At 41.6% G+C, this 144179-nt stretch overlaps 6 protein-coding genes and 1 long non-coding RNA gene across 8 annotated transcripts; 4 read left to right on the top strand and 3 right to left on the bottom strand.

Annotated features, from left to right (window-relative positions):
• The first annotated feature begins 9227 nt into the window (after positions 1-9227).
• LOC146976484 (extracellular calcium-sensing receptor-like) lies at positions 9228-12983 on the top strand. The gene is made up of 10 exons (XM_085796712.1): positions 9228-9499; positions 9625-9928; positions 10165-10251; positions 10361-10468; positions 10564-10730; positions 10848-11325; positions 11413-11637; positions 11752-11875; positions 11984-12456; positions 12543-12983. Exons 1-10 carry the CDS (start codon positions 9228-9230, stop codon positions 12981-12983), a joined length of 2679 nt encoding a protein of 892 aa, XP_085652838.1.
• Positions 12984-15930: 2947 nt separating this feature from the next.
• On the bottom strand, positions 15931-20622 carry LOC146976485 (extracellular calcium-sensing receptor-like). Its single transcript, XM_085794523.1, has 11 exons — positions 20474-20622; positions 20047-20338; positions 19337-19579; positions 19140-19235; positions 18720-19020; positions 18387-18559; positions 18079-18303; positions 17846-17969; positions 16984-17177; positions 16504-16782; positions 15931-16359 (listed from the first exon to the last, which is right to left on the bottom strand). The coding sequence occupies exons 1-11, from the start codon at positions 20605-20607 to the stop codon at positions 15931-15933; spliced, it is 2490 nt and encodes an 829-aa protein (XP_085650649.1). The 5' UTR covers positions 20608-20622.
• Positions 20623-22781: 2159 nt separating this feature from the next.
• On the top strand, positions 22782-23943 carry LOC146976486 (uncharacterized). The gene is made up of 3 exons (XR_015037382.1): positions 22782-22957; positions 23049-23155; positions 23835-23943. It is a non-coding gene; the product is annotated as an uncharacterized LOC146976486 (long non-coding RNA).
• Positions 23944-35978: 12035 nt separating this feature from the next.
• Positions 35979-64485, bottom strand: LOC146976487 (neprilysin-like). 2 transcript variants are annotated; one of them, XM_085796307.1, is made up of 23 exons: positions 64019-64485; positions 60584-60760; positions 59194-59229; positions 57067-57228; positions 47399-47479; positions 46887-46982; positions 46677-46795; positions 46432-46500; positions 45667-45801; positions 44970-45071; positions 44713-44849; positions 44423-44516; positions 43421-43549; positions 40693-40791; positions 40512-40589; positions 40188-40291; positions 39777-39835; positions 39547-39666; positions 39112-39245; positions 38635-38700; positions 37610-37705; positions 37329-37405; positions 35979-37163 (listed from the first exon to the last, which is right to left on the bottom strand). In XM_085796307.1, the coding sequence occupies exons 1-23, from the start codon at positions 64059-64061 to the stop codon at positions 37064-37066; spliced, it is 2313 nt and encodes a 770-aa protein (XP_085652433.1). In that variant the 5' UTR covers positions 64062-64485; the 3' UTR covers positions 35979-37063. The 2 variants fall into 2 exon arrangements, with proteins under 2 accessions (XP_085652433.1, XP_085652434.1); XM_085796308.1 differs by lacking the exon at positions 64019-64485 and adding an exon at positions 61513-62132.
• Positions 64486-79753: 15268 nt separating this feature from the next.
• On the top strand, positions 79754-89876 carry LOC146976488 (putative G protein-coupled receptor 149). Its single transcript, XM_085796306.1, has 5 exons — positions 79754-81009; positions 82440-82620; positions 82767-83269; positions 87098-87241; positions 87611-89876. Exons 1-5 carry the CDS (start codon positions 80038-80040, stop codon positions 88115-88117), a joined length of 2307 nt encoding a protein of 768 aa, XP_085652432.1. The 5' UTR covers positions 79754-80037; the 3' UTR covers positions 88118-89876.
• A 5380-nt stretch (positions 89877-95256) lies between these two features.
• dhx36 (DEAH (Asp-Glu-Ala-His) box polypeptide 36) lies at positions 95257-115979 on the top strand. The gene is made up of 26 exons (XM_085796309.1): positions 95257-95818; positions 96879-97036; positions 97215-97328; positions 97468-97672; positions 98300-98338; positions 98529-98699; positions 98794-98873; positions 100641-100715; positions 101710-101876; positions 101993-102074; positions 102167-102304; positions 103783-103888; positions 106226-106313; positions 107998-108053; positions 108177-108241; positions 108815-108958; positions 109377-109494; positions 110564-110662; positions 111493-111666; positions 111819-111905; positions 111996-112079; positions 112242-112341; positions 112459-112549; positions 113567-113687; positions 115143-115295; positions 115377-115979. The coding sequence occupies exons 1-26, from the start codon at positions 95546-95548 to the stop codon at positions 115608-115610; spliced, it is 3222 nt and encodes a 1073-aa protein (XP_085652435.1). The 5' UTR covers positions 95257-95545; the 3' UTR covers positions 115611-115979.
• Positions 115980-116418: 439 nt separating this feature from the next.
• On the bottom strand, positions 116419-142915 carry LOC146976490 (rho guanine nucleotide exchange factor 26-like). Its single transcript, XM_085796310.1, has 15 exons — positions 142716-142915; positions 140571-142228; positions 139860-139911; positions 139547-139689; positions 137350-137406; positions 136736-136896; positions 134215-134367; positions 133906-134035; positions 133244-133318; positions 132808-132897; positions 132147-132301; positions 125930-126139; positions 118860-118930; positions 118545-118649; positions 116419-118142 (listed from the first exon to the last, which is right to left on the bottom strand). Exons 2-15 carry the CDS (start codon positions 142134-142136, stop codon positions 118000-118002), a joined length of 3111 nt encoding a protein of 1036 aa, XP_085652436.1. The 5' UTR covers positions 142137-142228; positions 142716-142915; the 3' UTR covers positions 116419-117999.
• Between the last annotated feature and the right edge of the window lie 1264 nt (positions 142916-144179).

Genomic DNA, 144179 nt, shown 5'->3' on the forward strand with positions numbered 1-144179 from the left:
CTCTTCACGCTCTGTGCCGGTGGGGTGTGTTTACACTCAGCACCAGGTTTGAACGGAGCGGAGTCTATGAGCCCCAATGAGCCCCGCCCCCGCAGGTACACAAGCAAGCCGCGCATCAACGGCATCTTGCGGTCTGGCCCGGAGCTGAAATCAAACACACCCCTCCTGCTGCGGTCGAGTTGAACCAGTTGAAAACAGCGCCGCTGAGCTTCCATACCGTAGCCTACATTGAGTTTCAATCAAGATTCCAGCGCAGCGGCAGACAATTTCAGCGAGGCCGTGCCGACCACAGGGTCTGGTATGTTGTCGGACACTCATTGTAACTATCTGAGCCTGTCAATTTGAAAAAAATGCCTGTTTATACCGCGAACTTTGACGGGAGCCACTTGCCCCATGTAAGAGCGTTAGCTGGGCTGCAGGCTGCCTGCCGGGCTCAATACTGCAGCCACCTCAATAAAAGTGTTATCCATCACTCACATATACAGAAAAACATAGGAAAACAGGGCCCAGGTTGAAAAAAACCGAAGTTGCCCTTTAACTGATGCTGTCCTTATATGAACTTCTCCTAAGAAGCAGGCTTCACCAGAACACAGTGTACATTTTCCTTGTATAAGTCAGTGACATGTATTATAAGCAAATCACACACACATATATTTCTCAGATACATAGTGAGTACATAGTGAAATGGCCATTTCCCACAATATATATATATATATATATATATATATATATATATATATATTTTTTTTTTTTTTTTTTTACCACAGTAAAGTTAAACATCAGGTCCCTGTTCAGCATAAGTGCAGTGCAGTTTACAGGATATTTGATGGAGTCCCATTCCCTCACATCACATCTAGCAGCCAATTTCCTATCCAAATCCCAGGGTGTAAGTGTACAGTACAAATATACAGTATATACTATATTTTCTACATGAAAAAATCAGTTAAATTAGGGGATTTGTAATTAATTATTCACATTTTAATCTGATATTGATATTTGCAACAAGATTCATACATTTTTTGATTGAAACAACTGATTTTGGTAGATGGCTGAATCAATCAATAGACATACCTACATACAGCATGTAGGCCTGTGTCCCTATATAAAGTCATCATACCCTTCCAAAATCTTAAAGGGATATTCCGGCGTAAATTTAACCCATGGTCCAACGCACCGTAATCCCCCCCCCCCCCCCTCGAGAGATTAAGTCTGCTAACCGCTAGCTTCTCTAGTTGTAGCAACTTTAGCAATGACCGCACCATACCAAACAGCGCAGTATATCAAAAATATATCAAAAAGCCACTTAGCCACAAATAATGCTCAGAACAGCACCAAACGTCATGTCATCAAACATCTGTTAGCTTTGCCTGGTTTCTATTGAAAAGAGACGAAAGCAACTCACCCACTCTCCTCCAGTTATACGCTATGCAGCAACTTTCCGCGTCCAGGCACTGACAACACACGTCCGAGGCCGACTGGCAGCACAGACATCTGGTTTCAGCAGCCACTGGCAGGCAGTGACCACACTGACCACTTGATTCCCCCAGGTCCAGCACATAGACTCCACCGGCTCTTTCACTTTTCTCCTCCATTTCCTTCAGCTTGTCTTCAGTAAACTCAGTCTCAAACTGATAGTGGTGCCCATCGAAATGAAACCAGTCGTTGTTCTCAAACTTTATAAACTCAGCCGTGTTGTCCCTTCTGTGATGTCTGCTCCACTATGTTACAGTCTCTTCCGGCAAGGAACGTCCTCCTGATCGCGCGTGTGACGTCGCGTCTAATCTCGCGCTTGTTTACGTGATTTTCTCCCACAAATATATAAAAAACAAATATATAAAGAACATGTGTTGTCAGTGCTTGGACCCTATGCTGGACGCGGAAAGTTGTTGCATAACCAGAGGTGGGTAGAGTAGCCAAAAATTGTACTCATGTAAGAGTATAGTTACTTTAGAATAATGTTACTCAAGTAAAAGTAAAAAGTAGCCATTCAAACATTTACTTGAGTAAGAGTAGAAAGTACTTGGTGAAAAAGCTACTCAAGTATGAGTCTGAGTAACTGCTGAGTAACTTCTGATTTGTTCGTTTAATGATCAGCGCGTAAATGTAGGCCTAATCAAATACACAAAAATATAATAGCAATGAAAAAATTCAGATATTGCCAGAGAACAACATTTAACAGTTAGACAATAGCCTAAATTACTTTTTTTTTTTTTTAAAGTAACATAAATTAACTCATTGGGCCCTAGTTTCCTAGACCGAGCGAAGTCTAAGTGCAGCGCAGCTTCGCCACGCCAACGAGGCGTGTCCAGGTCCATTTCGCAAGTTTGGTGGGCAGCGCAGTCCGATTTACACCAGCGCAAGCCCTCCCCTCGTCCCTCCTACCGGCGCAAACGGCAAAGGGGGAGGAGAGAGGGCGGGAGGGAGACAGGAGGAGGAGAAGTGGGATTAACACAGCCAATTCGGATCTTCACCAATCAAATGAGCTCCTCTCCTCACCTGCGCCGCGGGCGATGCGCACTGCAAGTTTGTCATTTTATACTTTGACATGGACAGAGGAGACAGTGACGCCAGTGGCCGAACCTCTCCCAGGAGGAAACAGCTGTTTTGGTCCGGAGGTCCGAGCTCAGAGTGGCCGAATAATGAGTTTACTAATATCCATAATCAGGTTTGATCTGATACACTGAGAACCACTGCCCAGAGTAAAAAAACAACAACTAATAAACTAATAAAGAAACTCACATTTATTCAGTTCAATTTATTATTCCCTGTGTAAGACAGATGAGAGGTGTACACTAATCACAACATAGACAAACACCATGCGGGATGAAATCAGCGTAAAGGACGCTCTCTCTCTCTCTCTTTGTCCTCCTCTCTTTTTTTCGGTGATGAGAGATGCTGAGTATAGGCTATATACTGACTATCTGATACCGAGGATGTTGTGGTGGGCTAAGAGAGATGATGATTTGTGTTTTGTTTTTCATTACGGCTGCGTGACGACGCTCGCCCTAATAAATTAATAAGTAAATAAATAAATAAAGCAGATCATCACAATGGCACAGTGCGTATCTCAACACAGCAGTGACATGCAGTCATCCTCCCTCAGTCCTGCTGTTGGGACATCCGCAGCTGCTTATCAGTCCCAGTTCCTCCCTGCTGTGTTAATTCAGGTGGAGTTTACATTACGCGTGCCGACAGCCTTTGATCTCTGCTTTGATCTGACGTCAGATGTGACGGGACAATCTATATAGATATAAATTCACGTGTTGATTCCATTAGTTGCATTAAATAGTGGTTATTGTGGATATTTATTGCATTGAAATGTGCCTGGAACTGTGGAAACCTGCCTGTGAGGTCTTGGCGACGTGTGTGCACTGCAGGTCAGTCAGCCAAACTTCCACTGCACCTGCTGCGCTTCGCCCTGCGCTGAGAGTAGACCTGGTTTGAGGTGGCGAGCTTTCAGCGCAACCTCTGTGGGACATTTTCGCACGAAACTTCCACTGCACCAAGCTGAATCTGTGACGCCTCCCCCTGCTGCGCGGCCACGCCTATCTCAGCGCCACCAAACTAGGGCCCATTGAGTGCCAACCACGTAATTTTAAGTTTTTTGCTTTTTTTTAAATTATGAAAATAGACACTTTAACACACCTTTATGTGTAAATTTGGGGACTCTACGACGAACAGAACTGAAATAGATGACGATCAAAAACTCATGACAGCTCACGATCTGGAAGTTTTCATCATAACTCGACTTTTGCAAACGGAGTTATGCATGTGGATGCAGCGCAGCCGCTCTGCTCTCACCCATCTCGAGCAACACCATGTCCTCCCGAGGTAAAATGTGATGGTCTCTCGGCCAAAGCAGGCCGGCACCACCGACCCGTACCACAGAAGGACCGCGACCACCGGTGGGGCTGTTGTTCCCGACCTGCTGTGGCCGAGAGACCATCATATTCCGCGGCGAGAGGCTGTGACACGCACGGTGCGTCTGTGTTATTGTTGTTTAGTGGCCCCGCCCCTGATGGTCGTTTTGTGAATAGAACAACAATTGTTGTATATATTTATCTTACACGAGCCCTTTGATCCAGAAATGCAAGTGTCAGAAGAGTGACAGGCACAAACAGAGCACCTTTCATAAAAGTACCTCCTTTTCTAGAAAAAAAAGCAGGGATTTTGGTGTGTTTAGCTTCAGTTTTCTCAGGAACAGAGGCACGTAGTGGCCATTTGAAGCATAAAGTTTCACCTTTCAAATGAGCCACAGTATGTGTTGGTGGCAATAATATAGAATATGCTGTGGCTCTACAAAAATCGTCAAAAATGGTCTAAATTGCCGGTACACTTGACTAAAACTTTGGAAAGGAGCGCGGCACTCAATGAGTTAAGACAAATTCAGCCACAATAACTTACATAGGCCTATCTATGAAAGATCTATGAACTGTCCATAAGGTCTTTGTGTGTGTGTGTGTGTGTGTGTGTGTGTTTGTCTGTGTGCCTATCTGTGACCCCGTGTGTGTGTGTGTGTTACGTTTCGCGTCGGACAGTTCACGTCTCCACGTCGCCCATTAATCCCTGATCAGTGTTCACCTCGTCGGGCATTATCCACGACATACCAGGGCTGACGTCATTCTACTCATTTACTAGCTGCAGTTTCTCAAATTTGAGGCGGAGAGGCCGTCTTACCGCGGAGATTTTGTGTGTCATGTGACTGCCGGGCTCTGTCTGATTGGTTAAACTGAGGCAAACGTCGCAAGTGGCTACATCTGATTGGTGAACCGCAGTCATGTGACAGGGGCTCGGAAGTATCTCCATTACGTAAAACATAAACAAACAATTTGCACATTGGATCGATAAGAAAAAGTAGTGAGTAGCGACCGTAATGTAGCTCAATGTAACGGAGTAAAAGAACCGCTTCTTCTGAAGAAATATACTCAAGTAAAAGCAACAAGTATGCTGCTCTGAAACTACTCTTAGAAGTACAATTTATCCAAAAAGTTACGGAGTAAATGTAGCGCGTTACTACCCACCTCTGTGCATAACTTATAACTGGAGGAGAGTGGGTGAGTTGTTTTCATCTCTTTTCAATAGAAACCAGGGAAAAATTAACAGATGTTTGATGCCTCGTATTATGTGCTGGGACCCTGTTTGTACTGTTGATGACGTTTGGTGCTGTTCTGTATAAGTGGCTTTTTGATCGGTGGATAGTGGATCCATACTGCACTGTTTGTTATGGTGCGGTCATTGACTTCATCTCTCGAGGGGGGATCTAACTCTGTGTTACGGTGCGTTGGACTATGGGTTAAATTTACGCCGGAATATCCCTTTAACTGTTTGTCACATTACACCCTGGAAATTAAAATGAATTCATTCTAACATTTTTGAGCTGTATGTGTGCAAATAACCCTCCTTAACAAAGTGAATGTTTATTTTATTTATTTTTTTTATTTATTTCAGGTTGTGTTTTGGTATTTTTTAAGAAAAATGACATAGAAGGTTGAAAACAACAAGACCAGTGAAAAGAGTGTTATGCCACCTTTAAAGATGAAGTATGAACTGTGTTATTATTTCAATAATGTTTGTATGTTATTTTGTGTTGGTTTGACTAGTTAAAGTAAAGTAACTTTGTGTTCTTGGGCTCTATTTTCCTGGCGCAACTCAGGGGGGCGCAGCGAGGCGAACCCTGGCGCAGCCGGCGCAGTGGTATTTTCGTCCAGTGCAACAACGTGCGCAGCGGATTTGTTAAATTGGCAGACTGCTATGTGCCGAACTTCTGTCGACCCCTGAGGAATTCAATGTAATTACAAACCACTACCGGTGCTTCTAGGTCATGTCTGACAGTAGAGGCCGCAGTCACACATACATAAATGTAGGCACTGGCAAGCGAAGGAGAATCACCTCCCAGTGCTGAATGACAGTCTACTGGCTGTTCTGGCTAGCATCCTCATCCTCAGGCACAAAGCGAGTCTGCTACCACACACTCAAATCTCTTCCCAATACCTGGCCCTGTAGCCTGCCCCAGCATGTCCGCTGCAAATTGCAGGCTCTCCCTCAAGTGTTTGTTTAATCCCCTTGTCTGCAGTGATTCCCCTAATGGAGGCTGCAGGTGAGCGGCCTTCAGGTATACTGTAGTTGGTCATGTGGCGTTTAGGGCCATCAACCACAACATGCAACCAAGACTGAAACCAACCATGTCACATCAGCACTTCACAGTCATTAGCTCTATGTAGTGAGCAGTGAATGGAAAACATTTGCTACTCTAGCATGAGTGTAGGCGCTGCTGGCTTGTGTGGATTAGCATGAAGCCTGGTGTAGACACTGCCTGCGGTAACGTCTCAACTGTGGTGGTCCAGGTTGGGCCACAGTCCTTTACGTCATAGAAAAACCAGCTCGCCCAGCAGACTTTGCAGATTCCGGAAACAGATGTCGAACAGAACCTGTCAGTCATACTTCTGCACATACACACACTTTTCAGTCATACCAGTTGTTCCACTTACACACAAGAGCACTGTATTTTCACAGGGGCCAGCGCAAACATTGGTCATGCTGCCATGTTCAATGTTACATTACACTCAAAGCATCATTTCTAAGACAATACATACCCATCCAATATGGTGGCCACGCTGATACATGCAGCAGCAGTCAATGAAGCATCTATGTCTGTGTTCCAATGTGCCTAACTAAGTAAATTGCCCAAAAGGCAGAATGTATATGGAATAGAAAAAAGGACTGATCCCTTAGGGTCATCACTAGTGACAGAAATTAATCTGCAGAGACTGATGCAGAGTGTGGAGGAGGTATACGAATGAGATATTTTCCTCTATTTCTATTAAATCATTACAGGAAATATCATTCAGTGTGGCAATGTCAGAGGAGCAGGAGAATATCCATCACCACATCACACATAAATAGCTTTATGTCTTCAGATAATGTACGCATTAGTGTGCATCATCTAAGAAGACAGTTAGCAAGGCTTCAGCTTTATTGGAGGCACAATCTAAGTGAGCCTGATGTTGTCACGGCGGTCTCACAGACAGTTGTGTTTTTCTTTTGTAAATAACTTTGTTTATAATAAAACTGCAGGTCTTAGTCTGTGGCTTTTCCTAAATGTATGTGTTTGATGGTTTCTGGAGCACACAACTAATTAAAATAAAATAAACTTGATTTCTGAGCATTTGTACCTCAGACGACCAAAAGCGGTCATATAGACCGCTGCATATTTTGGCAGTAGCTAAACCACTGTGTCCAGCTGTGGCCAGGAATTATTACAGTGTTTTTATTTCATGTTTTTCGCTCATCTATATTTTTTTTCCATACTGTCACATTTATTTTTACCGGTAGAATCGGGAGCCAGTGAGCCAGCGAGAGAAAGAGAGGAGACACCAGGCGTGTACTGGCAAAACTGAAAACTGAAAAAATTAAATGAGAAAATCATAGAATACAGGGATATGCAGAATTGGATGGTGGCTCAGGTAGCGATGAGGAAACTGTCACTGTCAGCTGCACATCTGCCAGCTGAACACCTGTAAGCAGGTGTGCTCCATGCAGATATTATGTTTCATTCATTATCTCTCAAATTAATTATCTTGTTTTGGGAAAATGGAGGAAAAAATATATCGTTATCACGAGAAAACAGAGGAATTATCTCGTTATCACGGGAAAATGGAGGAAATAAAATGTATGTACAGTATGTATGACCCTTTAGGGTTTCCGTACTAATAGGACTGTCTGCCTGGTTTCTTTTTTCTGTCCATCATCCTGTCTGTTTGTCTTTTTGTCTGTCTGTACATCTCATGGCTTACAATACAGTGCAACACAATACTCAGGGGCTTCAATTATCTTGCATCACATACCCCTGTGAGGACAACTGTGATACAATTGCAATCTCATTTTGTTCACTTCTAATCAGCTTGCTTCCAGAAACGAGGTTGACCCCATTCCCCTGACAGCATGGGAGTCTAAGATCCTGTTAAAGGCTTACTTCCAAGAGAAGGAAACTATCACAATTCTGAGCTTTTTCTAAGTGCACTTCTGTCCTTCCTCTCCTGGGTGTCACTGCTGTATTAAGTGAATAAGGAAACCAATATGACCTAGGGCAGCACAACATGCAGCATGTAATATTCTCCTCACTCCACACTCTGTAGTGCTCTGTTTTGTAGCCTGCAGGGCTTATCCTGTTAATGACATGCACAACGCCCTAATGACTCATTAGTCTCTCCATATTAGACTTATTCAATTCTCCAGAAGGATGTTTATGAGATGAAGAGAAAACACATCAGAGCATACAAGAAAAAAAATTGAATGATAAATTCCTGGATTTTAGTTAACTTTGACATACAGAGAAATGCAAACAAGTTAATACCACGCTTGAAACAATACAATATATTTTACTCTTTCTGTTTATTATAGCGAAGATTATTAACATTGTTTACAAGACTTTTAAATTTTCTATTGATACAACTGTGAAGATTTCCTCTCAATCACTAGTTCACTGTGTGTTTCAGTGTGTGTGAGAGTGTGAGCATACATAGTTGTTTGAAAGATATTTTGTTAAGCAGCCCCCAGTGACATGAGTCTACTGTCTGCCTCTTCACATCACTGAAGGATGAATTGTGCCTGGTCAGGCATGACACTGTGACATGACACTGTGCTCATCCCACCAGCTTGTTGTCGTTGTTGTTGTTGTTGTTACTTACTGTGAAACTAAGAGTTATTTTTCCATTGATCAGGGGCTTGGGTCAAATAAAGCCAATTTGACAGGAGGTTGCCTATATATAGGCTACAGGGCAACATCTCTTATTTGACATTTGAGACTGGATAGCTTGTCTTTGCTGCATTCTCATACTCTCAATGAAGACGCTGTACCCTTAAGGTTTTGAATGAGCTCAGATTATAACAGGGCTGTTAAGGAGTTTAGGTTGATTAGATGCGTTTTACAAATTAATTCGAGTTAATTATTATTCACTTGTGTTGACTTTGCTAGTGATTTTGTAATCCTAGATACTGTGCTACTGTCACATTATGTGTTTTTTGTCACAATGTCTTATTTTCTTTGGACTAGCTCTTGCTTTTTACTGACAGCTGACAATTGTTTTGGTACTTTGTTGGCTATCAGGCTGTTTATGTGGTTCTCTGTTTGCTGTTTCCATTATTCATTATCCTAACATCTGTTATTTGAACAGGCATATACATTTATTTGCTGTGAAAAGTATATGGTGACATAGCTCAAAGAAAGTATGAATCATTTTTGCACGAGATCAGCACAGCACAGTCTTTCATTGAGAGTGAAAGAGCTTTTGTTTTTGGGTTTACTTTTATGTGGGATTTTCCCCTACAACTCCCACCAGGACCAAGGGCAGCAATGCAAAATAATCCCAGGATCCATACCGCTACCTGTGCTGAAGAAAAATGGGGACATTATCCTTGGGGGACTTTTCTCTCTTCATGACATGGTGGTGGAGCCCAGTCTGTCCTTTACCTCTAAGCCTCCTCCCATACAATGCACCAGGTAAGACAAGTCTGGAGTGGCAAAGTTGTGATTAAACAGATGTAATGTCAGGTGGTAAACCTCAGTTTCATAGTTCAGTATATCCATGTTTGTTACTTTAAACGCCATCTTCTTTCTTCCTCCAGATTTAATTTTCGAACATTCCGTTGGATGCAAACTATGATCTTTGCCATCGAGGCGATCAACAGAGATGGCAGACTCCTTCCCAACATCACACTTGGTTATAAGATCTATGACTCATGCAGTACAGCCCATCAGGCTCTGAAGGCTGCCATGGAGTTAATGGGGACTGAGAAGGCTTCAGGAGTCAAAGGAGTGACAGAGGTTAAAGGCACCTGTCCTGGGACTGTACCAGCTGTGATAGGGGATGGTGGCTCTACTCAGTCTCTTGTAGTGGCCCGTTTCCTGGGAGTTTTCCATGTGCCACAGGTAAGTTAGTCATAACTATGCAACTGTACACCAGTCATTTACTGTGGGTTAAAGCTACTGGGCAGGATAGACATAGAAATGCTGTATTACTTTCTATTGTCACTATTTCTGAGGGTTGTCCAATGCATGGCATATTTAACTTATGGGTGATGTAACCTGTGACCAGCCAACTGAGCTGAGAAATGTTGGATATTGGACATGGTTTCATTAAATTATTCATGTCTCCTTGCATTCAGGTTAGTTATTTCTCCAGCTGTGCCTGTCTCAGTGACAAAAATGAGTTTCCTGCCTTTTTAAGAACCATGCCCAGTGACTTCTTCCAGGTTAGAGGGAGTTTACACATTCAGATTACTCACCTCTTTACATACAGTATGCAAAGGCAGTTGGAAACAACATAAATCTTTCAGTTTCTTGTTCTCTGTCTCCATTTAGGTAGATGCACTTGTGCAACTGGTCAAGCATTTTGGCTGGACATGGGTGGGTGTGATTGCAGGGGATGATGCCTATGGCCATGGTGGGGCAAATATATTTGCCGATGAGGTGAGTCACACAAGTAATTTAATCATCATAAACTGCTATTTTTTTATTTTTTATTATATAACCTATAACAGTGTTTCTCCCCTTTTGTTTCTTAGGTTAGAAAGTTAGGTGCGTGTGTGGCCGTCCATGAGATCATCCCTAAGAACAGAGCACAGACTGCAGTTTCATCCATTGTCTCCAAGATCCGCTCATCTGGGGCCCGGGTGGTTTTAGTGTTTGCTGTGGAACAAGATGCAGCAGCATTGTTTGATGAAGCACTCAGGTATGATCCTTTCTGCTGTTTAGAATTATCCATACAATATTTATAACTTCATAAAAGCTCACTTTGGGGCGTCTAATGTGATGATCTATGAAAAAATGGCATAATTCTTGAAATTAGAGATGGGCTCACCGGGATACAGTGGCTGGCCAGTGAGGCGTGGAGTACAGCTGCCGTCCTCTCCACCCCTAAAAAGTACCACCACATCCTCCAGGGTTCCATGGGATTTGCTATTCGGCAAGCACACATTCCAGGGTTGCGAGACTTTCTTCTACGCTTGCATCCCACAGCTCCAGATACCCTTGACGACCCCTTCTTGATACCATTCTGGGAAGAGATGTTTCAATGCAGCCTGGGTTTGCAGACAGAAGGTCAGAAAAATAACGCTCAGGGTAAACCTCAATGCACCGGAGCAGAGGAATTGGGGAATGTGACAAATATCTATTCAGATGTGTCACAACTAAGGATTTCCTACAATGTCTATAAGGCTGTGTATGCAATTGGCCATGCATTGAAGGCTATGAGAAACTGTGTAAAAGGAAAAGGGCCATTTCCTCTACAGGCCTGTCCAGATATAGACAATATACAGCCATGGCAGGTATTGTCATATGTTTTCTAATTAGTCTAGATTATCAAAGGTTACAGTGCTCAAACAGCATAACAAATAAGCACCTTCTTCTTGTAGCTGCTTCATTACATAAAACAGGTGGAATACTTGGACGCATTTGGCGATGAAACCAAATTTGACATGAATGGTGACCCTGTAGCCATGTATGACCTGGTTAACTGGCAGCTGGGTCCAACTGAAAAAATGGAGTTTGTCACCATTGGAAAGTTTGATGAGATTACTGGAAAACAAAAGCTTCAGATCCAGGAACATAATATTGTATGGAAAGGCAACCGAACCAAAGTATGGATCTCAATAGAATAAAACAGTGTTTTGTGGATTGCATGTTGTGCAACACCATTTGTATTATTTGATTTTGCTGTGACCAGTGTAGTATGTGCCTCCTCCTCTGCCTAGGTCCCCTTGTCAGTATGCAGCAGCATTTGTCCCCCAGGTACCCGGAAGGCAATCAGACCTAACTTCCCTGTCTGCTGCCATGATTGTGTGGTTTGTACAGCTGGGGAGATTAGCAATCAGACTGGTGAGGGCAGACTACATTTCCACATTGCCTTTTAAATATCTGACCTATTGTACAGTTGCAGTGGAAAAGTCACATCAGCAACTAATGCTTTCTTGTCTTTTTCTTTAGATGCCATAGAGTGTATGCGCTGCCTTCCAGAGTTCTGGTCCAGTGCTGACAGGACAGCCTGTATCCCCAAAGAGGTGGAGTTCCTCTCCTATAGCGACACTATGGGTATCACCCTGGTGGCTATTTCCCTTATTGGCTCTTTCTGCACTTGCATTGTCGTCTTCATATTCTCCTGTCATAGAACCACCCCCATTGTCCGCGCTAACAACTCAGAGCTGAGCTTCTTGCTGCTCTTCTCCCTGACTCTGTGTTTCCTATGCTCCCTAACCTTCATCGGGCAGCCTACCCAGTGGTCCTGCATGCTGCGTCACACTGCATTTGGAATCACCTTTGTCCTGTGTATCTCCTGTATTCTGGGGAAAACAATAGTGGTACTAATGGCCTTCAAGGCTACTCTTCCAGGCAGTGATGTTATTAAATGGTTTGGACCTATGCAGCAGAAAGCAATCATTTTCTGCTGTGCACTCGTCCAGGTAATGACTTCAAACTGTTTATGCATTGTGAAAAGTTACAGGAGTATTTATGCAAATGTTTGAAAAATCTATTTCTATTTATTCAGGTCATCATTTGTACAGTGTGGCTGCTTGTTGCACCCCCCTCTCCTCGCAAACTGATGCCACGTGAGAGTGCAATTGTCATTCTCTTGTGTGATGAAGGTTCACCTGTAGCATTTGCTCTGGTTCTGTGCTACATTGGCCTACTGGCCTGTATCTGCCTTATGTTGGCCTTCCTGGCAAGAAAACTCCCGGACAACTTCAACGAGGCCCGACTCATCACCTTCAGTATGCTCATTTTTTGTGCTGTGTGGGTAGCCTTTGTTCCCGCCTACATAAGCTCTCCAGGGAAGTACTCGACTGTCACGGAGGTGTTCGCTATCTTGGCCTCCAGTTATGGACTGCTGGGCTGCATTTTTGCACCAAAGTGCTACATAATCATACTAAGGCCAGAAAAGAACACCAGGAAACACTTGATGTCCAGAGTTACCATGGACAAAATTTAGGAGATTATGTTGATTTCACATTGTATGCACTTCTTGTTCTTTTCCTTCTGAATAAAAAGCTGACTTTAATTCATAGTGTGTACCAAAAAAAGAACATAATGCTGGAGGTAGCAGAAATGAGGTAAATGAAACCAGTTTATCTTTACCAGCAGATGGTAGTAGTGTGCTGTCAGTGTCATACTGAATAACAGAAGGGATTCTGTTATTCAGTATGCTCTGTCAGGAGATGCACAATGCTGTCACACTCTTTTATTCTTACCAGTAACTTTCCCCAGTGTCATTAGTTTATTTTATTCATGCATCTTCCCTCCCACAAAACTTTAAATTCTTCTGGTGTAATTAAAGACCTACTTTGACATTAACTCCTCCACCCCAGCCAGAATTGAAGACTTGAATCGTAGTCATAGCCCATATTTACAAAAAACATGGAAAACCATACTTTTCTTGGCTCAAGTGGCTTTATTTTTCCAGCTACATGACACTCCTTTGATAACCTCAGTGGGAATGTGAATGACAGCTCAGTGCAAGATCTGAATGGGATTTGGCAGCATTGTCCATGCTGATTTGACCTGAGATAGAGTGATGAGGCCCAGGGTCTCTGAGGTATGCTTTGTTGAAATCCCTGCTGTCATTGGTTAATTAAATCCTCGTACTCCAGAGGCCCTTTACATATAAGCATCACGCCTAGCTGTTCCCAACAATAACAAACTAAAACGTCAGACATTTTTCAGGCTCTCCACAGCTGCTCTCAGGCTAGCATTGATTATCCACCACTGATTGATCTGTTGTTCCTCCTCAGGCGCAGGAGTAAATTGGATGATGGAGAGATGTCAGATTTCTGACATCTGACAGGGACTGGTAGGGGAAAAGGTGTTGGGGAGATGAGTATTTTATTGACGCTGCATTACTCCATTTACATTCATTATAAGACAGTATGAGGCAGTGGATTGATTTCCTCTCATGGTACAAAGCCTGTCTGTGTTTCATCTCCAAGAATGATCCTCCACATCATCACACTATATACTTGATTGAATTAAGCAAACCAGAACAGATCATCTTCATTCGAGGGTTTAATAATTAATTTGGTTTGAATGAGAAAACACTGTGGAGCAATTTCTTCGATAAAATGAATGGGCTATCAAATTACAGGCACACAGACGTAAAAAAGAAGCATGACATGGCTGTTAAAATTATATTAAAAAAGTGAGTGAGTGTAGGGAATGTGTCCAGAATTCGTAGAAATCCATTCCTATAAATACTGACATAGGATATGTTGAGAGATGAGGGCATTGAGGTAAACACAGGAGGGAAGCTAAATGATGTAATCAGGCCATGACTTATACTCACACAGCTATTTACTCAATCTTGTCACAAGTTTTGTTTGAGGCAAACACTGACCAGATGTTTTTCTTCATCGTCAAAAGACCTGCCGCCAACAGAGGTTAAGGGAGAAAAAAAGCGTCATGAATAGTTGTGATATGATATCTCAGGCTGCTCAAAAGTGTTAGCAATGATTAGGACAGGGGTGGATAAAATCAGACAAACACAGCGCATTATAATTCTACAGCCCTGCAGTAAATAACACTTTGGTGTAGCCTGTAATTTAAGGTTTGTTTTGACAAAGTCACATGTGTTGCTTTATCATAATAGTCTGTTTTGAGAAAGTAGTCTGTAGAGCTGCTAAGCAAATATTCAGTTAAGTGTCTCTCAGTTGGCACTGTTAACAATCCATTTGTGACTTCTACTTGACAGCTATACTACTTGTAACTTTATCTCCCACTGAATTTGAGGTGTTTGCCAGTCACACCAGCATATCACAATCACAAAAGCCGCAATTAGAATTGTCAGTTTCGCCCCGACAAGCAATTATTTTTGAGTTTTTAAGGCAACATTAAACTGTCAGCAGTAAAAAGAGGTCAGAAATGTCTAATCAAACATTGCTTAACTTACAGTAATATTTGTACTGGTTATTGCAATTCACAGCGAAAAGTCAAAAGGAAAAATACAAAATACAAGCAAAAATAAAAAAAAAAAATAGAATATTCACAAACTACAGTTGCCATAAAGTTGAACCAATTTTTGGAGCTTGAAAACATTGTGAATTATTTTGTGCCATTTTTATTCAAAAGCTTTTTATTGCATGGTTCAGTGTCACTGTTATCTTCTTCCACCAGTAAAAAATGATAACAATATCAGAGGACATGATGTAGCATGATAGAAAGGTATTAGAGGAGCAGAAGCTTTACATAATCACTGAATACTGAATGGCTTGAGCGAATGATATTGCTTACATTTATGTTTTGGCTAATATAATACTCTTTTCATGATGGAGATTTCTCTTTCACCATCATCTTGACACTCTGTGAAGTCTTTTCAGGTTTTACATCTTTACTTTCACTTATTATGCTCTCAGAACCAATGTCACAGAGGAGATGGGCACCATAGAAACTGCACCAGAAACGAATGGACTCTGTCACAATAGTGCCATTCACTGTGGTCGCTTGCCTTGTATAGGCTAGTAAATGATTAGAGTCTCAAAAATCTGTGCAGCTGTACTGATGTCTGTAGCTGCTTTTTTTTTGAGTCACTGTGCTAATTAGGTGTGAGATCCATGTTTGGGTCATGGGAGAATAGATCAGAAATGTGTTGACACTATTTAACAAGAGACACCAATAAAACATTTCTTACCCTGAATAATATGTGCAAGGTCATCTGATGAATGAAAGTCTGTGATGAGTTGTCAGGGTGGCATCACACTTATTCATAAGCTGACAGTATGATCATTTTTATTTCTATTTATGTAGACATACACACGCAGATCATTTTTCAACAGCAGCATTTATGTTTATTAAAGATCATATTGTGTTTGGACAACATGAGCACAAGAAAATGACAGAATTTTGATTTCTATTTCCATTTCTGTTTCTTTATCTCTCGTTCTATTTATCTATCTGGCCATCATATGTTTTTTGGTGTTTTTCTCAGGCCTCAGAAGAATAATAAAACATTTTGGTGCAAAGATGCAGAACAGAAGGCCATAACTTGAGGCCAGGATGGCAAAAATCTCCACTGCAACGGTGTACTTCCTAGGAGAGCTAATGTAGGCAGGTACAAAGGCCACCCAGACAGCACAGAAGATCAGCATACTGAAAGTGATCAGTTTGGCTTCATTGAAGTTGTCAGGGAGTTTCCTTGCTAGGAAGGCGAGGAGGAGGCAGACACAGGCCAGCAGGCCAATGTAACTCAGAGCAAGTGAGAATGCGACCACAGATCCCGTGGCACATTCAAGGATGATCTTGGGTCCCAAGCTGTCCACAATGTCTCTTTCTGCGGGCTGAGGAGGAGCCAAGGTCAGCCACAGAACACAAATCAGAACCTGCATGGGAAGGTAATATTGGGTCAGGAAATAGAGAGGCATATGTAAACAACCACAGCTGTCATACTGTGAAATGGATATTATGCAATATTCTATAAAGCAATCAATAACACTCAAAGTAGCTTGTGTTAAAAACACAATCACCTGTACAAGGGTGCAGATGGAGATGCCCAACCTCTGCTGAGCAGGACCAACGTAACGCATCAGGTTTTTACCAGGCAGTGTCGAGTGGAAGGCCACCAGGACTACCACTGTGCGGCTCAGCAGGCAGGAGATACATGATGCAAAGCTGATTCCAAGCATTGTGTGTCTCAGCATACACGACCAAGTCATGGGCCGTCCAATGAAAGCCAGTGCACATACGAAGCACAACTTGAGCCACAGCAGGAGCATGAAGCTCACCTCAGAGTTGTTGGCTCGCACCTTAAAGCAGGGGAGGGATTTAGAGGTAAAGAGACAGGAGAGATTATGGCATGGTTCTGAATAATATTTTGTATACTGTATATGTTTTGTTTTATTTCTAGGAAACCCCAATATAAACCGTATTATAAACCATTACTCTCTTAGCATGATTAAACCCCCGAAATGTGAATTGGCTTCATGCAGGATGCTGCAAAACTTTACCAGTGGTGTGTGTCGGTAGTAAAGGAAGGTCGCCAATGTGGCAGCTGTCAGTGCAGCTCCAACACCAGATACTATAGAAAGGACGACTCCCATGGTGTCATTGTAAGAAAGGAAATCCACCTGCTGAGGAATGCAGACTGTGTGGTTTAAGTTGGACCAGAAACGATGAGGACAGCGAATGCACTTCAGTGACCCTGAGACAAGAGACAATGAGAGAGAGGGAGTTAACAGATGTGATTACACTTTTATTTATGTTAATATATGATATATTAATAATATACAGCAGAGTTAAAACCTTATGCCCATAACCCTCTCTCATAAAACATAGAGAAATGCTTCCTGCCACAAGCAAAGATTTGGGCATATTTGTTTTGGTTGTTCAGGACTTCGAAATATATTAATAAGAAGGCAAGAAGAGTTTTTAAAAATCTATGCACACTTTCCTCAAAAGTCTGTTTCATTCCCCATACAACACAGAATCTTTAAATAAGCCCTGGATTTCTTTTTCAAAGCCCTTAATTATTACTGAGGAGCATAAACAGTATTTAGAAGCTTCAATTTGGTCTTAGTTTGTTCTGGTTTTAATACATTAAAATACGTATTGCATGTAAAAGCCACCCTCATCAAGGGGTGTTGAATAATAAAATTGAATTAATCTCTGTTGCCTGTCAACCTGAAATGGACAAAAACACATTCTCCATCGTGAAAAAAAATACAGAGGCTAGAATTGTTGGTCACATATTATTTGTGTATATCATTATTCTGGAAGTAATTGCTTACATGCACTGGAATAACAGCTTCAGATACTATATTAGAGTAATATGCATTCATTCAAACAGATAAAGTTAACCTTTAAAACTACCTGTTTTATTGCTGATTTCACCCCCAGTACAGGGCAGACAGTCAAAGCAGCATACAGATCTCCCTTTCTGCACAGCTTTCCTTGTACCAGGAGGACAAGGACTGCTACACACAGACACAGGCACCTAGATGCAGGTACATAATAAGATATCAAAGGCAGAGACACTCACAAAATAGGTTTCTTGGTAACTAAAAGAGAGAGCCATGATGACATAAAGCACTAAAAATAGACACCTGAAGTCCGCTACCTCCTCCCCACACCACTCTGTCCATGTCAATGTGAAGATTTGGCCCGTGGGAGGACACAAAATGACCCACGGTGACAAACTCTATTGTCCCTTCAGCCGTTACTTGCCAGTTGATGATATCAAATGAAGCAGGCGGGTCTCCATTCTCGTCGAAGTTCATCCATTCCTTCAAAGCTGTTGTAAAGTTCACTTGTCGCAGGTAGTGGGCTATCTGAGAGAGAAAAAGGGTTGTTTCATATCACTTCTGAAAATGATAACATTTGTGACTTGCGTAGATTGTAGAATTGCATTTACTTGTGCAGGCTGCAGCCTCCAGACATCAGGACACTGGCCCTCCAGGAAGGGACCTTTTCCAGGTTCACAGGCCAACATGTCATTTATTGCATGGGCAATCGCGTACACAGCCTTGTAGACATTATAAGTGATTCTTAGCTGAGACACATCTGTGTAGAGAGTGTTCCCACTGCCTAGAAGAGACTCAGCACATATGGAGATTAATAAATACCTTCGTGTTTGAATATAAAAGATAAATATTGCCACTGAAATTAAAAACAAAACAAAAAAAGAGAAACTGAATGATTTTTCAAATTATTGAAAGAGGTTGTACTTGTTTCCATCACTTCTCACCTATGACCTCTGAGCCAGAGCACAACTTCCCTCCCAGGCTAGTGCTAAAAGAGCATCCAAACACTGTTTCCCAGAGTTCTTTTGAGAAAGGGTCAGAGTTGGGTGAGTCCAGGCTTGGATTGATACGTTTCAGAAATTCTCCTAGTCCAGGGATATCCATCTTTTTTACAGCAAACCCTATTGTCCCAGCCATTGAGGGAATATTATGGGGAGCTGAGATAGACCCATAAGTAATCCAAGCATCATTAGCAATCCACTGCTTATCTGTTAAATTTTTGTAGACTACCTCGTCAATCAAAGCCTGACGAAGAGATGAGAAGCAAATATCATGAAGCAGGTATCATGCAACAGAGTGGCCACATTTGTAGATTTATAATACCTAAATAACATGACAATTACAGCTTCAAGTAAGTAAATTACCTTTGCATCCTGATCTATAATAAATGTTGCCACGACTCTAGCTGTTGATTTCTGGATGGTTTCAACAATCCTTTGAATTGTCATCTTTGTGTAGTTCTTGCAATGAAAAAGACACATCAAGAATCACGGAGGGAAGTGCACATGGCAAAAAGAGAGTGGATATGGAATAATGCATTCAAAATGAGACATTACAGTACCTTTGGAATCACTTCATGGTAGGCAACACACACATCTGTTCCCTTGAGGGCATCCATTAACATCTGAATCCCAGACCTGCCAAAATCATCATCCGCAGACACGAGCCCCACCCAGGTCCACCCCATCACGCGCAGCAGCTCAGCCATGGCCCAGGCTTGTGAGGCATCGCTGGGAATTGTGCGGAAGAACAGCGGATACCTCCTCTTGTCACTCAAGCACACACAGGAGGCTACGTAGCTCACCTGTGAGGGGTGATTACAGTTAGTGGCAGACAAGGACACAGAAAGATAGTTTATTAAGTAAGTGATAATGAGTGTGAAAACAGAAGTAGACATATAAGCTGACTTATAAAGTAGCCCCCGAAGAGAAACTTCATCCTCTGCATTTTACCCATCTGGTCAGTGTAGGAGCAGTGAGCAGTGACTGTGCTGTGCCCAAAAATCAGAACCAGTTGTTTAAGCTGGTGCTTTTGCCAAAGGCAATTGCAAAAATATTTATACCCACGTCTTTAATTTGGAAGGATACAGAAGCAGCAAGAGGAAATCCTCGTTGACTCAAACAGGCCAGAATTAAACCTTGCTTCACAGTGATAATCCCAACAACAATGTGAAAGACAATATTGTACCAACACAGTATTACAAGCAATCGAATAAAAAACTAACAAGCACATGAATCATCGTCATGTTTGTGGAACATCGTGTCTACTCACCATGGGTAGATTAAATACCCCAAGGGTGTTTGCCACAACAATGGAGGATGACGTGCCTCCATCACCAACAATAACTGGCACTGCAGGTACAGATCCACATTCTGAGTTCCCCAGATGAACCTCCTGTCCAGTTTCCATAGCCAGAGCTGATAACAGACTGGTGCTGTCTGCCAGGCAGGTATCAGCAGCCAGATAGCCAAGGGTGAAGTTGGGCAGGAGATTTGAGTTATTGTTAATTTCCTCTACTGCAAAGATCATGACTTGAAGCCAGCGATAACCACGCTGGTTAAAGCTGCACAAAGGAATAAAATAAGCAGAAAGATGAACATCAGAAATCAGGACATACTGTATTTTCTGACAGTGTATCAAAAATCAAATCAGTCAGGCTAACCATGGGAAGGAAACATTCAGCTCCTCAAAACCTTACATTTCACAGGAAGCATTAACCTTCTCACGCCGGAAATCCAGCTCAGGCTGCGGTGCTTTCAGATGAACAGGGAAAAGGCCCCCAATCACTAAGTCTCCGGCCTTGTAAACACTTCCTGGGATAGACTTTACCATCAGCCGGCAGGTCTCCCCTCCATAAACACCCTGGATCATCCCAGCAAGGCAGCAGAGGAACAGAATACAGAGATGCATCACCTGGAAGACAGGAGCTCAGTGAGGAAGATAAATTGAAGGACAAAGTGTAAACAACAGTGATTAGTTCAAAGTGTGTAAATACAGCCTGATAAAAGTGAGCATGAGCCTGCGGGAGAATTTGTGACCTCTTAGTTTTCTGAAAGAGCAAAGCAACAGTTGTTTAACATAAATTGCAAACAAGTTTCACAATTATGCTCAGACCACAAACACATACCTCAACAGTCCGGTAGAAAGTCTGAGAGACTCTTTGCAACAGTGGCTATGGGTCAATTCTTGCCAAACCAAAGGACGGAAGAGGGAGACTACGCATCTGATATACAGAAATCTCTGCCACCAGGGAGGGGAATCAGATTCTGTCTTCACAGGAGGAGAAAATTACTTTGTTATTGAAGGTGAAGAACACAAGGTGCAGCAATTTGGAGTTAACGCAGGTGTTTCACTCTGATCGCCAGGGATAGCTGCTTCAAAATAGATGATGCAATGTAATTTCTCTTACAGTATCTTAACGTGAGACAGCTTGAGGTGTAAGCAACTGCTCTTTTTCATTACTACATTGATTTTGAAAAACTATAAAAAGAAAATAAAACAGGTATATTTTGGATTTTCGATGGTCACGACAGTCTTCGCTGATTGCAGGGGTGTAATCCTGCGATCCATTTGACCCCTCCTATCTCTCTCATCTCTCCACACTGATGATGGGCTGTATGTGGGCATGTGAGGGTTCTTGTGTAGATGTACAATTAGCAGGAGGAATAGATAGAGGCCTATTAAAGATGACAGGGTTTAGACGGAGAGAGCTGTCATTTTCAGGATCAGGCCCTCTCAGTGACAAGTGTTCATCCAATTACAACATGAGTGTGCTTTCTTTTTCACTCACTCTCGCCCTTCCTGTCACTCTTTCTGTGCTCTTCACTTTCTGGACCAACTGATCTCTCTCTTCCTGTGCCCTTCTCCTTCAGCCTTTGTTGGTGCTTCAAGAGTCTCCAGTAATTACTGCCCCCCCTCCTCTTTGACTGCCCTCTTCAGTGGCTGTACAGAATTATGGCAATATACTGTCCATACATTTTAGGAAAACAATATAATTGGCATATTGTTGAGGGCCTAATGAGAACACTGATGACACATATTTGCATGTTCTTGAAGGTGGAATCAAGAGCTGGTGAGCTAATCTTAGCACAAAGACTGAGAAAAGCTAGACCTGCAATGACAAGTCGTTATATGTTTTATGGGAAACTGAAACTTGTTTTTGGAGTCTGTTTTTTGTGGGGATTAAACAAGTGTGCTTTTAGTGGGCTTGAGGGGATTTCATTACTGTTGAACAGACTTGGTTTGATGATTCCCTCTGTTTTCAGTCTGTGCTAAGTGGACTGGCTCCTGGCAGTGACCGCCGATGAGTGTGGTATCAAGCTTCTCATCTCACTCTCAGCAAGACAGTGAATAATCATATTACTCACTACCTCTAACAATTCCTGTACAGCTTGTGCATGGCTTCCTTTAGCTCCTAAACAATGCATGGGTCAACTGTTTACAGTTTCCAAAGCCTTCCCAAAAATGAAAGGAGACCAAACATATGCTGTTTCTGCCTCGGAACATTGGAATAATTTACACCTTTATAATCAATTACACCCCCTTGTGGTTTTTCTCATTTTTGTATTATTTATCTGTTTATGTCTGCATGTGTATGCATTTATTTATTTGCCTTGAGTATTTTGTATCTTTAAGCCTTTGAAATTACTACAAAACCCAAATGGCAGTGCATTAGTCCACATACGACAGGTCAGCCATGCCCTCATATACTGTAAATGTGGATAGTGTTCACTAAAATGATCATACCTCTGATACTGACCCAAATGACCTATTGAGCCAAACGAAAAAGATGTAGAATACACTCTAGAGACAAAATTGTTGGCCTCAGCTGCAGCTTCTCCCCAGGGGAATACAGGAAGAAGTACTCTGGGTGCAGCACAGCTGGGCCCAGGTCCATAGAGAAAAGTACTATATGATGGGAATGGCCTCACCTCCGAAAGATGTGGGGACAATTTAAGTTTCTGTCAGTAATATAATGCCTTTTTGTGAGTGCTGAGGCGAGAACAGGCTAAAGATAGGTGGGACCGTTGACGGGCTAAGATGGATTTAATTCTGAGTCCACCAGATTTGTTCCACCCTGCCCTGCCGGATGCCAGCGTCAACTCTTCACAGCACGGAGCCTGGCATTGCACCCATCACAACAAAAAGATTAAAGTGCCGATAGGTGCCATGAACAACAGAGGTAAGAAATTCACATTCTGAAGGGTTGAATGTAATAAATCTTTCTGCACCCTCTCAACACTTTGTTATGGTTTCTGTATTTGTCTTTCTAGTTGTGCATCCAACACCTTCATCCAACAAACTCTTCCCTGCTCTGCTGATGGTTGGATGGATTGTCGGCTGTACAGCAGTTGTCTACTTTGTCTTCATTTTTGCTTGGGTACATGATTCCATCTTTAAAGTATGTGAAGTGCATGTATATAAATGTATACTGTACAGGAGGCATCCTTCACATTTAAACATCTGTATATGCCCAGATGGATGAGTGACTTTAAAGAAAAAGTGGCCCTAGAGAAATTTGAATGTGTTTTTAGCCCTGTTAGTGCAGTTCCTCTGTGGATGGCAGTGCATGTTGGTCTGTCAGTCAGACAGTCCACCATTTTGATCCAAATTGAAATATCTCAGCAGCTACTGAATGGATTGTCATGTAACGTTGTACAGACATTTCTGTTTGCCAGAGAAGGAATTCAGGATCCCCTGACTTTTCCTCGAGCACCACAACAAGGTTGATATTTGTGGTTTTGAGCAAACTGACTGGTGGATTGTCATAAAACTTGATATTCATGTCTCTGTCAGAATTAATTTTAACACCTTTCGTGGCCCATTTTTTAATTTAAACGAGGAAGGGCGGAGCAGGGTACTTCCAATTTCACGCCACTTTTACAGTAATTCACTGAGGTGCATGTAGGTGCATTCCACTCCCTTCATTCAATCAGTGCTCACTAAGCATGTAAAAAAAGGGCCAGTAAATGCTGTTCATCTTGCAAAATTTACCAGGCAAGCTGCAGCCCATCCCTGTGTTTGTTCTACAAATGGATTTGATTTTCTTTCTTTGACAGAAAAGAGGTGTGCAAGGAGGAAACTGAATTCATCACAGAAATGAAAGGAATGAAGGAAAGAGAAGATCATCTCTAGATTCTGATATTCATTTTCTTTTGGATGCACACACTTTTTTTGGGGGGCAGATGTGTGGAAATGCTGGAATCGAGGTGAGCAATGGATTGCAACCGATGGTCCAGAGGTAGTTTGGTTTGACATGAGTAGACTAATAGTCTGTTCTCTTATAAATGAATCCAATAAACATATTTCTGTGGTGGAGTTTCTCTTCACATCTCTAATTGTATAGCAGGGAAGAGTAAATGGATTTCAATCAAATACACCCAGCTTTTTTTGTGTGTCTGCTTGCACATCTGTGTCCCCTGTGAATTCATGTCACACAGCTGGGCATCAAAAATATTGGGTGCTAGCAATGGCAATGCCGTTGCCATGGCTACAACAAGTCTGTCTCTTTTTTTTTTTTTTTTTTGAGTAGTTCCACACACTCATAGGATGTGAAGAGCAAAACAATGGATACAAATTGGTTGGGGAGCTGCACTTTTTTGAGGACTTTTAATTGTTATTTGCAGAGACGGCCTTGGGGAAGGTTTTGTTAATTTGTTTAATCAAATGTAAGCATTTGATGAACTGTTTAACTTTTGGCACATTACTGAACTTAAGATGAAAGCTGAATTCAGCACAACTGCAAATATTTCATTCAGTATTTGGATTTCAGCTAGAAGCTATCAAACAACTCCTGTTTGCCTGACATGTCAGCTCATAAGATGCCATTACAACTGAGCCTCCAAATCTGTAATAGTAGTGCTGTCAGCTAAAGAGCATTTTGAAGTCTGCATTTAATAACAGGGAATTAGATTGTCTGGTTGTTACAGATCGCGCCACATCCACTTTCCAGTACACAGGAGGCATAAGCCTCATAGGCCTGCACAAGCTAAATAAGCCTATAGACTTGGTGTCAGGTTGAACATGTGCACCAGATGTAAACATCAGTCCAAGGACAGAGTAATGAGCTATGGAAACTTTCTGTACCACAGCAATGCATTAGGGTTAGCAGAAACACACGCCAGATGCATAAACACTTGAACACACATGTCCATTGCTGGAAAACGAGAAAACACAAAATTACTCATACACATGCATGTACAACACTACTTGTATTAAACATTCACATACCAATGCAGTACCATCTAGCGTACTTGTTTGCAACTAGTACTGTGATTATTATGTTTAAGCTGTTAAAATGTCCAGTCTGTTTACTTCGATAACAGCAGAACATTTCCACTCACCAAGACAGACAGACACACACACACACACACACACACACCCCTCCCAACTCTCCTATTTGGCCTCAGTTTGGCATTTCTGTCCTCAAATGGATCATTACGCAGGTACACCACATGGTGCTGTCTGCCAGGTGTGATACATTAACGCTGTGTGTTTACAATTTAGATGACATGTTTATTTGGTGAAAATAAGGAAAATGCACGATTAAGACCCAAAGGAGACAGATGGCCCATCCCAAAAATGAGTGTGTCATGAAATGGTCAAACCATACTGAACAACAACAAAGTTAAAGCAGAAGTAAGTAATCCGGTCGTTTTGGCTAACATCCGTCACCAAAACCTCGCAGGCAGGTTTTCAGAATGTCAGACACATTTAATAAATAATCACAACAACCACTATTCAAATTCAACTATCTGAATCAGCATGTATCTATATTAATTGTCCTGTCACATCTGATGTCAGATCAAAGGCTGTTGGCATGCATAATAAGAAAAAGAAAGATGCTTAGCAATGTGTTCTTTATGCAGACATTCTGGTGTGTTTATATTGTGATCTGTGGACACACTTACCTTTGTTACATGGGGTTGTAATATAGTTTTGTGTCTTTATAAGTGGAAAAAGTTTTTTTTTTTTTTTTTTGGATCTCAGTGTATCTGGGGAAACCTGATTAATGATATTAACCTCCTCCCAGACCACTTTCACTTCATCAGTCCGTGGAGGTCTGTTTGCGTTACCATAGGCCACTGTGAGCTTGGACCTCCCGGACCAAAAAAGTGAAGTTTTTTTAAGTTGGATATTCAAAAGACATTCGCAAGCCACTCCAACATTTCATGTGCACGTGTATTGCAGGCTTTACAGTAAACACACAGACATAGATATATATAAGAACTAGATGACTCACCCGCAGCTGTTTCCCAATGACAAAGCGTAGCCAGTACGGCGGCCATCTTGGGATGGGCAACTCTCTCCCTCAGAGCATTAAAGCAGAAGTAAGTGGTCCGGTCGTTTTCGCTAATGCTGCGTTCCAGGCAGGCTTTTGAAATCGTAAATTACAGCTTCAAGTCACAACTTACGACTTTGTAGCGTTCAAGGCAACCCACTCGTGTTTTTCCGACCTGTTTTACCGGTGAAAGTCACTATAACGGCCACTCGTAACTTCCGACCGGTGAACTCGTACCAGATCGAACTGGTACGACTTCACGGTCGGAAAAATACGAGTTTCCTTGAACGCACCATAACAGTCCTCGTCCCTACGTCGCCACATTCACGGCGTCCCTTGGCTGCACCAAGGGGGCAGTTGTCGGTCTGAGAAGTGAAGCTCACTTCCGCGTTCAAAAAACTGCAATCCCCTCGGATTCCTCTGGGGGCTGGTGTCAGAAGGGAGCATTCCCCATAGACCCCCATGTTAAAATCGCCGACTTTACATCCTCAGTAAACATGTTAAAAGCCTGGTGTCAGAACGTTTTTTCGTCTCAATCGATAGTTTCTACCCCCGCACACACTCTGAGGGGGGTGAATTTTTTTTTAACTCTACCGTTTTACTGTTATAAGGTTAAGACTCTGGCCAATTAGGGCGCGGAAACGTTGAGTGACAGGTCCGAGCAGCTCCGTGGACAGCTGCTTCGAGGCCAGTGGGCGGGCTCTCGGCCGGCCAATCCAACATGGCGCTGTTCAGGCCGCCATATTTGAGTCACAAAAACGACTCCCCAAAACCAATGGGTGACGTCACGGACGCTACGTCCATTCTTTTTACAGTCTATGGGCTGCACACACAGCCCTGCATGCCGTTCTCTCTCCTCATTGGATAAAAACTGTAGGATACGATAAATGTTTTCTCCTCGGCTCAGAGCAGAGCAGAGGGACTGACAGACCCGTGTTTCAGACCAAACACTCTATGTAAGTGATTGCTGTTGGAAGATATAACTATTTAAGACTTATATTAACACAAATATATCACTTACTTCTGCTTTAAGCCTATGGTGCATGTTCTGCTATAATGACCATAACTTGCTCAGTTTTTGTCCGATTTCAAAACGGTTTGATTTTTATGAACGTCTATGCAGTTATGATGCAGCATATTTAGAATCACGGGTAATTTTAATAATGTATTTTTTTTTGTAAAAGTAACATTATAGTGACATTATGCAAATAGTTAAAGTAATAGCTACATACTGATTTATTTTTCACAGAGTTATGAATAGTTGTTTTAGTGCAGATGACTGGATCACCTATCTACTGCACTGTAACTGCAGCCAGAGTCAGAGCAAGTTGCCCGTCCTCATATGGCCGACTGTGAGCTACGCCTGCGTGTAGTCCGATCTACCCCCTTGCACACAGACAGCTACAGCGTGTACCGACTTCCTGTTTTCAAAATAAAAATTTGGGATATTTAAAGCTGATACTGAGCTGATACTTAATTTTTATATGTAATATTAGCATTTTAGCTCAATAGCTTCCGGGTCATGTGATCAACTGACTCAAAATCCATGTGGCAGTGTGTACATTTTACATCTGTTCATAATTTTTTATTAATTTTTATATGTAAATATAAGCATTTTAGCCCAACAGCTTCTCAATAGCTTTAAATACAGTACCTCTCCTTTAAATATCCCACATTTTTATTTTGAAAACACAAAGTCGGTACACGCATCTTGGTGCACATTAAATGTTGGAGTAGTGACATGTTGGATAAGCACCATTCTCACCCTCATTTATAATGATTATTGAATTATAAGATAATTAATCTCTCAGCTGCTGTCCAGTCCAGTACAATCACCAGTCCCTGTGGGTGTGTGGGTTACATCATCTCGAAGTAGAACAACTGCAAAACACCTGGAGTTGGTAATAAACTAAAGGCTAGACACGAATAACAATCCAGTAAACAGCGACACTGACTCTTGACATGCAAGCAGCACATGTGTCCAGATCAGAAATATGAATATGAATTTGAACAGCCAGCGTAAATCTTCTAAAAAAAAATAAAACATGAATACAATGAATGGAAATAAAAATAACTTTTCATTAAAGGGATACTTCACCAAAAATCAATAAGTCACCAATTTTCTATTCACCTACATGCCAAGGAAGGGTTTGGAGAACTTCCGGAGTTATCAAAACGCTTTTGGAGTTCCAGGGGGGATCTGGCTGGCAACGGATTTTCATATAATGGCGGCGGATAGAGCTCACTTTTAAATCATCCAAAACACACACTATGAAACATCCAAATACCCCCATACTGCTCGTCTGTACTGACCCAAGTGTCGTGAAGCCGCCACATGAAAAAGTTGTTTGGAACTAATTTATTATATCTCTGTTTTTAGCCTTGATGTAGCAGCGGCTCTGTTGATGTTTGTGCGCATACACAAGATTTGCTGCGAGATGTTTGTTTACTATGACAAACGAACATCTGCAGCAAATCTTGCACATCTCGGACAGCCACTGTCTGTCTCTCTCTCTCTCGCTCCCAATCCACATAGTAACTTAATATTATATGAAAACAATACGTTTAAGTTTAATTTATTTATAAAGCACCTTTAAAGGTGTAGCCTACAGAAATGGCCGTTTGTCCTGTTTGTCGGGCCGAGTTGTCACGAGCTGCAACACGAGTTTACCCGAGTAAGGAAAACGAATTTAATTGGTCGTTATCGAGCAGGCTGGATATTCAAAGTTTGGGGCGAGCCCGAGCTCCGTGTGTGTGTGCGAGTCTCAGACGTTTGAATGACGGATTATGGATCCGATATCAGTGGCTGGTGAATCGTGTACAGGCTGACGTATAATCCGTGCGCCTGCATTATCCAATGCGGGAAAAAAAATACACACTTTCATCCTGGATTTACTCAAAAATAGAATTTTGCACAAAGTTTGGCCTACATTGTCTGAAATATGAGTTATTACATTAATTTTATGATCCAGAGTGGGCTCAAATTCAATTTTCTTTTCTGTACACCTTTAAAAGCAAAGAGCATTTGCACCAAAGTGCTTCACAGTCAACAGGTCACATAGGCATAAACCAACATCAATACAACACAATAACTAGTACACAGACAAGAAAAAAACATGTAATGGAAACATTGTGACCACAGCTAGCCACAGCGGCATGGGCCCTGGTAAAATCTTGTGTGTTTTAGCGCACGCAAAAAGGGTGATCTACTAAGAGTAACCCGCTAAATGACAGCACACGCAAACAGCAGTATTTAAATGAGGTTTTGTGTGTGGTAATTGTTTCCGCCATGGAGAGCTGGATGGCCGCAAAGTGAAATTGGATCAGATGGAGGTGACGTCTCTCAGTCCTGGTCCCAATCCCGGAGCAGAGCAGCCAGGAGGAAAGGAGAGGGGCGCACTGGAGGCGAAAAGTGTGGCGTGCGTAACGGCTCATAAAAGACTTTTAGCACACCTGAAAAACTGCTACAGTTCGCTGGAATTACCCTGATCTGCAGAGATATAAGAGTTGTGCCAGACAATACTTGCCTTTCAAACGTACTAAATAAAGACGCACAAACTTCCACCGCAATCTGTTTCAGGTTTGGTAAATCACGTTGTCTATGCTAAATAAATCTATTTGCATCTACTCCTCCCAATATTTTGCACGTTCTGGCCCATATTTGCATATTCATCAAAGCAAACATGCTAAATGCATTGCGTATGCTTTTTTGCCCGTTTGAGAGACTTAATCCTCAGTGCACCCAGTTAGTAGATCAGCTTGCACATTTTTTGCGGGTGACATCAAGTTCATACATGTTTTTATACAAGCAAACTTAAGTAGATCAGGCCCTACGACAGCAAATTTGCATAAAATGTACGTGATGTTAAAATTGCAAGGCGCAGAGTTCATGAGGACTGATTGAATTTGCGTTAATAGTTGCAATTGTGACATCGCAAAATCATGGAGGGTCTGTATAATGTACTACAAGGAAAAGGGGTAAAATATGACAGTATATTGAGTATTTAGTATAATATGTGCCAACCTCTGCCATGTTAAAGATAGCTTCTCTGTAATACTGGTTGGGGGGTGTTACAGTAAGCAGAAAAAGTGGACATAGCTGTTTTCTTTCCACCAAGAAGTGTTTTGCGTTAAAAACTAATGCTTGCAATCAACTCAGAATCATGAAAAACCCAAAGTTTGACCCCTCACAAGTTAATTTTGGCCGAATTAAACATTTCAGAATTTTTGAAAATCTGGTTACAGGTACCCAACTTTGAGCATTTTTTTAGGATGTTTCCTAGTTGAAGTTCAACATTTTAATACATGATATTACACACCTTCCTTAACACAATGGTGAATACATTTCTTGGTAAGGATTTACAGATTGGTCAAATATCTGAAAAAATGCCCTTACTATAACAGCTTTAAACCAAAGCAGCTGTGCTATAAAAGCAATCAATAAAACCTTATAGTAAATTCAGTCAATTGTGCAACTAGGTGCAACATTTTGAACAAGGGTCAAGCTGACTTGAGCAGTAAGAGCAGCAGAGTGCAAGTAACTTTCTTCAGATGGTTTAGATTGAGAAAAGAACATTGCATGACTTTAAGCAGAATTCTTCCAAACAGCTGATACCTTTATGGTACTTCAGTGCATCTGGGCATCAGCATGCAAGAAACTTCTGAACTACTGTGCTTGACTACTGCCCTAGGAGACTATCCAAACACAAGTCAAAATTAAAAGGAAGCCTGCGACAAAGGGAAGCCCCATAGCTACTGCGTGTCAAAAAAGAAGTGACATTTCCCGTTGTGACAGAAAATGTGTTACATCAGCTGAACCAATTAAGTGCTTTGACCTTCATGCCAGTCCCGAACTTGAAGTAGTTAATTAGAATTGCATGGTCTACAGTGTCACGGTCTGGGCTGAGATGTAAAAGTAATGAAACTGATCTTTCAAACGTTTGCTGCTCAAAGAGGATCAATTGTTACTTTAATGACAGCAGTCTCCCGTCATCAAGACGAGGCTTCCAGATGAATGTTGTTTGGATTCATCAAAACTATTTTCTGGCATGAAACTAGTTTTGAAATTATTGGATTAAAGCTGTAATTGTTAGAACTTGAGAGATTAATGTCGCTCTTTGTGGGGGAGAGAGGCTGAAATGTGATGAAGTACTGCATGATTAAATAGGAAAAAACAAAGTGTAAGTGAACTGCAGTAGCCGGGTTAGAACGTGAGGAGACTTTCCGCTGATTGCTAAATTATGGTCTGAGTTAGCTGACAGTACCAGAGCCATGTGTCTTAAAGTATATATTTGAGTAAAAAATCTTGATCCAGATATCAACGATTATTGGCTTGAATAAATGATTTATAATCCTTAAAATAAATTGGATCTTATATTTTTAAACAAAGTAAACAGTTGTTTAGCCCTAGGTTTATCATCATAGGCTCAGCCAAACAGCCTGGATATGTTGAACAACCACATGATGTCACTGTTTTACATTAATGAGGTACTGAGCAAAAAAAAAAAGGGTTGAGAGGGCTCAAACAGGACACGCAGTGTATATTCCTTGATGGTTCAAGTTAAGTTTGCAATTTCTTGATCAAGTTGGACATCAGTTCATCATTAATCATGAATACCTTGTTTATTTCTTTAATAGATGATTGATTAATTGTCTGTTAAATCCTTGAGAGAAAACAAGCTGGTAGAGGTGCACTGCTTTCTTTTGCTGCCAACACAATAATCTAAATGATGTGTTTTTAAATGGAAGAAATAATTTCATTCATGTATTAAATCAAGAGCAGCGATAACAGTGAGACCTCCAGAAGGGCCAAGGACAGAATGACTTATTTTCTTTTTCAGCAATGTCTGAAAGAACATTGTTATTGAGGCTGTGGCAATTAAAACTTTTTTATATAAAATCCAGCCTCCTTTAAATCAGAACGGGTGGTTATCAATGACCTTTAACAAGGAGAACACAGTAAGAGTGCACATTACAATACGAGCTCGTTTTCAAACCATGTGTGCAACAGCATGGTGCCCACTCTAATGACCTGAAACCCTTCATCGCTCATAATCCTGATGCAAAATTTGCACGTATATGTGTACATGCGCAGGTTTATTTGTGTGTGCATGCTCTCTAATGTGTGCATGCCATGTGTTTGTGTGCGCACACCTCAGACACCACACACTGCCCTAAGCACTGCCATACACACACACACACACAGGCATTCCTTAGGCTGCATGCCCACCCCCCACACACACACATACCACTGGACCAACTGTAAGGGTCGCCCAAAGGGCATATGAAGGAAAACTGAGCCGTTTTATGACTGGAGGGCAACAGAGGGGAGGAAAAGTTTGTATTGAGAGCAAAGACAAAAGACAGCTAGTCTGGGTGATTTTCTTAAAATGGCCTTCAGGATGAAAGGTTTAAAGCGCAGAGGTGTTAATGTGTTGTTGTTGTTTGGTTTTTTTTACACTGGCAGATCTATTTTCAATGTTTAATAGTTTGAACGTAGCAATCATCTCCTATGCTCTGTGTTACTTCAGCATAAAACATCAGCAGGCTTTAGTGTTCACAGTGCTAAACACTTCAGCCTCCCAGGAACATGCTGAGGTGTTGTAATGTTAGCTGTGATGTTAGATAGCATAACTGCTAATGACAAGGAGGGAGAGAGCACAGGGCGAGTGGGTGGTGTGAACCTTGCAGGCTTAAAGCGCTTGCAGCCAGTGAGAGCAAGAGGGGACGCCAGGCAGTAAACAAGCAATTGCGAATTATATTCAGCAGAAAACAGTATCTGAATGAGACGTGGAAATGTGTTGTACACAATCACACAGCCTGGTCTAAATAAAGAAAATTAAAAGAACCAAATGAACATTCGGGAAAAGAAATACAGTCTCTCATTGATTTTTTAGCCAAACTATTTGACTCACATTGGTGACATTTTGTGGAATGTGGGGCAAATACCGTTGGTCAGTTCCACCAATCAGAGCAGAGTATTCACAGAAGTATTGTTTATTGAAACAATGCAGTATAAACCACTAATAGGTAGAAGTTTGTGTATTGTGGTAACATCTTTTAAAAGTAAAGAAATAAATAGTATAAAGGTCATGAATGTCCCAACTTTACTTTTGTGTATTTGCACAAGTGTGTGTTGGCTCCGGCCCCTGCTATGCTCCCCCATTCCTCCAGATATTTTTGACACTTGGCTTCAAGGTTTTGGCCGCATTTTTGCTGCTGCTTCCTGGCACCTCTGTCCTATACATTGAGAAAATTATAGTTCTCTTTGGCTCTGTCTTTTTACCTCAAAACCTCTTGAAGTATGTTTTTTCTTCTTATCCCCTGTTCATCCCCAACTGTTTGCATCTCCAGTTTCAGCCTGGGAACAAGCCATCCCTGTGCCAGGAAATGTGTTTCCTGGTTCATTGCAGCATGGGGTATATTTACCAGTCAGTACCTTGGGAGCAACCATAAAGATATTGCACATTCATTTGTTTGCATCTGGCCTTTGACTAACTTAACACATTAGACCCTACTCCCCCAATGCTTACAGCTCCAATTAACAAATAAAGAGTTTGGGCTACTGCTGCATTTAAATTAACTTTTTTTCCCTCTCTATGGAAATTACCAAATTACCCCCACCTCCATTCCCCAACTAATATTCCTAATAACCCCCTTAAGTCAACAATACAGAGTGAAACAGAAAGTATAGTTTAACTGTCTTTAAAGATCATCACAGTTTGCATTTTAAATGGCAAAATGGAAATGCTACTAAACTTCTTCCTCGATGTAGAAAACACACACACGCAAAACAAAAAAAACAACATTAAGTCATGTCAGCACCAGCAACGTATTTTGTATGCTCACATTAATACAGTGAGCAGTTTAAGTTCAACATTAAAAATGGAGGCAAGGTTTGTCATTTTGAGGCTGTCTGCCAACACTTTACAACCTACACTTAATGTAACATCAAATTTAAAAGCACGTACTGTAAATGTTCAAGCCTCATACTGTACTACAGCGCATAAATACACACATGTCAACCATGTAGGACAAGTCGCCTGCAGACTCAGTGTGTTATTTAAAGATTTATTTTGAAAGAAAAAAAATCTCCTCAAGATGATTATCAGTCATTATTATAAAGTATCTAAATACAGGCAACTGAGGTATATCTGTCTTTCTACAGGTGGAGTGTGTGTGTGAGAGAGAGGCAGAAAGAAAGAAAGCCTGAGGGAGTGAGCCACAATGAAGGGGACACAAAGCTTGCACAAACAATGAGAACAAAACAATAATGTACAAAGGCTGAAGATGGAAAGTGTGGTATATAGTCTGAAGAAGTGGTCTACACGATCAGAGAGCATCATTCATTGCACTAATTTCTGCAGAAAAAGGCATTTTTTCCCACCATTAACAACTTTGTATCACAGCCTCAGATACAGTTTAATATAGAAAATAAAGTCAAACAAAATGGTGAATTCGACTCAACTAATACAGTATCAGCATTCTGCATTCAGAAAAATGCATGCACACTTCAACACCTTATTAGGCTGCAGCAAAGACTTTTGCTGGAGCCCACACTTTAAAATGGCTGAAGTAAACATCCCATTGAAATGTTAATTATCTTGTCATGTGTCAACTGACTTCTTTTTATGTGGGAAAAAAATACTGAACAAAAAGATAGTTAAGAGGGTGTATTTCATGTTGTTAAACCCAGATAAAAGGTAGAGTCTGATTTTCCTAAAAGAAAAACTTAATACAGACTTATACAAAATAAATCCATCCTAATTATCACCTATGGGCTTCTACTCATGTGTGGTGGTGACTGTGTCTGCAGAGCCCCCCCCCCCCTCGCGCATATATTTTGATGTTTTGGTGTAGTCGGAACGGGTAGAGTCAGTGTGTTTGACACCGTCGATCCAGGAGAAAATGTAAATACACACTTAGCCGGGAAAAGGATATACAGTCCGGGTGAGCCGATGGACCTGCAATGGGGGGTGCACCCTGGTCTGCACCCTGGCCGCAGAGCTAGGCCTAGACCCTGTGGCAGCTCCACCTGGGCCCACATCGGCCCTCCTACTTGTCTGGGCATTGCCCTTCCGTTGCCGGCCAAGTATGGACCCGATGATCCAGCACTTCAGTTTAGACTGTATTTCCTTTTTTTCGCTGGTAAGTGTGTGTCCACCATTTCTCCCAGCATTCAGTCGCTATGTTGATGATGATAGCAGATATTCAGACAAGAACTTTGAAGGCCAAAGTGGAGAAGTGTTTCACATGAACAGCAGTTGAATATGGGTCAGTACCGACAACTGCTGTCAGGGGCAGGGGGCGTGCCAGTTGAGCCCGAGAGAAGGGGCCCAATTTGAATGCTGTGATTACAAACTGCAAAGTACAAAGCTACAGACTCTACCTTTAAACTGAGTGATTTCTACACCTTTCTTTTAAAAAATAGTCTAACATTTTGTAAAACAGGCTTATTCACTTACTTGTGCAGAGTTTATTGAGACCACAAGCCTCATAAAGCTACAGCCAGGGGACTGTTGTCTTAGATTAGCACAAAGACTGAAAAACAGGGCAAACAGTTAGCCTGGCTCTGTTGGCACAGCACATTTAAACCTTAAAGCGTTATACTGCATTTGTTAAATCAATTCAAAGACTTAGGTGTAAGTAACCCAAGTCCTGGCTTCTTTGTCAGTATAAGGTTGCCATAGCACCAAGGAGAGAGTCCATGACTGTGTTTCTGCACTTTGGTTTTTGCGGTGATACAACAAACAGGATGTAAATTGTTAATTATTTAACTTTAATCGTGCTGACTGCAATTTTCTGCCTTCATAAACAGGCAGGTTAGCTGTTCCCAGTCTTTAAGCTAAGCTAAAGAATCTGGCTGCTATAGAGAGTAATAGCTCCTCTCATCTAACTCTCGGCAAGAAAGCAAATAAGCATATTTATGAAAAGGACAAACCATTCCTTTAATGATACATTACATGTTCTCCCATGAATATACAGACACGGTCTCAGACAGTAGCACAAGAGATCATGTAAGGCATACCAGTTTGCTTGACAAGCAATAGGTAGCAATCATAATGACTTACAAAGATTGGAAAACCCAGAGACATACATCCACACAGAAACACACAGGAGGCTCAGTGAACGTAGAAAAAAGGATCTGGTGTCCATCGATTGTCAGCTCAATGATTCATGACCAACTGTCATCTTAAAGGCAAGAACTTCATTTTGGTTTATTTGACATACTGCTAATGAACAGCAGACACCTGTCAAATGCAAGTGAAGTCATTAACATTAAATATAGAACATTATTGTATGATAAGTGATCACGATTAACTACTTACTGGTCTATTCGACAAAATAGATTCTGATTTTCTGTAATAATTTACCTAATCTAGTTCTATGTATTAACAAAGATTACAATACGAGTACATTGGAGAGTGTGTAGATGAGGGCTGAACCCAGCAGAGGTTTTATGAGAGGAATACAGCTCAGTCCCACATACAGTACAGTGGTTCAGCCCTGTTACATGTGTGTGACTATTAGTGGGTGAGTGGTGTAGTCATATGCCAGTGGGTTTAAGCTTATTTGTCTGTCTGCCCCTCTCTTCCCAACTACTTGTACAGTATTTTGACTGTAACACACTCACAGACACACTCACATACACATTGGTAGACTCACAAATGATGAAGATGAAAATGAAGAGAAGAATAAAAACACAGAAGTGATTGAATCCGATGAGTAGCAGAATAATCAGGCTGATTGAATGAACTACAGTATAGGAGTCGGAGAGAGAGACAGTTCTCCGGCTGTCCGTGAGGGTACAGTCCTCTGCTGTCCTTGGAGGAAGTGCATACTGCAGTGTCAGTCTACCAGCCCTGGTCCATCCAGTAAGGAGCCAAGGGGAGCTGTCACCTTCCTGTAGCCACCCACGAGTGCTCCAGCAGTTAGAGGGGAGAGGTACTGTAGGGGGGGACAGGGATGACCCACATGAGAACAGTCCCCATCCTGGAGGTCTGTGGATCACCACACACGGCAGATGTTGTCAGGGACCATGTAGCTGCTCTTGTTGCAGCTGAATGCTTTGGCAAATTCGGGGAAATTCTGAAGGGAGCCCAGTACCCTGTAACACACAGAGAGGAAATTATTAGATAACGTTAAACTTGTGTATGAGGAGGTTACTTGAATTTAAAATTTGCACAACATGCCATTTTCTACCAGTTTTAAAATGTTAGAGCTATAATTAGTTTCTTGTGCTTTGCCCCAAGCACATGGCTCAGTGATTTACCTGAATTTCCCTGGACTGTGAACATCTACTTTAATGGAATTAACGGCTTGCTCCGGTCTGTGTGTTCCACACCACACCTGGAAAAGACAGTAAAAATGATTGTTCCCATAGCTATCCATCCAATGGTCCACTCATCCTTTCATTGATTCATTCATCCATCTCTCTGCTCAACCAGACAATGATGTATCTATCAATCAAAGCAACCAGAATCATTCATCCATCCATCCATCCATCCATCCATCCATCCATCCATCCATCCATCCATCCATCCATCCACCTGCCTGAGCAAAGTTTAGAAAGAAAAGTTGATCATGAGAAAGGTCAATGCCAGGCAGTGGTGGCTCCTCTCCATGCTCCTTCACATAGTTCCTGTAGGCCTACAGTAATGACACAAGAACAGATGTTATCTTATTTTATTGGACAAATATCTGAAAAGGCTCAATATAACTGATTTTTACTGATAATAAAAAACAAACCAAAATGGCATTTCATATTGTAGTTCTGCTAATTTAATGTGGCTGTACCGATCAGTAAAACTACTTTATGCGCCTCCTAAAACCATTTCTGACCATTTTGTATTCAGTGGTACATTTTTGGAAAGTAGCAACAACCCGAGCAATAAAGTGATTTTTGTTCCAGTTGTTATCGCTTTCATCAAATTTTCTAGGGAGACTGCCTGTAAACCACTCGTACTGTACATTATTTGGTAGAGAGATTTTATGTCAGGTGTTTGTTGGGCCATGTGAATTATGCATATGTTAAAAATGCATCTGTGATGCTTTGAGAATAATCTGGTCAACTCTGAATTTATTGCGGCAAATTGAAAGTTGCTGCAGCAACATATCTGGGCTGCATTTTCAGCATCTAAATTACCATATGCTAATTTATGTCACTCCATATTTATGGATGGAAAAAATAATATCACATTTACTGGTTTGGTAGACTATGTTGGATGTTGGAGAAGGAAATCAAATCTCTGCTTGGCCTCAAAAGCACAACACTTTTTAAATAAAAATATATTTTAAAACAAATAATGGTTGATCTAAAATAATAGCCCTCGTTATCTTGTATTGCGATCTGTGAATGCCTTTCACTGTTCACATTGGATGAGATCAGTGACAATATCATGTCCTTCACTGTTGTGTTTACAATAGCTATAATGAGCCAACCAGCGACCCGGCAATATTACATGTCTATTAATGTTAGCAAGCAGACCACAATAACAAACCATCCAAATCCCATTCCCTTTCAGCTGTAAAGCTGTGCTCTTAAACTGAGCTCCCTCCTTTGAATTGAGATTCATTACCTGATATGCTTGCCGTATCCCTCCATTGTCAGCAATGTTTTCCCCAAGGGTGTTATTACCATTTAACTAGAGAGGGGATACAAGAAGAGAGAACGCAAAGATTGGTTTGGAAAACAGATGAGGGGGGGGGTAATTTGTCCTATGTATTTCAACACTCTTTGAATAGAAGAAATAATTTTCTCATGGTATAAAAGGAGCATTGTCCAAAGCATCAGGACAGAGGAGGAGAGACAAATATGAGGAGAGGAAGAGATGTGTCAACACAACATATTAAGAAACCTGAAGCAGAGAAGTAATGACACTGCAGAATGGGAGAAGAGAAAGAAAAATGAGAAGCAGGTTAGTCTGGCAATAAAAAATAAATAAAAAAAAGAGTTAAAGGGGAAGGTTTAGGATAAAATTAGAGAAAATGCTGGTTCAAATTTAATTAAAATTTTTGAAAAATCAGGAAGGGAAGAGAGAAATACCGGGACATACATTAAGTCCATTGGCCAGATCCCAAGAGAAGTTGCCATATTGGTTGACAATGCACTTTGACAGCTCCAGGAACCTCTGAGTGGAGTCTGGTGTCCACCAGTCCTTCAGGTCACCGTCCTTATCATAGTTACGACCTTAAAAAAGGGAAACATTCATGAAGCATCTCTTCCGCCAAACATCCATTATCATTGTTATCAATATACTGTAACATAAGGCTGGCATCTTTGAAATTGACCATATTAACTTCAAATAACTCAGTGGAATGGTGTGCAGTGATAAATGATCTGAGGCTGCATGCAGAAATGGCATTTTAAAAACATATTATTTTTTTCTGAAGTGGTACCAGTAACATAATGGGAAATATTTCTATGCAAAGACCAATCTGTCAAAACTGCCTGTGGGAGGACCAGAGGGCAACCGTGTGAAAAGTCATACCGCTGTCATCAAAGCCATGTGTGATCTCGTGACCGATTACCATGCCGATGCCACCATAGTTGAGAGACTTAGCCTGGCCTTTGCTGAAGAAAGGAGGCTGGAGGATACCTGCAGGAAACACTGAAAGAAGGGACCCCCCCCCAAAAAAAAATTAAAGTGGTTTGCCTTTATAGAATGCAGATTGTTTGTAAATGAATGTGTTTGCATGTGCTGATACTGTATGTAAATACCAATTTGGTTTTTGCTAGATGAGTAGAAGGCGTTGACGACAGCAGCTCCTGTTACCCACCTGGAGAAGGTTAGGCACAGTAGAGTGAGGAGACATATAGTACATTTATACTCAAATTCAATGAAAGATATTAAATTTAACCTATGGTTAATAATAACTAGGCTAATATTAACATTCCTGCTGTGCTTAGTGAAAGGCTGAACTCTATATGTGAGTAGGAGTTTGTGTGGGAGAAAGTGAATGCACTGTGCTAAATGCATGATTATGTGTCACACCATCATTACCATATGTGAATAAGCCATTTATTATCAGTGATTTAAATACTTCACAATGTAACTTTGAATTGCTTCACATCTGGAAAAAGCCTGCATGCTGAGCATTGATTTAATTCTGCCCCCATGGGGAATCTTACTCCTCTTTGTTGACTTTGACTCTGAGTTTCCGCAGGCGTTTCTTCTGCATATACTCCAGGTTCTGTAGGATGTTTTCAAAGTACTCCTCTGCATTGTAGCCCAGCTAACACCAACACACAGCCAGAGAGGCAAGAGGATTAGCTGTGATTAGAGCTATCAACACCCGGTCATATATTCTCCAGCAAAACTCATAAAAGCCATGAATGCACTGATGTTTTCACAGAACTGATATGCAGCTACAATGAAGCCATGCTGTATTCTGTTACATTAATTCAGTGAAAAAATGAAAAGAAATTCACAATCACATCTTTTCAGACACTCACATCTTTGTACTCATTGTTGAGGTATTCGTCATCCATGATGTTGTCAGAGTAGCCGATCCGTTCCCGAATAGCTCGGGCCTACAGGAAGAAGAAAGAGAATATTTGACAAACAACCACCTTAGTCATCCCATATTCTACAGCACAGAACACAATACTACAGACAGTTAATCATAACCAGTACCTTCTCCTCAGCTGCTTTCTTGGTCTCTGCATCCATCCAGGTTAGGTCATAGAGGTTACTGATGAACACTTCCCGAATATCTTTAATCATCTCCTCCATCTGATGCACACGCACATGAAAACACACACACACACACACACACACACACACACACATAGACAACAACAAACAAAACACACATGTGACTGATATACTGTATGACAATCAAATGTGTATCATGAAAAAACCTCCAACTGTCAGTCAGTACAAATCATCCATTGTGTGGGAGTTTGTTTTTTTCATGAGGTCTGCCGAGAGGATCCGGTGAGAAGCACACATAACAATCTTGCAACACATTGTGCAACAAAGTCATAAAAATACACTTCCCCGAATTAGGCCTCATCATTACATAGTCACATATCAATGCAGAAGCATTCAGGTTTGCAGTCCCTCTGCGTAGGAGTCTGATGTGCTTGCGTAATATTACCAGTAGACTAATAATATGTTTGATTCATATAACATAAACTCTTTTTATGCTTTAAAAATGAAGAGAAGGAGGCGAGGACCACCAAAAATATACAACATTTAGTGATTAACAATGACAACTAAAAGTGTGGTGTGAAAAGTTTTTCCTACTTATATACAAAAGTTTAATCTTGTTGTTTAATTTAAATTCACCACGGTGGTTGTCAGTTGGCTGGCTGTCTGCAAAACTGTAGATGCATTATTGATATTGTTACTGATTTACATATTTTAAAAATTTACATTTTCTTATAAATGTATCCAGCATTTTTTGGCTTATATTTTCGGTTAGAAAAATACTCCTGAGCCTTATCAATCTGAACATGTTTTTTACCATAATGTTTAACCATACATTAAACAAACAAGTAGTATAGCCTACAAGTATATAAATTGGTGCAACTGAATGAATTTTTCTGTGTCAGCATAACTTGTATTCAGATAACACACTGACGGAACTGTAGTCTCATGATGATGAGATTTTCTTTTTATATGCAAATCCACACAGCAAGGTGCTCCAAAATCTACATCAAAAGCCCCGTTTTCTGTGGGAACCTGTGGTGTAAGTTTAATGTTTCTATAATGTATTGCTCTCGAGTTACAGTACTTACAAGAATGTGCCTGCACACAGAGACAGACTGACTGACGCCACCAGAGATGGCATAATGTTGTACCATGGTCTATGGACAAAAAGGGCCAAGTTTTCTTTTTTTTTGCGTGTCTCCACAAACAAAACAAAAAGCATGATTAGAATAATCCACCAAAAAGTTCATGAACCAATAAAGGAATGAAAGGAAAATAGGAAGAGGAAAATTTAAAACTGAAATGACAGTGCAGGTCGACCTTCCAGATCCTTCTTACCAAAGTCATGCTCTGAGACCACAGTGAACTGACAGAGGCATTCCAGTGTCTCATCACATCAGCAGACCCCTCGCTAACACGCTGCATGACCACTTGGACAACACGCTGTGGTTCACCGCAAACCGGCAGGGACCACACTGATGAGGTTTGCCTGACAACCTTTTAGCATACAGAATGTGTGTGAGTACGTGCGTATGTGTAAGGTTTTGTTGTGTGCATGGATAAATGTTTGTGGTTGCACGCATGCTGTTCTGTTTACATATAAAATCTTATTACATGGGTTAAATGCTGGGTTTATATGCAATGGTAAGCCCACTTAATTGTAAGCCTTAGAAATGTAATGAATCCTCATTGTGGACACTAATCCACAGCTATTTAACTGATTTAATTTACTTGGTTCCTGAGATAATAAACAAAGTAATGTACAGTTTAAATCACTGCCTGGGTTTTTTTAAATGCTCTTCAGTGGTCTGTGTTTAAACGTTCATTTGCCTCATATCTGATGGTTAAAAAAGTACTGAGCTGATATGACCCATGATTATTGCCAGTGGTTTAATCTAACCACCATATTTTCTGAATGAATCATATATTACTTTGTTTATGTGTCATTTTTATCAGCATAAATGTAACAGAACACTTTTTTTTCAGGAACATTTACATATAGTACATGTACGTATGTATTTGCAGGCTAAAAGGAGTTGTGTGTCACTTTTCACATACAGTACACAAACACACACACAGACAGAGACATGTTTACACAGTGTGTGATGTGAGATCCACATGCTAGAGTGTACCAAGTTGCAGAAAATAACAGAGATTTAAAATGTGTGAGCCACTCAGCAGTATGACAGATGTATACTGTCTCACACACACAGTCTGACTCACACATACACACAGTCATGTGCCAAGGCGCGTGCTTGCATACACATGCACGCAGAGATTTACAGTGTAGGTGGTGTGGGCATGATAACAAGGACACCTTGTTCAGCTGCTTTCAATGGGTGCAAGCAAAAAATAAATACAGTACTGTGGTGGAGACACAAAGGTGACAAAAACATAGGTGAGTAAGAGACAAAAATACACCCTGTGGGATGTTTGTGAAACACATGTTATCAAACTGCATGTATGAATAACTGAATACATCAGCATATTCACACAGATTGTGAGAGCATGTGGTGCTTGCAGAAACATTCTGTGATTTAATACCAGCTCCAATTGTCAATAAAAGAAAGTAAACATACGATTATATCATCCAACACACAGAATATATTCTGGCTAATAAGGGAATTCCTCCTGATTAAATCTGCAATATTCTACATAGTGTCTAATCTATTCTAATAATACAAAGTATAATCCGACCTCTACTGACCAGTTCTTTGCTCTTTTCAGAGAAAGCCTCCTGCACATACAGCCGACCAACAGCATTGTCCATGTTGTTGTTGACATAAAGTGCACACTGTCGCCACACGGCAGCCTCTGATGTTGTACCAGACAGAGCCTGCAGGGAAAGTAACAAGGCACAGATCAATTAGAGATGCCGGATAAACAATTCTCCATATTGTTTAAAGAGTCTCATGGCAATACTCTATTTGCACTTTCATTATGCATTACCATTACACTTAGGAATATAAGAAATAGGGCGAAAGGGAAATGATTTGATTAGGAGGAGGGCTAGGATAAGAAAAAGGTGGAAATGGCAAGGAAGAATATGAATGGAACAGAGTATGAACATTGTTTATTAGATACTGATTGATTGCAAGAACTACTGGATGAATCATTATGTATTTTTGTGCAAGGATTCATTCATGGTCCCCAGGGGACTGACTTTGGTGCTACCTTGACTTTTCATGTCACAGTTAAATTGATATGTTTGGTTTTGAGTTGGGTTGGAAGACTGCTGAATAAATAGCCCCAAAAATTGGTTTGGTTCACCCCACATGTAAAACATCCATGTTCGCCCCAGAATTACTTGCAGCACCTTAAAATTAAAATAATATCTATTATTAGGAATACAGTATGTCATACATTTTGCCGGCAACACAGTTGTTGATAAGTTGATATGCTAACATTAGCATTTACTGATGTTCAACTGTAAGATATTTCACTCAGTGAATATTTTGGTCACAGTTCTCCACATTAAACTTGTTTCTTTGTGTACTTATGTAACAGATGGCCGCGGGTATAGTCACAGTCAAGTGGTCATTGACCTCTTGGCGAAACGGTTAGCATTGTCGCCCACAGTGTGGGAGACCCGGGTTCAAAACCCACTCAGGACAGGCCAGACAACATTGGTCACACTTATATATGTCAGTTTTTAAAACCAAAACTAGGTGGCTCTAACATGATCAGTGTTAGGGTTCTGGTGGTGTACCTTGCGAAAGGCTTTCCTGGTGTCCCTGTATGCTCTGCTCAGGCCCACCACCATGTTCATAGCAAACCGCCAAACCATGTAGTTCTGCAGATCCCTGTGAGGAGAGTTGAATGTTGAATGATGTTCACAGAAAGGTTCTTAGTCACTCAAAAAGATGAGATATCAGTAATGGGTAAGCACTCAGCAGCTGTTTTTATTGCATGCTGTACGCTTCTGCCCCCACAAATACACACTCAACACAAACAGGCTATCATACAGAAGCACAGGTAGAGACACATAAAAACACACACCTCTTGGTATATCTGGTCAAGATAAGGTTGAGTCTTCTGTAATAGTTGGGAGAGTAGTTTATGACCTTCTCTGTGTCAGGAACGCTGATATTGACCGTGTCCATTATCTTTGCAGTGAAGTAACTCCAGTCAAATACCTTCAGGATGAGACCGAAAAAAAACATAGATAAGAGAGGAAATAGATATTAGGAAGAAGAAGGAAGGTGAAAGACAGACAGCAAATTCTGACAAACAAAATGTATTTTTTTTTTTTTTACCTGTGATTCAACCTCAAGGGTGAAGTTGGCGTTGAGATCGGCCAGTTCCATCTTGTTGTAAAGCAACACTGGATTGTTACGGTCCTCTGGAGTATCGGTAGCCTTGGAGAGAAAAAAGACAGATAGGTTAAATATCAAAACTGCTGTCAGAAAACAACCCTCCTGTTTCCTGACACATGCGTACACATGCAGTGTAGGTCCAGCAGCAGAAAAACATATTTGGAGTCCCAGAAGGCTTCAGGTCTGTAAATGTCAAAGCTCGAACAGTGTGACTGCCTTGTAAAAGCCAGCAGCTGAGTGGAGGCGAAGTGAAGCATGGCAGTGAGCAGAGCAGGCACAAACGTAGACTGCGGAAACCTGTTGTTGCCTGAGAGAAGCTGTAGCGATCAGGCTAGTTAACAGCTTGTTTTACACCACAGCTGCTCCTGACTGGAGCCACAAAAACACACAGAGGAGAGAGGTTCAGGCTACAAATGCAGGAGTGGAAGGTCAGACTGTCAGAAGTGGTTTGTTCACAAAATCCTCCTGCTGTTTGAAGCTGAGAAAGGAGATAAGGTATGCAGTGCTGCTGGAAAACAAAGTCTCCTTCTATTAGTTTACCAAAGAACAAAAGATCTCTGTTTTTTAGAGGCATGGGGGGAATTCAAAGATAGTGCAAGCTATTTAGGAAAAACACAATGTGTGAATGTACACTTACATTGGCGATGTCCCTCTCCAGGTCCATAACTCGTGTCACTTCCTCTCTGATACGGGTTTCATTGATGGGCAATTTGCGGTCTGTACGGATCAGCTTAGCCAGGTCAATCATGAACTGCTCATAGGCCCGGCACGCCTGCCAAAGACAAACCCATTCATGGTAATCGCATCTTGACCTTAACAGGAAAGAAAGGCACTCACTGGTTTGAATTTAACCAGTGACCAATAACCAGAGGTGACAGCTTGTACTTTGACACAAAATCCGCACACATACACTCAGTCTGCCTCAAGCCAACTGCTTTTAAGTGCTGCCTCCTGCAAATCAATCAGGGATCTATGGTAAACTGTAAAGTAAAACCAGAGCAGAGGATGTCTGTTCCAATCACAGACATCTGGTATGGATTGAGACACAACCAAATCTGTTCAGTCTTGCCTCATTGATTTTAATCATTACTTACTGCCTCAGAGAACATTTTAATTTATCCTATACACACATGCTCGCAAACACATGTAAGCATACAAACAAACATCAGGTTCAGGTGCTGATGTTTAAGCTGATGTCCTTGTCATTTGTTGGGCATCGTGTTTCCCGGAACGAACTCCAGGGGACATGAAACAAATACTCAGTGGCACTGGTCCAAATGAACACATGGAGCTGTTTTCATCGTGCATCGGTTGAAAGCCTTAATTAAATTACAAGGGTGTGTGCATGTGTATGTGTATATGTGTGTGTGTGTGTGTGTGTGTGTGAAAACTTTAAGCCTACCTCTGCATAGGGCCCGGTGCAGGCATAGTAATCTCTGGACAAGAGGCCGAGGCTCGTCTGTTGGTCAAACTGGAGAAGGCAAGAAAACATTTATCTATAAAAAACCGAAAGAGGATTTCAAGAAATTGGCGGGTGGTTCTTTTCAAACTGGAGGGATGTGAGGTGTAAGCATTTGTATGAATGTAGATACTGTATATGAACCAGAGGGACAGAAGAGGGATTTCTTGCTGCAGATGCACACCTACATGAATGATGTGTGAATTGGAGTCCCTGTCATCGGTGCCGACAAAAAAGTTCACCAAGAGTTGAGTTCCATATTTCTCATTCAGCTTGGCGACGACATCTTCCAATCTCCAAGTTTTACCTGAAAAATGGAGAAGGAAGGAGACGTAAGGAAAAAAGATATGCCTGAGGATGACTTCTGTTGTGCCTGACAGTGGAGAGGAATACTCTACCATAGCTTGTTTCCCAGTTGTCCACAGCGATGGGCCACTCAAACACATCACGCAGCATTTCGAGCAAAGGCGTCCCTCCTCTGAGCTCAATTAAACCTTAAAGGAAAAAGCACAAATGTATTGGTAATGATGCATACATTTATCTTATACACATTAGAAAGAAAAACAAACTGTGTTATCATTCATATTTTGTACTACTCATCAAACATAATTAATTCATGCAAATTTGAGCTCATTGCAGGAGTTTATTGATGACACTTCAAGCTAAAATGCTTTTGAAGAATGCACTTATTTGCATAGCATAAAGCTCTCACTTGAACATTTATATTACATTTATTAATTTTGACTCATTTAATGTTTTTTTTTTTTTAAACTGATGGTTGGTAGTTCAAAAAATTTAAATAAACTGAATGACACACACAACTCCTGATGACAATAAGCAAAAATATTCACTTTTGGACAAGAGAAGTTATAAAAAAGGAGTAGTCCATCTTGAAAATCTGCTGACTCACTCTCATTGGTACAGGACTTGTAAAGGGTCTTTGCCTTGATAAGAGCGGCCGCTTCACCCTCAACTGTTTTTTCAAGGACACCTACAAACACAACAGAAAATCAGACAAAGACTGAAAGATAAAATGAGGTATGAGTGTACATGTGGTAATGTGGACAGAGGGGAGGGGGACAGGAAGGGGTGTAAATAACCTCAGGTACAAGATACTGTTTTTTTCAGTGTTTTGTGGACTGAAAATAGAATCCAGCTGTCGTCCAGATGCATTTAATCATCTTAATTAAGGCATGTTGTCCGTCCCTGTGTCAGAAAGCGCCAGCAAAAAATAAAGTGATGGCTTCACACTGAGACATTTCATCGCAAGCAGTGACAAAACAGACAATAGGAAAATATTCAAAGAGGGATAAAGAAAACATGTTATGAGTCAATTTAAGGGTAAAAACCTCAGTCGGCTTCAATGTTAAAGCTGTTAGTCCTAATACAAACAACAACTAATACAAACAAATTTGATGAAGGTGAAAACAAAAGACAAGACATGTTTCAAGCAAATGCAAATAGACTATTAAAAAATGCTGACTGATGTTGTCAACATAGTTTTCCCCAAAATACAACAGAAGACAGGGTCTGCAGTGCAAGCACATCTATGCTTACTCACTCACAGAGAGATTCTGGATGAATCCTACCACCACTGGTTGAGCTATTTTGACAGGTTAAAGAGCAGTGATAGTGGCTGACACAGTGTTACTGGTTGTGCTAATGCAAAATCTTACGTTCTGTGCTAACTGGTGAAAGAGCAGTGCATATCAAGATGGTACGCATTACAGGGACATCAGAAAGACTCAGATCCACATCTGAGCCTGAGTCAGACTCAGACTAAAACGACATGTTGGAACAGTTATGTCTATGATTTGTTTTTTATTATTTGTTAGCTTGTAAATGAAATGGGCTGACACAGTGTTAGAGGCTGTACTAATGCAAACTGTGCCGACAAGATTTCAAATTTATTTTGCCTGGACCTACTTGGTTCTGCAGACTGGTGACATATGAAACCCTGCACTTTCATCAGGGAACATTTTTAAATGGAATATTATTGGGAGCTTATTAAAGATATGCAGAGAACAAATACAAGTCTAATAGCCTAATGATGGATTTCTCTTACTAAACAGTTTTCACTATTTGCCAAAGATAATATATTTTATGTGACATGGCATGCATTGAAAAATTGCGATGATTAGCTTCAACTAGGAGCCAGGTGTGTATTGCAATACAGTGACTAGTTTACCAATACACAATTACAAAATGTTCCTGTGTACTGCACATGGTCAATCTTTAAGAATAAACACTTAAACACAAATGAATTACCAGCAGCAGTGCAGTGAAATTAATCTTTTCATTTACTGATTAACGTTACTTGGGTCATTTGCCGTAGAGGTCAACATTGTCATATAAATCACAAATAAGAGATTATGCAATGCATATTTTAATCTCCTGTCGCAATTAATTGGCTTCTCAAAAGTAATCAAGTCTAGGTGAATGACCTCAGAATGGGAAGTCATAGCAAACAAGGTAAAAAAAAAGGGACAAAAGCTGCAGGTGTGGTAGTTAAGGGCCATTCGAAAACAAGAGCGAACACCCTTTCTTGTTTTATTGCCTGCGTTCTTTGCCTCCTCAACACCTGTTGTGGGCATTTGGATGCCAGTTAACTCCAGCCTCCAGCTAGACAGTGTTTCTTGGTAGACAGCTAATCAAAATGAGTGATAAGTGAAGGGGTGTAAACTTGCTCAACTGAGGGGGAGGAGAATGGGACTAACAACACACTTTTCCTGCACAGCCTCGAGGCATCCATTTACATACTGTTGCCTTAAAGTGTAACCATTCCTTCTGGATCTGCTGTCGTGTTTCAGCAGCATGAAACATGAGGGTGAGCTTAAATGACTATTCAGATCATCAAGGTTCAATCTAACACCCACATGGTAATTGTACTGTTTGCTAAAAAACCACTATGGTGAAAGCAAGTGTGTGTTGCTGAGAGGGAGCAAAGCAGCATGTGCCCTCTGTCCTTTGGAAAAAGAAAAAATCACCCCTTCTCAACAGTTATCTAAAGCTTTAGCTGAACTTCAGCTGATGGTGGTTTGTCATTCAGGGTGATGCATTAATAATGTAACTGTGTCTGCCCTTTGCACTACTTAACTACAAAGACCTCCTGACTCACCAGGTGTAATGCATTTAAATAGTCAGGGACTCATGAGTTGCATAGGACTCTTTTTAAAGAGAATTTAAACCTTTTTAGTTTTTTTGCTCTATACTATAACAAAAAATCAGGCCTTACTTGACTCAGTATACAGCCTGCTCTCTGGCAAGCCTCCTTTTGTGCACACAGTGAAACCCTTGATGATGGATCAGAATGCAACAGTCTTCGAACAGTCCAAAAGGGTGTGTGTCCCTCATCCACCTACTGATTACCCATGGCCACCCGAATCAAATTCAAGTCACTAATGGTTGTGACTTCTGGGATGGCTCGTATACTTGACCTCATCATAAAGGCTAATGCTCCTTACGATCTCATGCACAACCCAAAATACAGGCATGTTAAAACTAATACAGCGGCCCATCTGTACATACAGTAGTATGTCTGATTGATCAATTGCCAACAAGACCAACAAGACTGCATTTCATTGTTTATTATGAGTGGAGTGCACAGCCCAACTTTCTGGTAATTTTGCTGCTCTTTATTTGTTTGGAGTATAAATTCAAGAGTTGGCCAGCTCTTACACTGTGTGTTTGATGTGATCCCTAGGAATCCAATCAACACCTTGTTGTGGTTCAGGCCTACCACACTGCTTGATCACCAAATAAACAATTCTGTGCAACAAAAGAGTGTATTTGGAACATTTTATGCAAGATATTTCGCATTTTTCTATGAGATTGAGAAATCATTTGTGCCTGTGAAAATGTTTTTTCATATTGTTCTCTATGTAAAACATGCAGCTTATTTGCCAAAAGCCAAAATTATTAAGTATGAGGATAAAGATTCATGATGTGTACAGCGGTGTTATAAAGACTGCATCATGAATAATGAATGATGTAAATCTCTTAAAAGTCTAAGTGCCTGCAATAAACTTCCTGAACATGCAAAATGTATGTAAATGGTTGCCCTCGTGGTTGCTATTGTTTATGATAATTTAGCAGAAAGGCGTAAATGGACTGCTGAATTTGTATAAAAGCAATCTGGAAGATTTGTGAATTTAACATGTAATGAAATGTTTGTCCTTAGACATCCATCCACATTTACATTCATATTGCGTATTATTACATATCTGTATGCCTGATGTGACATGAATTCACTATCATGTTTATTTCAACCATTTAAGGATTGTGTTTTATGGTTTATGTGTTGTGTATACACATACTACATGACATGCTTATGCTCTCACTGCGCAGCATATTAATGGAGCTAAAGAAGGAAATGGACTGAGCACTCTTGCATTTCTGTTTGACTTTAGTCTTATACCATTCAGGGTTATGTTTTTAAAGATCAAAAACGCTCTAAAATGTCTGTATCTGTCATGTTAGAATTTTAGAATGTGCTTTGTCTTCTCCATGCTCACAAACCTGACAGTTGTTGATATCCACCAAGTCAAGTTAACTTGCCAGGTTAAGCTGTGCAAACAATGTGTACTTCAATGGAATGCATGTGTCATCCACAATGACTGAATCAATTGTTCAAGCTCCTTCTGTCTTTACTGAATACAAAATCTAAGATTAAGGATAGTTTGCATAAGGCTTTTGGTGTGCCAGACATTCACAAACATGTCTGAAACTAATCCTGGCTCTTTTGCAATAAAATGAAGTAATCCACCAAACAATGTACTGTAAAAATATTTAATCTAAATTTCTAAATGAAATTAACCTACTATGATAAGTACACCAAAAAATAGGTTGACTTCAACATTCTTGAGTCATTCTTAAATTATCTAAAAGGAGCAATATCACTTTCATATCTGTCTGTTCACAGCCAGCAGCCTGTTATCTTAGCTCACATACAAACTGGAAACAGGGGAGAGCTCCAAAGGTCCAAAAATCCAACTTGCAGGCATTTTGGGCAAGAAAAAGACAAAGCATATTTTCAAAATGATACATTTTTAAATGAAAAGGAGAACCTCCAGGGGGTTATCATGTTAGTATGACAACCTTTTGACTTTGACAAGCCATCACACATTTCAACATGGCTTCAGTATCGCCTGTCACACAACAAAGGTTACCTCTTATAAATGTTGCATCAGGATCAACCGACAAGTGCCATCATCCTGCACTACTCAATGCAGCAACAGGATCAATACTGGGAAGAGGGTGGATCTTCAGTTACTCGGGGGATTGACAGGAAACTCTCCCATGAGTCCAATAAGACATCACCCACATCACAGTGACTTGAGTTTACAAGATCAAATGAAGAAATAAAGATAGATGCTTTAGTTTCTTTCTTTATCATGTTTGAGACTTGGTGACAGACCAGTGACAATAAAGACAAGGACAGGGCAGCTAGACAGAGTGTTTAAAGCGTATGCCTTTCATTAAATCCTCTAATGCCAAATATTAGATCATTGTGTCTTAAATACTCCTGTCCTGTTATAATGTATCTGTCATTCTATATTCAATAGTTGAAATTGAATTCAATATTTAATCGTTACCTTTTTCAATTATTTTGAATTGCTCGGTGCTTTGAATTATTTCTCTCCTGTACTTCTACTTTTTCTTCACCTCTTGCATGACTGCATTTCACATCAGCTTCTTTCTACCCCTTCATTTTTGTAATCCTTCCATTTTCTCATTACCATGTGTGCACTATTTATGTGCTCATTTAATCTTAATGAAGTCTTGGGATAGGGACCCTTCACAGGGCGCTTCCTGCAAAAGGGCACAGATCATGTGTGTGTGATTGGATTACTGACTGCCTGGTGCTTATGTTTAACCACAGCAAAGGCTTACCCTCTCACTAACTCTCTCTGTGTGTGTCTCTCTCTCTCTCTCTCACACACACACACACACACACACACACACATACAATTTTTCTCTGTCTCTTTTGCCCCCATGTGTTTGCGTGTTTGGATTTATTTGAGAATGGATTTTGTGCCACCTGATGTTTGTTTGAGACATCATGTCAATTTGAACCAAAGCACTCGGCGTGATCCAGAATCCGAATTTTGAGTTTCTCTTCTCCCAAATGCCATTTTATCCTTGACTACCTCTCATCCCACAAAGCATTACGATGTTTTTAGTTTGGGTTTTGCTTTCAATTTATCATGATAAAGCAAATGTTCAGAGTTTATTAGAAACAAGTGCAAGCAAGCAAATGTAAAACTGAAGCCTCTGAGTGCAATAGGTTTTTTTTTTTTTCTGTTCTTTCCACGGCATAACTATGACTACAACTGTTATCCAAATCTTCTCCACAGGAATGGACGCTAAGGCCAATAGGTATAAAACTCACATTTCTCAGAAACAGATATTTGAAAATGGTAGCCATAAAATAAACCTGTAGCATTTTAAAGTGGAGTATGAGACTCCAATGTTTTGAAAAACAATACTATAAAAAGAAAGAAAAGTTTCAAACAGGATTTTACAGAGGGGAGGAAACACTTTCAGACCCAGACGCTCATTCTTCATAACTATAGTGCACTGCCAGCTAAAAGTATTATAAGGGTATTAGAGTGGTATTAGAGTGGTATAGCTGGTTATCCAGTGTGACTATATTCTTCAATGTACAGCCAAGAAATGCACAATATCTGCTGAAATCTAGTAGAAATCCATTGAAATTAGTTTTTCCATGAGCCTTGCCATCAAGCCAAACTCTGGCCCTCTGCACTGTGTACCAGTGTTGTCATTTAGTCAATACAAAAATACAGAGTATAGAGTATATACAAAAGTTCTGTTGTTTACACACTATGCTGTTGGCTTTTAAACAGCCAACAGGGCAGCTTATTACCTTGGTGGAGGTCTAAACTCTTTCTTTCTTGTTAATCATTCAGCATCCTAGCTGGCAAAGACATACTGAATGCAGGATTTCTATTCAATATGTTTTTGTTGGACAAGAACGGCAGCATTAATATTCAAATCATTTTACTTGGCCACAAAACTCTGGTCTGCTATCTTTATTTGATATGTTTATAGGAAATACAATATTTATGGTGTTGTGCAATGTTTCTGACTAGAATTTTGATATCAGGATTCAGGAAGGTCGTGTGAACAACTATTCTCTCTTTTTAAAAAAAAATAAAACCTTCTTGTGGTCAGTATTGTTTGACGGAAGGTCTGCTTCAATTATTGTTATCACAGAAGAAAACACAGATATTCAGTCCCTTTGGTGCAGTTTGTCATAGACTGTGAAAAACATCTCATATCTGAACACGTCTCTCATGTCACAGCTCTACAGTCGTGCTCCAACGCTCTCTGTGATGCCAAATACTACAAGAAAAATAAGTTGGTGAGTTCCATGCCTCTGGCTACAAATCTAATGAGTGAGATTTAGACCCAGAGCCTTGCAAGAAGCACCTCAGATAATACAGAAAAGCAGCAGTGTGTGCTCACGCTCATAAAAGTCACGTGCACATACCCATGCACAGATAGACATACGCACATAGGGCTTAGCTAGGAGATGACTACCACATGCTGTTTCACATTTCCTGACCTATCCTCAAAGCTTTTCTCAATAAACCATCATCCTCTGGCTACAAAGCTCTGCCTGAAATCACCTCAAAGCCTCCCTGGTCCATGTGTATCTCACCAGCTTCTTCCATCATTTTCCCCTTGTCTTTCATTTTAACCTCAGCATTCACTATTTTTCATCTGAATGGAAATCCTTTCTTTCATCCTTTTTTGCCTGCCGTACTCCTCCACTTCGTCTTCCTGATACAAATTAGTTAGTAATTAAAATGCTCACGGTCAATTGGGTCCATTATTGCACAGTATGCCACACCTGACTAGGAAGAGGTGAAAAGAAAGAACACACAGGCTTGTGCACATAGACACACACATTCCCACCCACTGCTGTGGCCACAATCAGATCCTCATTATGAATCATGGCCCTTTTTATGGCCTTTTACAGCTTCACATAACAATCTAAGGCATTTACAAGCAACCAAAGATCTAAAAAGCTATTCACATACTACATATACGTACATGCATGCAGCCTTTTTTTTTTATTAATGTCATGCAGCCTATAGCACTGCAGTGTCCAGGTGTTTTCAGGCCCCTGCAGCTGTTGACAGGAAAAAGATGGGTCCATCAGCGGGTGGTGGTATCCAAGCAGGCAGCAGCAGCCAGCCACAAGATCAGAGGTCGCATGTTTGATGTCACTTCCAGAGTAAAGGTCACAATTCTGCTGAGGCCTCACAGTGCTGGGGCTTACACCTCGACACACACCAGCCATCAAGAAGAATGTTAACTCGAGAGTTAGTGGGTCTTAGCTGCTACTGTAAAGTGTTCAAGACAGCAAACTGGCACACATGGCCTTGGTTTGGAGGATCAAATATACGTAGACAGCACTCTCTCTTTAAAACACACACAGAACAGCCCACAGATGTACATACAAAGTCAACCTGAACACATGAGCATGCAGAATAGTCGGAGACAGACAATCTCCGACTGCTAAGCCAGACAGCCTGAGGGAATGAGCACAACACTGACGGTGGTGGGGATTTAAGCTGCTGAATGATTAGGAGCAGTTCTTTGGCTGTTCCTTTTCTTTCTGTGATGAATGTAGCATTTAGAGCAATTAAGTCAATGATTCCTACGCATCAACCTTTGAACTTCCCCCACCATTCCTCATTAGTTACAAAGTGCATTGTTCCTTTCTATCCTTACCGAGAAAGGCAGCAAATGTCACCTTCAGACCTGACGAACTCCCTGCATCGCAGTAAAAATACAACAAATACGCATAAAATGACGCCAAACTTTCACACAGAAACATGCTATGTGCGTAAATGCAGTTACAGTAACAAAATGCCTAAAATGAGCCCTTGTTGAGCAATGTTTATTTTACTCTTTTCCCCCCTGTGTGTGATTTTTATGGGTGTTAAGACTGCCATGGGGAAGAGAGGGAGAACAGGGCAGAGCAGAACAGAGCAGTCTTTACATTATGATGAAGCAACATACAATGAAAAGAAAGTTCATGAAGTTTATTTTTCATAAAATCCCTGCCGTTTTTCAAAATAAGGTGTATTTTTTTGAATCATACAGTCAAGCGAATCATTGTGGGGGAATAACACCCAGAGTTCCAATAACAAACTTTTACAAATATATTACACAGAGTGAACAAAGATGCACTTTTTCAACAACAAGCGCTCACTGGAGAAAAGCTGTAGTAATGAATGCTGACTTTGTTTCAAGCTATCTGTAAACATTAATGACTGCTTTATCAAGGTGTAGAAGGAGACGAAGAGTTGTCAGTGCACAGACAAGAACACAAAAGACAAAAAGAAATTTAAATTATTTTAAGTGAATAAACAAATCTATCCATTACCACCCAAGTTCAGGTATATCCTAAAGGCAAATAATCCGCATTTCATCAATGGTTAACACAAAACAGATAGCAGACGCATAAAAAAGCAAAAATACAGTGCCCCCACGACAGAAGATTGCATGTTTTTCCATTGAGATTGGACAGATAAAGCGCTCAAGGCTGGTGTAAATTATCTGAGTCCACGAGACAGGCTGCACTTTAAACCTTGGTTTTCCTTTCCTACTAAGGATCAATCTTTCTCACCCCTCTGAATCACTCGGTTTCTTCTGCAGCCAATCTGCACTGTCTTCATTATAGCGGGAGTGACTGGCATATAAATTGTAAATTTATGGTAGATGAGGAGTTTCAGTTGTCCGTGGAAAGTTTGTGCCTCCTCAAGATTTAGCGCTAACTACTGGGGGCTCGACTGGCCTTCGCACAGACAACTTGAGTTGAAGTATGGACCCACACACGTACATGCCCAGAGAGAGCGAGAGAGAGAAATCCACAAGCACACACACACACACACACACACACACACATATCGACAGTGTAACTTGACCCTCTCTGTATCATTCCTCAAGGACACTCAGAAGAAAAACTGGTCAAAACACCTGGGACACACACCAGCAAACTTGGGTTTTTTTTTTTTTTTTTTTTTTTCACACAAGCATGTGCTGATGTCTTTGAGGACAGGCTGAGTGCAATGTCCACACACACACGCACGCACGCACGCACACACACACACACACACACACACACAGACACAGAGACACACACAAATACACTGATAGTGCCAGCTCTGTTGACAAACTCTCAGCTCACATGGTAAGCAGCACTGAAGCCAAACTCCCATGGCATCTGTGATATCTATAGTGCTTGAGTCCCTGCAGGAGAGTCCTCTTTAGCTCATGTTCTCAAGCAACTGAATCAAGCTGTTCTCAGTCCTCTTACAAATCAAAGCCACTGAAAAAGGCTTTTTGTTCTGGCGTGCTTTACAACATTTAATCAGACTAAATGCAGTAATAAAAGTCTATTGAAAACAGAGACTATGTCTTTCCAAAAAAACAAAAACAAAAACAAACATCTGTCATCCTGACTGTCCATGTCATGGTACCTCTGTGTGTGGATCTTTGTTTCTTAGTGTGTGAGGGTGAGTGTGTGTGTGTAGGTCTGACCTTTGAGAATGACCTCCAGTTCATCTCGTAAGATGTCAAAGGTGCTGTATCTAGAGCTTGTCTCTGGGATGATGTTCTTCTTGAGCCAGCCTCCACAAGCATACTGGTAGAAATTGTCACAAGGGTCCATGGTAGCATCCATGTTTTCAATGAGACGGGACGCTGCACAGAAAGAGAGGAAACTAGCTCTAAAACATGGAGAAATGCCTTACCTAAAGAAACTACAATATACTACAGGATATGATGTACAAAAGAAAGTGTAACAACAAATGATATAATTCCATTTCTCAGAGTAAAAATAGCTGGTAGGCTATGTGTAATTTGATCCTAAGTATTAGGAGAATGGTAATAAAAAAGAAAAGAAAGAAAATCATGTAGATGGTAATTCATTGATTAATAGACAGGTGATCCTAGAATAAGACTAATGGAAATATTAATTCTTTATCATTTTATCCATATTTTACAAGTATAAGTATAATTCTGTAATTACTGATTCTGTGAAATTTTACCAAATGTCTTAGTCATGTGACATTATGCATGAGAATTATTGTCCAACCAGGCCTATGAACAACTAAACAGCCCGTTTAACAAGTGTTTAAGGAGCTCAGCAATATCTACCATTTCACCATTTAATATGTTGACATTTTGGGGAAATGTCAAACTTTGCTTCCTTGCCAAGACTAAGACAAGATGAATAAAGAACTGCATTTGAATATAAGACATACAGCCAGCAGCCGTTTAACTTGGCTTGGATTAAAGGCTGTAGACAGGTCCAAAGATAACAAAATCCACCTCCCAGCACCTCTAAAGCACATTAAATTCACTTTTTATATACAAAAACCAAAGGGTAAAACTGACATGTGGTATTATGTCAGGTTATGTGCTGGATTATTTCTTGCCAAGTGTAGTCTTTTCATCGTTTTGACATTTCCAGCATATAACCATGCAAATCCACTATCCATTTTACATAGTGGATAGTTTACATACATAGTGCATTTTAAACTGAATCATCAATACACAAGTACAGATATCTTAATCCTCTCATCTGACTAGTAGCAAGAAAGTAAATAAAATATTCAGGGCTCATTTTGTTGCTGAACAACATGGACGAACAGTTGACAGAAGCTGTGCATGCTGCCCTAAATGATTCTAGCTCTTAAAGCAGAAAGAAATCACATCTTGTATCACAAATACATATCTAAAAAAAAAAAAAAAAAAAACCTCTCATGTACTGTATCTAAAAATAGCCCCCTTCAATTAACAGTACATTAAAATATCTTACGTAGATCTGTGAAAAAAGAGGCCTTAATATGCGGTCATTTGCAAAAGTAGAGCAGAATAATAGCTGTATTTGTGTTCAGCCCAACACCAGTAATGGAAAACTGTTCACTTTTTTTGGGTTGCAAACAAATTACATGAGGCAGCTGAGAGACGTCTTGTGACAAGGCTGTCTGTCAAATCTGACTGAAATGGGACATTGGTTCCCAAAAAATGCACCGGAAACGTGGTGAAGGAGAGGCACATTTATAAATCTTTGGTTTATTATGTCAAGGTTTTTTTGTTTTTTTTTAATGGAACATAAACTCTTATCCTATAAATTATCTTTATTGTGATGAAAAACTAAGTAATAAAATCTCTAAGAGGCTGAAGAGAAGGGGGACAGGGGACTATTTGCATAAAAAGTTAATTAAGATATGTTAGGCCACTGGTCTGTGTCAAGAACTATCCAAAAATAGAGTTTGGATCTCAGCTCCTTAAACTGCAGTCATGTGGTCAAGGAGCATTTACATTTAAGTTATAAAAGCTCCATGTTGAAATTACTTCAGCTTGTGACACATGCACTGTATCCTAATGGATTTGCATAAGTAGTATATACATGCCCATTGCCAGTTTCTCAACTTCTCTTGAACATTTATTCAAAGGTGATTTAGGGACAATAATTTGCAAACACAAGCCTGCTGGTCAGGATGGTTTCTGTTTGAACAAACCCTGTTTTGACTAAAAGGAAACATTCACAGCTGAAGTGACTGTCTTCACCATGTATGTGGGAAATCCCTGCGCTTCTGAGGCAGTCTGAAAAGGACTGAAAAAGGACACACAAACAAACATATAAATGGACATGCTTACCTGACTGTGTGCAATCAGCTGTAGTGCAGATTTCATCTGCAGGAAAATGCAAAACAAATTATTACTCAGTGGGATCTGCAGAGTCATCACTCATCATATCAAATGATGTTCTCGCCCTCCTCTTCTGCTTTTCCTTTCATTTCTTTTCATCTCTTTGTCCTCCTTCTCACACATTGCAGCCCAAACTACTTAGAAGAGTTGCTTTCACTCTGTCTGGAATCATTTAGAGGCTAAACAGTTAATCAAACCCAATATGACGTGTACTGATGCACCAGAAACCTGCCATAGAACCTTAAATGCACTTCATGCTTAATATATTACATATGGATCTACAGGTCAGTGCATTCACAAGTACAGTACAAGCACGACAAAGTCATTACACTCCCCCATTTCCCTGACATGGTAGTTTACACATTCATCAATCACGAGACTGCAAAAGACAAAAATAGCTCAACAAACACGTGTGCTGTTTATGCCAACACAAACTCTTTTATGTATCTCAAACCTGGACTGATTTTTTGTTCTTCACCTGCCGACGTTAACACCTGTTCATTGTCATAATTAATCTATAGGTCTAAACTTTAGGTTATTATCAGTGTTAATCTAGTCATATTTAATAACTGTACTAGTCATTAATAAAACTGTTGATATTACATAACACAGGGCACTTGTCATCTGTAAGTACAAGTGTAAGTTTGATATCAAGGTCGAAAAAGCCAGCAAAGCAACAGTGAGGACATGAATCATTAGAAAACTCATGTAATACTTAATACTGTGACATTGATCTGAGGCAGGTTCAACAGGTTTCCCATGGCGAGGAAATGGAGGAGTTTAATTTCACTGTGCCAGTGTTAGATGATCTATCAATCTCATAGCATGAATTTATCACATTTACAGCAAAATAACTGTTGCGTAGTGCCTCGTAATTTACACATACGGTAAGGCTGAAATGCGAGGTAGTACTAAGTTTTGAGCTGTCTAAGGGTGTTGTGTAAAAATCTCTGAGAACACAAAAGGAAAATGAAAAGAAACTTTGCACAGTGCATTCTTCTTTCTGGCTGAGTGGTTGTACTTTTGCACTGTGCTTTAAAAACGAGTTTTCCATTCACCTGCTCTACAGCGTGCAGCTCCATGTTCACCATTACCAATGAACTCAGCTGAAAGTGATGGGCACTGCACATGCATGTTTAAAGGAAGCACTGAGTGGCTCACAGAAAGTTTCTTTCTTTTTTCTCTCTTTATATTACATGACATAGCCTACTTGTTTTGAATTAACTATTTTTTTAACCAAACCTTTCATCAACAGTCTGATGAAGATTTAAAAAACATTTTTCAGATGCCATGGCAAATTTCAGATACTTCTCATTCAGTATCAGCCCTCAGCACTCACCGGTCTTGTGTGTGGCAAACAGGATGATGAGGGCAACGATGACAATGAAGAGCAAGGAGACAATAGTAATGAGGCCAATCTCCAGGGAGGTCCAGCGGGGCTTCTTAGCCGACTTGGGGGGGTTGGTCTCTGTCATTCTCAGGTCTCCTCCTTCTGCTACCGGCTGTGTCAACTCACCTGAGGAGAGTAGGAGAACAAGAAGAGCTGTAGCAACTGGTGGACAGACAGGAACTGATAAAACAAATGTCATTGTCATTGTCATTGTCATTGTCATTGTCATTGTCAAACAAACCAGAAAACATGTTGCTTTCAGATTATTCAATATTAGTTTTTTTTTCTATATATATTTCTGTATGATTATAAAGTGAATAATTTGTTGGTTGAACAAAACAAGTGATCTGAAAAAGTGACTTTCAACTGTGGGCATTTTGTACAGACAGAGTGATTGATATTGAAAATAATATTTTGCTGCAGCCCAGAACAACTGAAAAGAAATAGATTTGGGTATAAGTTTGGTAAAAAGAAAAAAAAAACATGAACAAAAGAATCTAAAGAATTTCACATGTGACTTGTGACTGCACCCACATATATCTTGAACACATAAATTCTCACTGTGTCAGTATCCAGTCCTGATAATCAATTACATAATCTTGCCAAAGACCGTCTGCTGCTCACAGCTTCTCAAATGTAAGGTTTTGGGGCATTTTAGCAAAACATGATTTTTGAAAAAAGACACTGTAATTCTGACGTTAATAAAACAAACATTGTGTTAGGTTGGCAGAAATCTTAGGAAATTGCAGAGGGAAGAAAAAGTGAAGAGTGAAAGGGAAATGAAAGACATATGGCAGAGATAAGAAAACAAATGAGGGGAAAAAAAGGCAAACATGTTTTGTCTTGGAGCAAAAGGTGAGAACAATGGAAGTTCTTACCCTCTAGTGGCAGTACACTCCAGACAAAAAGAAAAAAAAACACACTTCTGAAGAACAGAAAATAAGAGAGACCTTTTCTCTGCTCTTCGCTAAACACTGTTGTTTCCCTCTCTGGGGCCAAGTCAGAACTTTACAAAGTTCATGTAACAAGCAGTTAAGTCTATCTCTGAAGGCAATTAATCCTTAATCCCTTACCGACGTCACACATGCACACACACACACACTTGTGTGCAGTCACTCACATTAACACACACACACACACACACACTTTTGTCCACTGCAACTCTGTCCCACACTTCTACAAGCTGGTGTCATGACGCGCTTGTGTCGATGGGTGGGTCTCTCTGTCAGGCTGAGATGAGAGCACCGCATGACCAAAGGACAAAGTCCCTTAGCTTCCTTTGAACGAGCAGACAGCCACGGACACCTGCTGCACACACACATCCCCGGGTATCGCACAGTCCTGCAGAATGTCACATCCCCTGTCATTTCCCCTTTATGACAAAACAATGGCACAATGTAAACTAAAGTCATTTTCCAGCCTGGTAATTGGCCTTTATTGTGCACACCAGCCACAGCTCCCCTACAGTCAGCTTTCATCTGCAACTCACAGCAGCACTAAACCATGCCTGACTTCATTATAGTCCATAAGATTTACTACAGGAGAATGATGACCGGATGTGAGGTCATAAAGGCAGCTAAAGATATGGGAGGATGAGTGATTGAAGGCATAAAACAGGCAATGAGGCAGTGTAATGACACAAGTTGATGGTGTATGTTACAGTAACTAGAACTTCCTGTCGAGCTCTGTCTTGCTATAGGCGGGGGCACAAACTTTGCATCAACTTTACAATTTTTTTGTCTGCAGGCAAACTCATCACAGTGACAGCAAGTCCCACGGCTCTAATAAAACCATGTGTGCATGTCAGCGTTGGAGAGGCTGTATATTACATTCATTCGCTCTAATCCTGACACGGAGTATGCCAAGAAATGGAACGCCTGCAAAATTTATTTAAAAGGAAAGGGGACATGGAGACAGAGTGGAGGAATGTGCAGAAACGAGTGACAAAGTGAGGGAGGGGGAGGAAAGCTGTAAAAACAGAGCGGGACACCGAGAGGTCCTAAATCACATTTAAATGACTTACTCTCTCCCTCAGTGAGCTGAGGCATGTTAGGTATGACTTAGCTACTGTATATCCTTCTTATGCATCACTCATGCTTGGTGTTGTTTCTTTACTCGACTCAGAATGAAACTGGGATTGTACAAACACAATTACCACTCATTAACATCACCTCTGGGTCGATTAGAGAACCTGTTAGGGTAGAATGAGCCTAATGTTTTTGGGGATGTTTGCTCTGTGAGACAGGAAGGCCTGGCACGAGTTATTTGTAAGGTGAGCTGCAGGTTTCTTTTTCAGATGTTCGTTCCATAATTGAAGGATGCAGTCACATTTCTTTTCTTTTTTTCTCCTCTTTTTAATGTGGCTCTGATGTTTGTTTTTTTCCGAGCTCGCTGTGGAAAGTATGTGTGCTAGTGTCTGCATTTTTAAGATAATGGTTTATGAAAGGAGCAGCAAAAGTCAAAAACCCTCTCTTTCTCCTTCGCCCTGCTCCCTGCGCTCATGTTGTGATATATCTAAATCATAAACAGTCCACATGTCTTGTGAGACCTCACAACCCCCTTCGAAATTAAACCCATCATTCACAGTGACACCTGAAAACACCCATGCCTCTGCACACTACACACACATACACAAATCAACATGAGACTTGCAGTCACTTCTTTAACATCCATGTGAGCCATGAACATGTCATGTACCTAATTGAGTTTGAATAAGTACAGGAATGTGGCCTACTTTAACTTAAAATAACACCTTCTCTGGGATATCATTTTCAGCACTGGGCCCATGGCTGCACACTGAAGACTAAAATCACTTTAAAACCATTTTTGAGAGAGGAGACTACAGATGCCCAAGGGTGCTCTGATCCTGCCGAAATGAAGCCCACCTCCTAAATTGCTTCCCTAATGTTTTTTCTCTCTGATATGAGTGTAAAAGGAAAAATAACTTTTGAAGGAATATAACACCAAAATGTTAAACATCACCGGTGCCAATGCAACTTAAATATAGTGCATCACTCTGTAGAAATATGATGACAGGAGATGAAAGTGTTTTCTGACAGGTCCAAATGCATCTTGGTTTTAAAACTCCAGTGACTCAAATGTCCACCTGCGGCACACGGTGCGGTGATTCGCAACCGAGCAAGTCGCAGCTAAATGCGTGCCTGCTCCTCGTCTCCTGTTGCACGTCGGGAACTCCAAGGAGGGGTGGCATGATCAACTGGTGCACGCTGCCCCGTGTCACCCAGCCGGCACGCGCGTACACGCGCACTCAAAAATAACACGCGCGCCGCTCACACACACAGATACACACACATATGCACGGGGTGAGACGCACGCAGATGGCACCGCGTTATAAGAGGCGCTCGGGGTGCGTGAGCGACTTACCAGATGTGTCGGGAAATTTTCGGTCGATGATATATATGGGCATCACATCCACTGATCAAATATCCATCAAATCCACAAAGGGAGCGCGAACTGCTGATCGATCAGTTACAGAAGATCTATTTGCTTCACCCTGGATTTCTACAAGGCACACACCGATCCCGCCTCTCTTCCTCTCCTTCTTCCTTTGGCTTTCTATTCTAGGAGTGCACATTCACACACAAACACTCGCACACACGCACACGCACAGACCCTTCACTACAACTACCCACTGTACTGTACCACATCTACCCAGAGAGGATCGCTGAATTCAAATGATCCATCAGACTCTTGCGCCGCGCAATCGGTCAAGTGTGTGATCCACAGGGGGGAGATACCCCATATTTATACAGCCTATGACATATAGTGAGTCATTGAAGTAGCCTTCTGAAGTTCCTCGTGCACCAAGTCGTTACCTCCTCCGTCAGGGCGGCGTTTAGAAGTGACCCTGTCAGCGGCACTTGCTTGTCACAGGCGCCCAAATAGCTGCAGGGCGCAGGTTCAGGTGAACAGTGTGATGAAGTGATGTAGCATAGTTCAGTGTAGCCTATTTAATCATGGGATTTTCTATGGCTTTCAACCAAGAGTATAGCCTAAAGCAAAATCCTAATTATATCCTCACCATAAAGTGCACTGTGGTGACTGAATCAACAGCTTTCCAGTAAAATGTTTTGCCCAGTTGCCAGAATTGCATTTTCTGTCCTTAAATGCTAATAAAATAGTTCCTCTTCTTGATTCTTGGAATTAGGCTGTATCACTCAAAACTAAACCCCTGTGTCAGACAGTCAGATCACATATTGTCACACCAACACAGTGGAAGGAAATCAGACTGTTTGCAATGAATTGTCATATGGATAGATGTAAATAACTAAAGGCAATAAGGCAGCTCACTATGTCCATAAATCTCCATTTCACTGTCAGAGGGTTGGCGAGGTTACACCAGGTTACCCATAATATTAGCTTGTTTATGCAATGTATGTTACTCTTTACAAATGGCACAGCCTTTTTGAAAGTGGCATCTGTATCACAAATAACTTTTCTTTCATCGCTTGTATTTCAGTGTATTGCCGTGGCTTGCTTCGCTCTGAAATCTAGCCTACTTGAAAAGGTGCTTATATCTTTACCAAGACATCAGCAAGCATTCAAATTTAGCTCAGCTTCAAACTACAGCTCCAGATTTCTTTTGACCTGCAAATCACAGAGTTCATGCTTACTGGGTTTTCTTTGATGCTGCATATAAGTGTGCTCACACAGGAAGCACACCTCAGCCACTGTTTTGACAGCAACGGCTAACGGCGTCACATGTGTAAAAGCTTGATCGAAACAATCAAAGTTCTCTTAATCTTACCCATCACATTTCTATACATTAAGATTAAGACACTCACCACCAACATCATTACAATGATTTGGAATATTCCACTAGTTGTTCATTGGCCTGTGTAATGAGAATTATTGTGAAATATCTCACAATGTAGCCCACATGTGATGTGTGATATATGATGTGATTGGCTGCATGTGGCCTTTTGTCTTCTCCCTTTCATGTTAAACACCAAAGTTCACCACAGGGTCACCTCTGTAAGTGTCATTAACTCTGCAAACACATGAGTACGTTGGGGTCTAAAAGTGAAAATTAGCATCAAAGCGCGAAGAAAGAAAAACAGAGAACATCACTGCAGAGAAAAAAGTGCCCTCATTTCAGTGGAAACAAGGGGATACGAGAACCTACTGTCATCGTTTCCAGTGACTGATCATGGTCATGCAGTATTTTTAATCTGAGGTATATCATTTATGCTTATATCATACATTTATACGATGATTAGGAAACCATGGTTCCTTTTTTGCCTATGCTCTCATTACTGCACCATTGTCAATTATGTGCTCTAAACTTCAAAGATAAATTTAGTGTCACCCCATCATACCGTCTGTGTTTGATTGCCTCTGATAACGAACAGCACGAGTCCTCTTTGAGAAATTTCCATCTGTGCGTGTATCTTCTGACTATCTGTGAAGTAGAACTGGCAGCATTTTTTCTCTGCAGCTGCCCATCAGTGCAGCTAAAAGATGTTCACATTTGCTTGCAGTGCAACCTCTGTGATCAAATTTTCCATCATTTTGTTACCGTGCTCTTCAAATAAAACCTTTCGCCCCTTCTCTGTTGGTCATTTGAGCTCTGTTTGTTGTCAGTAAACCCAGCATGTTATGGACTCCTGGAGAGTATTGGATTTTAATTGCGCTGCGCCCGGGGTGACACACGTATTACACACTCTTTTGCTGCAAAAAAATCGGAGTCCGTGTGCAAACACAGGCACAGATAAACAGACACACATGCACTCCGTATTACTCTTGAGGTTTTGTTGTATTTCTTAATGAAAAGCTGCCAAACGCCTGCGCACACTTACAACACATGCATCAAGTAACAGCATGCGTATTGCATCAGTGTGGAATTTAGGTCTTATACAAAACATTTCCACCTTAATGTTAGAAATGATTCATTATCAGATTGTTGAGTGACACCGCTGCGGCGTAGCTCTCAATTAACGTCAGCTGACGTGAATAATGTGTTCCACGGAAGCAGACGCCGTGACAAATAAACAGTTCTGCATTTGGTCCACATATGCTTGTGAATCACACCGAATCACTGTATAAACCTGTGCGTTGCAGTTCCAAGCTGCTTTATTTCCTCTCATCAGATGGTTAATTCAGCTGATGTGTTCTTGTAAGATGTGTTTGTTCAGAAGAGGTGGGATACTGAAATTCTTTAGCTTGGTTCAAGGTCACTCAGATGAGTTGTTCTATCAGCACCTCCCCCAGACAATTGTCAGGGGAGTAACTCTCCTACCCGCAACAGACGGGCTGTCCAGTTCAGCTCAAAGTCTGCTGTCAGTGCACATTAATACACACATTCACACACAGTATAGCACGCACACAGACAAGGAGTCACTTATTCTACACACATATCAATAAGCCTCAATGCTGTCACCCAGATAGAGGGCCTTTCAGGGTAAGGTTTGTTGCCGGTCATGAGTCAGTGAGACGAGGACTAACAAACGAATGACACACTGTAAAAAAAAGACACACAAAAGGAGGAAATAGTTAAAAGTGCCAACTTGCCCAATATTTCCAGGATGGCAGACAGACAGGCTGCTTAGTTGTTGTTTTTTTTGTTTTTTTGTCATCTATGAGGAATTGGATGGTGGGAAATGTTGTTTTGAATGTGCCAAGAAAAATGTCCAATGTTTCCCCTGTTTCACAAAAACATGGTACTGGCTGTCCTGCTCTTTGTAGTCACTTCAGCAATTTCTGTCACTTAGTATGAAATGCGATGTGTGATAGAACAAGGTAAGTGTACACATGGGGAGTGTGATTAAATGTTGTCTTTGTATAGATATACACACAAACTTGCACATCAGTCAGTTGGTAGAACATTGTTTTCATTTGCAGTCTTTCCACTGAAATTCACACAACTATAACCACCATTACTCTAAACAACAACAAGCTTTAATAATTGTACTCCTACCACAGTGGGATCAGCTTTTCTTATCCACGTGAGAAGTGAGCGGGAAGAGTAGCTGTTTACCTGCCTGTTCTTGTAACATGAAGACATTTCTACACAGACGTAGTGACACATCTGTACTATTTATTTTGGAATTCAGAACTTGTGCAATTTCTGCCATGACACTTCGAAAGGGTTTCCAACTTTATTTCAAATGCACAAGCTGAGTTATCACTTACCATCCTCTTCACTTGCCTGTACTCGATTTGCCATAGTGAGCTGGTATCTGTGGGAATCTGGTGGCGTGTAAAGGAATGAAAAGTGACACAGATAGACTTTTCCTAGAGCTTACCATGAAGATCAGATAAACTCATGCACTTTAATTAACTGTAATTCTGCTTTAAAAAACATTCTGGCGATGAAATTTTGAGAAACACTCAACACAAAAATGGTTGGCAGTGCTATGACCTTGTCCTGCTCATTGTGCTGTATCACACACTTGTTCATTTTCTTGAATTCATTCATTCCTCTCCACTACCTCACCCTTTAATCCTCTCCCTCAACCAGTGCAGGCTGACTTTATTCAGATGCCAGACAATATTATATATATATACTGTATAAATGTATTTATTCGTACACCATAAAGTTTTCATGTCTTGTGTCTCCAAAGCAGACAATTATACGGCACACTACCCCCCCACCCCCCAGACACAATCCTACAGTATGTACATGCAGAGCTAGTGTCGGACTGAGTGCGGCCTCACAACTTTTTGAAGTGATAATATCTCTGTGTTGTCCTGCTGCCCCCCGAGGGCCAGAAACCTTATTAATGCAACTTTATAGACGCTGAGTGGCTCCCAGTGGTAGTACCAAAAATTGCAAAAAAAAAACACAGCAGTGCCTGTGTTATGAAGGTTGTTCTTTAGCCTCTATATGGATTTTTACCGTTTTCTAAAAAATGAAATCACATCCCAAAACAATAATTTTAAAATAAGAGATGATTACAATTAGTGGCTGTAACTTTATTTCATAAAATGAGAAGTAGACTTAATCGTGGACTCTCTACAAGTGTAACTGTTTTATCAGACAACTTTCTCACATCCTTTCTCATCGACACAGATTTGAGGGTTAGGGTTTGAGGGTTTCCAAAACTGGAATTCTGAAATTGCTGCTGGATGATATCAGGCGGTCGAGTGCTTCTCATCAATGACTGTGTGTCCTTGTTCACTCTATTTCACACTTTCTCATACAGATACACACATCCACAGACACGCGCATACTTATACACACAATCCTGTCTCTCCAAAGACTCTCATGTGCTGACAGCTGGAGGTCAAGCAGGTCAAGTTGATTGCTGATAATAACCCTTTGAAGTCAGACTTACTGTGATAATTTGTCCTGGTCCGTCCTGTACAACGGAACAAGGCCGCTCTGCTGTGAAGAATTTGCCCGTCTCAGCTCTACATATAACTCCTTTCAAATCTATGGCCTTGCCATACTTGTGGATACTTGTGCATATTTATTTGATTAAACTGTCTCATGAAATCAATTAAGAGGAAGAAGGGTATGGGCTCTATGCACAGCTCCACCACTTCCTGAATTTAAGGCAGGTCCTTCATTTCCTGTCTTACATTATTGGACAAACTGATTAATCCAGGTGTGTCTGACCATTGTGACTACTCAGACACACCTGGATTAATCAGTGTGTCCAATAATGTTTTCAATTCAGGAAGTGGTGGAGCTGTGCATAGAGCCCATACCCTTCTTCCTCTTAATTGATTTCATGAGACAGTTTAATCAAATAAATATGCATTATTTCACAAATTACTGTTAGTTTGTGTGTTTATTCTATTATTATTCTCTTACTACTCTTTGCATGTTGTTGTGTTGTTCATCCATGTGTATGCAGTTCTGAACTGGTACTAGACCCAGAAGAATGCTCACTGATAGCTCTCGTCTGTCATGGCCACTTAGCATGCCTTCTCCTCAGTGTGTTCCCTTACCCTCTGGCACTTCAGTGTCAGGCTCTGAAAGACTGATAAACTGTTACACCATGTCCCACTACCATGCCATTTGTCTCCGTACACAAATGACCTGACAGAGGTCGGTTAATGTATGCGAGTGACTTTTCTTGCAGTGTCCATGCCCCACAAGGAGCTCATGACAGAAGATACGTGTTTCATTGACATAATTAAAAGCAAATTTGCTTATGCTAAAAATTGCTCAAATAAACGTACAGAGGAAGAAGTACCTGTTTCTAATACGTCACCTTTTATCAATGGTTTTACATTGTTACAAATGAGTTCATATGATGGTTTATTAATGACCTTGTAATCCCATTTAGATAATTCAAAAGCGACAGATGAGATCAACTTTTAGTTTGTAAAAGAGTTGAGTACGTAGACAATAATTCATTACTTAAACAACTTAATAATTATATAATTAGGTTTGTAATAGAATTATTGCCAAACAGATCAGGAGAAACAACATTATTGTTCGAAACCCAAAGTGTGAAGGCTAATTATTCACAGTTTTTCATTTATTTTTTGTTAATGTTTTAAACTTAAATTAAAAATTATAAACTCTTAAAAAAGGTTGTCTTGTCTGTCCATTAGAAAGTGGTGGCAGAGCTGCTTTTAGTTACTGTACATAAAGACGCTGTGAACGGACCATTGTTACATCCTCACTCTTTTCATTATGAATTCCCCCCAGTGTTTTTCCAATTCACTGAAGCCATGTACAGTGATTACTGTGTTTTCTGTGGAAGATGCCTCTTTTTTCCCTTTCTATTACATGGAAATGGGACAAGCAATATGCTGATTTAGATATACTAGCACAGTAACCATGGGTTATGCTAAACCTCTTGTTGTTTTAATTATAACTGATTGTAGAAAAGATTATGGTAAAGGAATGTGCATACAGCAACTGAAAAAAGTTTTTCTTTTACTTCACTACATGGTAGCAATGAACTGATTCCAACACAGATTTTGTCCTTTTGTACCTTTTATGTTTGCTCTGTCATCATCACACTGCATGTTTCAGCAGGAATCTGGGCACAGCATACTGTGGGCACATAACAATGCAGAGGCAATGATGGGATTCAGGCTAATCCTGATACTGAAGATGGATTTGACTGAAAGCATCCGCTGATCAAAATGTAAGGCATGTCTAGACCGATCCTCAAGACTGCGTTTGGTGTTTTTTGTTTTGTTTTGTTTTTTTTGTCCACAGTAAACCAGTCATTTAGTGCTGTGGTATTTCAGTCCATTCTGTGTGACAATCTGCTGTTCATAGAGACAAACATCCCGGTGAACAACGTGTGGTCTCCTTTGTGCGGGGTTCTGTTTTCTCTCAGCTGATATCACTCAGTTTCATGCAATATTTGACTTTGACATGCCAACACAATGTGCCAACCACTGCTGATATTCCTACATTTCTGTTTGGGTTAACACTCTCCGTTTCCTCCTCCTCTCGCCTGTCCCTTGCCCCTCTGTCCGAAAATTCACAGACAGGAAGTGTTTTATTCCACTTGACTTTGAACAGTCAGTGCAAACACAGACAGATTGTAGACTACATCTTTCCTTTTCTCTCTCACTCACTCTCAACACACTGGAGGAAAACAACTGTCTACTTCCCAAGTTTCTAAAAGTTTCTGCAGTAAGTGAGCATATGGGTGGTGTAAAATATACAGCAAATGAGGTGAAAGCAGCATGCAGGTGAAACACACAGCAGACAGACAGACAGACAGACAGACTTGTTAATATGGACTACTGAGTGTCATCTACCTCTCCGATGTATTTCAAAGGGCTCTGGTGGATCTGGAAGCCACTTTGGTGCTTTATGTAAAGCCACTGCCCTCTAATGTTCTATAATGAAAGCACAGCAACATCGACTTAGCTGTAACCCCCTGTGGTGAAACAGACGTGTTATTTTTAGTGATGTTCAAAAGAAAGAATTTTTTTTCTTTACACCAGCCAAGTATTTCAAACCGCTCAACTCTGTCTGAGATGCACACTGGATTGGAAAGACCAAGATTGAAAACATACTTCCCAAGATAAAATCTGCTGCCAGTTGACTTGTCGGGGAGTTGCTGCGCTTCCACAGTGTTTTGAAGAGCGCTCTAGTTTGATAGCATGCTTGGTTGAGAGGTTTTTAAAAGTTTGCCCAGCCAGGCTTGTCAGAGTGTGGATGATAGCCAAACAAGTGCACGGCTGTCAGTCAAGAAAAGCTTTGGACCAGGGCTCGGTCCCATATGATCTGTTTGTTTTTGGATAATTCAGACATTTAGCTCCTAAATTAAAGCACTAAATGCACAAATGTTTATTTAATGAACAATCATATTTCATAATTTATGTCTCACCACTTTGCCTTTCTGCCTCATTTCAAGCTGATGGCTTTTTCTGAAAACCCCATTTGTTGGTTGCATTTAAAAAAGCCTCTCTTCTCTAAGAGTGGCTCCAGATATATTGCAGTTTACTGAATTCTTGTGACAGTGAGCCATGTGTGCTGCCACTCTCTGTCTGCTTATCTATGGTTATTGCATCAGAGGAATGAATGAGAATGCAATAGTGAGATGGGGCCCTGAGGGAAAGAGTGGTACTAATGGGCCCTTAATGAAAATCTCCAGTACGCTCATTAATGTAGAAATATACACACATCATGCACATGGGCGGGGAAGGGAAACAAGGCTCAGCACTTGCGCGCGCACACACACGCACACACACGCACACACACATGGAAACAGATGGTTTTGTCACATCACCTACTTATTATGCTCTCCTTTTATCTCCTTTCTCGTCTGTCACTTAACGCTGTCTTTCACTCTAGTAACGAAGAAAACAAATGGTAGATTTTCATCACCAATTTCTTTGCATAAATACTCAAGACAAATGTTTCCCTTATGTTCTCTCTTTAACCATGCAGGTAAATTACTCCAGGCTAGTTGTTTTCTCCTTCTTTTGCTACAAGTAATTGATTCCATTAAGGCGGGCATGCTGGAGGAATTCATTATGCTGATTAGTGTGGAGCAGGTTGTTGGTATGGACGTTTGGAGATCTGGGAGTGAGATAGTCAGAAAAAAACAGAGAACTAATTTGTCACATTTCTTCACAGGCAGATGCCTTGATGAGTTCTGTCTCTGAAGGACTGTAACAGTGACCCAACTCAAGGCACACAGGATCCTCTGCAGTCAGTCTTGCAAATCAACACCACGTTATACCGGAATGGTTAAAGACCTGTAGAAGAAACATGGTGGACAAGCCAGATATATTGCTGTGTTGCTCTGGTTTTGTTCATCTTATACTGGCTTTAGGCAAGTTTTGCACACCTGCTTCCTCCATAATGGGTTTTTTGATTCTGGCCACATACTGTAGGGTTCGTCACACAGGCCAGTTTTCCCACAGTGCAACAGGCCCACCTGGTGGACAAATCAGAAAAACTGTGTGACCTGCTTGCTGTACTCATTTCTACTGGGCATTAGGAGATTCCTTACTCATGTGGTTACAGTATAATTACACAGTCCTCATTCAGTGCAAAGATTGTTCATATGAGGTGTCATAGTAGAAAAAAATACAGGTACTCGCAACTCTGCAGGATTCAGCGTATGAGGTGTCAGCAGTCTGACTTATCCATTCAGTATCCTCCAGAGTTTCAGTGCTTTTAGTACTAAAATTAATTCCGTATCTTACTGTCTCTCCACTGCAGTGCAGTACAGAAACACTGTCCAGTATACATCAAGGGGGAATGAGAAGAGGGACTCTACTTTATTAGATTAATCATTTCTTTCCTATGTGTTTTTACACAAAACAAGGATTAGGGATTTTCTCCTCCAGCATAAGGGATTTCCTCATTGATACTGAAAAAGAAGAATAGTTACAGGCAGAGCATATGCATATGAGTCTGACTATTGTTTTAATACAGACACATGTAGAAAAAAATGTGAAAATACCCTGAAAAGGCAATGGTCCCCAGCCCTTTTTTCTTGAGCACACTGCTTAAATAACCAGAGGACAGAAACAAAATAATCCCTGGTAGTTTGCTGGAAAGCACAAGGGGACATATTACTGTAATTCATGACTGGTGTGTGTATAAACATATATGTACTTACCTGGACCGAGGTCTTCAACATTCATCTTCATCATTTTCAAACATCCAGTGACCCCTTTTGCCCTGTTTGGAGATATTTATAATTTAATCAGGTTTTTCTCCTTTATCACTTCAGTGGGTTAGGGTTACTTAGGGTCCATAGCTCCCTAGTGACATGTTGACGTCTTCCACATTTTTAATAGTTTCATTTCTATCAGCCCCATGACACTTATTCCAACTCAATGATGATGCAAAGCTTTTGCAAATGCAAATCAGCCTAACGCGGCTCTAAAATAAATCTCTGAGAAACTCTGAGAAACTTCAAGGTTTGTTGGTCCTATTTGTGCAGAGTCACTGTTAGGGCTAACCTTGAATATTTGTTAAATCAGGTAGGCAGAGAATGGCTTTTTTCCACTGATGGGTACTGTTTCATTACAGGTTGGATATTCCTCCACTCATTGCTGCTAAAAGTCATGTTTTACCTGTGGAAAAAAGAAATGTAGTTTGGATTTAGCCTTAACACTCACAGAAAACACCAGTCACTTTTGAAACCCTTTATGAAAATTAATGTTCAAACTTAGTCAATTAGTATGCAATACAAGCTAATAAAAACTGCATGTGTTTTATGTGTGTGTGTAAGAGAGAGAGAGAAGCAAAAAAGTGTTTGTGTATGACCACAAATGCCTGTCAGTGTTTCCATGGAAACAGCAGCTGTGAATTACATGTGGCCTGGTCAGACTTTCTGACAACTTCAACTTGGCACATAAACACATAAAAAACAAATACTTACAAATACCACTTTTCCTGTTCTAGCTGTTCTAGCTGTTTTGTTTTGTTTTGTTTTTGTTATAAAGCCATCAGTGAGTAATGGAAATGTGCTCAAAGGTTTGGCCTTCTGACACAGTCTCCTGTATTATTGATGACTGCCCTTTACAGTATGTGCACACACGTTTGTGCGCACGGACACACTCACAGACAATTTCACAGACATCATAAGCGACTGAGCCTACAGGTGCACACACTTGTGCATATCAATAGCTCCAGATGCATGGTGCAAGGTGCCAAACAAATTATAATCTTACACTCTGAATTTGAATTCTGAATTTGTATGAACATTTCTGAAACAGATTTTTTGGATTTATTTCAGACATTTTTGTTGTTGCATATCAACACCTTCTCTCTCCTCTTGCATTTCTGTATTTTTATCTTTATTGCCTCCACCAAATGGGGGCAAAAATGCCAAACAATCAAGTTTAAAACAATGTTTGAAAAGTAATTCATGTGCAAATAATTTAAACATTACAGCGGCAAGCTGAAAAATGCACAGTTAATTTTTGTATGATCTTGTCAATCTTTAACTCCCTCTTCAATGAAAGATCTGTTTTTATATACCCATAAAGTCTGAGAAATAAAGTTACTGACACACTGCGAAAATGTGTTGTAAACAGGATTTTTCTTTCTTTTACAAGTCAGCCTTTGCCTATGAATAAGTAAAATCTTTTCCCCAGATGATGGGTATATGCTGGGAAGCCTATCCAAGCACTGACTCAGCAGACCAAGTACTGTATACAATACACAGTGCCTGTCTTGACTCAAACAACTTAAGGCTGCATGAGTTAGTGTTTGGCCACAAGGGGGCAGAATACATTAAGTCAAATGTGGCAGAAATCGAATGCATCCACACACAGACTGAAGTTATTGAACATAAAACCAATATATTCCCTATGAATTTAAAGTTTCTCTCAAGGCATGTTTTAAACAACTCAAGGATACTTTACTATGATTATTAGTTTGACTTTCTCTCCTCTAAAAAAATCAAAAACTGGGGTTTATCTACTCTTACTCTAGTATTACAGTAATTGAAGGTTCTGTTCTGGATCAGGACTTATGCTCACCACTGCTGCACTGCACACCCTGGGCATGTCAGGTAAAGTAGCAGTAAGCTTGGCTATCCATATGATAGCAGAGGAAACATTGGAGCCTTATACTGGATTTTCACTCAGACCAAGTGTCTTTTAGGAGTCTGACATGCACTAAAATCAATGTGTCTTAACAGTTAGTGTGGCTTCTTGTTTGTTTTTTGTTAGCTTGTGTTAGCTGACAGTGCTATCAGCTGTTCTAATGCAAACTCGTTCTTTTCTGTACTGACCAGGTTTTGACTATTTCAGTGGGTAGAGGAGGAAACATCAGAGACTCAGTTACATGATGGAGCCTCACCATCACTCAGATGAGCGTGTTTTGCACCAAAACCATCTACAATGGCAGACATATCAGAGTGGATGCAGCAGCGTCTCTTTTTTATTTATGCTGCTTGCCAGCTTGCCAGCTTGCCACTGGCTGTGACTAACAGTGTTAGTGATCGTGGTACTGCAAACTCTGCAGAACATATTTTAGGTTTAGTTTGCTGACCTCTTGTCATATATCCCTGTCTGTCTGTCTGAGTCTGATTTACTGTAATGAGTGTGTCACTGGTTCACTGTAGGTGCAGATCCAAGGTGGCGATATTGCTAATAGTGTCCATAATAAGCATTTACATATATAAATTAAATAACAAAAAAACAATGGACACTTTGGCAATATTAGCTTCATTTTCTTCAGAGGGCCTGTTGCTCTGTTTTGGCCCTCACCAAGCCTTGCTTTAGCAACATTTGGCTCGACTCAGCCGTGACTCTGTCAGTCGTTGAGGATTACTAATTTTGATTTAAGACAGTGTAGTACTGTATGTGTGTTTGCTCCAATGCTCCTACTGGTCATATATTTGCTAGCAACATGCTGTGTTTTTCCACTACATTAAGCACATTTTTGGTATTCAAAGTCAACCTAACTCTAAACAGCACTTTAACATCACTAACATACACTGCATTTATTTTAAAATGCCAAACCCTGCAGAGCACCTGAACAGGGAGTTAAAGGTTGAGTCATTAGGACTTCAGCCTCATTTTCCTCACTCACTTTTATGCAAATATAGTCTTCCATTCTGTTACCATCTTTGTGCCAGTTGTTGCTTCATTAATATTTGATGTGACATGGGATAATGATGCATGTAGACTCTCTGTGTGTGTGTGTGTGTGTCTGTGTGCGTGCGTGCGTGCGTGCGTGCGTGCGTGTGTGTGTGTGTGTGTGTGTGCCTGCCTGCAAGAGGTGGATTTGTGTCTGATGGCAGTGTCACTACAGCAGCTCTAGAATTTACAGTCACAAAATTTGCAGTGCTGGATTTAGGGTGCACCACCAGAGGCCAGTAAGCAACAGAGTGATGTGAGCTGTGGGATTTGCGCAAACACGCATGCAGGTATACAGTATGAGCATAATGCAACACGGTACATTATTAATGAACTTGAAGGGTATTTATACATCATATTACAGCCATTTGTCATTGATTAGCTGCTTCCATTTCATGGTTCAGATGAAGTGCAGCAGACACACTACGAGGTTTCTCTCCTAAGCATTCCCACGGTTTCATTTTCATTTTGAAGCCAATATTAAGGATGAATGATTTATTAGATGGCGTAAGATATCTGTAATTCTCAAATCAAATTCTCACTTCATTAGTTTTAATGTAATTTGTTTGACTTCAAGAGGCTCCGTTAAATGTTTATTGAGGTAGACACAGCAATGGAAGTAGACACCTTAATGAAAAGAACTGATTTTAGGCTAACACCTTTTCTTTGTTAATAGAAGAACAACATTTCACAGATTGATTGTCCCAAAACCCTCAACAAAAGAATCAATGCAAAATGAATTGAAATTTCTGTTTGCACCTATAAAAACTCTGTTAGTCATCATGTAGCAGTAGGAAGATCTGCGTTTATATCAGACTGCAGATGGAGAAGTATATTTCTTCTTCTGCATATAGCACATTCTGCTAATTTGTGCATTGAGCACACAGCCACAGGGCATCCACAGCAAGTTTGCCATAACGGTAACAAAATCAAACTTTATATTTTCTGTAATAATTTGTTTTTGCATTTTTATTACAGGTACTATTAAATATGCTTCACTGTTTAAGCTCTGGGAAGCATAGCCTATAAAGGAATATGCTTGCAATATATCCAGACTTGAAGGAGCTCATTTTGAATTCATGATGGTGTGTATGAATCTGTATGCTATCTATGACATATTATTTATGACAAAATATTTAATATTGTTTTGTTTTGGCAATGCATGTCCATATTGATACTGCTGCACATACAGTATATGATTCTAATAACCTATTCAAAACTACATATCACACCTACCATATGCACTGATACACATTTTCTGAGATTTTGTGTCCCTCATTTTCTATCTGTAACTGCCTTGATATGAAATTTATTTTCACCCTTCCCTCCCTGGAAATATGATTGGATTTGTTTTGACAGGATGGCTGCAATTTAAATTTTCTAACAGATCCTGTTTCATTAGACTTACTCCCTTCCTCACCAGCGCACTTGTCTCTGGAAACCTATACTGAGCTGCGCTCTCACCTCTTTGCCTTTTCATATGAGCAACTATTGCATGCAAAAGGCACAAACAGGCACACACACACACACACAAAGTAGGTCACCTTGATGTGTGACGCTGAGCTCAGCTGGTATATCTGTAAGCCTGTGTCTGTGTGTGTTTTTGTGTTTACCCTTGTAGATTGTGTTTTGTCCTCTTGTGTCCCTTGATGTGTCCTCATGGCCCCAGAGAGAGTTCAGTCATTAGACTGGCTCTAAGTCACTTAGCCCAAACCCTAATTGAATTACCAGACCTGAAGTCAGATGCACTCACAGTTATGTTTGCATTCACATCGATATATGCTGTGCAAGGCTAAAAAGAGCTGAGCCCCCACAGATGTGGCAGAGTGATATCATACAGTGAGTGAGAACATGACAGAGTGTAAATAAATGAGCATGGACTGTCATCATGCAGATCCATGTGTACATTTGCATAAAGGGCATAAGTCCAAAAATCTTTCACCAGTGATAAACAGAGCACTACTCAGGGAATATTATTTATATCTGTGGAGCGGCATGAGGATAAATGAACATTTACCATCTAAACAAACGGAGGAATCCTTCAGGCTGAAAATCCTTGAACACCACAGGGAAGGGAAGGCCATGGCCAGTTCCACACCAGGGTATAGGATTCACACACACACACACACACACACACACACACACTGGTTTCACACACAAACACATCTGCCTCAGTCCTGCCTCAGGGTCACACACTGTTGTAATTTATTTTCTCTAATTGGCTGCAACCCTTTGTACTGTCCCTCTATAACCTATCTAATATAACTATCTGTTATAATTACACCATAATTATTAATTAAATTGCCTTTTAAAACACATGTCTCTGGTGACAAACAAGATTAATATGTTTCCGTGTAACACAGAATCAAGCAAGGACAACTTTTCTTCTGAAGTACTTCAGTACACACACACACACACACACACACACACACACACACACACACACACTGCTGCCTCATGAGGCCTGCTCCACTCACTGTCATGGCATGAATGACAGACATGCACTTATTGTACAAACATGCACTTACTGTACAGTAAACTGGCCGTCTGGCTGTGGGAAGCATTCAGCCGACATGGTCACAAGATACCACTCAAATCTTATCTAATTTATGTTTCCTCTATTATTCTAGCCCTGGCATTTAGTTCTCAGACTGCAGTGAGTGAAAAGGCTTTTGAAAATGGAACATTGAAAGGTAATCTGCTGGAAGAGGCTCGCACAGACGCAGCCCGTCTGTTTAAATGAGCATCTTTGGTTTCTAAATGGAATTAACCACAAAGTGATGTGCCATTTGGACAAAAACACAAATGGCAGTAAAATGGAACTTTTTTTTTAAACCCTCTTATAGCCTATGTTCAATCCTAAATTGTGTTTAAATTGAGAGAATGGGGTTGAGGGAAACAGAGAGGCAGAAGGAAGAGGGAGGGTGTTGGTATTTGGAACCCGGGGGAACGCGCCGAGCCAAGCTACAAAATAAACGCATCAGCTCCACACAGACACTGTAGCGGCAGGCTGCGTTTTGGCCCAACCCCAAATGACTGCCGTGAGAGGAAACGTTGATGACGACAGCACGTAAATCGGCAGCTGGAGACTAGAGGTGCTCGCGTTACGCGGTTTTGAACGGTGAACACAAGTGCCTGCCAGCACGGTACCCGGAGGCTCAGGCTCTACGTCCAAAGACACCGGGAAGCTTCGGTTACGCGTGCGTTCCCGCTTGGATCGGAAAGGAGGATGTTGCGCCGTGTCCCTCACATCCTCTCCTCTGTCTGATGTGTGTTTGTGAAGAGATGCGGTGCACGTTGTGCAGCCCTCACGTCTTTTGCGGCGCGGTAAACTTTACAGGCTAATGAGTCAGATTTGACCAATTAAAAAGTGCCAAAAGAGGCAAAGAAGTTCCATTCAGAGAAAGATGTCCACGCCGCACCTTACCTCCCCGACGCCAAACCAGAGCTACCTTTCCACGGCAACCTATGATGAGAAGACAGACCCCTCGGAGGTGGAGAGGCAGATCCGCCTGCTGCTTTTCGGCTTGTGCGTAACCATCGCCGCTGGTACCTTTGTCGGAGGTGTGTATTCGCTGCTGTCTCTCCTACGGATGAGGAGAAAAACCTCCTTGTGTCTCATTGTGGCTTCCATGTCGGTGGACGACCTGCTCAGCGTGGTCCCCCTCTCCTTATTCATGCTCCTTCAGTGGGAGGCAGATGGGAGTGGAGGGTCGGGCAGCCTCTGCACTTTATCCGGACTTCTCTACGTGTTCCAGGGTGTTTCTAGCAATATGAAGGCTTGCCTCATAGCAGCCTATACTTTTTATGTCACCAAGAGGTTTGGAGTGCTTCAGTCTGTCCGCCGGCCCGTGAGAGTGATGTGGGCTATTGCCGGTGTGTGGGCGGTCAGCCTGGCCGTCAGTGTGTTACCTTTGTGCGGATGGGGCAGCTTTACGCCGGCCTCTCTCGGGTGTTTCCCAGAGAGCGACAGTTTTTACATCCTGCTGCTTTTCTCGTTATATTCCCTGTGTTTTTGCGGCTTGTTGTTTTTCTTTATCTCCCTCACCTACCAGCTGCTGTGCTCCAGAGAGCCCCAGAGGACTTTACTGTACCCCGGCTATTTGGAGATGGTCAGGGGACTGAGTGGCACTGCTCCCCTCTGTGAGTTGCCGTCCTTCTCTCGGGACAGCCTGAATAAAAGTTTCGGTGCCTACAACGAGCTGAGCCCAAGTTCATGCGTGACAGAGCTCAGGGACAAAGAGGACAGCGGCCTGTCCCCAGTGTCCGTCAGAGGACAGAGAACCCCCACTGTCGGAGACACACCAGTCGTGTTTGCACAAAAGCGCTTCTCCATGATCCTGGCGGTTGTCCGAGTGGTTTTATGGATGCCAATGATGGTAAGCACCGTGATAAAAACATCAGAGACTGAAGCCAAAAGTTAGAGTGTCTAAGAAGTCTGAGAAAACGACCTGACATTTCAAAACACTTAACCTAATGCCAAACATGCATCTAATAGACCAGAAATGCTCTTGACAGGTGACTAATGTTTGCACTTTGTAAATCATTTTGTTTGCAGATCATTAAATGCTATTTAGTTTGGATAAAATGCCCTTTTTAGGAAAGGCAGAAAATTCATTATACATGTCATGACAATTTATGATAGTAAACCTCTCACTTCTTTAAATGATAATCCAAAGAAACTCATGTATGAGTCTGTCTCTATTTAGGTGCACTCATGCATCCCTAAATGAAAGATTGATGTTGTTTGTGTACTATGAGTTTATAATGTGGACAAAAGTACCAGAGAGTGGGATATAATGAAAAAACAGGAGTGGGTTTCTTACTTTTTAAATCTTTTACTGTCTTGAAGAAATTAACTACTCTGTTTCGGATAGAGATTAAGAAACCTTTAATGTTATTTGAGGCAACTTTGGGAAACTGATGCCTCTAAGGTTTTGAAAGCATTTACATATCTGGCAGTGGTTCACTGTCTCTGTAATTTTGTTAAACACTGATTACTGAAACAAGCATTTTTTTTGTTATAGCTCACATCCCACCAAAAGAGCATTCCCCTAAAGGCCCTGAAACAGTAGTTGGCAGGTTTTAGTCAACACTTAAAGGGCAGCTTTAATCAGGTTGCATTGTGAAACACTTTGCGTCATTGCACCACACTGAGTGCTGCTGTTATACAATTTTGTTTTTACTCAAAAAAGGGAGTTTTAGGTGATGAAATTCATCATTGTCCGCTGTGCAGGCAGCACACAATGCCATTTCAAACTTTTGACTCCTGAAAATTAGTACAAGCACTGGAAATGACTGCAACAAAAAAGAAAGAGCATAGATCATAGGCCTACTCATGAAAAGGTTTTCTTTCTGTGTATGTGATTTTTGTTTTGTTGAAACCAACATGTTTTGCCTAAGATAATTTCTTTTCAGATATCTATTGTTCCAGTCTGTTTTTTCACTTACAGGTCATATAATTTTCTAGAAATCTGTTGAGGTCCATATAATGCGCTGCACCTGTTGTTTACAAATGAGAAAATTCACCTTCTGATAAGCAACGTAAATTTCCACATTTATTGTCAATTTAGTGAACCCATAGACAGTATAATATGTGCATCCTTAATTATGTGGCATTTCCTCTCAAATGGCACTGGTATACAGTAGGATAGTCCGATACAAAAGAAAATCAAAAACCAAAGAAGCCCTCTATGTATGAAGGATCTGAATTATATTTTTTCATTCATGTGTTCCCTAACCCCCGATTTCCTCATGCATATTGAATCACTCCTCAGTGAATTAATTTCCCCTTCCCTTTTATTCACAGACGTTGGTTTTGGTGCGCCATGCACTGAATGCGCGCAGCTCGTCCCTAGAGACTCTGAGCTTCTTTCTCACTCTGCTTGCCCCTGCGGTCACTCCGTTATTCATGCTTTCTGAGCGCTGGATCCACATGCCATGTGGCTGCTTCATTAACTGCAAACGGGATCCAGCACAGGAGCCTTCAGGTAGACCCTGGGATAATAAAATTCAGCAACAATGCAGCATTGATAGTGTTTCTATTGAATAAACATGTTTCCCAAATTGAGATCATATTTGGGTTAAAGGTGCCATGAAATTATTCTCAATGTTTTTTTTTGTGTGTGTTTTACAGTGATGAAAAGAAGATTTGAGTTCAACCTGTCCTTCCAGCAAGGCTGTGGAGTATACAAGCTGTCACATGCCACCATGTCTCAAAACAGTCCACCCCTTGAGAAGCCTGCCTATCACAGCCTGTTTAACTGTGACTTCCCTAATACTCGCCTTGATGCACTAGAAAGTGGCGGGCTCTCCAGCTTGGGGCCCAATTTTGATTTCAGCACCACAGGCCCAGTGGACAGTTCCTCTCACGCAGACCTTCTATTAGAAGCTGTTGCTGGAGGAGGAGAGGCTCTGGCTGACTGTCCTCCACTTCCCCATGAGAACCATGGAGATGATGATGATTTCCGCTGTGTCCCTTTGCTGCCTCCTCATCACCGGGAGCAGGACCACAACCTCACAGACACATCGTCGGTGTTTGAGGGGCCGGAGAGGAGGCTGTCGCATGAGGAGTGTCGAAAAATTGAGCTGACCGACTGGGAGTGGTGCAGGAGTAAATCAGAGAGAACACCCAGACAGGTAGACAACTGTCATTGTGTGGTTTATGGCTGACATTAATTGATTTTTCCACTATCTATGACTTTCTTTAACCAGTCAAACAACAGCTGCGTTACAGTAACATGCAACATATGGTGATGTGCTCTAGAGGTGATCGTTTAGCAGCGATCAGTATCTTTGGACCATTAAATGGTTGGATTTTTACTCTCCCTTTATGTATTTACATTTTTACAAATTAAATGTTTAGACACAGTGGACTTCGATACAATATTTATATAGTCAGCTTTTGTGTTTCTGTGCGGTTTATCTCTGTCTGGATGCCTGTCTGACTTTCTGTGTGTTGTGTGTCTGTGTCTCTGTGGGGGGATTTTCCACATCTGTGAATATGCTTCTTTATAATCAACTTGACGGACTGGGAGCTGCTCATTTCATTTAGATAAAATGTTTAAAATCCCCTCTCCTTAACCTTAACCTCTCTCCTCTCCTCTCCTCTCCTCTCCTCTCCTCTCCTCTCCTCTCCTCTCCTCTCCTCACACCATCTTTATCTGTGCTAAATTTCAATTGATTCTGACTAATAGAGCAATTGATCAAGATACTATCAGCAGCATACCATGTTAGTAATAAATGCCACATCGTCTTTCAAACCTGAATATTCATTCAGTGCAGCTGCACAGATACTCTGAAATCAGACAAGCTCTCAAGGCTGAGCTCTATTCATTGATTTAGTCTTGTGTTTACAGGGTTTTAAAGGCAATGTTTACAGGTTCAAGATCAGAATTAATGAGATTTATCCACTGAAGGTTACCTCCCTTTTGTGTGATTGTAAATGCAAAACCCCAAATTGGCAACATTTTCTGATAAAAACCAAACAGAAACATTCAACTGAATCAGTTTTGATTCTTATTCTAGTTTAGAGTTTACGACAGACAGACAGACAGACAGACAGACAGACAGACAGACAGACAGACAGACAGACAGACAGACAGACAGACAGACAGACAGGCAGACAGACAGACAGACAGTATGGTGCAGCTTTGTCCATCTGCCAAGACCTAAGTTTGGCTCATAAATGTATTATTTGCTCAACCACTCAGTAGTTGCTGCACCTTCTAGTATGTCTCCTGGCATTGCAGCCTTATTCTGAGGAACATTACCTTTGAAACTGACAACACAGTTGTTGTGACTTTTAGAACAGTAGCACACTGAGATTGTTGCAGACTCACAAAACAAACTGGGACATGAATAGATGTGCAAGCATGCAGGCATACATGTGCACACACACGTACACAAACTCTATCTCTGTCTCTCTTCCTCTCTGCCTCTGCTCTGCTGTACTTATAAGTTTGAAATGTTTTGGTTTAGAAATCACCAGAGGGTGGAAAATCCATGGAGTGTGCATCTACAGCTTGGCTTTGCCACTCACTTTGCATCATATATAAGTCGGTGACTCTCACTGCTAGCTTTTGCATGTGTGTGTGTGTGTGTGTGTGTGTGTGTGTGTGTGTTTCTTAGTAGCAAACTGTGTATATTATGTCCCCTTAGGCTTCATTCAATGATTTGTGTCAGTAGATACATTTGCAATTATAGTATGCATATGCACTAACACGGTGCATATATAAACAAACATGAAAACACATGCACACACAAGTGTATACAGAGCAAAGATAAAAATTAAGCTGCACAGATGCACAAGCTCTCCCTCCCCAAAACAACAGTCAAAGAAGACATAAATATCTAAAATAAGCTCACAAAAACACGCGAGTACTGCTGTACTGTATTCACACACAAAGGCAAACAACAGATGAAAGCCAAGTCTAAATAGTTTGTGATTTATAGTGTTTCCTGGCTGTGTTTTGCTCCTCATTAACAGGCTAGATGTCATTACCCAGCGTCTCCCACTTTGCTGTCAGCCCTACTGGCCTTAAGTATCCACAGGGAGAGGTGGAATTAGAGCTTAAAGACATCTTTACCCTCTCTGTGACTTTAGACTCTCTGTTAGCAAGCGCAGAGCTCGGGGGCGCGTTCACAAGTGCTGTCTCTGAGAGGGAACGGAGGTAGTGTGCATTCAGATGCTGGGAACTGAGGGCTGTTTAACTTTCTGAAAACACATCTGAAACTGTAAACTAATGTTGTTCTCACAAATAAGACTACACTAAGGAGAAGGGGAAATATATTGATTTTCAACAGACAGGCAAATCACACAACCTTAATCAATACGCTGCAGGATGTAATACACATCAGCATAGGATATTTAACAGTGCTGGTGCTCATTTAAAGTTGTATGCTTGCACTTGAGAGTCAGGTGAACCATAAATGTTTTGTAGATGTTGAATTATTCCACCAGATAAGTGGGAAGCTTTCAAACTGCTGGCAGTGCTAGAGAAGAAGTCAGGATGGGACAAATGTTGATTTAACCCTCTGGGCCATGTGGATGTTCATTTTCAAATTTTGTGGCACACCATTTCAAATTGTCAAGACTAGGGATTCCCCGATTGATTAGCTGCTCATTATGACCATTATCAGCCATTTTTTATTAAAACTGATTACAGTAACTGTGACTAATACTCTGGTGTTTGCTTATAGTAACCCTAACCCAAGTTATGCCTCCCACCTAATTCAATATGCCGTTGTATGGCAGGCTACCAATACAAAACATATCAGCTGTGGATTGGTCAGTCTCACCCATTGATGCTCCATTACGGTTACGTCAGCAAAATATGTGATCATGGCATCCGTGATATTTCAGAAAAAAGGTAGTGGTGCTAGAGGAAAGTAAGGAATCACTGGATGAGTAGACTCATCCTTTCATCCTGCATAAAATGTGACAAGTTGTTGAGATGAATCTGTCTGGATCCATGAAGATAAAGCAACATTGCAGTGTGTTTACATGTCATGTAGGCTTATATCAAAGTAATTTATAGAATTACAACAGCACGTCACATAGAATAAAAACAGGCACATTGTGTGAATATAGCAGAACACACACACATCCATCAGTATGCTTCCCACATTGATGGGCTCTGAGCCTTATTTGATTTACTTGACAATGTGTTTTCAGCTCAACGTTGCGGTCTGTCTCCCTCTCATGTCTCTCAGTTCACAATGATGCACAGACAATGACAGGAAAACAGACAGAGTCAGGGCGGACAAGAGATTGACATCCTCTTTGTTTTTTACTTTGCGTCATAGTCACAATTGGATCATTACATCGAACTAATCTAAATAATTTAGAGGACTTAATGAGACCTGCCACGGTCTCCCACCGTCGCACCGCAGCCGGCAGAATGCATTTTGTCAAATGCATCATGTTAACAGAGGCTCACTGTGATGCATGTGTGGTGAATTAATCTCTATGAAAACAATATGAAAATATGACTGGAAGACATGCAATTTGATTTAAAATGTAAACAGTATAAATGAGCCACATAATTTAATAACAATGGCAAAATGATAAGAAACTGAGAGGAAATTGGACTGATACATTTTACACTGAAAAAAATTGTGATAACAGCTAAATGGCTTTTAGATAACACCTCCCATCCTTTGGCTGCAAACTTAAAAGTTCAGTGGTAATGTCTTTATGCACAGAGCACCAACATCTCATTTTACCTGCAGAGTGCTATTGACAGAACTCTTACATGTTCGCCTCATTAACTCTGGGGAGAAAAATGGTCAGTCAACACATTCATCTCCCTGCCCTTGACATCATGGCTGCAAATAAGCTTAATTAGTTTGAACAAAGGGAATGAGATGCAAAAAAGACCTTGTAGATGATGTAAAGCATCACATGCTTTGTACCTCTTTCATGAGTAAAAAGACCTGAATCTTTCCTTTGGTTTTCCTGCTCAGCGATCCTCAGGTGGTCTGTCAGTCCCCTTGTGCGCCTTCCAGGGCACCGTATCTCTGCAAGCACCTACAGGGAAGACTCTCTCTCTCTCCACCTATGAGGTCAGCAGTGATGGACTCAGAATCTCACCAAACAACGCCAAGAAGGTGAGTGAAACTGTCAAAATACAACTATTGTGCCACTGCAGTGTGATACGATTTGTGAAGTTTTCATTGATTTTGTAAATTTCTCTTTGGGGTCCTGGGGCAAAAACCAATGAAGGTTATAATTAGAATGATTGTGGTGTTGAGAGTAATGAATATCCTTATAATAAGTCAGTGGGATGCTTTGGTACACATGAAGCAAAAAGACATTGTACATTGCAATCTTCGACAGAACTTGACTTGAATAATTCCTGTTGTGAAAATTGTTTTACTGAATAAAGCAATTATCTTAGCTCAAAAGATGATCTGTTCTCTGTTAGTCTGTTTCTGTTTATGGATGATTTTTACTATTAATCTCTCTCTGCCTTAAAGGTGGAAGTGTATCGCTCCAAATCAGTCGGCCATGAGCCCAATGCTGATGACCCAGCGTCAGGAGGCCAGGCCAGAGACGTGAATGTCAGCAGCGTGGAGATGGGCATGGAGATAGGGATGGGGATAGGAGCGGTGGTGGGGGACACCAACGTCAAGATCCACCTGGAGGTTCTGGAGATCTGTGACAACGAGGAGGCCATGGACAGCGTCTCCATCATCTCCAACATCAGTCAATCCTCCACCCACGCTCGCTCGCCATCGCTGCGCTACTCGCGAAGGGAGAACCGTTTCGTCTCCTGCGACCTGGGCGAGACGGCCTCCTACTCGCTGCTAATCCCCAGCGGCGGCAACCCGGAGACGGAGACCATCAACATCACTATACCGGACACCGTGGAGGCTCACCGCCAGAACAGCAGGCGGCAGACGCAGGAGGGCACGGGATATCGCGAGGAGATACAGCTGCTCAATGAGGCCTACAGAAAGCAAGCCGGGGAGATGGAAGAGTGACACCTGTTGGATGACAAGACGGTGGTTCTCAGGAGGAGGTTGAAAAACGACCTCTGCCACCAAAGATTAAAGACAAATTGCCTAATCATTCCACATTTACTTCTTTCTGATCATCAGAGAAATGACAGGTGACAGAGACTAAACAGAGACTTAGATGAAGACTGCTATAACAGTTTGCTTACTCTCATACCTCATGAGAGCAACATGCATCTCCTGTCTGAGTACACAGAGATAGATTTGTCTGTGAATGCACAGACAGTTGTTAATCTGGGTAAGGAAGAGAGAGATGGAGAGAGAACCATAGGAAGGGGAGGAGTGGAGAGAGAGCCGCTGTTCCAGCAGAGCATCTGTATTCCTGCCAAGACTTTCACCATATGGCAGCCTGTCATCATTAAATAGATACATCGAGACAGAAACTCACTTAGACGTGGAAAAGGAGGGTGTAATGCCACAGTCTGGTGACATGTCTGACATAAAGCAGCTCTACGTCACCGGTGACTCAGCCGTGAGGGGAGGGGTCACCTGACCCATGTGTCTGACTCATCCTAGCGTGTTGTGCATTACGTGTGCGAGCAGTAGCCCTGCCCATGAGGAAGAGGGTACATGTAGGAAAGTAATGGTTTGCGACGTCAACTGCCAAAAGTATTCAAATGTTTCCCTGTATAAGAATGTGTTCATCCTGCGTATTTCTTTAACTTAAGGAGTGTTTTCCTCTGCACCAAGCTGCTATGTTCATCCTGTGTTACACAATTAGTGTCGCTACAATCAATTTGGAGAGAGACCACTATCTGTGCTGAAGATCTTAAAAAAAGAAAAGAAAAAAAAGAGTAAAAGAAAAGGAGAGTCAAGCGTTAGAGGGAGAGTACAAGTGATCATTGGAGAAGAGGTTGAGGGGATACTTAGGCAGAGCAGTTTTCTGCCTCGTGCACATTCGGTGCATTTAAAATGAGTGGCAGTGTGTGTATTTTACGACAGCAGGCAGCATATGAATGTACATTCCACAGCCACTTTGGGGGCTCAGTTCGCTGCCCATCCAATCAGTGGGCCAAAGAGGCCTCGCTCTCACTTTCTGTCGAATACATGCATAAATTCAGGACTGGAATCAAATTTTCATAGATTGTGTTGTGTATTTCACGACCATTTCATGAACGGCTAACATCTTTAACCTTTACTCTTGTTCTCTGATGATACAGTATCAGTATATCCATCATTACTTTTAAACACATTGACGTGTACATGTATGTAAAACCAGTATTATAGATTAATTTTAGAATATATATGTATTTATGTTTGTTTTAATGTTGTATTTTATATATCAGCATTCGAGATCTTCAGCACATCATTGGCACTTTGTGGACCTCATTTGTAGGCTTTTCAACTGTTCTTTAGTGAGCCCACTTCATCAGTCGCAACATGTCCCTTCCTCCTGAAGACTGTTGTCATTAAAGATTCATACAGGAAAATTGCCTCCAACAAGGTTGCCATGCATTTCTGTTTCGAGTGCTCCTGGGAAAAATGTAAAAGAAAAATAATGTACAGTTGTATGAATCATAATGAATGTGAAGTTGTATTCAGTGTCAGCCGTGTCAGTTGTTAATGGTGCCAAAGGTTTTCAGTTGAGCAAGGCTCCATCTCTGCGGCCGTGGAAGTAATTCAATCATCTGCTTATTCTTACTTTGAAAGAGGACTCAGCTTCTGGTCAAACATTCACATTGGCCATGTTGATCAATAAACTGTTGTTTGCCTTAGGAACTGCACATTGGCTGTGAAAGAGTGTGCATGTTTGCTTATTCACGTCATCCATCTGGACTCATAAGGTAATTCACAAACTACTCAGATGGGATTTTTTTTTATTACAGAATAAAAGCAAATGAGGCGTTATAATTAACTACTTAAGAGACTGACCTACATAGAGTGCAACCATCGTTGGCTGCTGTGCCCCTAGGATGACAGCAATGTGACTAATCCATAGGAGCTGTTTACAACAGTATGATACTTTCATTGTGCTCTTATCAGTGTTTGAGCTAAAAGAAACGGCAGTAAAAAAAACTCACGTATTCTTGTGTTTTTGGAAGGTTTCAGTATTTTTTATCTGTGTGCGTGCACACATTTAGATGTGTGGTGTTTGTAGAAGGAGTGAGACTGGAAAGCAAATAGTGGGGAAGAAAGCCAGAAAAGGGCAAATGGCAGTAAAAACAAAAAGCTGAATAATATAAAAATTGGAAATATCAAAGGTCTTGACCAGCCGCTTTTCTTAATGTTTTATGATTTCTGTCTAATCCACAGACTTTAACCTTCCCATTCGCAACATCTCATTCTGCTGAAACAACCAGGTGCAGGTAAGCCTTTACCAGAGTGTGGTAATGAATCTGGAACTGCTTGAGCTCTCTAGTTCAATACATGCACCTTCATGAAGAGCATGCATGATCATTGAAATTGTAAGCCAAAGCCATAAACGGGAGAAAAAGCAACATAGTTAAAACTTGATGTCTTTCATCAGAGGGTTTTTTTCATCTTCATATGATTCTGTAGGTCAGAGATCATTTGTATGCAGCAGGCAGCGCTGAGGGTATGAATACAAGGTGTGCAGAAGAATGGTATATCTGCAACCAAACTGAAAGGAGGGGGGGCATATGAAACAGTGCCTTTTCCTTTCATATCCTTTTGTTTTCACAACCAATCCACTACTCAGAAAATTGTCATATTTCTCTCCCTCCTCACACATCTCAACTTCACGCTCAGCATGTTTTTATACTGCCCTATAGTTTCTTATCAATTTCTTGCACTGCTTATACTGACTCCAGCTCATTTTGAACCCCCCATCTTTTTCCTTTAAAGCAGCCAGCTAAGATATTCATGGAGCTCATATAAAATAAAGATACAGATAAATGTATTAGAAGCTAGGGTGAAATTATGTGCGTCACTCCCAATTCAAACAAAGTGTGGTCATCACAGTTGATTTTTTTTTTTTTTTCAAATTGAGCCCATGCTCAAGTCAAATACTTCATGCTTAATGATTAAAGATGATGAAAACAAGCAGTGCACTGAGACATATCGGATAAATTAGGGTTATCTTTCACTCAAAGTGACAATGGAATACATTTTTACTAATCTCCGGAAATGATCTTCCTCTGCTCTATCTGTGTGAACAGCTGGATTTTTTAAATAACAAAGTGCTTGCTGGCATCATGAATGCGGACAAGCTGCACACATTTTTCATTTCACAGTTGATAAAATTAAACGTATCTTATCCTTGGTTGTATCACGAACGAACACAAGTGCGTGCCAAAGGAATAAGGTAATTGTAAAGTGGTGATGCATGACAACACTGAGCTTTAGGGTGGAACCTATCTGCAACCTCCCATGAGCATCATGCACACACCCAGTGATTGACTCTTTCACGCCATTCATCCCTTTCCCTATCCTCTTGTCTCTGCCTCGTGCTTCGTGGCACTAATTGGATGTATATTTCTTTTACTTTGTGAAACAAAGACAGAAGGAGAGACTGGGGGAATGAGAGCATATGAGGGGATGGAGAAAATAGCACATCTCTTTAATATTCAAGCTAATTTAAAATGAGAATGTTGAGCACAATCCAGTCAGATATTTGCGAACAAGCTATATAATTCAAGGTAAATATATGATGAGAATGTTTAGTTGGAAAGCATACATTGATATTCTTCATTAAGTGTTGCTTGTTATTTTAATGCCATCACAGCAGTACAACTGATTGTGAAAAGCTGCAGACTTTCTGTAAAATTAGCTTTGACTGACTATGGACTCACCACAATGTCCATGTTATAGCAAAGCAAGAAGCCTTCAGGTGATACTGTCCAAAGCAGTCATGGTAGATCTGTTTCATTTGGCTGTAACCTTTAAGGCCCAGACAACAGGTCAGTCCCTGATGTTCCATTGAGCTGCGAGCACAATGAGTCGGTTGCAACAGTTACACTGACAGCACAGACTGTCTCTGTCTGCTGTGCATGCTCCCTAGAGTGGAGTTTTAGAGCTAGAGAACATTGTTTAAAAGTTTTTTTTTTCTTTGAGTGCAATGTCTGGCTCGAAGGGAAAAAAAGGGTGGATTTATCAAATCCTGGGCAAAGGAACACTCTTGTTTTGCTGCTGAAATCTTTTCAGTGATTCCTTTTGTTAATGAAAATACATTCAGAAAAAGCCGATTAATAGTAATAACCTCGTACATCATGAACTATTTCCCTTACTTTTATGATAATGTATTGACTGCTTTAACAATGAAAAGGGATATAAAAGTTTGACCCTAGCCCTGGTGTTGCTATAGTATTGGATCAAAAACATTTAAACATTAGCATAACTAATAATATTGATAATGTAATATAATAATAATAACAAATTACTAAAGAACAATAGCTCACCAATCATATCACCATCAGTGTTGGAAGAAGTAGGACAAAACCTTATCCAAAAATATGTTGGGCATGAAAAGGAAGTACTCATTTCTGGTTCAGGTAATAGCAAAGGAAACACTATTGAACACAAAAATGTGCAAATGAATACAAAGTGAGTGGTGAGTATTGTTCATCGTTCAGTTCATTTTTCACTGTAGAATTCTCTGTCTGAAAGTGCAGCAATTTCCTGATATGGTATAATAGTGATTGTAGAAGCAATTGTACAGTGAGATGCAGAATCTGTCAGCGAGTAAAGAGCATCCAGGAAGAAACTGTTCCTAAGCCAGTTGTTCTGGCCTTGATGCTTCGATGCCTCCTGCCTGAATGGAGGCAGGGTGGCCAGAGTCCCTTATGATGCAGGAGGCCTTTTCCCATACCTGCTGTTGTAAATGTCACTGATGGTGGGTAGGCCTCTGCCGATGATCCAGAATGCAGTTTTTAACGTTCCCTGCCTGTGTATCTGCTGCAGAGTACTATACGATGGTGTCCAGACTTTATGACGTTCTCTGACAAATATATGTTGAAAAGTGAGGACTTTGGTGCCAAGTCCACTGTGTTCCTCCTAAAGACCCAGAGCTGTCGATGGACCTTCTTCACAATGCTGCATTGAGGCAGAGACGTGCACTTGCTGATATTTAAAACAGGAGATGACCTCGACAGCAGCACCCAGGATGTGAAGAGTATAAAAAAGTGTGGTGCATGGTCTTTCTATGTCCACAGTGATCTTTCGCATTTCTTTACATTAATGGAGAGGTTGTTTACTTTTTTTCTGACTGACACAGCAGCAGTCTCAGATGCTTGGCTGAGCAGCCATAGGTCAGCAGTGTGTACAGCAGGTGGCTCAGGGCCGCACCCCAGGAGGAAACTATTGATGAGTTGTTGTGGATTCTATCAAGATGGGCTCAGTGGTGTCAGTTTGCCTGTCAGGGTCTGTGGTATGTTGGTGTTAAAAGCAGTGCTGAAGTCCAAATACAGCACAAAGTGTTTTTGTTCTTTAGGTCAGTGATTCCCAACCAGGGGTATGTGTAGCCCTAGGCGTACCCAAGCATATTGCAGGGGGTACATGCAAACATTTAGTAATTTATTACTGTAAAATAATAAGATGATAAGTGGCCTAAATATTCCTAATCATTTCATAAGCCCATTACTAAAATGGTATGTGCGTGCCACGACTAGCTCACCCTGGTAGACAATAACCAGGAATAACTTTGTGAAGACACATGCTGCCAAGGCCAGGCCAAACTTTGATAGGTGGCTCCAACATCCACTGCTAAAGACTCAGAAGAGGACTCAGGGGAGCTGAATGTTATGAATGTTACAGTATAAGAGTTTAATAGAACAAAGGCGGGTTGATTTTTATTCATTATTTATTTTATTTTTTGAAGGTAAATAGATTCTTATTTATTTTTATGTGTAATTAGAGTTAGAAAGAACAAAAATGAAGGAGAATTATTATTCATATGTCCTACAAATTAAAGAGATAAATTAAAATGATTTTCATTTCATAATCAGTTGTGTTATGTTTTATATGACCACTTTTGGATAATTATCAACACATATGAGTGAGGGGGCACTCATGGTAGGACAACAGGCTATAAGGTTGGGAACCACTGCTTTAAGTAAGTGAGGGCCAGTGAACCACAGATGAGATGGCATCTGTAAAGGAGGGTTCTGTCTAAATGATCATCTGTGTCTTTTCATCTGTGCAATAACAGCTGTTCAGAACTTTGTGATAATTGGGGTAGTGCTAATGGGCATTAGTCGTTCAGGCATTGTTGAACTCCTTGGCACAGGGATAACCAACTGGGACAACAGTCTTCAGCCACTGGGACGGACAATCACTTGGAGCAGTGAGGTGTTAAAGATGTCCATTAGCACCTCTGTTAACTGATGTACACAGTTCCTTTACGGACCTGACCTGGGATGTTGTCCAGGCGTGGAGTCACACCGGTGATCATGTGTGTGAATGGAGGAAACAGGTCCTTGGGGCGTTCTGCTTTATCGCCCCTCCACATGCTCCAAGGGGCATGTTGCAAAGGTGACCTTGGATTTTGAGAGAATGTGTCGCTTCCACCACCCAGTTTCACCTTGTTGCTCTGTTGCTGATGTAGCCAAAGACACCTCTATAGAGGCATCTCTATATTCAAAATGATGATTCTGATCCGCTTAGAGGAGAAGCAACCAGCTGAGTTGAAATACAGCAACTTTGAACATGTAGCCCACTTAAAATATTGATCATGCAGCTTGGCTTCATTCACTTGTGTGAGGTTAGAATTTATTATACAGTAGATTATTAGGAGTTTGTTTCCAGCTCAAACAAATTCATGCCAGAGCTCCTTCATGTTGTAGTAGCCTAGAACCCTTGTAGTCACCTACTGAGTGGAATGGATTAGTTGTTTAGCACGCCAACATTATATCCATTTAAAATGACAACAATGATACATAGACTAGGCTATAGGCTATATAAGGGCACTGAAGTAGCACAAAATGCAAAAGCCCTGGTGAAGTAGTATATTTTCTGAATTGTATTTAATTAAAACATTCCAGTAAATCTGCTCAGTTAGTGGATATTTAATTATATTTAGGCCTATTTTGTATTTAACGATATGAATTTACCACTCAAGAGTGTAATGCGTCTGCGTGCGAGCGTGCGTGCGTGGGTGACTAGTGACAACCAATCGCAAAACGCAACGTCAGTAACATGCAGCAACAGCAACGTCACTGTTGTGCGACGTGCCGGACGGATACGAGCAAGCCGCAACAATTTGACAGCAGTAACTCAGTTTTGTTGTTTTATCAGTGGCTTCGTCGGCCAGGATTGAATTTGTACGTGTAGATATTAAGACAGCCTGTCAGTAGTTTCACGGGTGTAGTGTCATACTTGAAGCCTCAGTGACTGGTCTACAAATCCAGTTAGCCTGCAGCTAACGTAGCATCAGTTAGCACCGTAGTCTCTCTGGTCCATCAGTATTTGCTGCTACCAGTGCTCGTTTGTGACGACGTTATGAGTTATGGATACGGCGGCGGAGGTGGAAGAAGAGGCAGAAGAGGAGGTCGAGGGAACAGGGATGGCAGCAGAGAGAGGTGGGACAGAGGAGGAGACCGAGGAGGTTTCAGGGGACATAGCTCCGACTTTGATCAGGACCGAGGAGGAGGAGGAGGAGGAGGAGGAGGAGGACAACGGGACCGTCCTCCTCCACACCTGAAGGGCCGTGAGATTGGACTGTGGTACGCAAGATATGGGGCCGTGAGGAGAAAACAAGCTGACCGGAGATCGGTAAGGGCTGTGTTTTGATGCATGCTCTTGCACATTGTGGCGAGCAGGACCGGTTGTCTGCAGAGTTTCAGTCTCTAGGCCGGTGCATATTCTCATTTTTCCAGGTCATAGTATTTCAAAGGAGGTAAAATCGAAAGCAACTGGACTTAGTTATTTGTCGTCTCATCCAAGAGGCTTCATCAGTTGCGTACATGAACTGATGAAGCCTCTTGGATGAGAGGTGAAACGTCTTCCTAGACAAATAACTAAGTCCAGTTGCTTTCGATTTAACTTCAGTCTCTAGTTAGGAAACTAACAGAGTTGTGTAAATGCTCTTGAGAACTGTGCAGAGTATTCGCATGAACTTTTTTGCTCCACTCTTCTTCAGAGGAAAATTGTATTTACTATAAAATAGATTTGTGTATTTGACCGTTTATTTCTTCTCCCATTAATCAGCCCCTAACATTACTTTACTCCTACAACCACTGCAGCATTGATCGCATAAAGTCAAAAATAATTTGACAGCCTTGGACACTTCTATTGCAAAAGAAGTCATTTTGACACTGACACATTTAGCCATTGGTGCCTTTGTTCATGTACTCAGGAAAGCTTTATAATGCAGAACTTTTATTTAGTAGAGGATCTTAGTATTCCACCCTGCTTAGAAATTGTAATCTTGGCCTCTGGGTTTAATATGAGAGATACAAACGTTTTAAATAAGTGGCAGTCGTTTCCCTCACATAGTTATTAACTTCTGCTAGAAAACAGGTCTGTGGTCTGAACACGAGTGTTGACTGTAGAGCACTGGGCATAGGCTGATTTAATTGGAAAATGGCCCAGAGCACAAAGTCTTCAGAATGTGAAGAACTGTTAACAGCGAGTGGGCAGCAACCCTGCACACATGTGGTGAACCAGCCTGATACTGACACGTCCTGTCATGATAAATTGGTGGGGTAGACTGTAGCTAAAACAGTAGACACTTTTTAAAACAGAAGCTACAGAATCTTAAATGAGCTGGTACTTTTCATCCCTGACTAAAATTATAAAAAAAAATGATTGCACTTTCCGTGTCTGTGTGCAGCGAGCAGTGGTCCAGATGGATGAGGCCAGAGAGCAGCACATTACCAAGCTGCTCAACTCTGTCCAGAATGACCAGTCTGGTCCAGGGAGAGACAACAGGCACGCAAGAGCCTCTACGTCTGACAGCTGGCGGACAGACACTGATAGTGGTGGTCATTGGTGAGAACAGCTTGCATAGCATTTCCATTTGAAACTTGTGCAGTATAGTTTTTTTTTCTTACAATATAAAGAAAGTGAGAATGCTAGATTGGATTAAAATGCCTAGAGTGTCAGTCATTTATTTCTGCTGACACTTGTAGGACTCTTAGTCTAACCTGTTTATGACCCTTGTGAGCAGTTACTTTGACGGGGATATGCCTGAGGAGGAGAGACTGAAAAACGAGGTCAAATCCGAGGAAGAGGAGGAAGAAATTAGTTCAGGCCAGAAGAAAGGAGCTAACACATCACAACGGTAAGCAAATCAAATGCATGCTCGGAAAGAAATGACTTGCTCTAAAAATATGATTTTATAGTTAATGGTGGTCCATGCCACAATCACAGACCAACCAGTATTGTCTGCTGATTAAACTGCATTGCTGATATTTGCACAGTCGCAGTCGAGCAGTCGCCAAAGATGAACCTCCAGACACGTGGGATGAAGATGAGCCGCAGGAGGACGAAAAAGAGAAGTTGAGGAGGAATGACAGAGATCTGGACTTCTTAATCCAGGAAGTAGTCAGAGATGATTCACTGGACGACTACTTAAATAGAGATCTACAGAGCAAGCAGTCAAATTCAAAGTACAGAGAGATGCTGGTGAGTTATATCAAGTTTTAGCAGCATCAGTGAAAGTGAAGGCTTTGTGAATCCTAATAGATTTTTTTAACAGTATTGATATCATCACAGTTGCAAGATGATTTGTATAGAGTTACTGTAGCAAGGAAAGGTGGAGCATGCATCAGGACAAATCCATCATTTAAGACTTACAAAGAGCAGAGAGCTATTATTTAGTTGGATAATTAATAAGACATACATTACAGTTGTTTTGCAGGAATTTGCTGCTATATGGGCTGCACTGACATTAACGGGGTGACAGATGTTTTTGTTTACAAATGTTAATTATTACAAGACCCCAATGCGAAATAAAGCTGGAGTTCTGGTTAATTAGTACCTCGGTAATTATAGCAATGTTATTAAATATTCCTTATCTATGCAAAATAATGCTGTTTTATTAGTCTGTCACAGCATCATAATAGTATCACCTCAATTTATTCCATGAGTGAAATTTACACAGTTACTGATTTGTTGTGCCATACTGAGCTATTTTACAAAATCAGAGCTTATCTGTGACTATTTGGATCATGTAGATGTTTGGATGTGCTAAACCTCTACTCACTATCAAGTGAGTGTTATTAAATTATTACTCATATTTTGTCTCACCAGAAATTCAGGGAAAAACTACCATCTTATAGCAAGAAAGAGGTAAGTTTTTGATATATATATATAAATAAATGTTTGCACAACTCCTTATCATCACAATCTGTTACAGCTGAATTGGTTTCTTTTTTTTAAAAGAATTAAATGAAAAACACATTATCCTCTTCTGTCAGCCTTTCCGCCTCCTTACAGTATGTCATTCTCCATCTGCTTCCTTCCATCTCTCCATCCTCAGGAGTTGGTGGAGCTGATCAACTCTAACCGTGTCCTGGTTGTGAGTGGGGAGACAGGCTGTGGAAAGACCACTCAAGTCACCCAGTTCATTCTAGACGACCATATCAATAGAGGCGTGGGCTCCATGTGCCGGGTGGTCTGCACGCAGCCTCGTCGCATCAGTGCCATCTCAGTATGTACTCTGCTGCTTTTTCAGGTCTGACTGTGTTAGATTATATGGTGCTGTTGCCACTCTTATATTTTGGTGTGTGTGCTCCTTCTCTCAGGTAGCAGAGCGTGTAGCAGCAGAGAGGGGAGAAAGTGTAGGCAATGGAAATTCTTGTGGTTACCAAATCCGCTTGCAGAGGTAAGGAAGTCTCCACAAACATATGTTGATGCATAAATTTGAAGAACTGTATATGTAATTAGAAATAAGCATTTGGTTCAGTGACACTGAGCTGGTGAGTCACCATTGTTTTTTTGCTGGTATAGTTGTTCCAGCTAGCACAGATACTGTTTCTCTGCATCTTTAAAAAAAAAAAAAATTAATTAAGGGACAGGAGATGTAAGGATTAGTGGATGGGAATAATGATCTTACACCACACACACAGGAAGAGATGCTCAAAGCTCAGAAGAAAGGCACTGCACTTGAGCAGACTGAGCAAGCAGGGTATTACAGGGGACACAGGAGGACGCAGCTATCTAAAGTGAATCATACAATAGAGTATAGAGCATGAGAGAGTCTGAGATTGATGTAGTAACAGGGGAGGAAACAAGGCAACTCTGGTGTGGTATGAAGAGAGACTGATACTGGAGAAGTAAAAGGATAGGCAGAGGAAATTATTACTGACTGTCAACATAATAGAACAGATAAAAAGATGCCAGACTGCGAGTTTAAGAGCATTTTCAACATTTTCTAAATCTCTAACCTATTTTGAAAGGCATCTCTCTGAGCTATACTCACACTGTGGTGCCGTCACCGCTTCTGTCACTTTCACTGGTGATGGTGTCTCTCAGTAGGTACATATCTTATCTGGCAATTTGTACCTCAAGCTTTGTTAAAACTCGCCTTGATGCACCAGCTCCTCCACTTAGCAAGTAATATAAGAAAGTACACACTTCCACACTCTACTTTTCTCCTATTGGTTACTCAGCGGGTAATCAGCTTCTTTTAAAAACTGAATACAAATCGTCCAGAACACATTTGATCATCAGCTTGTGTGCCAAGGAGCCAGTGTATTCATCTACACAACTCAGTCGTTGCTTTGGCTAGTTATAAAAAAGCACAGAGTAGGAGACTATTTAGAACAAATAAAGTGAATCTGATTCATAATAATCTGCCGTAGCCAATATTTCAAAACTGTCATAAATAGCCAGAGATGACGGAGAACTAATACCACTGTATTTTTATCCCTTCTACTCTGGTTGAATTTCAGAATTGTTATCACTGATGCACTGATTGTGCTCTGTTGTGTCTATCACTCTGTTTTATCATTATTTAATTTCTTTATATATACCATAGGCTGTTTTATCATTACAATAGGTAGCAGTGAGGTCTGATTTGGCACACTGTTTCACTGCTTTGGTTGTGTAACTGTTTGTTGTGTGTTGATGTTGTGAAATACTGAATATTTTTCAAAGCTGCTTCATATTTTTTATTATCTCCCCTGAATTGAGTCCAAGTTCTGTTGGAAATATTACTTTTGCATTAATTATTCAGCAAAGCCTTTGATGTGGTTCAATTGTCAGTGCAATTCTTTTAAATGTGTCATAAGAGAGGCAATTTTATTTTGTTTGTGAATAAAACTGATGAGAAGCAATTTCATGATTGCTTTTCCTTGGGCAAATCCTTCATCACTGACTGGTACTTAGCATTTTATGCATAAGCACAAAGTTTTTATAGCAACACCTCTCAGCTTTCTGCGACTTTTGTTCATAGAGAAGATATTGCGATTATGAAATCACATTTGAATGTTTGAATATTTGATATTTGGAGTCATAAAACAGGATAAAAGGGTGAAATACAGAGAAAATAACAGAGAAACTCATCCTGGCAACGTTTGTCTTACTAAGTCCTGTGTCATTTGGGGAATTTAAAGTTCTTTTTTTTCTTCTTCTTCCTCCTGTGTCTCAGCCGGTTACCACGGAGACAAGGTTCAATCCTGTATTGTACAACAGGCATTATTCTTCAGTGGCTTCGCTCAGACCCGTGAGTTACCCCGACTCCCTGTTTCCTCATCACTTCCTCACCCAGAATTTCTCCCTGTCTGTTTTTCCTCCTAGTGTCTCTGCTCCAGCTGTCCTTCCTCTGCTCTCTTATTCTCTGTGTGTCAGTCACTGTTTTATCCCCATTGATTTGTGGTCGAGTCTACTGTCTGTAGAAAAAGCATTAGTATGGGTCTCCAGTCTTACAGACAGAGCAATGAAGGCACACACACACACACACACACACACAGCTTCTGTTGACTCATCCCTGCATACGCATCCTTGCATTTTGAGTGTCTTCAGAGAAACCACAGAGACTAAATGAGGGTGCCAGCTTTTCTTGTTGTCTTGCTTCATGCTCTTTCAGAATTGGCACGACTCTTGTGAGTCATTTTAGGACTACAGTTGTCTGACAAAACACTGCAACTTTTTGGCATTAATGTACATTTATATATAATCTGGCTTACTGGCCGACTAGTCTGATGGGCTGCCGCTCTGACTGCATGTCTTTGTCCGATTTGGTGGGACTAATTGTCTCCAGCCGCAACAGTAGTGATACATTAACCTTTTCACTCCTATAAGCCAGTGTTCATTACAGACCACAGCTGTACGCCCTTAGGGATTCTCTTTAAATTTGGAACAAATGTCTGCTTGGACTAAAAGCTGAACTGATTTGATTTAGGTTGTCAAAGGCCAAAGTTCAGGAGCACAGTGACCTCATGTTCTTGTGAATGCAATCCATCAGAAATACCCTGAGAGAATTCAGTTAAATTTGGCTCAAAGATTCACATGTAATCAAGGACAAACTGATTCCAACATAGGCACATATATCAAACACATATCAAAATGGTCCAAAGGTCAGCTTCACTATGACATCATGATGTTTCGTAAAAGCACTTTTGGTCATCATTCAATTCTACGACTGTAACCACCATGTTGGATAACCTGGACATATAGCACAGCTGCGAGTTGGTAATTCTAGATTTTCATTTTGTCAGGTTGTTGTCCAGTGTCAGTCACCTGGTGTTGGACGAGATACACGAGAGGAACCTGCAGTCTGATGTTTTGCTAGTTATTGTGAAGGATCTACTCAGCCTCCGGGACGATCTCAAGGTCATCCTCATGAGTGCCACACTCAACGCAGAGAAGTTTTCAAATTATTTTGGTACGCAACACAACCAAAGGACATTTTGTGCGTTTTGCTCAGCTGATGTGTTGTGTAATTGTTTTGGTTTTTCCTCCTCATCTACCCATCTACTCCCTGTATCAAACTCCCTTCAGACAACTCGCCAATGATCCACATTCCTGGATTGACGTTCCCAGTGGAAGAGTTCCTACTGGAGGACATTGTAGAGATGACCAGGTAGAAGAACACTCCTCCAAAACACATGCATACTGACTGACTACAAATTAAAAACTGTGTATGTAATGTAAGCGGGTTGGTGTCTGTGGCAGGTATCGCCCCCAGAATCAGAACCGCCCGTCATGGAAGAGAGGCTTCTGGCAGGGGCGCAACTCCAGACCTGAGAAGGAGGAAAAAGAGGCTGAATACAAGGAGAGCTGGCCTTGTTATGCACGTACACTGCAGGGCAGGTGAGCAGGGGAGCATAGTGGGTTAGTGAAATTGGAAGAGCAGTTTTGCATAAATAACTCTCTTTAATACAGGGTTCCTACGCAAGTATGGAAAGTATGGAAAAGTATGGAATTTGATTTTCTACATTTCCAGGTCTGGAAAAGTATGGAAAATGGAAACTATTATATGGAAATATATTTTTCTTGATACTTCTCTGGGTTTGGTCTCATCTGAAGTTATTTGGGTTAATTCTTTTGTATGTGCTAATGTACCTAGCTACAATCTCCTGGACATTATTTGGTTACTATTAATGGCATACACATTCAGAATAATGAAAACAAATGATAAATTTTATGTTTTTTTTAAAATTATGCACATCTATTTACTCATATCACAAATAATATGAATATTTTAACGAGAAGTCTGGAAAAAGTATGGAATTTGGAAATTTCAAATGTGTAGGAACCCTGTTAATAACTCCCAGCTCCACAGAAGATGTAGTCCACTTCTCTGTAACACTGAACAAACCTTCCTTGTAATTTAATACAGCTGTTTGCACAGCACTCCCTTTTCTTTGCTGTGTTTATTACTGCTCTGTTCCGGAAAAAGAATATGAGGGAGTGTAAACATGATTACTTTTGGTGCACTTTACCGGTAGAAACTGTTTTCAAATACACACAGCCTGAATGCCCTGCACTACAATCTCACTATGTGATAGAGTTAGAAAAGCAGTGGGCAGAGGCAGAGCTGTAGACTGCATACACCTACACTGCCTTCCTACGCTGCATGCAAGTGCAGTAAGTCCTTCTTTTTGCGAACATCTTCTTGTGACTGCAGCGCACATACGGCGTGTATTGTAATGAATTCTAATTGCAAAACAGTTTTATACATTTAATACAGAATATGAACAAATGTGAAGTTTGTTTTTCAGGGTAGCAACATGTGTGAAAATGACCAGATTAATACGCTTCACATGCACAGAAATGACAACTGAAAGCACTCGTTTCATTTTGTATTGAGTCCTGCCTGAATTTTCTGAGGCACATGAATATCTTTTTTTTTTTTCATTTTTATGTTACATGATAGCAATCTCTCACTGATTAGCTCATTAATGACCTGTCACTCTTACATTGAAAGCGATGCCCAGAGAGCTGAGTTTCCATATTTGGAAACGGTCTGCAACAAAATAATTTGCAGCAGTTTAAACCTGAGCAAAAATACGGATGCAAATGTACTAAAGGGAGAAAAAAACATCACAATAAACATTTAATGATCGTGTTTACTGAAGCTATGATCACGAATACAGTTAAAACTGTCAAAACATTTGTCAAGTCCACACTATTGTTTGACGCCGTACAGCAATTGGAGAAAGACTTCTGTTTGCAAATGTATAAATCTCAGTCAAAGCCACAAGTAATGGAATAGTTGGAAACGTAGGAACACTTAGTTGTCATTTAAGGAGGTGGTTTATTTATTGTTCATGTGTCATGTTTCACAGGTATTCTGACAACACTATTGCGGCACTAGAGATGTTGGATGGTGATGATAAAATTGACCTGGAGCTGATCCTGGCACTGATCCGTCATATTGTACTCAATGAGGAGGTGAGTTTAGCCTTGGATGTCTGGTTTCAGGCCAGAACTGTGGTGTCTGAAAAAAAACTACATTTGTATTCAGAGCTGAAAATTGGATTTGAGGGAGATATGTGATTTATGTTTTTAAACTTGCACCATCTCTCAATGTTTTGATCATAGGCAGACTGACAATATTGATCAAATAAGAGTAAGTAACAAAAGGAAAAGAGTACCTTATATTCAGAGGTGAAGCAGATGGAAGGAACAGGAGGGCTAGCTTCCAAACACAGTGCCACATTAGATCAGATGAAATAGCACAGATCCTGGCAGCAGATCTGTGCTAATGAGTGATCGAACAGATGCTTTCCCATTGCACATTCCCTCTTTTTCTCTTTCCAGTTCTTGTTAAATTTCATCATTTTTGTCTGTGCCATTTCAATGCTCAGTGCACAGTTTGGTAATGTGATGTATAATATCAACCAAGACAGATGAAAGTACCCTTTTTGTGTAAATGTTTTAGTAGACCCAGAAGACCCAGTCAAACAGAACCTCAAGAGCTGCAAGTTAATCACTGTTTCAGTACATTGCCTGCTGAAAAAATATGTGTTTGCAGCACTTCTCGTGTAGTCACAGCGTCATGCAAGACATACGCAAGCCAATATGTGCAAGGCCAGACTGGCACAATGGAGCAGAATATCACAGAATGCAGCCTATTGTTGCTATTAAGAGGAGAATAATGAGGGTGAGGATGACTTGCTCTCACTTGCCCTGCTGGTTTTCCAGCTGAAGTGGAGCCGCTCTAACGTTTATTTCTGTGTCCGTGAAAAACGTATACGAGACAAGGACAGAACAAAGAGACAGGCCCAGAATGAGGAGTGACTAACACAGATAGACAGAATAATTATCCTTTCCCCACACAAGGCTGTATCTCTATCAGTCACGGCCACCATGAGCCAGTCGAACAGCTGATTTGCCGTGGCATTGTCAAGTGGCTCAGAGGGAACCGGCTGATGTGCTGTGACGTCGTTCTGAGCCGAGGATGGGGGGGGGGGCGTTCTGCCAGGCTTTCATCTGTGAGGATTGGTTAATTATGTTGCAGGGGACTGTGATTAGACACCTTGGGGGTTGTCACAGAGGCGGTAATGAACGCCTGCTGGGTGCAACTATGTGTGTGCGAGCATGCTGCCGGTTTGGTGTGCGTACACGCTAAATAGTAGGCCAACATTGCAGAGCTTACTGTGGCGTTAGTTTAATTTTCGCTGGAGTAAATCGGAGCCTCCGTCTGTTCTGTGTATGTGTGAACATGCGTTTCTGTCAGATTTTAACAAGGCACACTGCCTGCATCTCTCTGCTCCTCCTCGCTTTTCTAACACATGTACACGTGCACTGACATTAACACATACACACACACACATACACACATACAGTCCCACGTGGGTGCCAGTTGTTGAGCGCTGGTAATAATAATTAGCTTTAATTAAAAGGCAGGGGTGCTAGGGGCCCGGAAGCGACTTTTAATGTCTTTCCTCATCTCCACTCAGGAAATGAATAGCAGAGTCCTTTTATAAAAACAGGGTTATTTTACACCAGCTTAATATTATCCTGAGAATGATTTTTCTTTAAATGTACTGTAGGTCTATAATGTGGTGTGGCAGAATAGCATTTCCTCAAACTTTAACCCATTGATGATTTTAGTGCTTCTTAAATAATAATTAGTCATAATTACTGTGCTGTCAAAAATACTGTTGACTGTTTAATTATGGTGCCTGTAGCACATTGTCTGGACTGCTGTGTACAATCTGATCTACATGTACTGTATATGTCAGAAACATTGTGTTTGTGTTTGGGATTAACACTGCAGCATCACTGTATGTGACCTCCACCGACTGTACATTAGGTGGTCATCCGTTGTCAGACAGGTGAATGTGCAGAGATTCGCTCACACACCAGCTCTGTCAGCCACCGTCATCTGTTTTCTGCATGGTGTTTTCAGCCTGCATTTGTGTGAGTTTTAATTCCCAGGTGACCGATTGCTTTTCTTTTTTGGCTGTTTGGAGAAAATCAAGTTGGTCCCTGTGGTAATGTGAAGCAGAGGATGCCAGTTAGTGGAAAATGTTGTTGTCATGATGTGTTGGCAGTGAGTGTCAGGGACTATTGTGTGGCTGAATGTGGAGGCCGGGAGCTCAGGGCAAGTCACCTCCATCTGCCTCAGCTCGGCTCCTGCGGGGACACGGGCACCTTGTTCACTTCTTGGCTCAGTTGTTTTTTGAGGCTTCTCCAGCTGATGGCTGTTGCTTCCTGTGTGTTCCTGCTGGTTTTTGTGTGACTTTCAGCCGCTAAGTGTTGTTTCGTGTTTTTGTCTGACAGGAAGGAGCAATCCTGGTGTTCCTCCCCGGCTGGGACAATATCAGCAGTCTCAATGACCTGCTCACGGCTCAACAGATGTTCCGATCAGGTAAATGACACGGCTACAAGTCCTGGAATATCTATTTTCCATTTTTGGATTGTTGGTTGATCAAAACAAGTCAACCAAATTGTTTATTTTTTTCTTCATGTTTTTAACTAATCCATAACAAAAAAGATAAGGTGGGGACTAATCAATTTGTTGATTGACAAAGGTGTGTTATACAAAAATGTGGTGGCTCTTGTCTTGATCAATTAGGAAAATATTCAGCAGAATAAATTACCGGTAATAATATTTGAAGGTTGTGTGTAGTGTGATGTGGAAAACCTCCACTTCACATAGATTTATACAATCCATATAAGTATATATATAGTATAAGTATTTTGCATGAGGGGAGGGGGGTTATGTAGCTTCGTAAACCAGCCTCTCGCGGAAATGCATTTCATTTCATTTCGACGGAGAGTCAGGCCTCATCCCCGCTGTAAGCGTTTGGCCTGAAACCCTCAGAAGGCCGAGCCAATCAGCGTCGCCGCTGTGATTGACACAGCACCGATTGGTTAGCCTCGCATCACCAGGCTCTTCAGACAAGCGAAGAGCCTGGTGTCCGTTACCTCCGAATTCGTCTGCATTCTGGTTCCTGTCTGTTGCGGATACCGAAATCACCAAATTCACCAAAATAAAAGTGTTCACCAACATAAAACTTATAAAATAAACATTAACTTGTCATACAATAAAAGCAAAATATCAACTTAATGGCTTGGGGACTTTCTTGTAAATTATGTTCCTTAAATTAAAGAGTTTTACAGCATTTTATTAGCTTGGTGCTTTTATTTTGAAGGAAAGGTCTGTCTCTCTCGCCCTGGATCCGTTTCCTACCAAAACAGCAAGTCAAAGGCCCCAGACTACCTATTGGTGCAACGGCCCGTCACTACACCAACTTGCTGATTGGCTGAATGGGGTTGTCTGTCAACGCTACTACTCCCGCCCTGCTCCCGCCTACCCAAAACGCTTGCAGGGGGAACGAGGCCAGACTCTCCGTCGAAATGGAATGAAATGCATTTCCGCGAGAGGCTGGTTTACGAGGCCAGGGGTTATGAAATGTGTAGATATTTTTAAATAAGGTAATTGAATTGAAAATTTAAAAAGGACGCAAGGCAAGCATACATGTCTGCAGACTAATTACATGGGAATCTTCAGATTTTTTTTTCATTTATGAAACATAAGTGTTTGGTTTGAGCTGAGCCTTCACCCACGCACACACTTCTAGGGCTCTTTAATTTAACAACAGCCATGATTACGAGATTGCCACCCACAATTATTTTGATTTGATTAGGTGCAATTCTGATGCTTTCTGTTTGGAGTGATTGCTCTGGTGTTTCAAATCACAAACACAGGGGAACTCTGGCCAAACAGCCATTTCATTTTAGCACGTTGATTAACCGATCTTTGATTTCTAAACTATCAGTGACCTTCAGATCTAATGTAACTGACTGTATCTGCTCTAAGCAGAGTTGCCCTAAATGTGTTTTATTTTATACGTACATCATAATTTAATAAATATTAAGTGTAATATGTGTTTCAAAAGATAGAAAAAAAATAATGTGGTAAATGAATATGCTCTCAGTATGCAGCAGGCTATTCATGGTTATATATTTAGACAGACACTTGCTCGTATCTGATGCTTACCGGTGGTGCTTTGTTTGAGTTTTTCCTTTTGTGTCCTGTTGTATTTCAGATCGGTTCGTTATCATCCCTTTGCACTCCCTCATGCCAACCGTTAATCAGACCCAGGTCAGCGGCACTCTTCTGTTCCTCTCTTTGTCCATCTCTCTGACTGTGTCCGTCTCTGTCGATTGTCCTGCTTTATTCTGTTCCTCAATGTCCAATCTCGCCTTTCTCCCTCGCTCGTCTCAGGTGTTCAAAAGGCCTCCTCCTGGAGTTAGAAAGATCGTGATTGCTACCAATATAGCAGAGACCAGGTAAGTGTGAGTGTGTCTGCGTGTTTTATTCATCCAGCCTTTCTACTTACTCTCCTTTAAAAAAAGTCTGTTATGTTCTGTTATTTTCTGGTAAATGAATAAGTGATGATATTTTGTCACACTCTGTAGTTTATGTGTGTGTTTTGTATGTGGACGTGTAATGTAAGTCCCAGTCATTAATGGAAACAACAGATTTGTTGCCAATTAGCATACATTTCTTGGAGTGATTACGAATTCTGTCATATTGGCCTGGATGGAACACAGTGAGTCTCCGACAGGCAATTTGTTAATGCGTTCACATGGGCCACACACACACACACACGCACACACACACACATACACACGCACACACAAACTGATTAAGGAGCTGTCTGTACTCCCCTCACATCCCTCCACTAAATATAGAATCTAAACCTACCGAAGGGCTAAATTTAATTTTTAGAAACTGTCTCTGTGTGTGTGAGTACTAGCTAAGCATTCCTGACAGGCTCCTTTGAAGTTTTTTTTTTTTTTTTCACGTTTGGTCTTTATTCCGTTCCCTTTTTCTCTCACTCTCTCCGCTCTTGCTCACAGCATCACCATCGATGACGTTGTCTTCGTGATAGATGGAGGGAAGATTAAGGAGACCAATTTTGACACCAACAACAACATCAGCACCATGACAGCCGAGTGGGTCAGCCTGGCCAATGCCAAGCAGAGGAAAGGCCGCGCTGGCAGGTGTGTTTGTGTTAATTTGCTTGCAGGGGCTTCCGCAGATATTTTTATAATAAGGGCATGCTGCATATTAGTGCCTCTGCGTGCGTGATACTAATCTGGGAGGATTATTTTTCCCTCTATTTGTCATCCCAGCTCCCCGGCAGTCTTCCCCATCAGCCCACTCCCTCCTCCCTCCCCATCTGTAAACACAGAGAAAGGCAGAGTGTAGTCACTCCCAGGTTGTTTCCAGTCAGTGACTATAGACGTTCTAGACGTTAGCTAGCGCTGACATCAAAGGGGGAACGGGCCCAATTATCAGGAGCTGCTTACTGTGCGCAGTTTCATCCCATTAGTTTTGAATTAAGCCCTTGTCACAGAACTAATATTACACATAACCTTTTTTTCTCTCTCAACTCTCTTCTTCTCTGCTTATCTCCAGGGTGTGTCCAGGAAAGTGCTATCATCTGTACAACGGTCTGAGGGCCAGCCTGCTGGATGCCTATCAATTACCTGAAATTATGAGGACGCCGCTGGAAGAGCTCTGTCTGCAGATCAAGGTTTGTGAATGTGGAAAGAAAGAGTGAGACAGACTGACGGAGAGACCCAAATAGGTGTTGGCCTGGGAGTTGAGATGAGGACAAGATAGCTGTGAGTTTTGTAAGAGGGGGGTGTGAGGACAGTGCTTCTGTTTTTGGTCTTCCATCGAATTATAGCCTCTCCCGCCTAATGAGAAAGAGGGATGGACATCCTGGGCTGACTCATGTCCCTTGCTCTCTCTCTCTCTCTCTCTCTCTCTCTCTCTCTCTCTCTCTCTCTCCTCTGAGCCTTGTTCTGGCTTTCTTCTTCAGTTGCTTTCTCTTTTTTCCCCCTCTATTTTTGCTTTCTCTTTCTAAAATCCTCGCACTGCACTCAGACATATTTCAGTCCATGCTAATGGAACATTAAGGCAAAGTTCATTCAGATCTAGTATTCACAGTGATTGTTCTCACCAGTGGCTTTATTGGATATGCATTTGAGTGTGTGTCTTCCACTGGTTCAGTTAGAAGTATTTGCGTGTGTGTGTATGATGTGGTTTTTGAAGTTAGTGGGTGAGAGGCGGACTAATGCATTATATTGTCCTTAACGTGAGAGAGAAACTGACAATAGGCTAACCCTGAGCAGACTCTCAAAAGCATAAACACTCCAACAGCACTCTGTTAGTCAGATAGGGAAATATGTTCACTTCCTTACTCTTAATTTTGCTGTAGGTTGGTATTTGGAGCATTTAAAAAACATTTTCTGAAGTGTAAGTGAATTCATGTTTAGAGATTGTCGATGTCATAGAATCATGTTTTAGCACATTCTCAACCCAGAACTTCGAGAAGAATGCCAGTGTGGTTAATGTTACACAGTGTTATAACTTGTAAATAGCAACAGCCATGTGAGCGAACAGTGTCTTGGTATGTGTTGGAAGTAAACACACACAAAGCTAATCACTCTGCCACAAGCGTTTGCCTGAAATAGATGCTAATTCCCCTCCATTCCCTCCATGTTGTTGTTGTTGAAAATGAATTTAAGAATCATGAGATACTTTTGCTTTTCAGTAATTTAATGTGATGTAATGTGATGTGATGTGTGCCTCCTTAGATACTGAAGCTTGGGTCTATTGTTCAATTCCTGGAGAAAGCCCTCGACCCTCCAACTGAAAAGGCTGTCAGTCTTGCCATCAAGAACCTCTTAGACCTGGTAAGAAAGAATGGCCATTATTTAAAACACTTGAAATATGTGTTAGTATCAAACCAGCAATAACAATTAATTAGTAAATGTAATAGCCCAAAACCTAAAAATTAAAATTATTTATTTATTTCAAGTTGTTTCATCGACTCAATTTTCTGCTGATCATCAAATTCATTAATTGACTAACTGTTTCGGGTTTTATTAAATGGTTTTAACAATAATGCAAGTGACAAGAACACAATAGCTATTTGGAAGATAGTTGCAGACTACCCCCTTGACCTGAGCTTGTGATTTCAAGTTCTCCTGTCAAGAAGCATTACTTACAAATCTGCTAGTTCACAGGATGTTATTTTGTAGCTTACCCTCTTATCCAGGAGGGAGGTGGAAAAAAAAAACCTAACCCATGTGGAATCAGCAGAAAAATGAGCACTTATTACACGGGTTCAGACAATATAATTTGAGAAATGTTTCATGCTCCCGAGGTTAAAACACATTGCTGAATTAGGAAGCAGTACTTGAATTTGACAATAACAAAACGCAGCAGTGGTTCCCAAAAGCTTTCAGAGGACTTAATTAGCACAGCAACTCGTTTAAAAGCAACACTAGCGCACACTGACTGTACACTGGTCGTCTGAGAGCACCTTGCCTTTATTGCCCTGTTGTTATTGTGATAAATGCATTTTAGTGTTTTCCACTTTAACGATGCAGTACATTGTTGAGCTTTGGGAAATCCATTTCATGTCTTGTAATTGTGTTTGGATAACACCTGATCTTGAGTTAAAGATGACTTAAATGTGCACGTTGTGTTTGGGCTCTTGTGTGACCATGTTGTGTGTTAGAACGCCCTGGACCATTCGGAGAATCTGACAGCGCTGGGCGTCCACCTGGCTCGTCTGCCTGTGGAGCCTCACATCGGTAAACTCATCCTGTTCGGAGCTCTGCTGGGCTGTCTCGACCCTGTGCTCACTATCGCTGCTTCACTCAGCTTCAAAGACCCTTTCTTCATACCCCTGGTAAGCCACTCAGGTCACAGACATGAAAGCTTTTCGTTGGCAGTGACACAAACACGCAAACACTTCAGCACATTGCTGCAGCCTAAATTGTGACTTTTTCCATTGCAAAGTAGCTCTGTCTTTGTCCTTAATGCATCTAATGCTTCTCTCAGGGTAAAGAAAAGATGGCAGATATGAGGAGGAAGACCCTCTCCAGAAACTCCAAGAGCGACCACCTCACTATTGTCAATGCCTTCCAGGTAAAACAACTGACACTTGTCGATATTGTTTCATCACTGTCTTCTTTACAATCGGATTTTGTCTTAATATATCATCCATTGATTGGTCAGGGGTGGGAGGAAGCAAAAAGGCGTGGTGCCAGGTATGAGAGGGAGTTCTGCTGGGACAACTTCCTGTCTGCCAATACACTCCAGGTGAGCCAGGATGATTATGAGTGTTGTGCTGAGCTCTACAGTTAAGTGTTTTGAAAATAAAACCAATGGTAGTACATGATTTCATTTTGAGCTTGACTTTGGTCTGAGCATTTAAAGGCATACACCCTTTTAAAAAAAAAAAAATATGGTTAATCCTTTCAGATGCTGCACAACATGAAGGGTCAGTTTGCTGAGCATCTAATGAATGTAGGCTTTGTCAGCAGCAAGGACCCCAAAGACCCCAAATCTAATGTCAACTCAGGTGACTAAGACAAAGTTTTGGGCTTCAATTCAGTATTCAGAAAACTCTCACAAATCTTAAAACCATGGTGTGGAGCAGTAATAACACGATGTCTCTAACTCTCACTTCCTTCCTCAGACAATGAGAAGTTAATCAAAGCAGTCATTGTCGCCGGTCTGTACCCTAAGGTGGCCATGATCAGACCATCTCACAGCAAAAAGAGGCCGGGGTGAGTCTGTCGAACACGGAGGGAGAGGAACGATAAAAGACAGGGAAAGGGCTGCACAGCACAAGATAGAGAAGTGTGCAATCATTCTTATTGATCAGCGGGTAGAAGAATAGGCTTTTCAATGCAATATCATCATCAAAATCATCAGAGCTCATAGGTAATAGTTCTGTGACAATCACCTCAGGCTGTGCAGGGAGCGTGTTAGGAAAACTCTCAAAAACAGAGGCGCCTTTGCAGCTGAAGATTAATGCAGTCATCATAAACCTGCCCTCAGGCAGCTGTCAAAGGCAACGGCTGTGACCTGTGTTTGAAACGACAGACGCATGCAAGAGGGAGACAGACACACTGTCTCGCAGTAGGACTGTCAGTTATGTTTGTCTGTATTGGTGACAGCTTTGGACCCAGTTGCAGAGTGAAATTGCCGGGGTCATTTCCCCCCCTGCATAAGTTATTCAAATCAGTCATGATGCACCAGCCAGTTGTAAGTTTTCACATGTCCGCATCGCAGCTCTGCAATATTTAACAAATTCAATGCTCAATGAAGTGTGTTTTTACTGCTAAATCAGACCACTGTCTGGTACAAGGAGCCTGTTGCCGGCAGCCAAGCAGTCGGCTTTGTCTGGCTGACACGCAGGAGTTTGGAACACAGCTTTGCTTTGATGTTGGAGACGTCTTGCCAACTGCAGCACAGTTTCTCTTTGGTACCCTTTGGCTCGTTAATATGATGCACAAAGAATCTCCTGCCACTTTGGCACACGGAGGCTTGTTTCTGGCGCTTTTTGGAAGTCTGAGGGAAAAAAAGAATTCGGTAATAAAGCATTTTCACTGGACGACAGTTTGTACACACACACAGAGCCATTTATCACACTTGGAGAAGCTTCACAGCTGAAAGGGGAAATCAATACCACCTGTGACAGAACAATAATGGTAGTGCTAAAAACTATATTATTGTTAATCGCTATTAGACATTTACCACAACACAACAACGCACAAACTCCAACACTATATCTTTCTCAGGGTTAAGGTGTATACCCAGGCCGACGGAAAAGTCTGCATCCACCCGAAATCTGTCAACGCTGAGGAGACAGAGTTCAACTTCACCTGGCTCATCTATCACCTCAAGATGAGAACGAGCAGCGTGAGTAGGCGAAAGAGGGGAGGGGGGGGGGGGGGGCATGGGAACACTTTCTGTCATGTTTTGCTCACCGAGTATGAATGTTGCGTGTTGCTGTGTGTCTACTTGGTTATGTATGTGTCCCCCCTGAAGGGTGCATGTGAGCGGAAAGAGCGACCTGCGGTTAAAGGTTAGCAGTGGCGCTACGCCCAGCTTTACACTGAATGAATATTTGATTAAAAGGCCGCCTTTCAACTCCCTCTCAAAGGCTCTTGTGCTTCAAAGCTTCCAGACACAATGTAAGATGTGGTGGCGGCGGTGGTCGCTGACTGCCGCCCTCACTCCTGTCCCCTTTTTCTCTTTTTTTCTTTTTTTGGCGCTCTTCACACTCCCATTTTCCCATCCCTTCCATCTATCTGTCTTTGTTCTTTCCGTGCTGTCTCTCTTTGTGAATGTTACTATTCTGCAGAAAAACACCTTTCATGTCCTGTCTGATTGCTGCCTCTGCCTTTGTCTCTCACTTTGCCGCTTCGTCTTTATGAAGAAAAGTGTTTTGCTGTATTTCACCATCATCATTGCCGCCATCAATTTTTTTTTCTCTCCCTTGTATCCTGTAAGTGGTTTTGTGCGCAAGGCACGGCATTTGTGTCTATAAAAAAACTGAGATCTTCAGCAATAGATGGTCAAGGTCATTTGTTTACTGAAAAAGAAAAAAAGGAAGGAAGCAGGAGACCAGCACTGTAGACAGAAGAAAAGAAAGTGAGTTATGACGTTACACTTTATCTCCTCTGACGCACTTGCCCCTGCTGGTCCATTACATTACACATTCATGGGGCAAACACAGCTGTCCCAGCTCTCTCCTTCTTTCTTTTCTAGCATCATCTTCTTCCCACTCCCTCTATGTTTCTCTCTCTCTTTCAGACACTAATTCTCCAAACTTTCGCCCGGTACCTTCAAAGCTGTATTAGGTTTTGTCTGACCTCAGTCTGCTGTGTCTGCAGCTTCTGCCCTTAAAGCTTAGGCGTTTCTGTTTCTGAGTGTGCGCATACAGATCGGTGTGAGTACCACTTCTGTTTTCTGTCCGCGGCAGTCTGTTTTCAGTAATTTGTGAAAAATATTGATTTACTTTAACCTTCGATATGTGAACATGAAAACTAGCAGTTCTCTTAAATCATTGACAAACTCTTCTACAGCTGTCAGTTCAGCCCAGTGTGCAAAATGGATGGAAAAGAGTGTCACACGTTAGTGATATTCACAGACAGGGCAAGATGACATTTTTTCTAACACTGGAGGCACTGAAACACATTTCAAACACACACAGCCACTCTTCACTAATGGGACACTTTCAGCCCACACCACGGAATAGCTGCTGGGCACAGTGTGTCATAATGATGCTACTCTCTGTCACTGAGTGTGTTAGCGTGTTTGTCGCAATACTCCCGTCGTTGTGTGTCAGCGACATCTCTCTGTGTGCCTCAGATCTTTCTGTACGATTGCACCGAGGTGTCCCCGTTCTCGCTGCTGTTCTTCGGTGGAGACATCACCATCCAGATAGATGACGGCCAGGAGACCATCGCGGTGGACAAGTGGATCGTCTTCAGGTCCCCCGCGCGCATCGCTCACCTTGTCAAGGTAAGCTGAAGACACGCTCACGCAAAACTTATCTCAGTCCTGATGAGATGACGAAGAACTTAGCTTCTGTCTTTTCCACAGAGTCTAAAGAAAGAGCTGGATTCTCTACTGGAGGATAAAATCCGTAGGCCAGCTCCTGTGGACTGGCAAAACCGTGAATCCAAAGACTGCGCTGTCATCACAGCCATCATAGACCTCATCACCACCCAGGAGAAGTCTGCAGGCAGCACTAAAGGCTACGGCAGAACGTGGGAGTCTGCCCCGAGGGGACAACACACTTACTTCAATGACGATGACGACGACGATGATGACTAGAAGTGGCCAGGGTTTTGGTTGGCGAAGAAAAGAGGAGAAGAGACTGACTTCATCCTTGGACACAGAGGTTTGATGGGATATCATGTATGCTTACCAGCTGGCCTCTACCCGATGGTGCTGCTTGGTTGAAATTTTGCCTGCTCCTGAAGGCCAAAACTCGCACTTGAATGACACCCACTATTAGTTGTCTCCTCTTTTTTTTGCTTATTTGGTCACAATTTGGCAAGGACCAATCCATGTTCACAAACACTCTATAACTGTTTTGTTTATTCTTCAGTTTATACACCTGTGGTTTGGATAAAGCCCCCTCTTGTTTCAAAGTAATGTCACTTAATGGACTGACAATAAAAGGAAAGATGTATCATAAAATGCCCTGCTGAGCTTCATCTACATTACGAGGCTAACATTTAGGGATTAAAAACACAGAGATAACCATTACTGTGAAATATTGCTGACTTTTTGATGGGGGACCATTATCTGCTCACTGATTAGAGAACACCATTTGCTCTGAGCTCTGGACCATTAAATTCACATGGGTAGTATTTGGTTGGAATGAGCACCTGCATAGCTGTTAAAACTTCAGCAGCACAGTTGCAGATTTAACGTTGGATATCTCATAAATAACTGAGAAGGTGCTGGTGGCCAGAGGGTTTCTACACATTTCTAATTAACCTTCACCAAGTGTCCAGAGAGCACACGGTTAATTTATTGTTCCAAATGTAACTGGAGGAAAACAAGTGGAGTCATCGTCCTCAGATCTTTAGGGAGAAGAGATGTCATATTGATGATTAAGAAAACATGACAGGTACCAAGCAAATAACTTTTTATTAATAGTGGCTGATTAAAATATATAAGGTTGACTAATACGTTTCTGCAATATAAATCTGTATTTTGAAAAACATAGCATGTTACAATTCAGGCTGTTTTACATATTTACATGTACACAAGATGATTTACAATAGTTACAAGTATGTGATTGAAATAAAGGTCAGTTCATGCTTAGCTAATGACCTAGCTAATTTTCCCTGAGTGCAAATGCAAACCTTGGTCTGCTCTCTTCAGAGTCTAGATACTTGTGTCCTTCCTGCAGGATGTTCTGCCCACTACTGTCATGCACAAGAGCAGTGGGCTTGATATATGGCGTTATCACCAGTCTCTGACCAAGCCATTCATTTCCTTTAGCTGGACATGGCAACACTAAAAAGATGACTCACAGTGGACAATCAAATTAAAAGCAGGGCCAGGCAGGGCCGCTCGTCTCTTACCATCAGCACACAAATTAATGTCATCTTGCCTTTGTAACATCACAGATATAAATCCTAAGGGAGGGTATTTATATACACACTTTCATGCTGGCATTGAGTGTGTGTGTGATATTTTTAAGCTGTCCAAGTCATCGAGTGGATGGAGAGAATAATGGTAATTGTGTCATAAATGTGGAGTCTGATTCATGAGGGCGACATTAACTGGTGACAAACAGCAAGGTGGAAAACAGATCTGTGGCCCTTCTGCTTAATCACACGAATGACATATGGGATTTTACACTTCCTAAATGATTGTAATTCCTGATATTATCCAATTATTTATGACTTATGCTATTTACACAAAGTGCCCCAGGTTTAAGACAAAAATAATTCATTCGAACATACAAAATATTGTATTGGTGAAATATTACTGTGTAGTTTCACTTTCTATCAGATGCTACTGAAACATTTTCAACTGACAGACACAATGTAAAAGCATCGTCGATGTCACCTTCTTGCCTCATTATCACAATCAACATCCTCATTGTTACATAGTTACTGACAAAGCTCCCAATCACATAGCCTGAGCCTCATTAACAGGCTGCTGTCAGTTTCACACTATTCTATCTACCTTACCTCCTATAGTGGTACTGTAATCATCACACTTAACACTCAAAAACGATTATGTTTTAAAACCAACATTTACATATTTGACAGCAGCAGTCTTGTAGGGTGTGACTTTAGCTGTGGGAGTGAAATCTTCAAACCAACTGGAGAATTAATAAATGTGATGAATTCCACTGTCAAACCGTCCCACCCACACAGGGACTGATCAGTACTTAAGGAAATATCTGTCCTTCCACTGGTTTTGTCCTGAGCTCAGTCTTTGTTATGCAGCTCAGACTTTATGGAAGTGGATGCTGAGCAGAAGTCTGAATTATGGCTTCATCTCTATCCCACTTTCCAAAGGGTCCAACATCCACGCAGCTCCCCGTTCTGCTCTGCTTGGTCCCTGAAGGCAAGTCAGTGGTGCTGTTATTGAACTCATTTGTCTGGGTTCACAGCTTGAAAAGGCAGGTCACTGCTGTGTCAAAGGGTCACTAACAGCTGAGGAAAACCCTCGGTTGTTTCAACAGTTCTCCTGCTCACACATTAGTCTCTAACCCCTGCAGGCGGTCCATCCTCTGCACGTTCCTCTCAATGGTGGCCGGGCATGTTATTGGTTCGGCGCACTCGGCGAGGAACCACCCTCTTTCCCCATCACGCAGTCGCTCCCCTTCACACCAGCCTAGGAGAAAAAAAATGTATATATTGACGTGAAAACTGAAGCACATGCTGCTATTACTGTGTCTTTGCTTTCTGACGCTTGATCCTGTCTTTTCTTTAACATGAAAGCCTGTTGCCATGGTCACCACAAGGGAAATAACCTTTGGCCTCCGCATATTTATGTAGATTTTTAAACCAAGTCATCAAACAGATATCATGTCCTTTATATTAAAAAAAGGTGGCTGCTGAAAACGAGAAGGAGAGCAGATAAAAGTGCATGATGAAAGGGTGCGTCTGAAACAAGAAAGTGGAATATAAGAGGAATACTAAAAGGGGGAGGGGAGGCAAGTGGAGTGGAGCTTCACAAGGAGCAAGAGAGCACGGCTGAGTCAAAGAGGCGAGGGAGGTATGAGAGCTAACGCACCGTCTTCTACAGTCTGCGAGACCAGCACCACGTCAGCCACCTGCAGGGACAACTCGTCTGGCTGCTTGGCTGTGTAAGTTCTGATCACCTCCATCTGCATGGCATCTGGAAAGTAAATGTACATGTAAATGGATGCTGTCAAGTTCATAAATGACATTTGTTACACTGTTTCTCTTTGAATACAGTGCATCTGAATTAACATGAATGAAATCAAGTGGAGGAGGGGAAAAAAACACATGTCATCCTGTGGCCACCAGGTGGTGCAACAGCCTAAAAGGAGAAGTCGATGTCGAAGTGTTTGTGTGTGTAACTCACTGATTCTGTCCTCACTCTTCTTGTTGTTGACACTCTGGCCCAGAGCACTGATCCATCGAGCTCGCTCATTTCTAAAAGAACACACAACATTAAAAAGTCATTAAACCACTTATGAGTTCTGAACACTTAAGAAGAGTTTTAATTAATTTCACAACTGCCAAAAGTTGACAGCATTTTAGGAGCTCACTTAGATTATGTGGGAGTTGCTCGCTTCTTAAATTCCTAAAACGCTTAATGCATTACACAAGTCAAGTGTAATGTCAGAGGTGTCATTAAGCTCATACATAAACACAAGCTAAAAGGCTATTACTGTAAGACAAAATGATAATGAAGTTGCTCAGCGAGTTTTGTCTTCCCTCCCTCCTCTCGGTTTCTTCTGAAAGGAGCACAGAGGTGTGTTTTCAGTTGGAGCAAAACGAGGAAAACAGGCACAAAGGCCCATTCTCAGGTGCTGCTTTTTCTTGCTCTCTCTCATGTGTTTCATGGGGGTGAGGAAGGGACACTGGGTGGAGTCACACAGGTCAGATTCCACGAAACTCTATCTCTTATTTCACCTGTTCCCATCTCCTACAGACTGGAGAGCAGAGGGGTGGATTTAGACAAGAGCAGGAGGGGGAGGGCTAAAGGGGGTTCAGGAAATGAACTATGGGGGGTTTATTGAGGCCCTCTGTGAGTCAGCACCATCGGCCTGCATCATGCAGAAGGCAGTAGCATGCACAGACGATCACAGACTGACCAGTATTTGTGTGGACCCTCTTCACAGGGACCTCAAAAGGACCTGAAACGGGTAAGTCCCATGAGTCAGGCCTCATTATAGTGCTGCCATTGTACAAATGCTGTTCAGATCCTTTTCAGGACGCAGCTGTAAAATAGTGGGTCACAGCATCGCACGCACTGTATGAAATCACCTTTATGACCACTGCTGTGGATAAAACCATTAACCTGAAGGCCATCACATACACAACCTTTGGAATTGCACAATAAATGTTTCCGTCTTGGTACAGTTAGTCGCTATCAATGCAAAAATCCCCGATTAGTGATATGTTTTTTCCTCTCATATATTTTATATCCATAGTTTGATGATTTGTGTTGGAGCCTACCACTGTTCTACCACTGACTTTGGAAGATAACTCCAACCATGTGATGCAAATTTGCTCTTGTGACAACTATATTAAATTGAACTTTTTTCCTAAGTTAGTTCACTAAATGCATTACAACTGCTGTTTACGACCATATAAAAGGGGAAAGAAAATCAACGCCATTGTTCATGTTCAACACCACCATATCCACATTGGTTACCCACAAAGAGGAGCAGCAAATCTTTTGTAGTTCCTCATTTTAAGTATGTAACTGTAAGCTTATAGCAGGATGAGACACAAGTCTGACAGGGAAGACGTTAGCTTTGCTGGTATTTCTTAGACAAACACTTCTGCTGGATGGAAAGTCAAAGGATTAAAGTTGTTTATGTTTTACAACATCTCCATATTGAATCCCTTAGCATCTGTACCAGTTGATAGTTACTATTTAAGTCTGAACCAAGACAATGGGTAACTGCCATTCACAGAGCCGTGATTTTAGCATGGATACAAAAGAAGGAAAAGACAATAGAAACACTTGAAAGCGGGCATCATCTTATATAACCCATAGACAAAAAGCAGCCTTTATGTAGCTCAACCTATTCTGCCTATAACTGTCCCTGAATGACAAAGCACATAACAGAGGAAAAGTGGGAAGAGACTGGGTGGAGAAGGTTAAAAATGAATACACACTTGATTACTAAGACAAACATACTAATTATTTTACTCATATTTTAGTAGACACCTATCAGGAGGTGAAAGTCACAGATCAGTCTGCGTCCACTATACTGTGGCTGCTAATGCATCACCTTCTCTGAACTTTCCTGCAGCAGTGTTTTAAATAATAGACCGGACATCCTGTGAGAACAAACTTGCATGAATTAAATGATTTTTCAGTGAATACATGTTACACAAAAAGGAAGAAACAGGCTTCAGTCAAAGGCCTGACTCTGTCTCTATCTTGAATGTACAACGTCTGAGCTCCTCTGTGGGAAAGGCAGCTGTTAGACGTTGCTTTTGACAGCTGTACACACACATGCCCGGCATGTCTGATACATGTGCACATACAGCGCACACCATCAAGACAGGTCGCCTTCTCACACTTAAACAGCTGAAATACTTTATTGAAACTATGAATGTACAAATATTTAATATATCCTGCACAGGTGCTAACAGATAACCATGTGTTTAACAGGCACTTAATGGTTATCTGTGGAATGTGCGGCATGTGAAACAGTGTTCAGGTAAAAAATATATATATATATTTTAAGGGTGTGTGTTTACATACAAGCATGTGACTAGTGCATTATGTACAAACAGCAGGTGCTTGCCATCTTCCCCCCTTTAGATGACTACAGGCCTGTGCAGGATCAGGTCTATTCATGGTACTAAAGCTCCCACTGCATTTAACCATTCATCCCCAACCGCGGGAGAATGCCAAGAATCATAAATCCATTGTCAGAGGTTCTCCTTTCACCTCCAAAAAGGAGCAAGGCCTCACCGCTGCACTGTAAAACCTCGTTCACACAAGCAGATAAAAAGTGATGACAGCCTCCTCCTAACCTCTCTTCCCTCTGCCAACTCCAAATCACCACCAGGCCACTGTTTTCCATCTCATTTCGGTTTCATCACAGCCTCTCCTTCCTAACTCCTATCAATTTGTTTACTCCCAGCTGAACCCTTCCCTTGTTTCCACTTAACCACAGGTCAGAACAGCATTTGGGTACAATCCCTACTCTTCCAATAAAAACATGACATCTCTCTGCCCGGAGCAGACCAGTGAGGGGAAACTCCCAGGCAGAAGGAACGATTCCCATCAGCAAGTTTTTTCGTTATCATATAAACAAAAGCAGACATAGTAAGAAAACCAAAACAATCTCATAAATGAAAGCAGACGGCGTAAAGTCGGAAAAAAAAAAGAAAAACCAAAAACAACTCCAGAGTTTGCAGCTTAAGTACAGACTCTCCCCTCGTGGTCGGGGCTGTTGCATAACCGGTGCTGCTTTGTGTTATAACTGCATATCTGACTAACAGAACTGTTTTGCTGCAGAGTTCTGTAGCCGCTCTGTTCCACTAATAGAGAAGCGCTATTCACTGAGTCTGGGAAGGACACAACATTGGGTCATGGGGAAGGCGTGCTGACATGCGCACACTGAACAAAAGGATATAAAGAAAAAGGACAAGGACACAGACAGAAGAGAAGAGAATCACAGACGATGCTGAAGAGGAGAGCAGCCACACAGACGTCCCTGTGCCATCTCCACTCCAGCTGTCTGTCTGAATTCCTTGTGTATTACGCCACTGCTGCGCGCAAAGATCACTCTATTGTACGCTTCTTTCTCAGACCTCACACAGTGGCGCGTAGGCTACAGTAGATACAGGTTAATTGGCTTAAAGCTTCTGCAGATGGAGAGCGAATGGAACAAATGAAACTGACAACTGAAACTAACCCCAACACGGACTGACCAACACAGAAAAGTCCATATCTGCTGTTTCATTTCCACAAAAAACACAGACCCGCCTTCGGTCAGAATGTGTGGAATTTCACATTGGAACCCGACCTGAGCTGCACTTAAATGAAGCAGGGAAGTGAGCAATACACAAGAAAACACAGCAAAGCCACTTCCTTGTTTAATTCTTCAAAATCACTGACGCTTGGACCTGAGAAGCCACACACAAAGTAGGGCAGCATTTGACTGTCCTGTCCTGTCCAATCAGCAATTTCCTTCTCAGGCTCTTTTTGACTTGAACATTGAAACACACATGCAAAACAGGTTTAGTTTAGGTTCAGTAGGTAAAAAAACACACATTTTGTCAAAGACAAAGATGGCATTAACTGAATCCAGAAAGGAAAAACCACACGCACATCCGTGCCAAAACTTTGGGCAGGTGCTGAGCCGATAACGTACAAAAATTAAAAAGAAAATAGAACGGGTCGCACACCACAGGGCTCCAAAATGCAGTCCATTTATTCTCAGGAGATAACGTATAACGTTCCAACAAACGCTCATCGTCAGTTGTCTGAGTGTAACGCTTCGAGCAACAAAACGCTCTTCGTCAGTTGTCTAACGAGGAGCGTTTGTTGCTCGAAACGTTACACATTATCTCCTGAGAATAAATGGACTGCATTTTGGAGCCCTGTGGTGTGCGAGACGTTCTATTTTCTTATTAACTGAATCGAGCAAATCATGTTTCACTCTGATGGAATGATCTGAAAAAAACTGAAAATTAATCAGTAAACCTAACAAATCTATTAGTTGTTTAAGTTATTTACCAAGAAAATAAACATTTTCTAGTCCCAGGTAAAAAGTCAGGATTTGCTGCTAATTTAAATTTGAGCAGGAGGTCAACTAGCCTACGTATAATATTTGTAGCTTAGGAAAACTGATGAATTGATGGTTTTCCAGCATTTTATTGATTAAATAATTGACTGTTCCTCCATCCTGCTTTTTACCATTTGAGGTAATTTTACAAACTCCATGAGTGATCAAAAATATAAAATAGCCTAGTATAATCTATAATGGAACTAGTTATTAGTTAGAGCCCCGTCTGTCCTGCTCACAGCAATTTCCGAGAAAACCTTAAATCTCATCATGTGTCCTCTGTACTTCATTACGCTCTGTTAGAAGACCAAAATAGGCTGGCTAATGTAACACCACTTCAATGTGTCATGTTGGGTTAAATCACTAAACTGGAATGAATGGCCGGAGGAAGAGGAAGTTATTCTGCGGTCATCAAAAACAAAGAGCAGACACTGGCTGCTGTCTAACGGATCAGATGCGGGACTGTGAAGAAGAGTCGGAGGGAGCGAGGCAACAGGGCAGGAGGAAGGATAGTCGTGGGAAACAGCCCGCTTAACAATGGGCTGCTGCTAGGCAACAGGTTAAACAATGCCTAGCAACCACTGTAACAATGGACGGTCGCCAGGGTCCCCCTGTCCTCCTCGGTCCATTCAGTATTACAGTGAGTGGAGCGCTACAGACACACACACACACACACACACACACACACACACACATCTCAGCCGAGGGCCCCAAACCCCAGCTATCAAAGGGAGGGAGGCCGGGGGCTTTCCACAACAACACACACTAGACAGAGGGGGCAGTCAGACAAGGAGATCCCCACATGTATACATGGGCAGTATCTAAAGGCTCAGTGGGCAGCACATTGAGTCATGTCAGTAAGATTGCCACCTACACAGGCCCTCAGTCAGTCACACTTAATGCTATTACTGCAGTCGCTTTGTCTGCTTTTCACATCACAGCGACTTACAGCCTATAAGTGACCCACTCGAGAAAATAGTTTTAATTTTGAATCACCACAGGGAACAAATAAAAAACTGGACCATGGAGGTGTGTCTGACTGGAGTGGATGGAGTAAGGATGACATACAGTATAAAGGTTCTTCTCATGAGACTAGTATCACTGCTGTCTGCAAGTCTAATGTGACATCTTTAGATGTCTTATATTTCCTTGAAAACAACCCCCCTAATATTCATTTTACAAATCACAGCAAACAGAGAGAAAGGGAAAAAAGAAAATCCTAATATTTAAGAATCAGATCATTTATTTTTCTTCCTCGCAGATGGCTCAAACCCACTGATCCATTATCAAAGTTGCCTGCTGATCAGTTATCTGTAGATTGTTTCACATTAATGAGTGTAGCTAAAGGTTGTAACTACTCTTGGCCCTTGGGCACCTGTAGCTACCTCGTGCTGAGTCATTCTCAAGCTGTTGAAAATAACCATTAGGCTACCGTCTGATCTGAGCCCTATTGGAAGGTCATTCAATTACCTCCATTACAATTAACTTTTGTTTTCCAAGTAAATTGGATGGATTGAATCTTAACAGCCATGGTTATAGAGTGATACACACTTGAAACATTTGGCTGATTTGAGAGATGGTTTAAAGCAGCACTTTGTACAGTGGAGCTGAACAGAAGGAGGTTCACTGACTACACAGGAATGAGGAGGAACGGGCCGTGTGTGTGCGCATATGAAAACACAGCATTACAAAGCTTTGATCCACAGCAAATAATTAAACTGCGTGCGTGCGTGTGCCATGTTGTGTTTGTGTACATGTGAGAACGTTGCTAACACCAACTAGAACAAATACGCCCTGTATGAAGTCCAATACGACAGATCTCCTTTGTGTGGGTTATGTAATCCATGTAAATAGCTTCGCTCTTCGGTCAATTCACTCAACAAAGAGCGATGGACCTGGTGGTGGTGGTGGTGGTGGAGATGGGCGAGGGTGGTTTGAGTTTTACCCATACAGCTACAAGTAAGAACTTCAAGGAGCTTCAAACCAGCTGAATGTATTTCTAGGTCAGCTGTGTGAGTAATCACTGTGCACATGCAGTAAAGTTCAGCATACTTTAAAGAAGGAAACTTGCTTCCCTCGTATAGATGCTTGTGTTGCAAGACGCTCTGTCAACAAAACAATTATCTGGTACAGCTGCTCCACGTTACAGTGCCACTGCAGACTGTAAAGTGCAATAATAAACTCTATTTCCTAGGTCACATGAAGAAGAGGAGCGAGGCTCAGGCTGCATCTAGAGAATAGATGTAACAAAATATGCCTGGGACCTGTAATGGTCTAAAATGAGACTAAGAAATAAGAGCTAAGGAGAGAAGGGTGAAGGGATTCTCTTACATGTACTTCACGTTAAAAAGCACACCAGGGCACATAAAGGTAAAGATAAGGGAGTAGGAGTCTGTTTCAAGGTGAGGAGCAGATCCTGAGCTGTTTTGAATCCAGACATGGAAAACAAACTCTCTCTGCCATCCTTACTGGAAATCAACCCTTACCAGCACCCTGGCCTAAAAGTGTGTAGCCTACGTACAAAGATGCAGGAGTGATTTTATCCAAGAGGCAAAAATGATTCACCAGTTGCTTTACAGCAGATCTCGTAAATGTGTTGTGAACGCAAGTGAAACAAAAACTGCAAAGTTACAAGGCTCAAAGGTTGAGAAAAAAAAAAAAGAGCACTCACAGCAACTCCGTCCCCAGGATCATGGGCACTTTTTCACCGGAGTGGTTGCTACGGAAACGCAGACAGAAAAGATGGTTGGCGCCGGCTTGCCGGGAGCTGAGCATGCCGGCAGTGGTTCTGACCGGTGACAGGTTGAGATCCTCGGGCTGGCAGGAACCCACCCAGATCTGGTTCCTCAGGGCGTAGTCTATGACGGTGTAGCTCTCCTCACTGACAAGACAGAGAGAGACAGAAAGGGTTAACAGAGTTTCACTTCAGGTATTCAAGATGGAGGTCTGGGTGATGGATTTATTGGCAATGGAGACCTAGAAAAGTGTACAAGGCCGCCACTTTGGATTGTTACTCCGACCGAAGTTGGACACTCACATTACAACAACTGATAAAAGCATGTTTGCTTAAAAATGGACACAGTCCACCACACATACAGACACAGCTGTACATACACACACATTGTTGTTTTGGCAGAAAACTATGAGAAATTGAATTTGACAGTCAAATTAACTCATTCAATAACACAACTCCTGGAGGTGCAGCCACGAGCCAATACAGTTGAATACACATGCAACATAAACACAAATGAGACCAGTACATTTTCCATTTTGTTCCATTTTGCAATATAATAAAATAAAACTTAACTTGGGTTCACTTGGGAGTCAGACATAAAGGTGTGGTCTAAAAATCCAGATAATAAAATGCTTCTCTGGCAGGTTGGTATTCGAACAGAAATGTGGATTCAGCTTCTTTACCAAACATTTAGACAAACATTAGTATCATTTAACTTGAGGTTGCTTGTGTTACTCTTTCTCAATGATTCCTGTGGGGAGTCTGTTGAAAGCCTCCATCCACCACTGGTGTAATGTGCACTTCAGCCCTAAATGTTACAGTCTCTGTGGCTCTGACATCCAAGTGGAGCTTTAAAGAAAATATACCATGTTGTTTTTTCTTTTTTTTTTCAGGATTGAACTGAATAAAGATTAAAGAGTGCTGAAAAGAGACTAATGGATGTCATGGCAAAAACATTTTTCACTTAAGCTTAATTACTTAAGAGCATATTCTAATATAAAAAAATACAAAATATTTCAAAAAAAAATTTGGAGCTGCAATAACTGATTGCATAATTTAAATACACCATTTATTATTGTGTACCTTTCTGCACCGTCGACTGCCTAAATATCAAGTTGAAGTTCATTGTTTTCAGTAGAGATCCAGTTTCTTGGTGCCTCAGCTGCTCGACCCCTGAGAGGCTGCAGACCGTGAGGTTAATCTAATTCACCTGGATTTATAAATCAGCTGTCACATTATGTCTCACAGTCGGTGCCAGTCAAAACTCCACATGTTCAGTCGTCTACCTGTCCTTACACTAAATCAGCTACCCTCTGGTTCCTCTAATACATGCCTACATTTCCCATGGGCGCTTTTACCTGAGCACAACCCCGTGTCTAGCGGTACACAGAGTTAGTTTGAAACATCTGGAGCTGATTGAGAATCATACTCGCTCTAAAACGTGTGTGTGTTTTTTTCCACAGAGCTCTGGAGAACAGGAGCTTAAGTCCAGATCACATGTGTTTTATCAACCTGAGACTGGAGCTGTGAGAGACTGCTGGACAGGGGCTGGCTTCTTGTAAAGCAGCATACCCATTCGTGTAGACACTCAGGCCGTGCACACACACACGCACACACATAAGCAGAGACAAAGGCAGCAGCTACAAAAACAAACACTTGTAAGCAGTGTATCTTACCCATGCCTTACTGTCTCACCCTTTTACCAACACACACAAACCCTGCACTCTGGTGTTGTGACTGGTTGGGGAGTCCAGATACGGTTGGAAGGTTCTCAACAAGGTTCAACTGTCACTGCTCAGCTCTTATTGTTCAGCACCAGCAGTCAGTCAACTTCAAGACTGTTGCCCACAACCAATTAACCTCTAAGAGGAGAAAGAAACTAGAACAATGGGAGGCAGATAAAAGCAGAGGGAGGGACTGTTGATCTGTGCACAAGGATAAACAAACTGAAGAGAAAATCTAGAAAATATGCAGATTTTCAATCTTCCTGAGTTAGATGAACAAAGGACACCACTCTAAATATGAAGCTGTCAGTTAGCTTAGTTAAGCAAAAAGTGTGGCTCATGAGAAGATCCCAAAATGTCAAACTACATATACCATCTCTTTAGCTTCACACAACAATTTTACACTTTACTAACCTACATATTTATCACAATAAGCTTTGTTAAAATGTTCAAGTTCATTTATATGTATCATTGCATCGACACACACTATGACAACAGATTGCTAAGAAAATATTACACTTAATGGATCCACAGTGGGCTCTTTTCTGTACAGCTTTAACATGTTTTACCATAATAATGTACTTAAAGTTTTTAATGGGTTTTAAATGGGATTTTAGGGAGTAGCAGATAAATTAATGTGCAATAGTGCATGGTATTTCAATATATTCCACAATGAGTAAGGAGTTAGGAGGAAGAAAAGACAGAAAAACATTACATGCACCAGAAATAGTGAAAACATCTACATAAAATTCTAATTCTAACCCTAATTCTTATAGAAAATGTAAACTGCCCCCCCCTAAATACTGTTGGGAAAAAATCCATACAATATTGATTTTCAACAGAAGAAAAAAAATCTGACTTTCATATAACCCAAAACCCTTATAATCCCAACTGGTTTCTTCCAATAAAACAATAAAAAAAATCCCAAGTATTCTTTGGTAGTAAAATAAGAATCTCTGGATTTCAGGGCGGCAGTATTTGGCTCCTCCAGGCTCTACAGGTAAAATACCTGGAATACCATTTACATGAAACACCAGGATGGGATGGTGAAGAATCTGCATGTTTGTGAGGTGAGTTTGTTGATGTGCATGGGCGGATATGCAGTGTCAGATCATTGCTAAACAGAGGAATGAAGGCGGGAAATGCATCCTGTGTGGAAATGTGTACGCAAAGAACAAAAAAACTGAAATACTAGGAGACAGAGACTGTATCTCATCACATCAACCACTTACAGGGAGACAAACACACAACCCTGCTGGTATGAGAATCACTCCACTGTTTGAAACAGCACAGACACCTTTCACACGTCATCACAACTGTGCCAGCTGCCATCTTGTGAGCGTACAACAAGTTCTCCAACGCACAAGTCGAAGTGAAACAAATCTTCAGAGAGATGTCGAGATAGGATTCCAAGCATACACACACATACACACACACACACACACACACACAAACACACACACACCCCTCGGTGAAAGCATAATGTTCTGGTGAGAAGTGGGAGTGTTGTGACTATGGCAAAAGTGGAACTGTGTGTGGGATTACAGACTTGCACACACAGACACATACAGACACACACACAATGATAGGACAGACAAAAATGCCAGAAGGTCATGACTATCAGAAAGAACAGAGAGAGAGAAAATAGAGGGATGGAAACCTCACCCTCAGCACTACTCAATGTTTAGATGATGCCCAACATCACAGAGGAAAAAAGGGGGGAAGTGAAGATGAGAGAGGAGCCAGCTGGTGTGGACTGGCTGTTATGTAAGTGTTCCAGTGAGCCAGAGTGCAACACTTTCCCCCGCTGCGTGACAATAGGCCAGTCAGACATGGAGCTGGTTTGCAACGGCTAGTTTCTTCTTGGATCAAGTCTGAACTTGATAAAACAAACACATTTGTTAAGCTTTAAGTCTCACGAAAGTCTTACCGGATGGTTTATCTCCACTCCTTCCTACAATAAGCCGAGGGCAATGAACAATAAATACCAAATATGTAAACAAACAAAAAGCAAAAGAATAAACTTTGTTTTGTTCATTCTTAAATACTTAGGAAAGGGCTGAAATTTATTTTTATTTTTACACTTATTTATCAGTTATTCTCTTCATTAAATCCACTTACTGTGTTTTATTTAATGTCCGAAAGTCAGAAGAAAAATTCTCTTAAGTTTTTAAATGAAAACCCAGAGTAATTGAATTCACATCACACAGCATCAATAACAATAAATCCTCACCAGAGGAAGGTGGAACCACAGTTTGTTCAGCATTTCTGCTGAAAAATGAATCAACAATTAATTAAAGCAGAAGTAAGCGATCCGGTCGTTTTGGCTAACTTTCTGTCAGCCGATGGAGTTAGCAGTCCCCGCCCCCGTCCCTACATCACCACATTCACGCACATCCCTTGGCTGTACATACAGAGAGGACCGCCCCTTTATGCCGTTCTCTCTCCTCATTGGATAAAGGTTGTAGGATACAAGGAAAGTTTTCTCCTCGGCTTACAGCAGAGCAGAGTGACTGACAGACCCGTGTTTCGGACCAAACACTCTATATAAGTGGTTGCCGTCAGAAGATATAACTATTTAAGACTTATATTAACACAAATATTCTGCTTACTTCTGCTTTAAGTGGCAAAATAGTTGTGAGTAAATTGTGTCAACCAGATTTACAACCTTTATATATCTCAACCGAGAGGCAATGCTAAATTCCACTGTAATGTTACTTAATCCAAACCACAAACAGCATTTTAGGATTTGCAATAAAGTAACACAGGCTAACACCCACACACGCCCCCACAAACAGACACACTTGTGTTTTCTTTCTCTTGCATATCGAGAAAATCCATCAAAAGGAGTGAAACCATTCTCAGGTCATAGGTATGTTTTTCTCTGCCATGTAAGTGCTGTTGGTTTGGCCTTTTCACCCCCTCCCCCTCTGGTTTTTCTGATATTCCTGGAAATGTAAGTGAAAGGATGTAAGCATTTGGTGCAGTTAGCAGCTTGTAACCCACACACTCCAGGCCATAATGACAAGGGAAGGAGCTGTTATACCATTATGTCTAGAAGGGTGTGTGACCTGGTAGTGCCTGGCTGGCCTTGTGTACCCCTGGTGTGTTTTTGTTTTGATGGCTGCAGATGGAGTGCAGTGGAGTAGCGTGCCACAGCAGGGCTCCAGCGCTACAGTACAAACCAATATTATAACAGCTTCTCCCATTCAACTGTGCACACACACACACACACACACACACACACACACACACACACACACACACACACCACACACACACACACACACACACACACACACACACACACACACACACACACACACACACACACACACACACACACACACACACACACACACACACACACACACACACACCACACACACACACACACACACACACACACACACACACACACACACACGCCGATTCTGAAGCACTCCCTTTCCCAAATCCCTCGTCCAAAAACAGGTTTGACACCACCCACTGCTGGAGCCGGCCGTCCAGGATCAGATTCCCAGAAAAATATCACAAGGAATTTTTGTTCTTCTTTCTCTTTTTTTTTAATGATTCTTCGGAATTCTGAGTTTGCGAGTGGCGGGACAATCAGTTCCAGACACAGAGGGAGATGGACGGGAAAGGATTTTTTTTCCTGGCACAAATAGACACACATGTGCACGCACACACCCACACAACACGCACGCAAATGAAAACCACATAATTCGGAGGAAGTTGTCTTTGTGGCTCGCTTCATGGTTCTGTCTAAAAACCAGAGGAAACAGGAGGGGGGACGCGGACAGACGACACAGCTGACAATGAGCAGGTCCACCAGCTCCACGTGATTCACGGCACCACGGCGTATTCAAACCTCTGAGACCTTCATAAAAGGAAGCTTAGATCCATAATCCTAAGTAACAGTAGTTCAGGTAACTGCACCTGTTCATCTTCATAAACACAGTAACACACCCATGCAGCAGGGGGACAGCGAGGGGAAACCAGTGCGGGCGCTGTGATTGTGCAGTGCACTGCAGGTACCAATCCTTCTTAACTTTATGGGATCTTCCACAGCCCTGCTGATAATGACTTAAAGCTGCTGCTGCTGTGACGCAACTGCTATTGTTGTCGTTTCATGTTTTGTCATTGTTTCATTCTTTCTTTTCAACATGGACATCTTTGTTTTTTTAATCTGAGTAGAATCACTTCCCAGAGCAAGTTAAAACACGAGAACAATGTCACACACCCTGTGCCCAGGGACTTAGCCATATGCAGTTCACACACACACGCACTGAAAACAGACGGATTTTGGTTACACTTTCACCTTCAACATGTCAGAACAGGTGAGTTACGAGCAAAGTCGGCACACCAAGGTTATGCTCACGCCAGATAAATCCAACACACAGAGAGCGTCTGTGCACTGTCCAGCTCACCTCTTCTTCCTGGTCACAATCAGGACGTCGTTGAAGAGGAAGAAGTAGACCTGTTGCCGTGACGTCCGCTTGAGGAAGATGCCGTTGTCTTCCACAAAGGCCGTCAGCTCCCCTCTCTTCACCATCCACCTGGAGGATGACACCAGGGGGAAGGGCTGCAGGAGAAGAGGTGAGGAAAATGTGACAGAGAGAAAAAGATGACAAATCGAACCAAATAAAAGTATTTTAAAAATGTTGGTTACTGTCAGGAGATGCTAAATCACGGTTTGTGTGTGCATGTGTGAACAGCTGGTTATGTAGAGAGAATATGTCCACTAGACATCTGTGAATCCCAAATGTGCCAACAGTTATTTCCCACACTACTTAGACACTCTCGCAGCTGCCAAGCCTTGTGTGCGTTACATGTGTAGATAGTCGCCGGGTGAGTGACGGTAATGCGTGTCTTATTGCATCTGCCTGTGTGCACATGCCAGTGTATGACTTCATGACGCCATGCTCTACATTCCTGATTAGGATCTAAACAAACTGTTTGGCACTTGGGAAATATTCTTATTTACATGGTTGCTGGGAGACAGAGAGCAAATCGGCACCCCGGCCAAAAAGATAAAACTAGCTTGTTTGTGTCAAATGTATTAGTTTTAATAGAAGAGCATGTCCCTACCTTGATTTTGAACTCCAGCTGAGAGTTAATGGTGTACATCATTTCAGTTCTCTCCATTGTGCGAGCTCCTTCGTTACACTTTCTGACCACCTGGACACACACACACACAAAAAAAAAATGCACACAAAATTTGTTAATCACAAATTTTCTGATAAAATATATTAGTAACAGGGGGATTAGAAATGTTTGTATTTTTGTCACAAATTCGTCACCAAAATATAAAACTGACAGTGACTGCCTCACAGCCTAAACCTATAGTTTCATTCAGTTAAGAACAGTCCTCAGTGTTGTTACATATCTATAGCAGAATGGGGAAAAAGAGAGGCTGTGTTGAAATGGTATGTACAGATGTGTGTCAAAAATAATGAAAATATGAACACATAAAATCCAGATTGAGGTGTGTAACATTTAAGGTGGACTCCTCAAACCCACTGACCTTGCTGACGGCTTGTAAAGCCTTCTTACACTCTTCATATTGCGTCGAGTCTTTAGGCGTCTTCTGACAAATTGTCTGCAACACAGTGGGAGAGAGGTGGTCGTCAGGGCACAAATCACTTACAACAATTCATACCATTAGAAAAAAACCCAGCATAAACCACACTTTTGCACAAAAATATCCACAACTCTTCATTTCACGCAGGCACACTCCACACTCCACCAGAGGCCTGACAAAATACTGATGCGTTAAAGGCACTGTGGGAAGAAATCAGTTGAAACCAAACTTTCTCAGGATCCGACAGCCTCTGAGTTTATGAGCATAAAACCCAGAGTCCCAAGGGAGACACTGACGGAAGACGGGAGAGGGGAGGATGAAAGTGGAGCACAAGAGAGCAAGAGAGGGAGGCACAGTAGGGAAAGAATAACGCGGTGCCGAGGGAGGCATGAAAGTGAAGAAGGAAAATATTAAACGAAGAACGTGGAGAAGTGAAATCAGTTAGCATTATAAAGGATTGATAAGGTCACGCAAACGTCTGTGAGGTCAGAACACACCCTGAGTGGAATTAGTCAGGGGACTATGACTAATCAAACTGTTGCGTAAGAGCGAAAGTCTTGTATTTCCGAAGCCCGTGCTACTGTTTGTCTTGTGTGCACACTCACATCCATGAGCAGAGGCAGACGGGTGATCCTCTGCATGGGCAGGATGAGGAAGGAGATCATGGGGAGGTTCCTGCAGTCTGGGTGGCCCTCGATCCTGGTCAGCACCTCCTTAAAAGCTGGATTCTTGGACCTGCAAGAGAGGATGGAGGGAGACTTGGAGTTCAGAAGGAGGAGTAACTGATGATACAAAGAGAAAGTATGGAGGGGAAAGCAAACTCCCTGGTTCAAAGTGTCAGGACAGTCATGTTGGATCACATCTGAGAGAGATATGATAAGACCGCATGTTTGTGTGCTCGCTCGGTCACTCACACCAGCCTCTGCAGGGTTCTCTGCTGGTAGACCTCATTGGAGCAGTAGGTGATGTAAGGATCAAAGTTGGACTGAGCGTGCTTGCAGACGATGTCGCTGATGTCATCGATCACAATGCTCTGTTGGTGCCTTTCCTCCAATTCCTTGAAAAACCTGAGTAAATAAAGGATTGTAATAAAGGGATTGTTTGTCAGTGATTCACACTGTAGATGGCAATAGTTTGAGTCAGAAGCATCAAGTCATGAGACATCCCACACTAGGGAAAATATAGGATATAATGACAGATGCAAAAGTCAGCAAGGCAGGAAGCACGGCCAACACCTTTCTCCTCAACCTGCTGTAAGATCACAAAAGAGGAACTCCCCACCTCTTAAAATAGACATAGCCTACCATTAACCATAACACAGAGGCTTTTCCTCTTCCTGAGCACCACCAGATGGCCGGTTTAACGGCACGCCACATGAGAGCTTCAAGGGAATAAGTGTTTTTGCATGCTTGTCCAAGGTGACAAACAGGAAACTGTCGCACAGACACAGGACGCTGACCTTGACTGGTTGGACCAAATTTGAGCTCATCTGCAAAAGCACCTCATGCCCCTGCAGAGCCCCATCCCTGCCTACTCCACACACACTGTGCTATTCCTGTCTATGGGGAACAATACTTGTCGTGTAGCCTTGTGTGCATGCCTGACCCAGCGCCCTCTGAACTGTAACCTTTCTAACGAGGGCACAAGCACACAAGCCAACAGAAAATATACGTGCACACACATCTACACACATATTTCGCCCTGTCCTCTGATCCATGCCCTGAAGGTGTATCCACACAGCTACAAGTTCAGGCTGGGCTCCCTCCTGGGGTAAAACCCACTGACCCCAATAACAGCATGTTGCCAGGAGGGGAGAGGTCAAGGGATGAGAGTTAAATCAGGATGTTGAAAATAGAAAAGGAACTGCACGAAATTAGACTGCTGACCAGTTATGAAAGAAAATGAGAGTTCTACCACCACATACTGAGGGACACAACATTTATTAGGCCTTTATTGGGGACATGCTCTTTCTCTCCTGCTCTATATCACACACAGTCTAGACAGGAGTCTGCAGGTGGAGAGACATTCTGCTGTTTTCTTTGAGAGGCTAAACTCAAAAGCCTGTTTCAAGTGAAACATCTAGTTTTACCAGTGCCACAGGGCTCTTCATATCTTTCGATCTGCTGTCCTTACGACTCCCTGTCCTCCACTCTCCCTAGAGCTATGCAGCCCTAAGTATTCAGGTGGGGAAGGGAAGCTAAAGTATCATATTAATGTGTGTGGCCTGTCTATGGGAATGAGAAAGGGGGAGATATGAGCTGCAGCATGTCTGAACACAGTAAGGAATTGTTGAGGAATTTACAGGTACCCCTATTTATGAGTGTGGAGCATGGGAATGAGGTGTCAAATGCTGTAAATATCAATCCACGTGTAACTAGTGAAGCTCAGAGTGTGGGGGGTGATATCTACAGTAGCTGCTTTAATCCTGATAATGGAGTCACATTCACATGTAGGCGCCACATTGTATGCAAGGGGGAGAATCTGTCCCCCTGAGGAGGGGGTTGTAGTCCTCACATGGAATCTTTGAACAAATGTCATGAACAGTTGTACGTGGGAGGCAGTAAATACCCTGCATGGATGCACACACACACACGTTAAGCACTGTCAACTCAATGCTCAACCTCAGCATTCTGCAGTTGCATCAGAACAAGAGCAGACCCTGTTACCCATAATTAACACAAAAAAGCCGACAAAATCCACAGATCAATCAATCTTTCAATCATTTGTGGAAATAATGATGCTTGGTCCAGCACATTTGCTGCTGTGCCAGCACAGTTTTTTTTTTTACCAGTTTCATGCATGGTTTCCATCAGTTTATGGGATCCTTGGAAGTTAATGGTCACCTGGCCATGACTGCCATTAAACAGTCCACACACATGCACTGTAAATCATGATGGACAGCTCAGCTCAGAGGGCTACAGCGGCAGATTTTGGACACTGCATTTAAATGCGCTAACTCTAAAAACCAGGAAAATCACTGACATCCGTTCTGCTTTTGATTTCCCTCTAACAGTGAGGAATGTTCCTGGTGACAATATAACCTTTAAGATGTTACATAATTGTTTTTTTGCTCCTTTTTGTTCCACTCAATTTGGTCTCTGCTTCTTCACAAGCTCTTTTTTCTCTCCATCAACATGTGACATTATAGATGGTAAACTCACAACCGACCAATCAAATGGTATCAGCATGCAGTAAATGGTGTTTACAGACACACCTCACATGGAATGAGTGTGGTGCACCAACTGTTAAAGTGCAGTTAAACAAGAGCATTATCCAGCTCATTAGCCAAAACCAAAAACCACAAACACTGACAGGGTGAGTTAAGTCTAAAAACACTAGCTACTTAATGTAAAACATTCCTACATGAATACACACAGCAAAGTGTTTCTGGTATCAATTCTGACCACAAATTAAAAGAATAACTCAACCACTTACTTTTTGCTCCCCTCACAGACGTCGGTAATGTTGGAGAAGAGGTGGTGGTGCTCAGTCTTGGTCATGGCCTCACTGAGCTCTGCAGAATTCTTGAACATGCGGATGAGGATTTCCAGACTGTGGAGATAAGAGTGCTCCGACGAGATAACCTCGAAAATGGCCTGATGAAGGACAAGAAAGAGGGAGTTTGTGCTTTTGTTCCACATGCAACATTTCCTACTGTTAGGCCTTTCAATCCTGAGTCAGTCGGAGGAAGGTTGTGATATGAAGGCCTACCTGTGCATGTGCTTGGCATGTTATTCAACAACGCCATGCACTTACATAAATCTGTCAATCAATTTAATAGTCCTAGTCTTAATATGACATGGATTCAGGTTAGTACTGTAGAATTTATGTCCTTCTCATCCCCTTTACAATGCATTCACTTAATGATATAATACTCCATGATGCATGTTTCCTGCTGTACTCCTTTAATGGATTTTTTATTGGTCTAGTGGAGTTTACAGAGAGCAAATGGAGAGCTCTTCTCCCCAGTGTTTGGTAGGTCTTAACTAAATGCATGTGTTGTATTAGATTCTCCCCTAACCAAACAAAGAGTAAAATATAATTCCCACCTCTTGTCTTTTGCGTTCTTCCTGACTCATCCGCTCAGACAGACCACTTTTCTTTACCTGAGGGGAAAACACACTTTGTGAAAAATCTGAGGAAGGATTTTTAAAAAGGCATGCATGCAAAGATTAAAACACAAAGTCTCACTTGTTTGACTACTCTAAGATTTTCTCAGGTTTAGGGCCATTTGCATTTATAGAATGGGTGTGTGCGTGTCTATGTTTGCGTGCCACTGTTGTCCCTATATACAAAGAGAGGAGCACTTTACATACCACACTGAATAGAGAGCCAATTAAACTGTTGTTAAACAAATGGGGGAAACGTTAGAAATTTCACTGAATAAAGATGCATGGAGTAGAAATAGGAAATTTGTTGTATGGGCAAAATTTTTAGGGGAAAATTGGCAAAAAAAAAAAAGGAAGGCAAAGTGTACACACGTGTTGGTATGTGGCTGGCATGAGTTAATGCTGAGATATTTGAATGAGACTGAAAGAGGCAATCTTTTGGAACGGACAGGGCGTGGAGAGCTATTGAATTAATCAGCCGGTGGTTTCTAGACTGCAGGTAAGGTTAAATAAAAAAACAAGCTTGCGTCTAGTGTTTCAGCACATACAGCCAATATGACCTAGGGCACATTCATGTTAGACCTCACCAGATCACACATGCAGGCAGAAATCCTGAGAGGCCATCTTTCCCTATATAAAAGCACAAGGAAGCGATACTGGTCCTGGAGCAGCCTCCTTCTCCCTAGTATCTGCCCTGAAGCCTTCAGCAAACACTGAGAACAAACAAACCCGCAGTAGAGCAAATATCTCTATTCCTTTCACACATCCTTTTTATTATTTAGCACTCTTACTCTCTTCTTGCTCTCCTCTAGCAAACATCCAGTCTTCAATATCAGTGATAACCATTGCTATAGAGCTGATTTTAGCAAACATCCAGTCTTCAATATCAGTGATAACCATTGCTATAGAGCTGATTTTTTTTTTTGCTTTCCCTTATGCCAATTGAACTTTATCCTGATTTGTAGTTCCACTGGGAGTAGCAGAAACACGATCAATAAGGTGTCATTATTCAAAGGTTCCCTCTCTGAAGCTCTCTGAATCTAGGTTTAGTTGTTTGAGCTCCACGACACAGTTCCAATACCTGACACTACAGCTTGTAATCCCAGCAAACATGACCTTTCTGTGATATGACATGTCGTCAAACCCTTAATGGCAAGAGGTGCTATGCCCAAAGAGAAAGAGGAGGGGCTAAGTGAGTGGAGGTTAAAACTTGCATATCTGGTTCTCGGTTTCACTGGAAATAAACATATTTCCTGTCACACTATGGCACTGACAGCACCTTGCCACAATTTCCCAGAAACTGTGATAAAAATTCCTGATGAATTATGTATTGTATTTTGTGGAGAACACACTCACAGATCTGCAGCTGTAATGCAGCTGTGGCGGAAAAGAAAGTTTAGTGTAGTCCTGGTCAGGCTGGTAGAGTTGAACTGTGCTCAGTTCATTTGTGTGTCCTGCTGACATACACAAGATGACCAGAGGCACTGTCTACACATCTTTAGTTTCAATCCAGTTTCCTATATATTAGAGTCTGTGTGGATTTTATTATCTGGCAGGCAATTTCAGAACTAATCCTAAATACCTCCTTGGCCTGTTTTGCTCCCTCATCACCAAGTAAACAAACACATGCGAATGTCCAAGAAAAAACTAAATTAGCCCATTCACTTCCGCTATCCTTACATTCCAATCCCTAACTATGTTATGTAATGCAGACCCACTGCACTTCTCTCTAGAGGCAGCATTTTAAGCATATTTTCAGTCTGACGAGTATGAGGAGTGTGCCAACACATTGGCATAAGGCCCAGAAGTGCTTCCAAGGCTTCCTGTGGGTCTGGCTGACTGTCTGCCTCCCTGCCCACCCGAGTCCTAAACCAAATGCTTCTGTGCTCCTTGATAAACACAGTCAGGAGCAGAAGAAGGCAGAGACAGTGGGAGGATGGGTATGGACTGTGGCCAAACTGGATATGACAGCATTCTTCAGAGCACTCAAATTCCAAGACGCTCTAGCACTGAGTGTATACTGTATGTTTGTGTGTGGAGTGGATGTTGAGAAAGAGTGAGAAAGACAGAAGAAGAATGAAAGACACCCCAACTCAAGTGTTTGTGCGTGTGTGTGTGTGTGTGTGTTATGTCTGACCACACTGAGCTGGCTCCAGGAGGTTCGTATGGGTCTGTACTGCACCACGATGCCGTTATCAACACTGGGTTCTTTGGAATCAGCATCTTCATCCGAGTCATTGTGCAAGGCCTTCTCCTGGTAGTTCTGATACAGCTCCTCCTCTGAAACATCCAGTTTTTTGACATCCATTATGATTTAAATTTTGTTTAGGTGGTTCGAAAAAGGCAGATATTGGTTGTTTGAGAGAGCAACAGAAAAGAAAACCAGGCAGTTAAGAGGAAAAAAATAAAGGGTGGTGGAGGAAATAAAAACACAGATGTGTGTTTCTCACCCTCACTGTCAAATGTCCGCTGGCTTGTCAAAACTTTCTTCTTATCTGGATTCTGAAAGAGAAACGTATAGCACAGATGAAATGACCTGGACAAATGGAGGGAGCAGCCATATACACATACGTACATATTAGTGACCTCTTTGGTGACACCCTTTATTGACCCCCTGTCTAATTATACAACTATTGTGGATGTAAGTGTGTATGTGTGGGCACTGGGCACAGTGTCACATTACATCATGTCTGCTAACAACCACATTAATTGTTTCCTTGTAAGGCTTTGTCCCAGCTTCTGCTGCTGCTAAGTTTGCTCTACAATACTAAGCCTGTGTTGTGATTTTATCATTTCTTGGACTTTGCCCCCGATACTGAAAGTCCATAATGAAGTATTCTTTGTGCACAGTCAAATATAAACCCATCAGAAGGATTACGAATTAACTACATGCATCTCAATACAATACAAAAGTCCAAAATATTACAGATAATAGGCATACAAAGAGCGATTTAAGCACTCAATAACAAAATGGCTTTCAGGAGTTTGTCTCCAGGCCTTAACGCATCAAGTGAAATTTCTCCAAGTCCCATATGTGTAAGTAAATTAAGTTTATTTGAATATTGCCAGATATTTCACTTTTTTTCCCTTCAAATGTTTGTTTCTTGGGTAAATTTCAACACCTCCCACCACTACTTTTTAGGACTAACAGGTTTACCCACCTTGTTTTTGCCAGTGCTGGTCGGCTTTTCTGTCCCAGGACTGAAAGGCTTTGAAATCCTTGGGCTGGCAGCTTTGGGTGTTCCTCGACCGACAAGTTTGGGTGTCCCAGGACTGGAAGACTTGGGCGTTCCAGGACTCGCAGGTTTGGGTGTCCCAGGACTGGAAGACTTGGGCGTTCCAGGACTCGCAGGTTTGGGTGTCCCAGGGCTCGCACACTTTGCCGTACCAGGACTAGGGAGGCTTAGAGTGCCTGGACTTGCTGGGCTGACTGGTGAAGCTGGATTATCCCTGTCAAGCCCTTTGATGACAGGCTGCGACAACCTATGAACCTTGAGATCTACGCCTGGAACCTCTAACTCTACTCCACTCACAACAGCCCTCCTATAGGATGTACTCCTCAAGCCTCTCCTGAGTGTCCCCGGGCTATCGCTCTCTCCCTCTGTCCCCTCAATGCAGTCCCCTCCTGTGGAAAAGTAGGCTCCTGTCTCCACCATGCTGAGGGCTTTCAAAGCTCTCTTGGATTGATCCACCCCCAGACGCCCTGCCAAACCCTGGCCTTGCTGCCCACAGGGAGCTGCTTTGCTTTGCCGAACATCAGATGCTAAACCCTTGGGAATGAGCTGCTGGGTGCCCATCTTCAGGGCGGCTGGACTGTGGGTGCTGAGTACGATGGAGGGAGTGATGGATGGGGACAGAGACGGAGAAGGGGAGGGGGAAGAGACGGAGGAAGAGGAGGAGGCGAGCCTGGTGTCCTGAGAGGATGCAGGCGAGGATGGGGACAGTCTGTGGTGAGCCTGTCCTCGATCTGCTGGTGATGGGGAGCGAGGAGTCGGGGGGTCTGAAGAGTTGAGGGAAGAGAGGGAGGGGATGCTGGAGGTGGAGCTGTGGGAGGGGGTAGGGGTACGGCAAATTGGGGGAGAAGGGCTGGATGCCGACGAAAGGGAACACAGTTCATGGTGGTTGTAGTTGTTATTGTTGTTGTTAGGGGTGCGTGGAGACAGGACAGGAGAGGAACCGTTCAGAGCAGCGGCTTCAGCTGAGGGTGAAGTAGTCCCAAATGCTATCTGGTCTTTCTGTGAACCCAAACTGAACGGACTGGACATGCGCTTCTGGGAGTCCAGGTGACACGGCTTATCAACCCATGCCATCTCTCCATTACTGGTTTTCCCCCTGTCACTTTCTCCATTACGCACTCTATTGTCCAGCGAAGCAGATCTGTTATCCTCGGACCTAAATCTGGACAGTGAGAAGCGTCCATTGGAGAAATGTCCGATGCTGATACTTCGAATGACTCGAGATTTCTTGGAGGGTTTGTGTAGAATGTGTTTCAGCACCACGGTGTTCCTGCCCGAACTCTGAGGTGCAACAACCAGTCTCTCAGCAGGTTGGCTGAGGGTGAAGGAACACTTGTCCTCCACAGGGAAGTCTGTTGTCACGGCCCCATTCGTGTGGTAACTGAGGGGTCGCGGTTTGAGCTCCTGGGGTTTTTTACAATTGTCTGTGCGGCGTTTCCACAAAGGAGTGATGTTATTATTGGAGAGATCTACATCATTACCAATATCCATGGTCACAATGTCTCTGTGTCCTCTTCACTGTCTGTTCAAACACACAGGTCACAGGGGAAACACTGCAGCCCTGTAGCAAACTGATCTCACCCCTGAAGATAAACAACAGAGGGCAAAAACAATCAGTATCAAAGAGCTCAGTGCTCTGTCCAAATTCCCAAAGTTTACTCATTAACAGAGATTCAGAGCAGATACTGGGAGCTAAATTTAGGAAACAGGAGGGCATGCAGAAGAGAAGCCAAGACGGTGCAGACAGCTGATAACCCTATTGTATATGATCACTGTTGTGAAATGCTTTAATCACAGACACAAAGCTGACAGGATACACTTAACCGTGAGCAATGCCAACTGTAAAACAATGCTCCACAGCAACAGAGGGCTTAAAGACCAAGTACTTTTTTTGTTTTGTTTTATCTCCTAGACCACTTAAAATTCCAACAATGATGTGTAAAAAAAAACCACAACACAAACGTATGCTTTGGTTATATCGAGTAAACAACACCAGAAAGTCTCTGTCATAAGAAGTCTGGAAAATAAATACGTTTTTGTTTTGGTTTTTTTTTTGTTATTTGTTCTTACCTCTAATCAGTGGCTGTGCTGCAGAGTGCGGTCATTGTACCTGCGCTTGTCGGGAAACAACTTTCCTCTTCAGCCGAAAGTTAATGGGCTTAATCCAGCGTGGCATCGAAACCGAATAAAGTTTGGGAGAGCGAAGTTGGAGCCGCAGAGACACTGAAGTGACTGTGCGGTCGAGTGCGCGGCAGAGAGCATTTGTGAAGCCCAGCGGGGCTGAGCTGATAGGGTTTCTATGGGGAGGAGGAGGAGGAGGAGGAGGAGTGACTGAAGCTGAACAGAAGTGAGAACCAGCTCTGCCAAGTTCCCAGGAACCCACCTGTGTATCCGAAGCCAGTCATGTGTCAGACAAAGTGGAGTCCAGAGAAAACAAGTGGGACGGATGTTTTTATTATTATTATTATTATTGATTGGGTTTAATCATAGACTGTATATAAAGGGGGTTTAATATATTTTTAATGATAGCACAGTTTAAATTTGTATTTGAGTTAGTCATTTAGCATATATCAGTGATTAGTAGGCCACAGACCTACAGCCTAGTTGCCTATCATAAGTAGATCTGGTAGATCAAGAAAAGCCCATTTTAAACTTTGTACAAGTTTTAAAACCTGCTCTGATGAGGACAAATCAATTGCCCGACTGCTGTTGTGCGCCATCTTGTGGTGAAAGTCGCTGCTGCAACTGGAAACTGGAAATCACTAAAACATTTAGGTTTACTAATGTCTCTGTGATTCATGTGTGTTTTGCAGTGACATTTTCAGACTCCACAACCAATGATTGGGTAAGTAACAGACAATTAAGGGTGTATTGCCTTTCTATATGGTGTGTAAATTGCGGCCATTATCAATTCGGAAAATTTTAAGATTGCGAAACATGTTGCCCAAAACATCCGCACATAGGGAGCAATCTTTCAGCGGCTGTAATTTTTTACCCAGTGACACGGAAAACTACTCGGTGATCATTTTAAAAATAATTTTAAAGGTAGGCTTCTGGTGTAAATAAGTGATCAGGCTCCAATCAAGTGTCTGTGTCTGTTTCACCTGTTTCATGGCGTGCGTGCCAGTGCTTCGCCTATTTTGCCGCTAAGGGGCGCAATTGTCCTGCTCACCAATCACTGTTAGGGTAAAGAGACCTCAGAACTTACACTTCAAAATAAATTATTTAATTTAATAGTCTCCGTTCACAAGTCATGATCTTATAACAAAAGAAGAAACGCCATCTCTTTCTTTTTCTCCCCTTTTCTTTCTTTTCAGTTAGACATGATGCTGAAGCGCTCAGATGGATAAATGCAGCCAAAACACGGGATTTAATGAATGTCTCACACACAGACAATTACATGGACATAGACAGAGATCACACACACAGCTTTACACAGCTTATAGACAGATAAATGGGCAAAATACATCTAAGAATCATGTGTCCTTGTTGCTTTAATCTTAATTCTTACATAAAGATCAGAAACAAGACTTT

Source organism: Trachurus japonicus, chromosome 13 (genome assembly GCF_045865225.1).
Source record: "Trachurus japonicus isolate A0001 chromosome 13, Traja_1.0".
Taxonomy (NCBI): Eukaryota; Metazoa; Chordata; class Actinopteri; order Carangiformes; family Carangidae; genus Trachurus; species Trachurus japonicus.

Coding starts and splice junctions, on each gene's coding strand:
- LOC146976484 (XM_085796712.1), top strand. CDS start 9,228: ATGAATCATTTTTGCACGAGATCAGCACAGCACAGTCTTTCATTGAGA. Junction 10,731..10,847: donor TTGTTTGATGAAGCACTCAG/GTATGATCCTTT, acceptor TCTTGAAATTAG/AGATGGGCTCACCGGGATAC. Junction 11,876..11,983: donor GGAGATTAGCAATCAGACTG/GTGAGGGCAGAC, acceptor CTTTTTCTTTAG/ATGCCATAGAGTGTATGCGC.
- LOC146976485 (XM_085794523.1), bottom strand. CDS start 20,607: ATGGTAAAGTCTATCCCAGGAAGTGTTTACAAGGCCGGAGACTTAGTG. Junction 19,580..20,046: donor GGGTATTTAATCTACCCATG/GTGAGTAGACAC, acceptor CACCCCTCACAG/GTGAGCTACGTAGCCTCCTG. Junction 17,970..18,078: donor GAGGAGGTAGCGGACTTCAG/GTGTCTATTTTT, acceptor ACCTGCATCTAG/GTGCCTGTGTCTGTGTGTAG.
- LOC146976487 (XM_085796307.1), bottom strand. CDS start 64,061: ATGCCCATATATATCATCGACCGAAAATTTCCCGACACATCTG. Junction 39,246..39,546: donor ACATGGCTTTGATGACAGCG/GTATGACTTTTC, acceptor CCCTTTTTTAAG/GTCGTAACTATGATAAGGAC. Junction 37,406..37,609: donor TCTTTCTAAACTTTGCTCAG/GCAGGTGGATGG, acceptor TGTCTTTTCCAG/GTGTGGTGTGGAACACACAG.
- LOC146976488 (XM_085796306.1), top strand. CDS start 80,038: ATGTCCACGCCGCACCTTACCTCCCCGACGCCAAACCAGAGCTACCTT. Junction 83,270..87,097: donor CAGAGAGAACACCCAGACAG/GTAGACAACTGT, acceptor TTTCCTGCTCAG/CGATCCTCAGGTGGTCTGTC. Junction 87,242..87,610: donor CACCAAACAACGCCAAGAAG/GTGAGTGAAACT, acceptor TCTGCCTTAAAG/GTGGAAGTGTATCGCTCCAA.
- dhx36 (XM_085796309.1), top strand. CDS start 95,546: ATGAGTTATGGATACGGCGGCGGAGGTGGAAGAAGAGGCAGAAGAGGA. Junction 97,673..98,299: donor CAAAGTACAGAGAGATGCTG/GTGAGTTATATC, acceptor TTGTCTCACCAG/AAATTCAGGGAAAAACTACC. Junction 98,339..98,528: donor CATCTTATAGCAAGAAAGAG/GTAAGTTTTTGA, acceptor CTCCATCCTCAG/GAGTTGGTGGAGCTGATCAA.
- LOC146976490 (XM_085796310.1), bottom strand. CDS start 142,136: ATGGATATTGGTAATGATGTAGATCTCTCCAATAATAACATCACTCCT. Junction 133,319..133,905: donor GTCTGCCTCTGCTCATGGAT/GTGAGTGTGCAC, acceptor ACTGTGTTGCAG/ACAATTTGTCAGAAGACGCC. Junction 132,898..133,243: donor CTTTACAAGCCGTCAGCAAG/GTCAGTGGGTTT, acceptor GTGTGTGTCCAG/GTGGTCAGAAAGTGTAACGA.